The sequence below is a fragment of the Oncorhynchus tshawytscha genome, linkage group LG23 (genome assembly GCF_018296145.1).
Source record: "Oncorhynchus tshawytscha isolate Ot180627B linkage group LG23, Otsh_v2.0, whole genome shotgun sequence".
NCBI lineage: Eukaryota > Metazoa > Chordata > Actinopteri > Salmoniformes > Salmonidae > Oncorhynchus > Oncorhynchus tshawytscha.
Genome location: NC_056451.1, coordinates 17,847,710 through 17,991,002, shown reverse-complemented (window position 1 = coordinate 17,991,002; position 143,293 = coordinate 17,847,710). Strand labels below are relative to the sequence as shown.

General features: G+C 42.6%; 9 protein-coding genes and 1 long non-coding RNA gene across 14 annotated transcripts in view; 4 read left to right on the top strand and 6 right to left on the bottom strand.

Annotated features, from left to right (window-relative positions):
• LOC112247751 (CUB domain-containing protein 1) overlaps positions 1-380 on the top strand; it is a 19,138-nt gene extending 18,758 nt beyond the window's left edge. For both annotated transcript variants that reach the window (XM_024416569.2, XM_024416570.2), the window contains exon 10: positions 1-380. This exon is cut by the window's left edge and continues 276 nt beyond it. In XM_024416569.2, coding sequence (XP_024272337.1) covers positions 1-193 — 193 coding nt within the window. In that variant the 3' untranslated portion in view covers positions 194-380.
• Positions 381-2,344: 1,964 nt separating this feature from the next.
• Positions 2,345-3,260, bottom strand: LOC121840594. The gene is made up of 2 exons (XR_006079726.1): positions 2,837-3,260; positions 2,345-2,761 (listed from the first exon to the last, which is right to left on the bottom strand). It is a non-coding gene; the product is annotated as an uncharacterized LOC121840594 (long non-coding RNA).
• A 2,254-nt stretch (positions 3,261-5,514) lies between these two features.
• LOC112247754 (RWD domain-containing protein 1) lies at positions 5,515-14,048 on the top strand. Its single transcript, XM_024416573.2, has 6 exons — positions 5,515-5,694; positions 6,121-6,186; positions 6,369-6,499; positions 10,259-10,541; positions 13,141-13,203; positions 13,351-14,048. The coding sequence occupies exons 1-6, from the start codon at positions 5,622-5,624 to the stop codon at positions 13,461-13,463; spliced, it is 729 nt and encodes a 242-aa protein (XP_024272341.1). The 5' UTR covers positions 5,515-5,621; the 3' UTR covers positions 13,464-14,048.
• Positions 14,049-15,872: 1,824 nt separating this feature from the next.
• On the bottom strand, positions 15,873-22,252 carry LOC112247761 (amine sulfotransferase). 2 transcript variants are annotated; one of them, XM_024416584.2, is made up of 8 exons: positions 21,984-22,252; positions 20,610-20,771; positions 18,531-18,739; positions 18,022-18,148; positions 17,658-17,752; positions 17,327-17,507; positions 16,990-17,062; positions 15,873-16,655 (listed from the first exon to the last, which is right to left on the bottom strand). In XM_024416584.2, the coding sequence occupies exons 1-7, from the start codon at positions 22,009-22,011 to the stop codon at positions 17,028-17,030; spliced, it is 837 nt and encodes a 278-aa protein (XP_024272352.1). In that variant the 5' UTR covers positions 22,012-22,252; the 3' UTR covers positions 15,873-16,655; positions 16,990-17,027. The 2 variants fall into 2 exon arrangements, with proteins under 2 accessions (XP_024272352.1, XP_024272351.1); XM_024416583.2 differs by lacking the exon at positions 16,990-17,062 and having other exon boundaries at positions 21,984-22,249.
• Positions 22,253-27,969: 5,717 nt separating this feature from the next.
• On the bottom strand, positions 27,970-48,139 carry LOC112247764 (zinc finger-containing ubiquitin peptidase 1). Of its 3 annotated transcripts, none has more exons than XM_024416587.2 (12): positions 48,120-48,139; positions 45,880-46,529; positions 37,855-37,956; positions 37,638-37,694; positions 37,266-37,373; positions 35,380-35,489; positions 34,985-35,153; positions 34,490-34,678; positions 34,112-34,277; positions 32,209-32,372; positions 28,617-28,843; positions 27,970-28,386 (listed from the first exon to the last, which is right to left on the bottom strand). In XM_024416587.2, exons 2-12 carry the CDS (start codon positions 46,490-46,492, stop codon positions 28,339-28,341), a joined length of 1,953 nt encoding a protein of 650 aa, XP_024272355.2. In that variant the 5' UTR covers positions 46,493-46,529; positions 48,120-48,139; the 3' UTR covers positions 27,970-28,338. The 3 variants fall into 3 exon arrangements, with proteins under 3 accessions (XP_024272355.2, XP_024272356.1, XP_024272358.1); XM_024416588.2 differs by lacking the exon at positions 48,120-48,139 and adding an exon at positions 46,835-46,995; XM_024416590.2 differs by lacking the exons at positions 45,880-46,529; positions 48,120-48,139 and adding an exon at positions 47,625-47,861 and having other exon boundaries at positions 27,973-28,386.
• Positions 47,032-56,701, top strand: LOC112247765 (importin subunit alpha-6). The gene is made up of 14 exons (XM_024416592.2): positions 47,032-47,164; positions 48,364-48,491; positions 48,910-49,011; positions 49,392-49,491; positions 49,864-49,958; positions 50,310-50,441; positions 50,980-51,068; positions 51,269-51,368; positions 51,575-51,738; positions 51,818-51,896; positions 52,010-52,135; positions 53,131-53,258; positions 53,466-53,644; positions 54,215-56,701. Exons 1-14 carry the CDS (start codon positions 47,161-47,163, stop codon positions 54,400-54,402), a joined length of 1,614 nt encoding a protein of 537 aa, XP_024272360.1. The 5' UTR covers positions 47,032-47,160; the 3' UTR covers positions 54,403-56,701.
• An 11,907-nt stretch (positions 56,702-68,608) lies between these two features.
• Positions 68,609-74,287, bottom strand: LOC112247767 (G-protein coupled receptor family C group 6 member A). The gene is made up of 8 exons (XM_024416594.2): positions 73,794-74,287; positions 73,380-73,545; positions 73,106-73,240; positions 72,138-72,920; positions 71,309-71,515; positions 70,589-70,712; positions 70,061-70,365; positions 68,609-69,824 (listed from the first exon to the last, which is right to left on the bottom strand). Exons 1-8 carry the CDS (start codon positions 73,988-73,990, stop codon positions 68,958-68,960), a joined length of 2,784 nt encoding a protein of 927 aa, XP_024272362.1. The 5' UTR covers positions 73,991-74,287; the 3' UTR covers positions 68,609-68,957.
• Positions 74,288-85,386: 11,099 nt separating this feature from the next.
• On the bottom strand, positions 85,387-91,239 carry LOC112247755 (beta-Ala-His dipeptidase). The gene is made up of 12 exons (XM_024416575.2): positions 91,101-91,239; positions 90,215-90,355; positions 89,700-89,843; positions 89,412-89,574; positions 88,971-89,059; positions 88,493-88,690; positions 88,313-88,397; positions 87,365-87,525; positions 86,749-86,913; positions 86,211-86,352; positions 85,988-86,135; positions 85,387-85,848 (listed from the first exon to the last, which is right to left on the bottom strand). The coding sequence occupies exons 1-12, from the start codon at positions 91,125-91,127 to the stop codon at positions 85,782-85,784; spliced, it is 1,530 nt and encodes a 509-aa protein (XP_024272343.1). The 5' UTR covers positions 91,128-91,239; the 3' UTR covers positions 85,387-85,781.
• Positions 91,240-91,253: 14 nt separating this feature from the next.
• On the bottom strand, positions 91,254-97,736 carry LOC112247756 (cytosolic non-specific dipeptidase-like). The gene is made up of 12 exons (XM_024416576.2): positions 97,596-97,736; positions 97,286-97,416; positions 97,022-97,165; positions 96,648-96,810; positions 95,812-95,900; positions 95,440-95,637; positions 95,263-95,347; positions 94,896-95,056; positions 92,831-92,995; positions 92,510-92,651; positions 91,841-91,988; positions 91,254-91,665 (listed from the first exon to the last, which is right to left on the bottom strand). The coding sequence occupies exons 2-12, from the start codon at positions 97,412-97,414 to the stop codon at positions 91,593-91,595; spliced, it is 1,497 nt and encodes a 498-aa protein (XP_024272344.1). The 5' UTR covers positions 97,415-97,416; positions 97,596-97,736; the 3' UTR covers positions 91,254-91,592.
• A 38,143-nt stretch (positions 97,737-135,879) lies between these two features.
• On the top strand, positions 135,880-139,320 carry LOC112247763 (nuclear receptor coactivator 7). The gene is made up of 6 exons (XM_024416585.2): positions 135,880-136,081; positions 136,565-136,711; positions 137,083-137,235; positions 137,373-137,468; positions 137,691-137,764; positions 137,945-139,320. Exons 1-6 carry the CDS (start codon positions 135,977-135,979, stop codon positions 138,078-138,080), a joined length of 711 nt encoding a protein of 236 aa, XP_024272353.1. The 5' UTR covers positions 135,880-135,976; the 3' UTR covers positions 138,081-139,320.
• Positions 139,321-143,293: the final 3,973 nt, after the last annotated feature.

Below are 143,293 nucleotides of genomic sequence, written 5' to 3'. Positions count from 1 at the left end.
GGTGGGCATCTACCAGCCTTTTGTGCCCCCATCCCATTTTGCCCCACCCGTCCCCAATAGACCCTTAAGTCAAGCCCAGCAGCCTATGGTGGACAATGAGCTGTATGGCTCCAGAAGCAATGGTGACACCCCTGCACAGTCTCAACCGAACAATATGAACACAGAGCAGGTGGAGCCAGCGGCTCATGACTGAAAGGGAGTGGACTGTAGGTTGGGGGTATATGCCAAGCACAGTACCATAGCCCTTCTATTCATAGCATGCACAGTACCAGTCAAAAGTTGAGAGACACCTACTCAATCAAAAGTTTTTCTTTATTTTTACTATGTTCTACATTGTATAATAATAGTGAAGACATTAACTATGAAATAACACATATATAATCATGTAGTAACCAAAAAAGTGTTAAACAAATCAAAATATATTTAATATTTGAGATTCTTCAAAGTAGCCACCCTTTGCCTTGATGAAAGCTTTGCACACTCTTGGCATTCTCTCAACCAGTTTCACCTGGAATGAATATAAATTAACAGGTGTGCCTTGTTAAAAGTTAATTTGTGGTATACATTTTCTTAATGCATTTGAGACAATCAGTTGTGTTGTGACAAGGTAGGGGTGGTATCCAGAAGATATCCCTATTTGGTAAAAGACCAAGTCCATATTATGGCAAGAAAAGCTCAAATAAGCGAAAAGAAATGACAGTCCATCATTACTTTAAAACATGAAGGTCAGTCAATCCAGGGAAATTTCAAGAACTTTGAAAGTTTTTTCAAGTGCAGTTGCAAAAACCATCAAGTGCTATGATGAAACTGGTTCTCATAAGGACTGCCAAAGGAAAGGAAGACCCAGAGTTAACTCTGCTGCAGAGGATAAGTTCATCAGCCTCAGAAATCGGTAATTAACTGCACCTCAGATTGCAGCCCAAATAAATAGAGTTCAAGTAACAGACACATCTCAATATCAACTGTTCAGAGGAGACTGCGTGAATCAGGCCTTCATGGTCTAATTGTTGCAAAGAAACCACTACTACAGGACACCAATAAAAAGAAGAGACTTGCTTGGGCCAATAAACAAGAGCAATGGACATTAGGCCGGTGGAAATCTGTCCATTGGTTTAATGAGTACAAATTTGAGATTTTTGGTTCCAACTGCCGTGTCTTTGTTAGACAAGTAGGTGAATGGATTATCTCTGCATGTGTTGTTCCCACCATGAAGCATGGATGAGGTGTGATGGGGTGCATTGCTGTTGACACTGTCAGTGATTTATTTAGAATTCAAGGCACACTTAACCAGTATGGCTACCACAGAATTCTGCAGCGATACGCCATCCTATCTGGTTTGCGCTTAGTGGGTCAATCATTTGTTTTTCAACAGGACAATGACCCAAAACACACCTCCAGGCTATGTAAGGGGTGAGTATGTGCTGCATCAGATGACCTGGCCTGCATAATCACCTGACCTCAACCCAGTTAAGATGGTTTGGGATGAGTTGGACCGCAGAGTGATGGAAAAGCAGCCAACAAGTGCTCAGCATATGTGGGAACTCCTTCAAGACTGTTGGAAAAGCATTCCTCATGAAGCTGGTTGAGAGAATTCCTAGTGTGTGCAAGGCTGTCATCAAGGCAAAGGATGGCTGCATTGAAGAATTTAAAATCTAAAATATATTTTGATTTGTTTAACACGTTTTTCGTTACTACATGATTCCATATGTATTATTTCATAGTTTTGATGTCTTCACTATTATTCTACAATGTAGAAAATAGTACAAATAAAGAAAAACGCTTGAATGAGTAGGTGTGTCCAAATGTATGTGATTCACTGTAATTTCTTAGAATGTATTGTGTGTCAAAGAAGCCCACATTGTTTGATAGTTGGTAATGTCATGTATTTTGGCTTTGGGCACCTTTTCACTGCATAGTGAAAGTGTAACTTTCTATGTGAGCATTACCCATGCTAAGTTTTTATGTCCCAAATGTTTGCTTTCAATTTATTTGAAGGGTATGTACAGAATGTTGATTTTCACTCAATGTTGTAATTTTTTAAAATGTACTTTGAACAATAAGGACCAGTTTCATTGATGTAGAAATCCTAGTCTTGGACTAAAAAGCAATTAGTTTCAATTGATTGCTCTATTGAGCATCCTTTTTTTAAGGAATATGTTTAATCTGGGTCCTGGAAACCAACCCTCAACTTTTAAATAATCTTACTTTTGAGTTAATGATAATAGAGATGAACATACTATGTGTATTTGTATATATCATTAAGTTTACAGTGAATGTGTAGGAAGATAAAATGTAAAGGTAAAAATGGATTATGTCAAAATCCCATTTTTTGCGCACATACACACACACTTAAATCATAGTTTATTCGTCATATGCACAGGATACAGCGTAAACAGTGAAATAAAATGCTTACATGCGAGCTTCCTCAACATTGCAGAAATAATAAAATGAGCGGTAAAACTAACGCAGTCCTGATAAAGGAATTTATATGTTTAAAGTAATGACTAAAGAATTCCACCCTGAAACCATATAATTGTATGAAATGTGTGTGTGACTAGGCCATTGTGTTATTATGTAGCAATGTGAGAGTTGAGACAACAAAGGACAACTGAAATACATATTACCTTGTTGTAACTCTGAAAACTGACAACAGGAAAGAGGGCCCTTCCAAACTGCCAAGGCTGGTAGAAAAGTAATAAAACTGTGTGTGTGTGTGGGGGGGAGTTATAAAATGACTGTTTTTGCATTTCTGACTTCAGAGCTCTCTGAATAAAGAATTAACCTTTTGCAGAATCTGAGACTGCCTAATTATTATTAAACCCAGGGTCTTACAAACCTCTGGGAATTGGTCAAAGTTATGAAATAGTTGAGTCATCATCATTGGAATTGAAAATTCTCGTAACAAGTCCAAAATACTATGTCAATAATAAAAAAAGAAGGTAATAAAAAAATACTGTGAATATACTACTGTATGTCAGTGTACTGTTATATACAAGTAAGTAGTAAGTGAATAGTGACTAGTTAGGAGCAAGGTAGAGTGGTAAATAATAAATAGGTATGTGTGTTGTGTATGTGTGTGAGAGGGAGAGGGAAGTGAGAATGCAGAGATTCTGTGCAAATAGACTTAAGGTGCAGGTGGGGCCTCCCGGGTGGCGCAGTGGTCTAGGGCACTGCATCGCAGACTCCGGGTTCGCGCCCAGGCTCTGTCACAGCCGGCCGCGACCGGGAGGTGCGTGGGGCGACGCACAATTGGCCTAGCGTCGTCCGGGTTAGGGAGGGTTTGGCCGGTAGGGATATCCTTGTCTCATCGCGCACCAGCGACTCCTGTGGCGGGCCGGGCTTAGTGCACGCTAACCAAGGTAGCCAGGTGCACGGTGTTTCCTCCGGTGCGGCTGGCTTCCGGGTTGGATGCGTGCTGTGTTAAGAAGCAGTGCGGCTTGGTTGGGTTGTGTTTCGGAGGACACATGGCTTTCGACCTTCGTCTCTCCCGAGCCCGTACGGGAGTTGTAGCGATGAGACAAGATTGTAATTACTAACAATTGGATACCATGAAATTGGGGAGAAAGGGGAATCAAATTTAAAATAAATAATAATAATAATTTTAAAAAAGGTGCAGGTGGACAGCCGCCAGGGTTTAGCTGTTCAACAGTCTAATGGCCATGAGGTAGAAACTGTTTCTGAGCTCTGATGCTCCTGTACCGCATGCCAGGCAGTAAGGGAGTAAACAGTCCATGTCTGGGGTGGCTGCATTCTCTGGCAATCTTCCGGACTTTCCTCAGACACCGCCTGGTGTAAATTTCCTGTAGGGCTAGGAGCTCGCCCCCAGTGATGGGCTGGGCAGTTTTCACCACCCTCTGTAGATCCACATCCGAGGGCGGTGCAGCTGCCGTAGCAGGCGATGATGCAGTCAGTCATAATGCTCTCGATGCAGCTCCAAGGTCCGCTAGAGGGTGCTATTATTATCCTGGCGTCAAGTAATAGCGCCCTCAGCGGACCTTGGGGCTACTCTCGATGGTGCATCACACACACACACACACACACACACACACACACACACACACACACACACACACACACACACACACACACACACACACACACACACACACACTTTCACAATGGCCTTTTCTCATTTGGGTAAAAGTCCATCCTCTTTCCTCCAGCCTCTCTCCTCTGTGACCTGGAAACCGATAAGTGGTTGAGGAAGTGCCAATTCTTTGGTAAGCAGATGTAGCCTATAGTCAAAATTTCACCATAGAAACATGGAGGCAATCATTTTATAAAGACTTCCTCATATGCGTTCCGCTGTTCTGTTGGTTTTCTTTCAACTTTCTTTCATTGTCTAGCGGCTAAAGGCATTATTCTAGTCATATTACAAACCAATCCCATTATAGATCCTGCATCTTTAGATCTCCCCTCTTTCTACATTTCTAGGATATTTTCATCTCTGTTCATATGCGCATTTAAGAAAGGTGTTTTCCTGTAAATTGCATTTAGGAACATTTGCGTGTATGCCTTACTGCTGTGTGCACATTGCTGCACCTAAAATATGAATAAATAATAGTTTATCAACATTATAAGTTAAACATTCTGATCTGTTCTATTAGCTTTATAAATTGATATGGCGTATTCTTCCATTACTTTGTATATCCAATGCCCACTGAAAAATAAGTTTGTATATGGTAATACAGCAATATACCCTCCACTACACCCCTGCAGAGGACGGAGGAGAGAGGATGCAGGATTTAAGCAAACCAATTGAGGAAATGCCAATGACTACAGTATAAAGGAAAAGGCCAATGTCATATACTCGATCTAAAATAATCTATTGAAGAAAAGTATAAAGCGTTTCATACATGATACCGGACTAATAATACTAATGAGTAGATAATAACCTAAGAGATTTGAATGGAAAATGTATCCGTATCTAACAAATATAATTGCATAAATAGCCATTCGATGAGTAAACTTTGTCAAACCAACCTTCTGCGACTCAGAGTGCGAACTAAAAAGGATTGCCGATGTAGTCGATCAACAGCGGGCCCACAGACAGATATTTCAGTGGATGTATAAATGTGAAGCATCCGGTTGGCGTTTCCACTAACTACCAAATATGGTAGTGAGAGGAAGCCCACTGGCGCGCAGTGGGAGAAGATGTAACGAGATGGATTTTGGCCGAAATTCTGCAAATCTTCTCATCAATTAAACATTTGATCTCAATATAGTTTTCTGTTCCCAAAACTAGAATATAATATGAACAGAACAGACTAAGTCTTGTAGACTCCGCCCTTTGCAAACGTTTTACAAAATCACGCTATTTAGGAGTGCAAAGTCGAATTGAGTTATTGCACACGACCACTTCACAGGGTAGGCGTTCCCTAACGGAAATATGCAAAATATATACTAGAACGCGCCAATAGAATAGCGCTAGCGCTTGCTTGGCTCTGCCCACCTCCTTGCTTGTTCTGCCCACTATGACTATTTTGTTCCCATTGGAAATGACAAGCTAAGGTTTATCTTGGTTATATAAAAGTCTTTGGCGGGCCCTTCTTTGAGCACGCACACGTCTGTGCCCGGTTGGTTAATTTTGCTAGCTCATTGATGGACCATAGTAGAAGAAAATGACAGATTACGCTGAGGAGCAGCGAAACGAGCTGGAAGCTATAGAGTCAATTTACCCGGACTCGTTTACAGGTTAGTTTTCTACGAGTCTGTCTCGGTTGGTTTCCAAGCTGGCAAACGCTAGCTAGCTAGCCAGCTGGCTAACGCAGGTTAGCAGTGTGGTGCCAATTTAGCAGGCTAGCTAGTTAGCAAGCCAACAACCCTCAATATCTAGGAGAAATTGTTTTAGCTAACGATCACATAATGAAACGCCCTCGATCACCACACACTCAAAGTTAGTCAGTGCCACTGTCCTCTTTAGCTAGCTAAACAAACTCAACTGCACTTACAGTGCCATACAGTTAGTCAGGCTCTCCAGCAGGTGAGTTGATCATAGTCAACATCTTCCACTTTTCAATAGCGAAATTATTTTAGAGCAACTTTTTGATTTGTATTAATTTGCATAACAATGATGTGACTGCTCTGCTGACTTTCATATTTGTTTTGGCCCTCCTGTAGTGCTATCAGAGGTGCCCACCAGCTTCACCATCACTGTGACATCGGACGCAGGGGAAAACGATGAAAGTAACCTATCACTCTCTTGCCTGAGTCTTGTGTAGATCTGTTCAGCTACACTAGCCTGGTCCCATATGACATGACTCGTCAGTCGAGTTGGCTAAAGCACTTAGGGATCTGGGACCAGGCTAGAGTTCTACTACATTTATTGCTTGTTTATTTGTTAACCTAATGCCTCTGTGTTATTGTAGCGATTGAAGTGACTCTACAGTTCACCTATGTGGAGAAGTATCCCGATGAGGTGCCGCTGTGGGAGATATACTCCCAGGAGAACCTGGAGGATTCAGACGCAGAGGGCATCTTCACCTTACTGCAGCAGCAGGTCTGTTACACGCATGTGCACACACACACACACTCACTCATAGGGCTGTTACGGTGACTGTATTACCGAGTCATGATGGCATTCAAATTCCATGTGACAGTTTAGTCACTGTAATTAGACTTCTCCCAGCTCTGATGCTGTTCATGGTCATTAGTAGCCTACCAAACTTGCTAACTGCCTGGTACTCTGCACTCTATTGTCCCTCAAATCACTGACATCAATGCAAATGTAATTGGAAATCAAATCAAACACTTCATGAGAGCTGATGAGCGCAAAATTTCTATAGGCTATGCAATTGCGTGAAAAAACAAGAGTAATGGCCTCTAGTAAATAGAGGATCCCATCAGCTTTCGATAGGCTAGACCTACTATATTTATTTCTCAATCTTCCTAATATTAAGCACATTGCTTCTCTTTGAAACAGGAGTATAGCCTACCTGGCTGGCATGAAAATGAACCACGGGAATAGCGTCCTTCCATTCGCTATTTAATTGCAAAGATGACATGTATTTTTTTCCCCGCTGCCCCTGTTTCGAGACCGGTGCATAATGGTCAATTTCAAAACAAATTTCATGCATATTATTTACTATATGTAAAGACTAAATTACATCAAGAATATTGTGATGGGTGACACTATTAGCCTATCACTTGTGAATGATGTGGTAAGATGGCGCCGAAGAGGATGGCTGTCGTTTTACATGCCGTAACCAATTGTGATATTTTGTTAGTTTTTTGTGTTTTGTAACTTTTTTTAAATTTTTCAACTTATTTTGTACATAATGTTGCTGCTACCGTCTCTTATGACCGAAAATAACTTCTGGACATGAGAACTGGGATTACTCACCACGAATTGGAAGAAGCTTTTTCCTTTAACAAGTTCAACGAGAAAGATACACTGCTCCCTCGGGAACAGGCCAAGATCCCCGTCATTTGAGTGAAGAAAAGGAGGAAAAGAGAACGCAGATCAGGCTGCCTTTTAAGAATCCGAAAGCGAGCGATTGATCTCCCACTGCCATCAATTCTACTTGCTAACATGCAATCATTGGAAAATAAAATTGATGACTTATGATTGTCCTACACACGGGACATTAAGAACTGTAATATCTTATGTTTCACTCGTGGCTGAACGACGACACGGGTAATATAGAACTGGAGGGAGTTTCAATACACCGGCAGAACAAAGAAGCTACGTCTGGTAAGACGAGGGGTGGGGGTGTGTCTTTTTGTCAATTATAGCTGGTGGGCGATGTCTAATACTAAAGAAGTATTGCACCTTATGATAAGTTGTAGACCACACTATCTACCAAGAGTGTTATTGTAAGAGTGCATCTATATTATTCGTAGCTGTCAATTTGCCACCACAGACCGATGCTGGCATTAAGACCGCACTCAACCAACTCTAAGGCCATAAGCAAACAAGAAAATGCTCACCCAGAAGTGGCACTCCTAGTGTTCGGGGACTTTAATGCAGGCAAATTTAAATCAGTTTTGCCAAATATTTACCAGCATGTCACATGTGCAACTAGAGGGGGAAAAAAACTCTAGACCACCTTTACTCCACACACAGAGATGCATACAAAGCTCTCCCCCACCCTCCATTTGGCAAATCTGACCATAATTATATCCTCTGGATTCCTGCTTACAAGCAATGCAGGAAGTAGCAGTGACGCGCACAATACGGAAGTGGTCAGATGACGCAGTTGCTACGCTACGGGACTGTTTTGCTAGCACAGACTGGAATATGTTCCGGGATTCATCAAATGGCATTGAGGAGTATACCACCTCAGTCAACAGCTTCATCAATAAGTGCATCGACGACGGCGTCCCCACAGTGACCATATGTACAGCTGATGTCGGAAGTTTACATACACCTTAGCCAAATAGATTTAAACTCAGTTTTTCACAATTCCTGACATTCAATCCTAGTAAAAATTCCCTGTCTTAGGTCAGCTAGGATCACCACTTTATTTCAAGAATGTGAAATGTCAGAATAATAGTAGTGATTTTATTTCAGTTTTTATTTCTTTCATCACATTCTCAGTGGGTCAGAAGTTTACATACACTCAATTAGTATTTGGTAGCATTGCCTTCTGAATTGTTTTACTTGGGTCAAACGTTTCGGGTGGCCTTCCACAAGCTTCCGACAATAAGTTGGGTGATTTTGGCCCATTCCTCCTGACAGTCAGGCCTCCTTGCTAGCACACACCTTTTCAGTTCTGCCCACACATTTTCTATAGGGTTGAGGTCAGGGCTTTGTGATGACCACTCCAATACCTTGACTTTGTTGTCCTTATGCCATTTTGCCACAACTTTGGAAGTATGCTTGGAGTCATTGTCCATTTGGAAGACTCATTTGTAACCAAGCTTTAACTTCCTGACTGATGTCTTGAGATGTTGCTTCAATATATCCACATTTTATTTCCTCGTGATGCCATTTATTTGCCAAGTGCACCAGTCCCTCCTGCAGCAAAGCAACCTCCCAACATGATGCTGCCACCCCTGTGCTTCGCGGTTGGATTGGTGTTCTTTGGCTTGCAAGCCTCCCCCCTTTTCCTCCAAACATAGCGATGGTCATTATGGACAAACAGTTCTATTTCTGTTTCATCAGATCAGAGAACATTTCTCCAAAAAGTTTGATCTTTGTCCCCATGTGCAGTTGCAAACCATAGTCAGGCTTTTTTATGGCAGGTTTGGAGCAGTGGCTTCTTCCTTGCTGAGCGGCCTTGCAAGTTATGTTGATATAGGACTCGTTTTACTGTGGATATAGATACTTTTGTACCTCTTTCCTCCAGCATCTTCACAAGGTCCTTTGCTGTTGTTCTGGGATTGATTTGCACCAAAGTACATTAATCTCTAGGAGACAGAATGCGTCTCCTTCCTGAGCTGTATGACGGCTGCGTGGTCCCATGGTGTTTATACTTGCGTACCATTGTACAGGTGAACGTGGTACCTTCAGGCGTTTGGACATTTCTCCCAGGGATGAACCAGACTTGTGGAGGCCGCAGAAGAGATGGACTATGTTTCGGGGCATCATTATGGCCACACCAAGGGGATGCAGCTGGGAAATTCAAGGCAAATTGTCAAATTGTGAAAGAGACTGATGAAGTGTTTACAGCCTGCACAAAAAGCAAAGCAGAGCTCAAGCATTTCATACAACGTTTTTCAAATCATCTTTAGTCGCATCATGCAGCCTTAGAATGTATTAAAAAATCTAAACATATATCACAACTAAAGTTACATAAATAACTCTAAATTAAACATATAGGAGTCCCTGTTTCTTTGTTAACCACTCCTCCCTCACAGAATAGCCACATGTGCACGCACACTTGCTCAAATCATTTGGAGAAAATACCCTTTCTATTTTATTCAGCTTTGTTTAATTGTATTCTTCAATACTTTAAAATAATGCCACGCAATTCTAAGCACATGCTAAATGAACTAGTGTAGCCCACAGCCATATGGCATAGCCATTTTTCAAATGTAGATGTTCCAAGGGTCTGCGTCAGTTGCTTGTAGGCTATGCGTGGAAGACGGGAGATGCTAAATGTTTGTTAATTAACGGTCAATTTCCGTGAGACCGGCAGTTATTTGCTTTACAATCACTGGCTAACAGCCCTACTCACTCACTCACGGTCTGATCCACCATTGTCGCCTTACTGCAGCTTTGTATGTTTGTTTGTCCGCCCGTCTCTCTCCGCCTGTCTATTCAGCCTTACTCGGCAATGACAACGCGTACATCTGTGTTTTTAAATTTTTCTAGGCTGAGGAAAACCTTGGAATGGTGATGATATTCACCCTAGTTACAGCAGTTCAGGACAAACTGAACGAATTAGTCGACGAGATAAAAAACAGAAGAGAGGAAGAAAAGAGGCGAAAAGAGGAGGCAGCGGAGGAGGCTGAGAAGGTGCTCTTCCAAGGAACAGTGGTCACCATCGAGAACTTCCTGTCATGGAAAGCCAAGTTTGAGCTGGAGATGGCTGAGTTGAGGAGGAAACGGCAGAAAGAGGAGGAACAACAGCAGGCTGGAAAGATTAAACTCACAGGTATGTGTCTACCCCCCAAACCCCTATTCATCCCCAGCCAAGAGCCATCTGGATTAGGGTTAAATGGCGGGAACCTGGTTACGGAGATTTACTGGGATTTACAGCCCAAAATCACTCCCTTTTCCCAGGATAATAACTGCGAGACACTGGTAAATATATTCAATTATTTATATGAACAGCTTGGCTTAAAATGGAACTGTTAAATTATATGCAATGTCTAAATGTGGCTTCTCTACGGCCTCTGCATGATAAATCATCCGTGCTCAGGGTGGGGACAGACTGCCCATTTTAGTATGGAGTACAGTTCACAATGCATGTAGACCTATCATTTCATCATGGTTACTTTTCTTCTAGTGACAGGTACATTTGCATAGTCTATGCTTCAGTAATATAAAGACCAAATACATGTCTAATTTACCCATCTCCATCTGGCTTCTTTTTTTCAGGCTGTTTTAAAACAGCCGCTATCTCAAATATCATTGCTTTAAATCAGTGCACTTTGTCAGCCTCTCTCTCCATCAACCTCATTCAAATTGCATCCAAAATAGATGTCCTAGGCTACCTCGTTCAGGTAATAAATTCAATTCAGTATTAGCCTTATATTTAGCTAATTAATGATGGGTTATGCATAATAATCTTCTAACTTATAGCCTCGGTCTCTTGCGCAATAAGCACTCATCAGTGTGCCGCTGGCCCCTCTCCTTTCCCATGCAGGAAAAGCTAGACTGGAATAGCTTGCTGGACATGATTTTTCGTAGCATTTCTTATACCAATAGACTATTCGGAGACGCAAGCTCTTGTTTACTGAAAGTTGAATGCAGCAGCCAATAAAACTCACGGGTAGTTTGAAATAATATTCAATGTGCGATGCCTGTAGGCAACTGCTATCAGTTATTTGTTCAGACCAATAACCATTCAGTCTTTGTGAAGTGAAAGCCTTCTACATCTAATTCTAGTCCTGTATTATTCAAGGATGTCTTTAGAATGGAGATAATGCCAACTTTAACTGTTGAAAGTGAGGAAGGATTGAATCAACAAGTAGGTTAATAACATTTGGGAAATATTATGAAAGGTGTATATATGCGTCAGCCTACTAATTATACAAACAGACCCTATTATATTTCGATCAAATTCGCTAGCCTATACTTGTAACTTTTACTGAGCAGCACATGCGGCCTACAATGTATTTCAATGTATGGCTCATCAGGCTCAGGTAGCATCAGGCTTGAATTTTCAATCAAATCCAGACAGGCCTATTTATATGCTTTTGAATGGCACTTCCAGTTTTGGCGGGAAATACCTGGTTACCGGTAGAGAAATGATTTATTCTCAGGATGGAACATTTGGAAAATACCTGGGAAATATTAAACCCTAATCTGGATGCTACATCTCCGCCATCATGTACAGTCAAAACATGAACCCAAGTGCTTCAAGTTTCTGCATTTCTTTTATTTAACCAGGAGAAGTCCATTGAGTCTCTTTTAACAGGGAGACCTGGTCAAGAAAGCGGCAGCAGTCAATACAACATTACAAAATGTAAAACATACAATCAGCACAACACGATCCGGCCTACAGGATACATTTACACTCCTCCTGAACATAGTTAATTACATGCCTCTAGTGCACAGTAGGAAAAGGTAGTCTTAACTTGGTAATGGCCCTGGGGACTTTAAGTAGCAACCATATTGAAGACCATGTCTGTAACTGCTAGTGGTGAAGGAGAGCAGGCTACAGAGGTAGAGGGAGTTTGCCCAGAAGGACTTTATATTAGAGTTCGACCGAATTTATTATTATTATTTAAAAAAAAAAAAATTAATGATTTTTCATACCGATTATTGGACGACCAAAAAAGCCGCTACCGATTTAATCGGACGATTTATTTATTTTTAATAATGACAATTACAACAATACTGAATTAACACTTAACTTAATATAATACATCAATAAAATCAATAATGAAAGATGTTCAATTTGGTTTAAATAATGCAAAAACAAAGTGTTGGAGAAGAAAGTAAAAGTCCAATATGTGCCTACCATCGCTCAGTCAGATACTTGTATGCTCAGTCAGATTATATGCAACGCAGGACACGCTAGATAATATCATCAACCATGTGTAGTTAACTAGTGATTATGATTGATGGTTTTTTATAAGATAAGTTTAATGCTAGCTAGCAACTTAACTTGGTTTACGGCAGTCTCCTTGTGGAGTGCAACGAGAGAGAGGCAGGTCGTTATTGCGTTGGACTAGTTAACTGTAAGGTTGCAAGATTGGGTCCCCGAGCTGACAAGGTGGAAATCTGTCGTTCTGCCCCTGAACAAGGCAGTTAACCCACCGTTCCTAGGCAGTCATTGAAAATAAGAATGTGTTAATTGACTTGCCTAGTTAAATAAAGGTATAAAAAAATACAGATTTCCGATTGATATGAAAACTTGAAATCGGCCCTAATTAATCGGTCGACCTCTACTTTATATGAACACATACCAATGTAGCTGTCAGTACATGTAAAGTGAGGTCCAGTTCACCATTTGAGACAAGGTTCTCAATGGTTGGTGAGCGTCTTGGCATTTGTACATGATTAACACTTTTTTTCTCTACCAGGAAAAAAGCTATTTGAGACCGATCACAATCTTGACACATCAGATATACAGTTCCTGGAAGATTGTAAGTATAGCGGAGTTATACAACTGTGGTGTGTGTGTGTGCGCGTGCACGTTTGCTTCAGTATGTCTGAGGTAAGAGAAGTATGGTGATTAGCGAGGGGAATCTGTAAAAGGTTGTACAATGACTTTGCGCTTCCCTCCCGTTCAGCTGGAAACAGTGTTGAAGTGGACGAGTCCCTCTTCCAGGACCTTGAGGAACTTGACCTGGATGAAGACGACCCTGACTTTGACCCTCTGGCACTGGGCAGTGATGAGGACTGAACTAGGAAGAAGAGAAAGATGCCATGGGCATGTTCCAGGCAGACATGTTTTCAAATACTATTTATAATCTTTAAAATACTTTGAGCATTTGCTCTAGCCTGCCTGTGGTGCCAGATGAGTGGGGATTGCAGTGTCTTGACTATTTTATTGGTTCCATTGCGCCTGGCAAGCTCAATCAAGCCCAGAAGAAAGCATTTGAAATTATTTGAAATAGTATTTGAAACCAGGTCCTCTTTATTGCAGTCACATTGTGCCGCACAGATTCAGATCCCCCAATGCCTGGGGAAGTGTTTTGCATCTCAGGAATGACATCAATGAGATATAGAATTCTTCTGAGATGCGTAGCACGACTAATATTTACGAATTTGAACGCAACCGATACTAACAGGAGGGGATCATCACAGGAAGGGGAGTGACTGTATCTGACCAAGCACAGAGAAGCCAACCAATAACACCCACATTTGTTCTAAACATGAACTATAACTTCAGTTGACTGTAAACAATCACCTCAAGGCATTTATACACCCTTGTCAATGAGTTGATTTATACCCGGATGCCATTAAAGATGCACTATGCAGAAATCTCTTCACCATTTCCTGGTCACAAATATTCTAGTTTGCTTAATTTCAGTTTGACAAAACAAGTATAGTGTAGAGAATCATTGTACCATCTAAACCTCTGTGAAATGTCTTTTCCATAAACAAAAATCTTGTCAGCTGTTTGAAGCTGGTGTACAAAACAAAAGATACTTAAACAGGTAGCATAGAAATAGCTCACATAGAACAGATCTACTGCTTCTTAGACTTGCTTTCTATGAGAATGAAAGATCCATAACTAGCATTTGTGAATTTTGTGTTAAGTACTTTTCTTGGATGTGGGGGACTAAGGACTTTACATTGCCATCTAGATAATCTGAATGTGGAAAAATAGAGAATAAGTGCTTGCCGGCTTGGGATTCACAAGGCAGTTGTAGAAACCCTGACTGACCCACAGAGGGCAGCAGCACATTTTGTTACAGAACATAACCTTCAAAAGACACTGGTTGAATTCACTGTTTCCTTATTCTATCACCATATAGCTAAAATGAGTCAAGACAATTGCTTTTAAAAATATATATATATTTAAATTCTTAACTTTATGAATACGTTTTTTTATACACATTAAAAACCGACTGAAACTGTGGGTACAGCGCATGAGAAGTTACTGTACACTTGCAAAACTATTTTTCCCTCTGTAAAATAGATAACTTAATATACATTTTGGATTGATGGCTACTACACTGAACCAAAATATAAATGCAACCATTTCAGAGATTTTACTGAGTTACAGTTCATATAAGGAAATCAGTCAGTTGAAAAATTCATTAGGCCCTAATCTATGGATTTGCATGACTGGGAATACAGAGAAGATTCTGTTGGTCACAGATACCTTCCAAAGGTAAGGGTGTGGATCAGACAACCAGTCAGTATCTGGTATGACCATTTGCCTCAGAGAGCAACATCTTCGCATAGTTGATCAGGCTGTTGATTGTGGCCTTCGGAATGTTGTCCCACTTCTTTTCAATAGCTGTGTGAAGTTGCTGGATATTAGCAGGAACTGGAACACGCTGTCCTATGTTGATCCAGAGCATCCCAGAGCTCAACGGGTGACATGTCTTGAGTATGCAGGCCATGGAAGAACTGGGACATTTTCAACTTCCAGGAATGATAATCCTTGCAATGTGGGGCTGTGTATTATGCTGAAACATGAGGTGATGGCGGTGGATGAATGGCACGACAATAGACCTCAGGATCTTGTAATGGTATCTCTGTGCATTCAAATTGCCATTGATAAAATGTAATTATGTTTGTTGTCTGTAGTTTATGCCTGCCCATACCATAACCCCCCCCCGCAAACCACTCAACGCTATATTTGCTGTCTGCCCAGTACAATTGAAAGAGGTTAATTTGTGAAGAGCACACTTCTCCAGCATGCCAGTGGCCATCGAAGATGAGCATTTGCCCACAGAAGTTGGTTATGATGCCAAACTGCAGTCAGGTCAAGAAACTGGTTGGGACACAGATGAGCTTCCCCGAGATGATTTCTGACAGTGTGCAGAATTTCTTTGGTTGGCTGGTCTCAGACGATCCCGCAGGTGAAGAAGCCGGATGTGGAGGTCCTGGGCTGGCGTGGTTATACGTGGTGTGAGGTCAGTTGGACGTACTGCCAAATTCTCTAAAACGGGTCTTATGGTAGAGAAATTAACATTCAACAGCTCTGGTGAATATTCCTGCAGTCAGCATGCCAATTGCACACTCCCTCAACTTGAGACAGGTGGCTGGATTATCTTGGCAAATGGAAAAATGCTCACCAACAGGGATGTAAACATTTGTGCAATGAATAAAAGGAAGAAGAAATAAGCTTTTTGTGTGTATGGAAAATTTCCGGGATCTTTTATTTCAACTCATGAAACATTTTTGTTCAGTATAGCTTATAACTAGCTTATTAAATTATCTAGGGTAACTTGTAACCAAGGCAGTGTTTTTTCTGGATCCATAATGGGCTTAGGTGGTGGATGTGGCAGGGGCATGAATTTTAGAGAACATTTTAGAGACCCTCATCTTCGCCGTTTTAAAGCAAATTCCCTGCGATTCTACATATTCTGCCATGGAGCCGAGAAACATTTTCCGTTTTAAAGCAAATTTTCTGCAATTCTATGCATTTTGCAATGGCTAATTCTGTGTTCTTTTGCTCAAACATGAAATATGTAGTGCTAAATTAATTGTTTGAGGGATTTTTCAATTGTCCCTGACTTTCTAGTATTTATTTAGGTGACTGTTAGCTTTCAAAGGTTATTTTATGTAAGGGATAAATGCCGACGTTCTGTACATCATAAACAAGTATTCAACAATGCTGTGGTATAAAAAAAAAGGCATTTAGTCATTTAAGTTTACAGTAAAAGCGTTTTTCCAGCCTGAAAAAAATGTTTTTTCTTTTTACACTATTTGGACTTAGGTGACCTGAAAAAATGCTTAGGGGGCCCGCCCAAGGATTAAAAACATCCCTGCAAGACGTGACTGGGATGTCATCACGTGACATCATTGATGTCCCAAGCAAAGGAGAGGGGCAGGTCCCTCATCTTCTCCTGGAAGACACTGTCAAATCTCTCGCTCTGTGCAACAGTGAAATGGTTCTTCCAGTCCCCAATGGTCCCTGTCAAGAGTGTGGATGGAAATCAGTCAATAATGTAAAAGAGTATTAAAAGGGCAATTCCACCACTTTTCAACATCATTTTCATTATCTCCAGCATAATACCAGTGTACATACAGTATGTGAAAATGGCACATTTCTACATTTCGTATATAAACATCTAAGGTTAAAGTTCTACCCGATAACATCAAACACGAGATTCGCGGTGACGTGCAGAGCAAGAAAATACCCTCCCTCTGGCTAGAAACTTGTTGTAAATCACAGTTTCTTCATTTTAATCCTAGACCTGTGATGTCACAGATTTTAAAAAGAATAGGACCTTAGCTTTTTAACTCACCATTTTCACATATGTAGACACAGGTATGATTCCAGAGATCATGAATATGAGGTTGAAAAGTGGCAGAATTGCCCTATAAGATAAAAAATGATCAATTTAATTGTTCTTTAGGTTTGCACAGATTATAATCCGGATGGTTGTATATCTATCGGAACATTGGTTCAGTGTAAATGTGTGGGGGCCTGGTGTTACAAGTACAGTACTGTAAGGCCTTTGTGGTTGCCCTTGGCTTGATTAAGGCTGAAATAATTTGCAGCTTGTGCAATCCTCATACCAAAGTGTATTGACCATTCTGTTATCACATTATATTATGATTTAGAAGGTGTGATGTGCATACCTTTCCTCATAAACGTGCCCTTGTTGTGGTCAAGCAGAGAGTCGGGCACCGTCTTGTAGTTAGCCTGCGGGTTCTGTTTCATGGTTCTAAAGGTGCTGTGTTCCACCACACTGGCCATCTGCTCCTCTGTCAAATCCTTCCCTAGAAACCTGCACATCCTCTCCACCATGGAGTGCAGGTCCTGCAACACACACACCGTTCATGCTTTGAGACTCATGTGAACTCACAAGCCAACTCAGAGTACAGGACAGGATGGACAAGTAGATGGACAAGTAGATGGACAAGTAGATGGACAAGTAGATGGACAAGTAGGTTTTGCCACTGTTGGTACCTTGATCATCTCTTCATATGTGATGTACAGGAAGTTCATGTTGTCTCTATTAGCGTACCACGTCTTGATGTGCTCAAACCAACAGTTCCCAAAAACTGCAACACACACAGCAAAGACTCAAATGGATGCTTCATACCCAGCCTACCACCATGAAAGCATAGATCATCTGGATACTACAGATGAAAGTGTTTAGAAGGCTTTCGACATCATTCATTTCAAAATAAATCACAATTAACTGACTTAACTGTAAGCGTAACGCATTGTTGGCTAGTGCCAACTCCCCATAGAAAAAAAGACTTTGCTTTGCACATCATGTACGATATCCATAGTCCTTAACAGGACCAAAGGCACACATTCTACTTACCTTTCCCTTCCATGAATTTCTTAAAGAAATCATTGAAGTCCTTCGGTGTCTCCAGCATGGCTGCATATTTGTGGAAGTGGTAATAGGACACAAGAACATCCTTAGGGTTTCTGGCCACATAGATCACCTTAGGGAAGCAAGATCATACTGCATATCAATAGATTGACTATAAAAAACAATCCATCAATATCAGTAGTAATAATTTAATGAAAGTAATCCTGAAGGTAATGACAAAGTGAAAATAGACTTTGGGTAACACTTAAAGCCTGCAGGTACCATGCATTCTAAGACTTATAATCAGCATGTATACCGACCATTTACAGTATTTTGATACACAGATATATATAAAATATTAAAAGCCTTATAAGGCATTAAAAAGGCTCATACATAACAAGTAATAAAGCATTATACCTGCAGGCTAACACCAATACCAAAGTGCTAATTATGAAGTGCTAATACCACAGAATAATACCCAAGTGTTACCAAAATGAGCCTTGCATTCCACTGACCTTTCCCCTCTTTTGTCTGATGGCGAGAGGCATGAACTTGTACTGCAGGTGGGTGACCCGTAGCCTGGGGGAAGGGGTGGCGTTAAACTCCTTCTCACTGCCAATCAGCTCGATCCATGGGACGCGCTGCGCGTTGAGATGCTCTGTGTTTGAAGTGACGTCACCTTTGGCTTCTATCAGAGTCAGAATCTGCTGCATCCAGATCGTCCCTGTCAATCACAGCAGAGTGGACACTACAGGTCACCCAGAGGTCATTTCAATTCAATTTAAACTTCAATGTCAGTCCTACCATACAATGTACATTACTGGATAGCTTGGCCCTTTCACCTCACTATCTTGATTTGATAACACCCACACAGTTTAACTGACAATTCAGGGGTTATTTGTATTGGGGAAAATGTAGTGAACTTTTGTTTCTCAGGGATTTTACACTAAAAAGTATGTGGACACCTGCTCGTTGAACATCTCAATCCAAAATGGGCATTCATTTGGAGTTGGTCCCCCCTTTGCTGCTATAACAGCCTCCACTCTTCTGGGAAGACGTTCCACTAGATGTTGGAACATTGCTGCGGGGACTTGCATTCATTCAGCCACAAGAGCCTTAGTGAGGTTGGGCACTGATGTTTGCCAATTAGGCCTGGCTCGCAGTCTGCGTTCCAATTCATCCCAAAGGTGTTCGTTGGTGTTGAGGTCAGGGTTCTGTGAAGGCCAGTCAAGTTCTTCCACACCGATCTCATCAAACCATTCTGTATGGACCTTGCTTTGTGCACAGGGCATTGTCATGCTGAAACAGGAGAGGGCCTTCCGCAAACTGTTGCCACAAAGTTGGAAGCATAGAATCGTCTACAAGGTTATTGTACGCTGTAGGGTTAAGATTTCCTTCCACTGGAACTAAGGAGCCTGGCCCGAACAATGAAAACCAGCCCAATACCATTATTCCTCCTCCACCAAACTTTACAGTCGGCACTATGCATTGGGTCAGGTAGCGTTCTCCTGGCATCCACCAAACCCAGATTCGTCCGTCGGACTGCCAGATGGTGAAGTGTGATTCATAACTCCAGAGAACGTGTTTCCACTAATCCAAAGTCCAATGGCGGTGAGCTTTACACCACTCCAGCCGACGCTTGGCATTGCACACAAGTCTAAGATCACCATGCGCAACTACTCGGCCATGAAAACCCATTTCATGTTGCTCCCGACGAACAGTTTTCGTGCTGATGTTGCTTCCAGAGGCAGTGTGGGACTCGGTAGTGAGTGTTGCAACCGAGGACAGATGATTTTTAATATGCTACGTGCTTCAGCACTCGGCAGTCCCGTTCTGTGAGCTTGTGTGGCCTACTACTTCGTGGCTGAGACGTTTCCACCTCACAATAACAGCACTTACAGTTGCCCGGAGAAACTCTCGCATGGCAGAAATTTGACGACCTGACTTGTTGGAAAGGTGGCATCCTATGATGGTGCCACGTTGAAAGTCACTGAGCTCCTAAGTAAAGCCATTCTACTGCCAATGTTTGTCTATGACGGTTGCATGGCTGTGTTTGATTTTATACACCTGTCAGCAACTGGTGTGGCTGAAATAGCCAAATCCACTAATTTGAAGGGTGTCCACATACTCTGTATATATAGTGTATTTGAATGTGGACATTGTCCTGCCTACCGTCACTGTGCTACTCCTGCTCTGATACGATGCTTATGGGACATCGGTCTGTTACACTTTAATCTAGCCTGGTTTAAACCATTGTTTTCAGCCAAGGGGAGAATAACAGGGCATGGCAGCATTCCACCTAATGTAAGGATGCGGGCAAGATTCTGCGCAAGGAGATTAGCGAAAATACCAGTTTTGTTGGCTTAAAACAACTAGGACATTTCACTTATCTGGGCTGCTGGACTGATACAGGTTGAGAACAGAGCCCATTAACAGATAAGCAAAGTAAACTCGCTGAACGAGATCTACTCAGTTGAGCTGAAACTGTGTAAGAGGACCTTATAGAGATAAAAAGAGGTATGCAGGAACGTTTTAAAAGCGGTAATCAACTGGGTATTCTAGGTAAGTACATCCATGCTGTCTCCAGTATTCACCTGACTTGGGATAAGTGACGGCGAATATGTCGGAGTCTCGGATATCCCAGTTCTGGATTTGGTCGACCTCGTCGGGAGAGTGGACCCCATTGATCAGGTTGAAGTTCCGGTGAGGAACCAGCATGTAGTCCAGAACCTGGGGATCAGTGGAATCCAAAGGATCTGAGAAGACAAGACATAGTCAAAGGCCCACTCATTCAAGCAATCTGGATCTATGCATGTAAGCATTAACACACAACAGGGAATAACCATACACCTCCAGCCGTGTGAGAAGGCACGAGGCCGAAGTTCTACTCATCTAGAGTTGAAACGCTGTGCTTGATTAGACAAAAATCTGAAATAAACACCCAAAAAGCCCAGTAAATAAGGCTGTTATTCCAAACAAATGTTTATATAGTTATCAGATCACAGGGAGCCAGGAGGAAGCCAAGTGGAAATGTTTAAAGGGGAAAATCTGGGATTTGAAAAACAACTGGTAAACAGCTGAGGGTTGGGGCTGGTGAAATGTAAACAAACAGAGCCATGGATGCAAGGACTGACCATTAATGATATCAAAATGATAGTTATGAAACCATATAGGGTTTGTTTAGAATAACATTGTTATTCTAAACAAATAACACTATTTTGGGTTCTGGTGGGGTAAAACAGTTGACCTAAACTCATGAGGCATTTACAAGTTATATTCTTCATGAAGCAGCAATGGCTACATGCCATTAACTCAAAAGTCCTAAAATGTATGTGACAATCCCAGATTGCCCCTTTAACAAAAGGAGACATTTAATAACATTCAAGTACCTATAAACAAAGCCTGGGTACAAAAAAAAAGTCTTCCTATGAAGGACTAGCAAATATTTCAGTAACGATAAATGGTGGGTTTGCTGTGCAACAATGCAGTTCTAGCTGTAAATCATAGAGGGGCAGAGAGCACGTTGTTCTGTTCACAGGCTGGTCTGAATCACAGGTTTAAAAAAAGTTGCCTAGTTTGTGTCCAAGCTCAAGCCTTGGTCACCATTCATGGTCCTATGTAATCCTTTCTATCTCTTACAGGGTGAGACAGATCTTGCATGCAACAGTGCATAATATATATATATATGCCTGTGGACAGTAATGTACACTTCAGACATGCAAACATCTCACTGAGAGGTTCCAAATATGACAACAATAGCACAATAACGCACCTATGTATCACACAGAGAAAACAAAGTAATTACTTGTTTCTAACTATGCCACTCAGATTCTGGTTAAACATTCAATTAACATGATAAAATGGCAATACAAGGGTAGGCACTGTATTCTGCAATAGGCAATATAGCAACCCATTTGAACTCCCAACTATAACTCCACGCACTGCACAGAGCGCGCAGTATTCCCTACCTGTTTTTGTACGGATGGAAGTTGTCATTGTATGCCAATGTGACAGAATCCACAATCGGTGTTGGCTACTATGAAATCCCTGGCCCCAGGTAGTTTTTTGCAGTCAATTCACAACTATTCTTAAAAATAAGGTTTTATGATGGATAGCGGGCAGAGCGAAGTAAAATTCACCCTGTGTCCAATGCGCACCCGAATATTACCTACTGTCCCAAATAGAAGACGCGGAAGACAAACACACGTTTCAGCTGGGTTTTTTATTCGTGTCGTGCTCGAGGAATACAATTTAAGCGCGTTCGCGCACGCAGCAGTAGGGTTTGTTTTTTGTGCGGTCGCACCTCAGATTAATTTGCGCTTTTTAAACACAGCGTTACAGACTCTATGCAATGTGCCATATTTTACATCCCCCATGACCGACGAAAAACGGGAAACGATTTTGATTAGAGGAAATCCGGTATTCTTAATTAGATTGTTTTACTGAGAAAATTAATTGAGAAACGTTTTTGAGGCCAAATACATTTTTGTTTTGTCAACATTTGGTGCACTCACTCTCACACACACACACACTTTCCACCCTGTGCATCAGAGGTGGCACCACACGTACTAGAGTGATGTGGTGAAAATGTATTATGGGGCTGTAGTCTTTCCTGTTCTGGTAACCTAACCAGGTAAAACTCAGGACCTTATACGGTATGCCGTGATTAATCTGTTGTATTAAGGTTTAACATGGGCTATGTTGGGACCAGAGTTGTTCTAATCAGGTCACATGGTTTAAACAAACTAATGTCCTTGGGGAAGATGAAAATACTGTCAAACTGCAGCAACCTTGTAGTTTACATATGAATTATATTAGGACTTGGGTTGTTTACACAGAAAGCAGAGAAAAGCAACATGATTGAACAAAGTATTCTGTATGCGGGTTTGTTGCGTCATATTGTCCCGCCCTATGCAACTCTAGGCCTAATTAAAAATCTCAGCTAACTCAGCCTGTTAGCTATTGTGTTTATTGATTAATTCTAGTTAATCATTTTGGATTGAAAAAGCCTAGGTAGTCAAGTCAGTCAAAGTTTGAATATAAACCAAATTTCATCCAATTCACATTTTCTCACAAACAAATTGGCTATAAATACACCAAGTTACTGCTTCCTTCACCCTGGCCAGAGACAGGGCACATAGTATTGATCAGACTGAACAATTAGATTGTTTCCATGCAATACAGCATGTCAGATCGCTAATGTTTAAGAGCATAGGCGGATACATTTACGGAGGAGTTATTTTTTGTGTCTGTCTGGTGTGATGTGTTATCAGGCTTGCTAAATAAATACCAGCGGAAAGTGGAGACTGCCTTAAACTTTGTGCATTGTGCCCAGCCCGCGTGACCTGCGATTCCTGTGACCCTGATTGGTTAATAAGGCATGTAAAGAGCCTGTAGCAGCGCTCCAGTGTGACTGGAAGAGATCTTGTCTTTGAGTTGACAAATCATGAGGCAAATCGGTCTAAAATACAGAACTTTCCCCCTCTTTTTAACGTTTTGCGTTGATATATTTTATTAAACTAAATAAAAAATGGTGATTGTCAATGGCAAATGTAATTTCTCCACGTTTTCTGGCCAGGCCCTGTCATGCATGGACCCTAATACTTATGATGGATTCATATTTTGTGAGAGGGCAACAAAGCATAACCTTTCACCAGTTCGTGAAATGTCTCTAATATGACAGTAATATGTCCAATACATATTTATTCTCTGTAGAACTGATAAGGACATACGTAGTCGCAATCCACACATCTGTCAGTTATCAGTGAGCTGTCACATTGCTGAGAGGGCATGGACAGGAATCAGGACAGAGGCTTGGAGGAAAGAATGTACCAGAGAAGTTCCTCCAACCAACCCACAGACTGCAGTCCAAACAGTTCAATAGTAATTAGAGCATTCCAGTTGGTGGCCTGGGAATAATACGTATTACAGAATGTCCTTTTCACCAGCAACTTTTTATTTATTTATCTGTCCTATTCTCACAGTAGTGATCGTGTTGCCAGGTGACTTGCCAGGAGGGTGTGAGTGAGGGTGTGTGTCATCTGTGTTTGTGAGAGAGTATATGTGTGTGTGAGTGAATGTCAGTGTATGTGTGTGTATCGGTTCCACCGAAGCCGCACGTACCTAGAGGGCCCCAGCCCCCAGATACTGTAAAAAGATAAAAGCTGAGGTTGCGGAATGTTCCTCCTCAAATGGAACAGGACAGAAGGATAAAGTGTGACTCAACACTAAATCATCAGTGGTCTCGACGTCTCCTCATGTAACCTGACTCATGTTTGAGAAAGGGAGAACTACTCCGCTTATGTTTGTGTGTGTGTGTGTGTGTGTGTGTATATATCTATATACAGTGCCTTGCGAAAGTATTCAGCCCCCTTGAACTTTGCGACCTTTTGCCACATTTCAGGCTTCAAACATAAAGATATAAAACTGTATTTTTTTGTGAAGAATCAACAACAAGTGGGACACAATCATGAAGTGGAACGACATTTATTGGATATTTCAAACTTTTTTAACAAATCAAAAACTGAAAAATTGGGAGTGCAAAATTATTCAGCCCCCTTAAGTTAATACTTTGTAGCGCCACCTTTTGCTGCGATTACAGCTGTAAGTCGCTTGGGGTATGTCTCTATCAGTTTTGCACATCGAGAGACTGAATTTTTTTCCCATTCCTCCTTGCAAAACAGCTCGAGCTCAGTGAGGTTGAATGGAGAGCATTTGTGAACAGCAGTTTTCAGTTCTTTCCACAGATTCTCGTTTGGATTCAGGTCTGGACTTTGACTTGGCCATTCTAACACCTGGATATGTTTATTTTTGAACCATTCCATTGTAGATTTTGCTTTATGTTTCGGATCATTGTCTTGTTGGAAGACAAATCTCCGTCCCAGTCTCAGGTCTTTTGCAGACTCCATCAGGTTTTCTTCCAGAATGGTCCTGTATTTGGCTCCATCCATCTTCCCATCAATTTGAACCATCTTCCCTGTCCCTGCTGAAGAAAAGCAGGCCCAAACCATGATGCTGCCACCACCATGTTTGACAGTGGGGATGGTAGGTTCAGGGTGATGAGCTGTGTTGCTTTTACGCCAAACATAACGTTTTGCATTGTTGCCAAAAGTTCAATTTTGGTTTCATCTGACCAGAGCACCTTCTTCCACATGTTTGGTGTGTCTCCCAGGTGGCTTGTGGCAAACTTTAAACAACACTTTTTATGGATATCTTTAAGAAATGGCTTTCTTCTTGCCACTCTTCCATAAAGGCCAGATTTGTGCAATATACGACTGATTGTTGTCCTATGGACAGAGTCTCCCACCTCAGCTGTAGATCTCTGCAGTTCATCCAGAGTTCCTTGTTCTTCATGATGCTCTCTGCGCTTTTAACGGACCTCTGAGACTATCACAGTGCAGGTGCATTTATACGGAGACTTGATTACACACAGGTGGATTGTATTTATCATCATTAGTCATTTAGGTCAACAATGGATCATTCAGAGATCCTCACTGAACTTCTGGAGAGAGTTTGCTGCACTGAAAGTAAAGGGGCTGAATAATTTTGCACGCCCAATTTTTCAGTTTTTGATTTGTTAAAAACGTTTGAAATACCCAATAAATGTCGTCCCACTTCATGATTGTGTCCCACTTGTTGTTGATTCTTCACAAAAAAATACAGTTTTATATCTTTATGTTTGAAGCCTGAAATGTGGCAAAAGGTCGCAAAGTTCAAGGGGGCCGAATACTTTCGCAAGGCACTGTATATAAACTCAGCAAAAAATAAATGTCCCCTCAATGTCAACTGTGTTAATTTTCATCTGTAAATATTTGTATGAACATAAGATTCAACAACAGACATGAACTGAACAAGTTCCACAGACATGACACAAACGTGACTAACATAAATGGAATAATGTGTCCCTGGGTCAAAATCAAAAGTAACCGTCTGGTGTGGCCACCAGCTGCATTAAGTACTGCAGTGGATCTACTCCTCATGGACTGCACCAGATTTGCCAGCTCTTGCTGTGAGATGTCACCCCACTCTTCCAACAAGGCACCTGCAAGTTCCTGGACGCTTCTGGCAGGAATGGCCCTAGCCCTCACTCTCCGATCCAACAGGTCCCAGATGTGCTAAACGGGATTGAGATCCGGGCTCATCGCTGGCCATGGCAGAACACTGACATTCCTTTCTTGCAGGAAATCACGCACAAAACGAGCAGTATGGCTGGTGGCATTGTCATGCTGGAAGGTCATGTCAGGATGAGCCTGCAGGAAGGATACCACATGAGGAGGATGTTTTCCCTGTAACGCTCAGCGTTGAGATTGCCTGCAATGATAAAAAGCTCAGTCCGATGATGTTGTGACACACCGACCCAGACCATGAAAGACCCTCCACCTCCAAATCGATCCCGCTCTAGAGTACAGGCCTCGGTGTAACGCTCAATCCTTTCAACAATAAACGTGAAACCGACCATCATCACTGGTGAAACAAAACCACAAATCGTCAGTGAAGAGCACTTTTTGCCAGTCCTGTCTTGTCCAGCCATGGTGGATTTGTGCCCATATGCGACATTGCCGGTGATGTCTGGTGAGAACCTGCCTGACAACAGGCCTACAAGCACTCAGTCCAGCCTCTCTCTGCCTATTGCGGACAGTCTGAGCACTGATGGAGGGATTGTGTGTTCCTGGTGTAACTCGGGCAGTTGCTGTTGCCATCCTGTACCTGTCCCGCAGGTGTGATGTTCGGATGTACCGATCTTGTGCAGGTGTTACACGTGATCTGCCACTGCGAGGATGATCAGCTGTTGACATGGCAATTTATTGCCCTGGCGACATCTGCAGTCCTCATGCCTCCTTGCAGCATGCCTAAGGCACATTCACACAGATGAGCAGGGACCCTGGGCATCTTTCTTTTTGTGTTTTTCAGAGTCAGTAGAAAGGCCTCTTTAGTGTCCTAAGTTTTCATAACTGTGACCTTAATTGCCTACTGTCTGTAAGCTGTTAGTGTCTTAACGACCACTCCACAGGTGCATGTTCATTAATTGTTTATGGTCCATTGAACAAGCATGGCTAACAATGTTTAAACCCTTTACAATGAAGATCTGTGAAGTTATTTGGATTTTTACGAATTTCCTTTGAAAGACAGGGTCCTGAAAAAGGGATGTTTCTTTTTTTGATGAGTATATTACATACATACATACATATATAGTGGGGCAAAAAAGTATTTAGTCAGCCACCAATTGTGCAAGTTCTCCCACTTAAAAAGATGAGAGAGGCCTGTCATTTTCATCATAGGTACACTTCAACTATGACAGACAAAATGAGAAGGAAAAAAAATCCAGAAAATCACATTGTAGGATTTTTAATGAATTTATTTGCAAATTATGGTGGAAAATAAGTATTTGGTCAATAACAAAAGTTTATCTCAATACTTTGTTATATACCCTTTGTTGGCAATGACAGAGGTCAAACATCTCCTGTAAGTCTTCACAAGGTTTTCACACACTGTTACTGGTATTTTGGCCCATTCCTCCATGCAGATCTCCTCTAGAGTAGTGATGTTTTGGGGCTGTTGCTGGGCAACACGGACTTTCAACTCCCTCCAAAGATTTTCTATGGGGTTGAGATCTGGAGACTGGCTAGGCCACTCCAGGACCTTGAAATGCTTCTTACGAAGCCACTCCTTCATTGCCCGGCAGTGTGTTTGGGATCATTGTCATGCTGAAAGACCCAGCCACGTTTCATCTTCAATGCCCTTGCTGATGGAAGGAGGTTTTCACTCAAAATCTCACGATTTCATTCATTCTTTCCTTTACACGGATCAGTCGTCCTGGTCCCTTTGCAGATATTTCATTAAAAATCATCCGTTTCCAGCTACAATAGTCATTTACAACATTAACAATGTCTACACTGTATTTCTGATCAATTTGATGTTATTTTAATGAACAAAAAATGTGCTTTTCTTTCAAAGACAAGGACATTTCTAAGTGACCCCAAACTTTTAATGGTAGTGTGTGTGTGTTTTTTTAAATTATTTTTTTTACAGTTAATTCTTGTCATTTACCAGTAATCTACAATGTTTGGTTACAGTCATTTCTGGTAGTTGAATAAATATATGAATAGATGTTCCATTCTCAGTGTGTCCTTACGCCTTCTACAAGGTCCCAATTCTACACACAGGAATATGTTGAGGATTTGAACAGAACAGAGAAAAAAGCGATATTAAAAATACATCATTTATTACCTTAATAAAATGTCAAAGAAAATTCAACATGAAATGTTTTTGGCAGTTACAAATTTACATTCACAGTAAAATGAATGCGACAACTGCATTCCAGCATCAAGGGATCCTCTCGGCTTGGAGTGTTCTTGAGTTGAGAACGCGGGTCTGACAAACAAAAAACAAATCAATATCGAAATCGAATAGTTGATTCCCAGTTCAGTGCACATCATAGAAAAACACTTCACAATTTAAAGTCAAAACCTGTGTTCTTATTGGAGAATTTCAGGTACAACCTCCCTGTTTCACTTCATTTCAAAATGGTTTTATCCTTACGGAACACCATCCAGATGACCAAATACTGTACCTGTATGCAGTTAAGAGCCACTCGGACTCACCTGTTTCTCCTCGGGGGAGAGCACGCCATCTACAACCACAACCTGGTACTGCCTATGTTTCAGGTTGCCAGAGAACTTCCTCATGCGGCGGACAGCTGTGCTAACAGTGGAGCCATCTTGGCTCAGCAGTTTCCTCACATCTCCTGGTGTACAGCCAGGGTCCAGGAGCAACAGGCACAGGCTGCCATTCTTCTTCTGTTCCACTCCTACTATAGAGCGGCTATGGCCTGAGGATGTCGATAGAAGACATGGAGGAAACACACTAAAGCCTTGTTCACACTGCAGGCCTTAATGCCCAAATCAGTTTTGTTTTTCAAATGCATTTTGGACTACTGACTTTCCACACAGCATGTTACAAGTGATCAAATCAGATGTGTGTGTGTTCAGATAGCATTCATTTGCTGACATGGCTATGCTAGTTTTCATAGTAACAACGGGTGTGTGCACAGTGCTGTAGGCTGATTGGTGGTGGTGCTCATGCTTCCCATCACTCAGAAGTTATGTATCAAGCTAAGGTAATAACAATGCCTGCCATGGATGTTTCTCCAGTTGCTTTATATGTTCAAAAATCATAGTGTAAGAACACTTAAAGCCTCAAAAGGATAAGATGATCCAACTTTTAAATGGAATCATCTGGATAGCCACAGCAGTCAACTAGCTAGCAGTTTAGCTTTCTAGCATATTCACTCATTTGTTTGTAAACAATTAACAAGCAAGTTACTACCACATGTTCTTGTCAAACTGTCAACGGAGTAGCTAGCAACCAACAAGATATGCCAAAAAAGTCTAAAAAAAACAAACACTTGAGGGCAAATAAATCTGGTTTGACCATTCACACAAGTCACACGTCCGGGAATCAGATTTGTATCTGACTTTAAAAACACCTATGAGGGAGGTTTGAAATGTGGCTTGAAATATCAGATTCCATGTGCTTTTTGGCAGTTCAGACTGCAGGAAACAGAACAGATTTGAATCAGATATGCAAATAAATAGGATTTGAGTCACTTGAAACTGCCAATGTGAACACGGCTTTAGAGATAACGTAGACACCAGATGTACAGTCGTGGCCAAAAGTTTTGAGAATGACACAAATATTAATTTCCACAAAGTTTGCTGCTTCAGTGTCTTTAGAAATTTTTGTCAGATGTTACTATGGAATACTGAAATATAATTACAAGTATTTCATATTTGTCAATGGCTTTTATTGACAATTACATGAAGTTGATGCAAAGAGTCAATACTTGCAGTGTTGACCCTTCTTTTTCAAGACCTTTGCAATCCACCCTGGCATGCTATCAATTAACTTCTGGGCCACATCCTGACTGATGGCAGCCTATTCCTGCATAGTCAATGCTTGGAGTTTGTCAGAATTTGTGGGTTTTTGTTTGTCCACCCACCTCTTGAGGATTGACCACACATTCTTAATGGGATTAAGGTCTGGGGAGGTTCCTGGCCATAGACCCAAAATATTGATGTTTTGTACCCCGAGCCACTTAGTTATCACTTTTGTCTTATGGCAAGGTGCTCCATCATGCTGGAAAATACATTGTTCGTCACCAAACTGTTCCTGAATGGTTGGGAGAAGTTGCTCTCGGGATGTGTTGGTACCATTCTTTATTCATGGCTATGTTCATAGACAAAATTGTGAGTGAGCCCACTCCCTTGGCTGAGAAGCAACACCCCACATGAATGGTCTCTGGATGCTTTACTGTTGGCATGACACAGGACTGATGGTAGCGCTCACCTTGTCTTCTCCGGACAAGTTTTTTTCCAGATGTCCCAAACAATCGGAAAGGGGATTCATCAGAGAAAATGACTTTACCCCAGTCCTCAGCAGTCCAATCCCTGTACCTTTTGCAGAATATCAGTCTGTCCCTGATGTTTTTCCTGGAGAGAAGTGGCTTCTTTGCTGCCCTTCTTGACACCAGGCCATCCTCCAAAAGTCTTCGCCTCACTGTGCGTACAGATGCACTCACACCTGCCTGCTGCCATTCCTGAGCAAGCTCTGCACAGGCGGTGCCCCGATCCTGCAGCTGAATCAACTTTAGGAGACAGTCTTGGCGCTTGCTGGACTTTCTTGGGTGCCCTGAAGCCTTCTTCACAACAATTGAACCGCTCTCCTTGAAGTTTTTGATGATCTGATAAATAGTTGATTTAGGTGCAATCGTACTGGCAGCAATGTCCTTGCCTGTGAAGCCCTTTTTGTGCAAAGCAATGATGATGGCACGTCTTTCCTTGCAGGTAACCATGGTTGACAGAGGAAGAACAATGATTCCAAGCACCACCCTCCTTTTGAAGCTTCCAGTCTGTTATTCGAACTCAATCAGCATGACAGAGTGATCTCCAGCCTTGTCCTTGTCAACACTCACACCTGTGTTAACGAGAGAATCACTGACATGATGTCAGCTGGTCCTTTTGTGGCAGGGCTGAAATGCAGTGGAAATGTTTTTTGGGGGGATTCAGTTCATTTGCATGGCAAATAATAATTTTGCAATTCATTTGATCACTCTTCATAACATTCTGGAGTATATGCAAATTGCCATCATACAAACTGAGGCAGCAGACTTTGTGAAAATTAATATTTGTGTCACTCAAAACTTTTGGCCACGACTGTACACACAGACAAAACAAAATCTCAAACACACTAGTACTGAGCGATTAACCAACATTTCAGTTATATTTCAGTTTTTAATCAACTAATTGACCGACATAGATTCAGTTATTTTAATTCCATTTCATTCGTTTCTGTTCTGTGAGCTCGATGTGCAGTTTCTCTAGCGATAAATCAGATCAAGCCCAAACTGTGTGATGTAGTGGGGAGTTTAAGCTTCCACCAGGTCATTTTTCAACATAGTTAAATGCAGAAAACGTGGTAATTAACTACAATGACTATAATCCACTGCACGCCCACCTACTTGTCCGGTCTGTGTGGAGCAGACATGGTAATTAACTACAATGACTATAATCCATTGCGCGCCCGCCTACTTGTCCGGTCTGTGTGGAGCACGCGTGATCGAGTGAGATAGAAAGCAGTTACTTCGAGAGGTATCTCTACATGAAAATACATGATCTAAGTGATTGATCGTTGCTATTCAGCAGTCATTAAAGTATGTCTTATGTACTTTGAAGAACCACTAAAATAGTGATTTTGGCAGACAGCATAGGCAGCAGCTCTATCGAGATGACTTAGAATTAAATAATAAAGTCATCAATTTAAACAAATGTAATATACACAATAACTGAAATATTTTATTAAATGTGAATAAGTGATAGTTAAGTGATAAGCAGTAATGGGCAGTCACTACCATCATGGGACTTTTATTGTATGTGTTGTTACAGCATTCAACCCACAAAATGTATAGTGCATTTAATATAAAAAAGTAATATAAAAAATATCGAAACCGAAATCCATGATTATTTTTGAATGATCGAACCAAAACACAACCAACCTCAAAAAGCACTAATCACTCAGCACTAAACGACACACAAGAAAACATAAAGTAGACACACGCCATAAACAAATTCTACATTGGATATCAGTAACCCATCATCACCTAATCCATCCAATCCACTAAACCCATGTTAAGACTACCTTGGTGCTGGAGGTAGAGGGGCGGCTGTGTGGTCTGCACCACCCGGGGCGGTAGTCTGGCGCCACTGGCGCCAGTCTGAGAGAAGTACTGCTTCACCCAGTCAAAGAGGCGGGGGTGGGTGTCCCCTGGGCCCGTGGGCTGGTGGAAGTCTAGAACACGGGCACTGTGGGGACACAGGTTAGAGGTAACTGACTGAGAACAGACTCCATTTTCCACCATGTAAATTCTATAGTGACTCTGTGTGTGTGTGTACACTGAGTATACAAAACACATTAGGAACACCTAATATTGAGCCCCCCCTTTCTCCCTCAGAACAGCTTCAATTCGCTAGGGCATGGACTCTAAAAATTGTAGACCTCCACAAGTCTGGTTCATCCTTGGGAGCAATTTCCAAACGCCTGAAGGTACCACGTTCATCTGTACAAACAATAGTACGCAAGTATAAACACCATGAGACCACGCAGCCGTCATACTGCTCAGGAAGGAAACGCGTTCTGTCTCCTAGAGATGAATGTACTTTGGCGCGAAAAGTGCAAATCAATCCCAGAACAGCAGCAAATGACCTTGTGAAGATGCTGGAGGAAACAGGTACAAAAGTATCTATATCCACAGTAAAACGAGTCCTATATCGACATAACCTGAAAGGCCACTCAGCAAGGAAGAAGCAACTGCTCCAAAACCGCCATAAAAAAGCCAGACTACGGTTTGCAACTGCACATGGGGACAAAGATCATACTTTTTGGAGAAATGTCCTCTGATGTGATGAAACAAAAATAGAACTGTTTGGCCATAATGACCATCGCTATGTTTGGAGGAAAAAGGGGGAGGCTTGCAAGCCGAAGAACACCATCATGTTGCGGGAGTGCTTTGCTACAGGAGGGACTGGTGCACTTCACAAAATAGATGTCATCATGAGGGAGGAAAATGATGTGGATATATTGAAGCAACATCTCAAGACATCAGTCAGGAAGTTAAAGCTTGGTCACAGATGGGTCATCCAAATGAACAATGACCCCAAGCATACTTCCAAAGTTGTGGCAAAATGGCTTAAGGACAACAAAGTCAAGGTATTGGAGTGGCCATCACAAAGCCCTAACCTCAATCCCATAGAAAATGTGTGGGCACAACTGAAAAAGTGTGTGCGAGCAAGGAGGCCTGTGTGAAGCTTGTGGAAGGCTACCTGAAACGTTTGACCCAAGTTAAACAATTTAAAGGCAATGCTACCAAATACTAATTGAGTGTATGTAAACTTCTGACCCACTGGAAATATGATGAATGAAATAAAAGCTGAAATAAATCATTCTCTCTACTATTATTCTGACATTTCACATTCTTAAAATAAAGTGGTGATTCTAACTGACCTAAAAACAGAGAATTTTTAGTAGGATTAAATGTCAGGAATTGTGAAAAACTGAGTTTAAATGTTTTTGGCTAAGGTGTATGTAAACCTCCGACTTCAACTGTACATACAGGAAACTGTTGAGTGTGAAAAACCCAGCAGCATTGCATTTCTTGACACACGCCGGTGTTCCTGGCACCTACTACAATACCCCATTCAAAGGCAATTCAATATTTTGTCTTGCCCATTACCCCTCTGAATGGCACACACACACAATCCATGTCTTAACTGCCTCGAGTCTTAACAATCCTTCTTTAACCTGTCTCCTCCCCTTCATCTACACTGATTGAAGTGGATTTAACAAGTGACATCAAAAAGGGATCATAGCTTTCACCTGGTCAGTCCATGTCATGGAAAGAGTAGGTATTCTTTTTATTTTGTATACTCAGGTCTGTGTGTCCATTCAGGTGTATCTAATTCAAATATAGCTGGCTACAAAAATGTGTTACGTTCTAATGCATGTAGTATGTTATCGTTCTGTGTGTGACTCTCTGGGCTCTAACCTGACTCTGAGGGAGGTGCAGAGAGCGTAGATCTCCGTAGCTCCTATCCAGGCCCGCGTGCCCTGTAGTCGCTGGTTAAAGTGGGTGGCACCCTGTGGGTCTAACCCCTCCCGCCACGCCCCCTCTATCAACACCTGCACCCGGGGGATGCTGGGTACTGACCCCTCTGGGTGAGGAGGGAGAGGGGGGCAAGGAAAAGATGCCATGATAGAAGATTAAAGAGAACGTTAGTTTAGGAGATTACATGGTAAAAAGGCTTTTTGAGAGGGCTGCATTCAACTGTTTCATTAAGTGATCCAGACAGCTACTGGATTTGAGAGAATGGTAAACAATTGTGGAATGTGAGGTTTTGGAATATGTGTCTCTGTCTCTGTGTACCTGAGAGACAGGTAGTGTAGGGCTCCATTCTTTGCAGAGAAGACAGGAGCATCTGGAAGTTTCTGTAGCCACATCCCCAGCCCTTATCCCCCTCTGATGAGCAGAAGTGGTCTGTGTCAGCACTCAGCCACACGTGGACACAGTCTCTGACCTCCCTCTGATAGTAAACATACAGAGCACCCAGCACACCTGACAGAATGAGAGGAATACAATCAACAAAGAGAATGACAAAGACAGAGAGAAAGAGAAAGGGGGGCTAAGGTGGAGATGCCGCCGCCCCCAAATTGAAAGAAGACAGTTATTAATGGCAGGCTAAATAAAGGTAGGCTAAATAAAAGGAAGGAAAAACATTTCTAAAACAGGGTTTAATTTCCTGAGAGATGGTAGATAGACAGCTGTATAAACAGATAACGTGACGTGATCTAAACAACTCAGTTTGAGAACATAGTAAATAATGTTAGTCATGATCCGGGTAAGAAATTTAATCACACACACCCTGCGTTCTGGTCCTGCCATCGTCGACCCCTGAGGCCAGAGCCTCCATCATCTCTGCTCTCTTGTTGTGGAAGTCAGCAGGCACCATGACACCTCGAGACACGGCTTTCTCCATGGTCCTCTCCATCTGTTTGCGGTAGCCCCCCCTCCCATCCACACCAAACTGCCTCTAAACAAACACACACACAACAAGGGGTCAGGGTGAGGTCACCACCACACTCAGCATACATAAGCAGACACACATATACTGTAAATCATGCTTGCTGACATGCAGAAACACAAATAAACCACATACTCCTACATAAGCCATGTGACAAAGCACAGACGCGTCATATGGTGCATCATGCAGCAAGGTCAAATCCACTAGTGTTATTATGGTTGTGCTTTATAAGAACCTGCAGCTTCTTGAACTCCTCTGCCTCCCTCTTGGCCTCCTGCTCCTTCCTCCTCTGCTTCTCCTCCTCCTGCAGCCGTCTGGCCAGCCTCAGGTCTGAGCCAGGGCTCACTGCAACACACACAGGGTCAGTCACAATTCCCTCTCTCTAACACACCATGGGAATCAATCTTGTAGTCACAAAATTGATGTGAAGATAGCTGCATGTGAGAGCTCAGCGGCATGTGCTGGCAGGTTGTATAAGTTCCGATCAGTTCAAACTTTATAGTCCCCAGAGGGAAATTCATAGTTCAAAACCGATCACACAAAGGACAAATTACACATCATTATATTGCAACTTCAGGAGCTGGCTGGCAATAAAGTGCATGTGCAAATCAAATACGGGGTACTACACCATCCTCTATCTCTACCGAGACCCGTTGTTATAACATGGCTACATCTAAGCAGGAGATAAAACATGTTGGAAGCACAACTTGCAGACTTGTTTACGTGTTGCTGTGAGTTTTGTTGCCAACCTTACTTTGCTACCTGACAACTTTACGTTTTTTTACTTTTTAATTACCGTTTATATTTTTAGTTTTTCCCTCACTCAACTTTTTTTCATTCAACTTTTTCACTCCAGACGCTTTATCTGGTGCGTGGTTAGTCAGGACGTCCACCAGCCGAAGCTAAGTAGTAACATTAACATGATGCCTTCTAATTGCAGTCGCTGTACTCATAATATACAGAAGAACGATCGCCTTACGGCGAGGATAGCTGTGCTGCAAGCCCAGCTTCAGACACAATCGTTAGGCAAGGGTAATTTCTGTGTAGGAAAGGATGAAACAGCGTCTGTGCCACCAGTAAGTACAGATAGTAGTATAAATCCCTTCGCACGGTCCCCGCAGCCGGACAACTTTCTCATGGTTTCTGGAGGGAAATGCTGTAGGAATGCTCAACCGGTGTCGCTCATTCAGCCGACAGAAACTTTCAACCGGTTTTCCCCATTAAGCAGCGAGTCGGAGTCTGAGGCCGAGCCTTCTCTGGTCTCTACTCCTCCTGTTACGGGGTCTGAGATGCCGAAGCCTCCCAGCATTAGCTCTGACAAATTGAAAACACTAGTCATTGGCGACTCCATTACACGCAGTATTAGAATTAAAACGAATCATCCAGCGATCCGGGTATTTGTTTACCTGAGAAGTATATCTCTACTGTTTACCAGGGGGCAGGGCTACCGATGTTAAGGCTAATCTGAAGATGGTGCTGGCTAAAGCTAAAACTGGCGAGTGTCGAGAGTATAGTGATATTGTTATAAATATTCTTGTTACATTGCACAACCTTCAATGTTGTCATAATTACGTAAAATTCAGGAAAATTAGTTCGCAATGAGCCAGGCGGCCCAAACTGTTGCATATACCCTGACTCTGCGTGCAATGAGTCAAAAGTGCATTGAAATTACTTAGGAAATTTGCACACTTTGGAGAGGTGTGTGGCCACTAGGAGACACCCCTTAGTCCTCTCACTCAAACTTTTGTATTTATTTTGTCTTATGTTGCACCTATGCCCACATTTTCCAGGAATATTCTTATCATGTTACTGAATGTATCCAGAGTATTTTCAGATTTCGTTATCTACAAATGCAGCGAAATGTAAAATGCACATGCAAACAACACTAATGTTTGGATTCAGTCTGTGAACTGTTGTGTCCTCACCTTTGGTCTAATAATTTCCCCATAATCGCCAAACTGTTCCCCTTCAACTGCTACCATGGTTATTCATCTGCTTTTCATATTTCTTCCTTAAGATACACTTCCAATTCAACCCTATAGGACAATTCCCACAAGTGTAAACACAAAATCCCAATTAAACCTGTGTTCCCATCACATGATTGTTTAAATCAAGCCATACCTGCATTAGTGACTGTGCCATAGTCAAGATGCAGCTCCACATGTTCCTGTAGGGAGTAGCAGTCTCCACACACCACAGAACACAGGGGACACTCATAACTCTTCCCACCTGAGGATGAGGTCAGGGACACACACAGCGGTTAAAAGGGATATCAACGGGGCATTTGTATTTAAATCATTATTCATCCAGGTTATTCTTGTTGAGATAAAACCTCTCTTGCAAGTTCATTTAGATTTTTTGGGGAATATTATACCTGAATCAGTAAGACATGGGCAGAGAGAGAGCCTAAACCTCTGTGGATCTGCCATAGGCAGGCTTCTTCCTCTGTTTGGTTGAACTGTTTGTTCCTATGAAGAAAAGCATGAGACAAACCTGAGCTGTTGCTGGATGATGCTGCCTCGGTTGATGATGTGGCCCCCAGGACAGCCTCTGAAAAGACAGATACAGATGTCAGAGTCAGAGACTTAACACAATGGATTGGGCCTCATGTTCTGTCTGTGCTGAACTGTGTAGACTCGGACTGTCATGAGTTTCTACAGTCACAGTGTGTTCTGTGCTGAACTGTGTGGTCTAACTGTAGATACTGTACCTTCAGCTGGGCTCTCTTCTAGCAAGTGCAATTCAACATGTTCCTGTAGGATGAAGGCATCTGTGCAGACCAGAGCACACATAGGACAGGAAAACCGCTTCTCTACAAAAGACACACAGTACATAACAATGAGACACAGGATGATGACAAGACTAATGCAATCCATAGCGAGGAGTTTTTTAACCCACTCCACACAGCTCTTGAATGCCGCACAGGAGCAGCTTCGGTAGCAGGTTCATCCTCCCCAGAAGCTCCACAGAGCAGTTCAGAAGGCCATTTTTACCCACAGCCATGAGGCTTTTTAACGAGTGTAAATGACTCATTTATGGTGCCTTCTTAATAGGAATGTTGTTATTGCTTGTTTCCCAGCAGTAGGATAGACAATAGTATTTATCTTAAACTTGTCTCCATCTTTTATGGCTATTACTATGCAGGTGATTTCTTAGGTGTCTTCTAATTCATTTTTATTATGTGTTTGTCATTGTCTTTGTAATTTATTAGTGATGCTGAGTGAAAACTATTTCCTAAGTTGGGATCAGTAAAGTGCTACTCTACTCAAATCAAAGATTATATACTGACAATATACGTCTCCCTGCCCTAACGATGGGAGTCGTTGTCCACAAAGCGGCAAGGCAGACTGTCTAGCTCCTGCCTATCTTTTCTTTGAATTGGTGGATTATTGTAATCCTTTTTTGAATATTCGACAAGGGTTGTTGACGTTAACCGCCTGTATTCAATGCGAGAGATGCTGCTAGCCTCATCCCATGAATATGCATAGCCATCTCCGAGATAGTGTTTGTTCTCAAGTGACAATGATGTCATGTGTCCTACTTATATCAGTACACTCATAACAACTTAAACATAACAAAATGGCTATTACAAATAAACTTCACGTAGAAAATAAGCCATTAATTTTATTGTCAGCTAAATTCGACAATCTCTTGCTTGGTGGGCGAAACAACAAAAACCACCACCTGATGAAGACAGACAGATTGTCCGCTGAGTTGGGCCTCTCTCTTTCGCTTCGGTACAACAAACCAACTAAACCTAATATCAGTCAGTACAAAAAAGAAACTGATGAGGTTTACAAAAACGTGTTGCAATTGAAGACGGATTAAAGTGCGGCAGAGCCCGCGAGCACCAGATAGCATGGACTGTTAATGGGATGCATTGATAGTTCATCAATGGTCTATCAAACCACCTAATATCAGTCAGTACGACAAACCACCTAATATCAGTCAGTACGACAAACCACCTCATATCAGTCAGTACGACCAACCCCATAATATTAGTCAGTAAGACAAACCACCTAATATTAGTCAGTACGACAAACCATTTCAGTCAGTACGACAAAGCAACTAATATCAGTCAGTACGACAAACCATTTCAGTCAGTACGACAAACCCCCTAATATTAGTCAGTACGACAAACCACCTAATATTAGTCAGTACGACAAACCATTTCAGTCAGTACGACAAACCAACTAATATCAGTCAGTACGACAAACCATTTCAGTCAGTACAACAAACCCCCTAATATCAGTCAGTACGACAAACCCCCTAATATCAGTCAGTACGACAAACCCCCTAATATCAGTCAGTACGACAAACCCCCTAATATCAGTCAGTACGACAAACCACCTCATATCAGTCAGTACGACAAACCACCTCATATCAGTCAGTACGGCAAACCACCTCATATCAGTCAGTACGACAAACCACCTAATATCAGTCAGTACGACAAACCACCTAATATTAGTCAGTACGACAAACCTCCTACTACCAGTCAGTACGACAAACCCCCTAATATCAGTCAGTACGACAAACCCCTAATATCAGTCAGTACGACAAACCCCTAATATCAGTCAGTACGACAAACCACCTCATATCAGTCAGTACGACAAACCACCTCATATCAGTCAGTACGGCAAACCACCTCATATCAGTCAGTACGACAAACCACCTAATATCAGTCAGTACGACAAACCACCTAATATTAGTCAGTACGACAAACCTCCTACTACCAGTCAGTACGACAAACCCCCTAATATCAGTCAGTACGACAAACCCCCTAATATCAGTCAGTACGACAAACCACCTCATATCAGTCAGTACGACAAACCACCTAATATTAGTCAGTACGACAAACCACCTAATATTAGTCAGTACGACAAACCTCCTACTACCAGTCAGTACGACAAACCCCCTAATATTAGTCAGTACGACAAACCACCTAATATTAGTCAGTACGACAAACCATTTCAGTCAGTACGACAAACCACCTAATATCAGTCAGTACGACAAACCACCTAATATCAGTCAGTACGACAAACCACCTAATATCAGTCAGTACGACAAACCACCTAATATCAGTCAGTACGACAAACCCCTAATATCAGTCAGTACGACAAACCCCTAATATCAGTCAGTACGACAAACCACCTAATATCAGTCAGTACGATAAACCACCTAATATCAGTCAGTACGACAAACCCCTAATATCAGTCAGTACGACAAACCACCTAATATCAGTCAGTACGACAAACCACCTAATATCAGTCAGTACGATAAACCACCTAATATCAGTCAGTACGACAAACCCCTAATATCAGTCAGTACGACAAACCCCTAATATCAGTCAGTACGACAAACCCCATAATATTAGTCAGTACGACAAACCACCTAATATTAGTCAGTACGACAAACCATTTCAGTCAGTACGACAAACCAACTAATATCAGTCAGTACGACAAACCCCTAATATCAGTCAGTACGACAAACCCCTAATATCAGTCAGTACGACAAACCCCATAATATTAGTCAGTACGACAAACCACCTAATATTAGTCAGTACGACAAACCATTTCAGTCAGTACGACAAACCAACTAATATCAGTCAGTACGACAAACCATTTCAGTCAGTACGACAAACCCCTAATATCAGTCAGTACGACAAACCCCTAATATCAGTCAGTACGACAAACCCCCTAATATCAGTCAGTACGACAAACCCCCTCATATCAGTCAGTACGACAAACCACCTCATATCAGTCAGTACGACAAACCACCTCATATCAGTCAGTACGACAAACCACCTAATATCAGTCAGTACGACAAACCTCCTACTACCAGTCAGTACGACAAACCCCCTAATATTAGTCAGTACGACAAACCTCCTACTACCAGTCAGTACGACAAACCCCCTAATATCAGTCAGTACGACAAACCCCCTAATATCAGTCAGTACGACAAACCCCCTCATATCAGTCAGTACGACAAACCACCTAATATTAGTCAGTACGACAAACCACCTAATATTAGTCAGTACGACAAACCTCCTACTACCAGTCAGTACGACAAACCCCTAATATTAGTCAGTACGACAAACCACCTAATATTAGTCAGTACGACAAACCATTTCAGTCAGTACGACAAACCACCTAATATCAGTCTGTACGACAAACCACCTAATATCAGTCAGTACGACAAACCACCTAATATCAGTCAGTACGACAAACCACCTAATATCAGTCAGTACGACAAACCCCCTAATATCAGTCAGTACGACAAACCCCCTAATATCAGTCAGTACGACAAACCACCTAATATCAGTCAGTACGATAAACCACCTAATATCAGCCAGTACGACAAACCCCCTAATATCAGTCAGTACGACAAACCACCTAATATCAGTCAGTACGACAAACCAGCTAATATCAGTCAGTACGATAAACCACCTAATATCAGTCAGTACGACAAACCCCTAATATCAGTCAGTACGACAAACCCCCTAATATCAGTCAGTACGACAAACCACCTAATATCAGTCAGTACGACAAACCACCTAATATCAGTCAATACGACAAACCCCTTAATATCAGTCAGTACGACAAACCACCTAATATCAGTCAGTACGACAAACCACCTAATATCAGTCAGTACGACAAACCCCCTAATATCAGTCAGTACGACAAACCACCTAATATCAGTCAGTAAGACAAACCATTTCAGTCAGTACGACAAAGCAAATAATATCAGTCAGTACGACAAACCATTTCAGTCAGTACGACAAACCCCCTAATATTAGTCAGTGCGACAAACCACCTAATATTAGTCAGTACGACAAACCATTTCAGTCAGTACGACAAACCAACTAATATCAGTCAGTACGACAAACCATTTCAGTCAGTACGACAAACCCCTAATATCAGTCAGTACGACAAACCCCTAATATCAGTCAGTACGACAAACCACCTAATATCAGTCAGTACGACAAACCACCTAATATCAGTCAGTACGACAAACCACCTAATATCAGTCAGTACGACAAACCCCTAATATCAGTCAGTACGACAAACCCCTAATATCAGTCAGTACGACAAACCACCTAATATCAGTCAATACGACAAACCCTTAATATCAGTCAGTACGACAAACCACCTAATATCAGTCAGTACGACAAACCACCTAATATCAGTCAGTACGACAAACCCCTAATATCAGTCAGTACGACAAACCACCTAATATCAGTCAGTAAGACAAACCATTTCAGTCAGTACGACAAACAAATAATATCAGTCAGTACGACAAACCATTTCAGTCAGTACGACAAACCCCTAATATTAGTCAGTGCGACAAACCACCTAATATTAGTCAGTCGACAAACCATTTCAGTCAGTACGACAAACCAACTAATATCAGTCAGTACGACAAACCATTTCAGTCAGTACGACAAACCCCTAATATCAGTCAGTACGACAAACCCCTAATATCAGTCAGTACGACAAACCCCTAATATCAGTCAGTACGACAAACCCCCTAATATCAGTCAGTACGACAAACCACCTCATATCAGTCAGTACGACAAACCACCTCATATCAGTCTGTACGACAAACCACCTAATATCAGTCAGTACGACAAACCTCCTACTACCAGTCAGTACGACAAACCCCTAATATCAGTCAGTACGACAAACCCCTAATATCAGTCAGTACGACAAACCCCTCATATCAGTCAGTACGACAAACCACCTAATATTAGTCAGTACGACAAACCACCTAATATTAGTCAGTACGACAAACCTCCTACTACCAGTCAGTACGACAAACCCCTAATATTAGTCAGTACGACAAACCACCTAATATTAGTCAGTATTTCAGTCAGTACGACAAACCATTTCAGTCAGTACGACAAACCACCTAATATCAGTCAGTACGACAAACCACCTAATATCAGTCAGTACGACAAACCACCTAATATCAGTCAGTACGACAAACCCCTAATATCAGTCAGTACGACAAACCCCTAATATATCAGTCAGTACGACAAACCACCTAATATCAGTCAGTACGATAAACCACCTAATATCAGCCAGTACGACAAACCCCTAATATCAGTCAGTACGACAAACCACCTAATATCAGTCAGTACGACAAACCAGCTAATATCAGTCAGTACGATAAACCACCTAATATCAGTCAGTACGACAAACCCCTAATATCAGTCAGTACGACAAACCCCTAATATCAGTCAGTACGACAAACCCCTAATATCAGTCAGTACGACAAACCACCTAATATCAGTCAGTACGACAAACCACCTAATATCAGTCAATACGACAAACCCCTTAATATCAGTCTGTACGACAAACCACCTAATATCAGTCAGTACGACAAACCACCTAATATCAGTCAGTACGACAAACCCCTAATATCAGTCAGTACGACAAACCACCTAATATCAGTCAGTAAGACAAACCATTTCAGTCAGTACGACAAAGCAAATAATATCAGTCAGTACGACAAACCATTTCAGTCAGTACGACAAACCCCTAATATTAGTCAGTGCGACAAACCACCTAATATTAGTCAGTACGACAAACCATTTCAGTCAGTACGACAAACCAACTAATATCAGTCAGTACGACAAACCATTTCAGTCAGTACGACAAACCCCCTAATATCAGTCAGTACGACAAACCCCTAATATCAGTCAGTACGACAAACCCCTAATATCAGTCAGTACGACAAACCCCTAATATCAGTCAGTACGACAAACCACCTCATATCAGTCAGTAACAAACCACCTCATATCAGTCAGTACGACAAACCACCTAATATCAGTCAGTACGACAAACCTCCCTAATACCAGTCAGTACGACAAACCCCTAATATTAGTCAGTACGACAAACCTCCTACTACCAGTCAGTACGACAAACCCCTAATATCAGTCAGTACGACAAACCCCTAATATCAGTCAGTACGACAAACCACCTCATATCAGTCAGTACGACAAACCACCTAATATTAGTCAGTAAGACAAACCACCTAATATTAGTCAGTACGACAAACCTCCTACTACCAGTCAGTACGACAAACCCCTAATATTAGTCAGTACGACAAACCACCTAATATTAGTCAGTACGACAAACCATTTCAGTCAGTACGACAAACCACCTAATATCAATCAGTTAATATCAGTCAGTACGACAAACCACCTAATATCAGTCAGTACGACAAACCCCTAATATCAGTCAGTACGACAAACCCCTAATATCAGTCAGTACGACAAACCCCTAATATCAGTCAGTACGACAAACCCCTAATATCAGTCAGTACGACAAACCACCTAATATCAGTCAGTACGACAAACCACCTAATATCAGTCAGTACGATAAACCACCTAATATCAGTCAGTACGACAAACCCCTAATATCAGTCAGTACGACAAACCACCTAATATCAGTCAGTACGACAAACCACCTAATATCAATCAATACGACAAACCCCTTAATATTAGTCAGTACGACAAACCACCTAATATCAGTCAGTACGACAAACCACCTAATATCAGTCAATACGACAAACCCCTTAATATTAGTCAGTACGACAAACCACCTAATATTAGTCAGTAAGACAAACCACCTAATATTAGTCAGTACGACAAACCTCCTACTACCAGTCAGTACGACAAACCCCCTAATATTAGTCAGTACGACAAACCACCTCATATCAGTCAGTACGACAAACCACCTAATATCAGTCAATATGACAAACCCCTTAATATTAGTCAGTACGACCTACCACCCATCATCAGTCAGTACGACAAACCATCTATTATCAGTCAGTACGACAAACCAACTAATATCAGTCAGCACAACAAACCATCTAATATCAGTCAGTACGACAAATCATATCAGTTAGTACAACAAACTAACTAATATCAGTCAGTACGACAAACCACCTAATATCAGTCAGTACGACAAACCACCTAATATCAGTCAGTACGACAAACCACCTAATATCAGTCAGTACGACAAACCACCTAATATCAGTCAGTACGACAAACCACCTAATATTAGTCAGTACGACAAACCTCCTACTACCAGTCAGTACGACAAACCCCCTAATATTAGTCAGTACGACAAACCACCTAATATCAGTCAGTACGACAAACCACCTAATATCAGTCAATACGACAAACCCCTTAATATTAGTCAGTACGACCTACCACCCATCATCAGTCAGTACGACAAACCATCTATTATCAGTCAGTACGACAAACCATCTAATATCAGTCAGTACCAACAAACCAACTAATATCAGTCAGCACAACAAACCATCTAATATCAGTCAGTACGACAAATCATATCAGTCAGTACGACAAACCACCTAATATCAGTCAGTACGACAAACCACCTAATATCAGTCAGTACGACAAACCACCTAATATCAGTCAGTACGACAAACCACCTAATATCAGTCAGTACGACAAACCACCTAATATCAGTCAGTACGACAAACCACCTAATATCAGTCAGTACGACAAACCACCTAATATCAGTCAGTACGACAAACCACCTAATATCAGTCAGTACGACAAACCACCAAATATCAGTCAGTACGACAAACCACCAAATATCAGTCAGTACAACAAACCACCTAATATCAGTCAGTACAACAAACCACCTAATATCAGTCAGTACAGCAAACCAAGACAGATGTAACAACACCCTCTAAAATAAACCTTTAAGTGGGGAGGAGAAACGCTTCTGTTTGACTGTGGTGTGCTCTGCGGATCCCACTCCCACAGAGTCCTCAGCATTACAGTGTCTGCTAGTAGGCCTACTGGAGTCCTGAGCTGATCTCAGAAAGCCCGTAGACACTGAAGAGGTGGGTTCAACAATGGCCACTGCTCGCCCTCCACCGGACTCCCCCCTACTAAAAGCTTGGGGGGATACAGTCATTCGCTCCTTAGACTCCAGTGTGCTATTGGATGTCCTGAGTGAGACCCCTCCTCCAATGGTGTCAAACCTGTTCCCATTGGCTACTCCTTTTTCAGAACCCTCAGACCTAGACAAACCAATGGCTTGTTTGCAGTGACTGTCCACTATGGTGGTAGAGGGAGTAGGACTTGAGCTGGGCCTGACAAGACTGTGACCACCTCTACCCTCTGCTCCGTCATGGTCCTGCTTCTCTTTGTGTGTGGTATTGATGTGGAAGCGGAGTTCGTTGTAGGCGACTCCGGACCAGGAACAGAGGGGGCAGCCCATGTCATTCTCCATGTGCCTCAGGAGGAGATGGGTCTTCATGTCCTTGTCCAACACCAATTCCTCGCCACAAATCTCACACGTCAGCATGGCTTGTTGTTTCTGGTGCTCAGCTGTCACACTAACACTGAAATGAAGATAAACGAAGATAACATTAATTGTCAGTAAATAAATAGGAATTAACAGGAAGGATATCAATCCAAATTACGCCAAATATACCCAATAACGAAACAACGCAATGCCCACCTTTGTCAGCCAAGATGCAACAACGCAATTCCCATCTTTGTCAGCTAAGATAGCTAGCCAAATTCTAACTCGGCTATTATAATTTATTCTGAATTTGTCTAGCTAGTCAACATGTCAGTCTATGGACTAAAACATTACTTCAAAACGCTGAAAGATTGCTAACTATCTAACCATCATATTACTCACCGATTTCAAGAATATGGACGATGTGCCGTACTAATGCTTGACTTATGTGACTACTTTCAAAATATATGTGTTTTTGTTTCACTTTTCATTCATATGCCATCTTAGCAATGCTAGCTAACAACTTGACTTTACTGGCCCAGTTGGCTTCTCCTCCTTCAGTTGGGGCTGATGGATTTGACGTCACTGGTTGTTGATCCAAGGAGGGTTACTGGGAAATTTTAAGCGATACAAGACGCCATATTGCTCTCAGCTGGACTCGGGAGTTTGCGTGAAGGAAATAATAATACCTAGCTATACCTAGGAGTTTCTGACATTATTCATCTTAAATGGGTAAGAGCAATACAATCGTCACAACCTTTTTATTGTTGTTTTCTTTTTTTTATCACGAATTATCTGGTAACTTGGCATGACGATGGTTGCTAAACGAGGGGACCGGAGAGGGGTGTGAAGGAGCTAGCTAGCTAACGCTTGCTGTGTTATTAGCAAGAACAATCTCTTAAAAAGCTGTGGTTTGGGTCTAAATGCAGTTTTGGATACCGTTGCCTATTATAATTGGTTTTACAGCTGTTTTAAGTGTTATTTTGCTAACGATACGAATACGTTAGGTTTTTGAACACCATGTAATTTAATTCAATTAATACTAATAATGTATTAGCTAGGTAGCCAGCATGCTACTACTAGTTGCTGTGTGCTAGGCCAGTGGCTTCCAACCCTTTTGGGTTATTGTACCACCAACTGAATTTTGCTCTGCCCGGAGTACCCCTGAAGTACCCCACCATGTGCATTTTACCAGTAAGCCTAAGGTCTCGTGAGCCTTCTCAAGTACCCCCTGTGGATAGGCCAGGTACCCCTCCCCAGGCCAGGGGTCCTACTAGGTAGTACCGCTGGTTTGGAACCACTGCACTAGGCCGTACTGTACTACTTGCTAGAGAGGAACCCGGTTTCTTGCGATTGGAGATATCCAGCCTGGAAGACGACCGATTCCCCCAGAAAATACAACAAACAATGTCAATGTGACGCTGCAGCAAGACAGTGGTTAATGTTAGCTAACATTCATTAGCTGGCTGATGCGCATGTCATCTTTATCTAGCTAACTAGATAGCCAGGAATAGCATTATTTGACTCGCTAGATAACACAAAGATTACTAATAGATGAGATCATCGAACGCTATTTTTGTTTTAACTTGACTAATCTAACGTTGATTATTATGATGACGGCGAGCGAGAAACATTTGATATTGTATTTCTTTGATCACCAGTCTTCTTCATCAGCTATCAAACTCACCCCAACTGCTGTTTTCGTGTGAAGATGTGCATGGCAGGGTTTGTCTTCAAATCCCCTTTTGGCCAACCAATCCAAATTCACATCGAGAGTTATTTAATTTATTTGAATTTCCATTAAGCGCCTATGTTAACAACAACCTTAGCTAGCTAGTCAGTCAAGTTTGCCTGTCTGTGGCTGCTGTGAATTCACAAGTTCGTATATTTGATTGTTTAGGATAACGTTATGTTTGTCCTTATTTCCCCAGATGAGATGGCAAGCCCAGGGAATGACCGAATGAAGAGTTACAAGAACAAAGCGCTGAACCCACAGGAGATGCGCCGGAGGAGAGAGGAGGAGGGGATCCAACTCCGCAAACAGAAGAGAGAAGAGCAGGTAGGGCGCTTCTAGTTCTTACGCCTGGACCACTGAATCAGCTACTCTCCATTTTTATTTATTTAACTAGGAAAGTCAGTTAAGAACAAAATCTTATTTACAATGAAGGCCTAGGAACACTGGGTTAACTGCCTTGTTCAGAGGCAGAACGACAGATTTTTTACGTTGTCAGCTCGGAGATTCGATCTAGCAACCTTTCGGTTACTGGCCCAACGCTCTAACCACTAGGCTGCCTGCCGCGCGATTCTGTGGAGACAAACCTAGTCTCATTCAATTTGACCATGTAAATGCCTTTTGAATGGTAAATCTGCTCCAGATTTAAGTCATTTTTTTATTGACCTGTTATAGTTGTCTTTGGTTTGTTTGTGTTGTAGTGAGTCAGTGTCCTACTAACACTTACCTCTCCCTCTTCCCCCAGCTGTTCAAGAGGAGGAATGTGTGTGTGCCCTCGGGTGATGAGTCCATGTTGGAATGCCCTGTCCAGGACCCTGACATCAGCTCCACTGCACCAGTCTCAGGTGTAAGTGACCATTACTCCAATTGCCCCATTTTCTTACTCTCGTGGTCTACACTCTGCACCGAGGGACTAGTTACCTGTTGAAAGACAATGCCATTACTCCATAAAATAAGTAAAAAGAATGTTGGGGAAACAGAAGATTCTTAAACACATGGTTACTTGTCTTTTCTCTTCAGTATCCAAACAAGACAAGAGTTTTTGGTTTTCAAATCAATCTGCGATTAAAACTAGATGAAGGTCTTTAGTCCTAAGTGCACTTTACGTGATCAACCTGTCAGGTGTAGCCCTACATCGCTTGCCCTTCAATATGTGTATGTAGTGTCAGAGTACATGGTTTTGTATGTCATTCACATCTTTATGTATGTTGACGTGTGTGTGTGTAGGAAGGTGTCATAACTCCAGACATGATCCAGATGATCTTCTCTGAGGATCCAGACCAGCAGCTGATTGCCACACAGAAATTCAGGAAGTTACTCTCCAAAGGTCTGTGTGAATCATTCAATTCATAACACCCCCAATGCAGGGCTCATGCCACCTGTATCATCTAGGTTAATTCCCCGATGGGACACAATTCCCTATTTAGTGCACTACTTTTGACCTGGACCCACTATATAGGGAATAGGGTTCCATTTGGGACAGACGCATAGTTTGGTCTTGTATAGTATGCTTTCTCAACAACAAAGATGGGTTGTTTGTTCCAAATGCCTGCAAGTAAATGCCTTTGTTGGACCTGATGCTATTCCTTCCACACCGTATTGGAATGTTTCAGCATCACACGTTTTCAGCCATGAACCATGAAGTATTTAAGCTAGTAGTGTGATGTCATTGTCATGCACTCTTCTCCCTCCTCATCAGAGCCCAACCCCCCCATCGATGAGGTCATCCTCACCCCAGGGGTCGTCAATAAGTTTGTGGAGTTCCTCAAGAGGAGTGAGAACTGCACTCTTCAGGTGGGTCAGGTGGCTGGGTCTCTGTCTGTCTGTTATTTGGATGTGCTGGGAATTCTTGGTTTGGTCTGTTAGAAATCGTAAAATGTATTCACTACACAAAATGACACTAACAGAAAGCTGTTGGAATATATGAAATGAAGTCAGATTCTTTAATGTTATATCGCATCCTGTTGGCAATAGTCAGTCTGCATGACATCTGCATTGTATTGCTCCCTGCCAATAGACATAGCTAGTGAACTTTCCTCTGCCTCTTTATGACACTTTCAATCACAACTCTTCAGCCTGTGTATCTGTCTGAGGGCTTGCACTATGCTCCCCATGTGACCATGGTGTGAACTGTGTGTGACACAGTTTGAGGCAGCCTGGGCCCTGACCAACATTGCCTCTGGGACCTTCCTGCACACCAAGGTGGTTATCGAGACGGGAGCCGTGCCCATCTTCATCGAGCTGCTCAACTCGGACTACGAGGACGTCCAGGAGCAGGTGACTGAACAGCCTGGGGGGCTGAAGCCCTTGGGGCAGGGTTGCAACAGGATTGGGGGGCTGAAGCCCTTGGGGCAGGGTTGCAACAGGATTGGGGGGGGGCTGAAGCCCTTGGGGCAGGGTTGCAGCAGGATGGGACACTAACACATGGGTCACAGTGATAGCTAGCAGGAATTGGAATAAGATGTCATGGGATTTGTCCCGCCAAGAAGATTCTATCTGAATAGTAAACCAGCTATGTTTGCGTTCCCTAAATATAAACGCTGTGGCTGCATTCTGATTTTCTACCGTTCTCCCTGAAGTGTTCTCTTATTCACTCCCCTTCCATGGGTTTTAACGTAGCCAAACACTAAGCAATCCCAGCCCAGTATGGTCCTAGCTGTGTGGTTATGTAGCAGTATATGGTATGGCCATCCAAGCCCAGCTGCAGCACTGTATACTATGGCTCCTAGCTGCATGCAAATATAGCTGCACTGTTACAGAATGGCAATATACATGGCTGCTGAGTTAGAGGTGACGAGTGATTGGTGTGTTTCAGGCCGTGTGGGCCCTGGGGAACATCGCCGGGGACAACGCAGAGTGCAGAGACTACGTTCTCAACTGTGGCATCCTGCCCTCCTTACAACAGTACGTGTGTGTGTGTGTGTGTGTGTGTGTCTGTGTGCGCACACTTGGTTTTATCAGTCTGTAGGCCCATGCCGTTTTAACAAGGAGAAGTAGAGTTTCATACCATTACCTAATACATTGTATAATCCGATTAGTCAGGTTTAACAGTTTAATTGTGGTCAGAGAAACAAGGTGTACTAAACTGTTCTCTGCTCCCGCAGGCTGCTGGCTAAATCCAACCGTCTCACCACAACTAGGAATGCTGTATGGGCTCTGTCTAACCTGTGTAGAGGGAAGAACCCCCCTCCAGACTTCACCAAGGTAATAGGGTCTATTCCCACACTGCCCAATCAGAGGACAGTCCAACAGATCTCACCTGTCAAATGCACAAACCTCTCTGGGATTTTGACTCATTTCTCTCAAAGCCATTCTCTTAGCAAAACTTAATGTTCTCCTTTCACCATTATCCCTCTTTCTGTCTGTCTTCCTCCCTTTGCTCTTTTCTTTTTATTTGCTCTCCTTCCTAGGTGTCTCCCTGTCTGAGTGTGCTGTCCAGGCTGCTGTTCAGTAGTGACCCAGACGTGTTGGCTGATGCCTGCTGGGCCCTCTCTTACCTGTCTGACGGACCCAATGACAAGATACAGACCGTCATCGACTCTGGGGTCTGCCGCAGACTGGTGGAGCTACTCATGTAAGTACTACTAGACACACACCCACACAAGAAATTGAGATGTTGGTGCACACTGACTGGTGTTTTTGGTCTTCCCCAGGCACAGTGATTATAAGGTGGTCTCTCCTGCGCTGCGTGCTGTGGGAAACATAGTGACAGGAGATGACATTCAGACTCAGGTAGAACTCGTTTTTATTTTCTTGCTACCTCCCCAATGGCTTTGTCTCTTCACCCTGATGTGTGAAGTTTTGATCCTTCACATGGTCCTAGCTGTGTGCATTGATTGTTCCAGGTGATTCTGAACTGCTCGGCGTTGCCATGCCTATTACACCTGCTCAGCAGTCCCAAGGAGTCCATCAAGAAGGAGGCCTGCTGGACTGTGTCTAACATTACAGCTGGGAACAGAGCACAGATCCAGGTGTGTGTGTGTGTGTGTGTGTGTGTGTGTGTGTGTGTGTGTGTACCTGTGCTTGATGGTAGCACAGTGTTTTTAAGTAGTTGTCTGAGGGCTTTTATCATTGAGTTATACACTGAGTGTACAGAACATTAAACACCTTCCTAATTTTGAGTTGCACCCACTTTTGCCCTCAAAACAACAGCAATACGTTGGGGCATGCACATTACAAGGTGTCGAAAGCGTTCCACAGGGATGCTGGCCCATGATGACTCTATTGCGTCGCACAGTTGTGTCAAGTTGACTGGATGTTCTTTGGGTGTTGGACCGTTCTTGATACACACGGGAAACTGTTCAGCGTGAAAAACCCAGCAGTGTTGCAGTTGTTGACACAAACTGGTGCGCCTGTCACCTGCTAGCATTCCCTGTTCAAAGGCACTTCAATCTTTTGTCTTGCCTATACTTTTGCTAATCGTTTGTCTTGCCCATACTTTTGCCCATTTGTCTTGTTCAATCCAGGGCTCAAGGCTTAAAAATCCTTCTTTAATGTGTATCCTCCCCTTTAACAGGTGACATCAATAAGGGATCATAGCTTTCACCTGGTCAGTCTGTCATGGAAAGAGCAGGTGTTCATAATGTTTTGTACACTCTGTAGGTCATTATTGCTAAAATGTCACAAGGTGCAGAGCGTTCAATTTGCCTTCTGGGGTCAAGGAGACCCCCAGCTCTGGAAAAACCATTGACAACTACATGCTGTTTTCAAGGGATTGTTAAAATAATGTTAACTATTTGGTTGTTATATCATCCCCTTAATGGTGGCTGATATTGTGAGTCTACCTTCACGTATCTGAAATTCCATGATCAATTTATGGTTACTGATCATGAAAAGGGTGCAGTTACATGCTTTATAACTCTGATGATAGAGCTGAATGTGGAATAATCTGAACTGTGTAGTTCTGGGGGGAGGGGGGGTCTATATAATATGTCATCTCACTGTTCTATCTCTCTGTCTTGGTCAGACGGTGATAGATGCCAACATCTTCCCAGTGCTGATAGAGATTCTTCAGAAGGCAGAGTTCCGTACCAGGAAGGAAGCAGCGTGGGCTATAACCAACGCTACCTCTGGGGGCACTCCTGAGCAGATCAGGTAATAACGCAAATTCTTGAAAATAGAACCGGGGCTATCATTTTGGAGACTTGTTGCTTACACCAAGAATTCATGAAATGAATGTGAGTAGTCTCATGCTCGACTAGTTTTGTCCCAGTGTAGCAGGCCTGTATAACCCTATATCTGCTAAACCAAATGTAACAAATGTGAGTAAATCTAAATCTGTCTGTCTTGCTGTCCCTGTAGGTACCTGGTTAGTCTGAACACTATCAAGCCCATGTGTGACCTGCTGACAGTGATGGACAGTAAGATAGTGCAGGTGTCACTGAACGGCCTGGAGAACATCCTGAGACTGGGAGAGCAGGAGGCCAAGCAGAACGGCACCGGCATTAATCCTTACTGTGCCCTCATAGAGGAAGCCTATGGTATGTTACACATTCACACACCATCAGAGAATGGGACAGGCATCAACCCATAGATGTACGCTCAATTCTGTTTCTCCACCTTTTCCCTGAAATTGCACATTTCTCGTGGATTTATAAGGAATGTACTGATGTAAGGAGGCAGAGGGAACAATTGCACTCTTTAGGGAGAAGGAGAAATGTCATTATGCTATGGATAATCACTTAGCCAGTGGAATGCACACACTGTTCCACTAGATGGCAGTAGAAATGTTGCTGGGAAGTGAAAAGTGTACTCTGTAGTTCTTATCTAATGAGATGCAAGGACACATGCTGCCAAATTTAAACAGCCATTCGTTAGTGATTTATGACTCAGTATCGTCATGTGAGTCACTAAGGCCTGATATTAATTTGTGTGCGTATGTGTATCCGCTGGCTTTTCTTACAAGCACTGATTTTAGCTTATGGCTGCTTTATTTGAGAAAGTTGTATTTGCAATGACTGTGTAGATGTCGTACCTACCTACGTTGAATGCACTGACTGTAAGTTGCTCTGGATAATAACATCTGCTAAATGTAAAAATGTCCACGGCAGGTCTGGACAAGATCGAGTTCTTGCAGAGCCATGAGAATCAGGAGATCTACCAGAAGGCTTTTGACCTGATCGAGCACTACTTTGGTGTGGAGGAGGAGGACGCTAGCATCGCCCCGCAGGTGGACCAGAACCAAGGCCAGTTTATCTTCCAGCAACAGGACGGGCCCATGGAGGGCTTCCAGCTCTAACCACACCTTGACCTTCACCCCTCTGAGTATCTACCACCCCCCCCAGGGGAGTCCAGTCTCTATAGGGCTGTTTAGACCTGAACTGATGACACTACCCCATCTCGCCTCTCACTGGACCCACCTACTCTACCTCTCTCTCCAAATCTTCCTCTCCTGCAAGGCTAGCCTTGCCCTGCCACAGCACCCTATCTGGAAAGGGCGAGAGAGGGAGCATGAGAGAGAGAGAACCTGACTGACTGAAAGACTGACTGAGGACAGCTCATTCTTAGTGTTTGAGACTTCCTGGAGCTGTATGCAGCGTTTGGGTTGTTTCTTTCTATTGTAGACTATACCGTCTGTGCAGTGGTAAGCCTCCTAACATGGTAGGCATAGGAAAGAAAGAGTTGGCTGATATTTTGTCTTACTCCCTAAAATGTTTTTTTATTTTATAATTTCCTGTGATATTATTATTACGACACTGGTGTCTCAATCACCCTCCATATCTCCTTTTTAAATGTGAAACTACCTCTTCAGTCTTCAAAAAGAAAACAAAAGATATGAAGCATTTTGACTGAGGATTCTCTGGATTTCACCAGATAGTCCAAGTAAAACTCCTATCCCAACTAGTGTCCTGAAGAGGTTTAGTGACTGTATCAGCTCATTTCCTAACTTCTTGTACCCTTTGACCAGAGCTGAGAGAACAGTTGGCTACAGACAGCCTACTGTTTTTGTTGGAGGATGTACATTGTGTCAAGATGATGTGTGTATTCCAGTGACATTATTATTTAAGTTGAAAAGCAGGTGGACATCTTTCTCTGGGGTCTCTCTTCAATGATAAAATTGACAATGGTTGACCTAGAGATTCCTAATCTTATTTATTCTGTTGAAATGTCTTTCAGTTCCTTGATCCTGGCTGCAATATTAACTTTAGAATAACAGAACACCAGTTGCATCGTACTGACCGCAGTAATGTAGATGCATTGTGTAGGGAAACACTGCATGTCACTTGCTGCATTAGTCAGCATAGCGTTCAGCCAGGCTTATGCTTATCTGTAACAACGTTACGGTAGGATTGACACAACGTTAGGGTAACGTTGAGGAGTGTTCTGCTTGTGTGAGTGCTCCTTATTGAAGCGCTGCCAGCCAGCCACAGTACAGTGCCAGACGGGTTAGGTTCAGTGACTAGTATCTGTTGTGTGATGCAGTGTCTGTCTGTAACAATCTCCAGGTGAATAAAAACACAGGCTCTCAGAGTTCTTTTGTAGTTGTGTTTTTTCCCGTCATCTCACCATGAGTTATTATGATGTCATGACTTACTTGTTTTGCTGAAGTCTTTTTTTGTTTTATCGGTGGTGGTTAACCTTACATTGGACTTAACGCTATTGGACGTTGATATAAAATGCTCAGTTGAACTTGAGTGCTTTGTATATTATATATACATGTAAGAAATTATATGGGGGAAAAAAGACCTAATTGGAAGGGGTGATTTATTAATTGCAGTATAATGTGTTTTCTGACTGAGATATGCAATGTTGTACTTATGTTGAGTCTTTGCACACTTACCTGTTGCTGCTTTATTCTGATCTTTTGTTGGGTATGTGTTTGTTTCCTGGTTCCCCTCACCTTTACAACTGCTTCTAGAACATGTTTTGTTAACTCCTCAAAAAACATTTTTTGTTAAATAAAAAATTATATGAACTCTTGATTGGCGAAGGAAACCCAACCTGGCTAAACTGAACTGTTGAGCCTTTATTAGTGTGTGACTACAAGTATTTCAGCATTCTACTTTTCTTTTAGTTTTAAACTCATCACTCCTGAATCCTGGCGCTTTACTTTTGACGTGTTACATTTTTGGAAATTGAAGATGCTGTATACATTTTGAGTACCATATTAATTGAGCTTAGGCCTTGAATATTATATATATTTACGTGAGATGGAAACAGTGCTACATTTTGTCATGCACATTAAAAATTGTGTATAGTTTTCTAATATTTCTTATGTTTGTACAATTGGATGATATATTATTTTTATGTTTTAGGTTGATTTATTTCTCCCCATTTGGGAATTGTTTTGGCTCTGATACAGAGGCTATAAGGACTGCTGTGGTATTCTGTCCAGAATTCTCTAGGTGGTTACCATATCATGCCGCCATTGTGGTTGTTTCCTTTAATCCAATGGACCACAGAGGGCTGTGTGTGAAGCTGGACTAAACAGCTCCTCTCTGTGTTACTCATGGAGCTGTTGTCTGGCTCTCCTTTGAGGGGTTAATGTGGAGTTGACTGTAAAATAATGAAGAATAAAGAAATACAATGATCTGGTACACAAGGCCTCTTGTCGACTGGAATATTGGGGATTTTGTCTTCAATTTGTTTTCATGGGAACTTGTCTGTTCAATTCTTATGAATGAAACACACGTGACCTTACAATAGACTTTGTCTAGCCTGTTACAGTTCTTAAGGGGGACTAGTAGGGAGTCTGACTGCAGCTGATTTTAGAAGTCTGGTCCTGGCCCTGTTATCAGAGCATCTTTGTCTGCGGTAACAGTGCATACACTACATGGAGGCATTAGTCCTATGTGTGACTGCTGGAAGTACAGTGCCTTCAGAAAGTATTTACACCCCTTGAAGTGTTGCACACTGAATTGAAAATGGATTAAATTGAGATTTTGTGTCACTGGCCCACACATAATACCCCATAATGTCAAAGTGGAATTATGTCTTTAGAAAAGTTTTACAAATGTATAAAAAATGATCTGCAATGTCTTGAGTCAACTATTGAACCCCTTTTGTTCTGGCAAGCCTAAATAAGTTCTGGAATACAATGTTGCTTAAGTCACAAGCATGGGCTCACTCTGTGTGAATTAATAGTGTTTAACAAGATTTGTTAATCACTACCTTCTCTTTGTACCCCACACTTACAATTGTCTGTAAGGTTCCAGTGAATTTCAAACATTCAACCTCAAAGACCAATTAGGTTTTCCAATGCCTTGCAAACAACAGCACCTATTGGTAGATGGGTAAAATTATTAAGTTATTAATTACACTTTGGATGGTGTATCAATACACCCAGTCACCACAAAGATACAGGCGTCTTTCCTAACTCATTTGCCAAAGATGAAGGAACCGCTCAGGACAATGGTGACTTTAAAATAGCTACAAAGTTTAATGGCTGTTCTAGGAGAAAACTGAGGATGGATCAACAGCATTGTAGCTACTCAATAATACTAACCTAAATGACAGAGTGAAAAAAAGGAAGCGTGTACAGGATAAAATTATTCCAAAACATGCATTCTGTTTGCGATAAGGCACTAAAGTAAAACTACAAAATGTGTGCAAAGAAATGAACTTTGTCCTCCATACAAAGCGTTATGTTTGGGGCAAATCCAACACAACACCACTAAGTACCACTCTTCATATTTTCAAGGTGGTTGTGGTTGCATCATGTTATGGGTATGTTTGTCATTGGCAATGACTAGGGAGTTATTTGTTGGTAAAAATAAACAGAATAGAGCTAAGCACAGGCAAATTACTAGATTAAAAAACTGGTTCAGTCTGCTTTCCAACAGACATTGGGAGACAAATTCACCTTTCAGCAGGACAATAACCTAAAACACAAGGCCAAATATACACTGGAGTTGCTTACCAAGATGACATTGGTCCTGAGTGACCCAGTTACAGTTTTGACTTAAATCTTGGGAATCTATGGTAGCACTTGATAATGGCTGACTAGCAATGATCGACAACCAACTTGACAGAGCTTGAATAATTAAAAAAATTAATGTGCAAATATTGTACAATCCAGGTGTTTAAAGCTGTCAGAGACTTGCCCAAAAACACCCACACAGCTATAATCGCTGCCAAAGGTGATTCTAACATGTATTGACTCAGAGGTGTGAATACTTATGTAAATTAGATACTTTTATCCATTTTTAATTCAGGCTATAACACAACAAAATGTAGAATAAGTCAAGGGGTATGAATACTTTCTGAAGGCATGTATAACTCCAGACACTTTCTGTATGTGGGCACTGTTTATGCAGCTGATCCAGTTCCACCCCCAGCTGATTCAAATAATCAATTAATAATCAAGCTTTGATCATTTGAATCAGCTGTTTAGTGTTACGGCAACAAAACAAAAAAAATGAGCACCCCTTGGGGTCCCGAGGACCGAGTTTGGGAAATGCTGACCTAACCCAACCTCAGTGTGATTACAAGAAGAAACTAGTAGGAGTCCACCTGAGTGCGTCATACAGTACGTCACAGGATTGGAGTCATCTACTGCAAAACAACAACAACTTCACATCACACCACTGTTTACCACAGCTAGACAGACTGCGTCTCAAAATTACTCCCATCAAAGGAAACGGTTGTTTATTGTATATTTTTCACATCATGATAGCAGGTCTACAGAGCTTGCATATGTTGCTCTGTAGTTCTGACTGTTGTGTTGCACACAACAACACCTAAACTCTCCCTATTTATGACTGTAAACAGTTTAATGCTACATTTTGTCATGCACATCAAAAATTGTGTATAGTTTTCTAATATTTCTCATGTTTGTACGATTGGATGATATATCATTTTTATGTTTTAGGTTGATTTATTTCTCCCCCATTTGGGAATTGTTTTGTGATTTCATTTTGGCCTTGATACAGAGGCTATAAGGACTTCTGCGGCATTCTGTCCAGAATCCCGTAGTTTAGGTGATTACCGTATCATGCCACCATTGTGGTTCTGTTTCCTTTATGCCATTGGACCACAAAGGTCTGTGTGCGAAGCTGGACTAAACAACTCCTCTCTGTGTTACTCATGGAACTGTTGTCTGGCTCTTCTATGAGGGGTTAATGTTGACTTGACTGTAAAATAATGACAAATAAATACATAAATTATCTGTTACACATAAGGCCTCTTGTCAGATGGAATTTAGTGGATTTTGCCTTCAGGACATCTGTCTATTCTTCTGCACAAAAGCAATGATGGTTTCGACAGAACTTCCTATCATTTCCTATGAAACACACACACATACCTAAAGACACTTTCTGTATGTGGCTGCTGTCTATGCAGCTGATCCGTTTCTACCCCCCAGCCCTTTCACCTAACCCAACCACGAGAAGAAACCGGTAGAAGTCTACCTGAGAGCGTCATACATCACAGGATTGGAGACAACCACTGTAAAACAACAACGACAACTTCACTTCACACCACTGTTTACCATGGCTAGACAAGCACAGACTGTGTCTCAAAATTGGTCCCATCAAATGAAATGGTGTTGTTTATTGTATTTTTATGTTTGACCGTGGAAGCACATTTTTTGTTCACATCATGATAGCAGGTCTACAGAGCTTGCATATTTTGCCTTGTTGTTCTAATTGTTGTGATCCACATAAAAAACACCCAAACTATCCCTATGTATAACACATTGTCACTTTTTCTCACAAACAAGTTGATTAGCCAGAATCCAGAATCAGGATTGCTGTCATAGAATAGCAAAGTATAAACACTTTCAGTTAAAGCTGACTCTTCCTGCTCAAGGACGATTATTTCCTCAGAGTGTTAGTGACTAGGCATTCTAAGAGAACTATTCCATCCACATCCTATTTCAGTGTAGTATTTGTCCAATGTCAGTTAACTAGAATTGAGTTTATGGTCTGTTGAGATGGGTTCAAAGTGTGAGAATGGTGTAAGCTGAGTTGCTGTGGAACTCTTTCTGACTAATATTTAGCTGTTATATACTTAGTGAGGGTATCATCTGAATGAATTAGGGCACCCATTCTTGATAACGATATTCTTGACAGAGATCATGGTTTCATTTTGATGCTGCCTGTAACCTCAAAGCTTCTACAAGACACTATCCCTAGGGACACCTGTTACCCTCTCTGTACTCTACCAACTCTCTTTCTTCCTCTCTTGCTCTCTTTCTCCACCCCTTCTCTCACTCCCTCTCACTGTCTCTCTCCTCATGGTGTTATTGTGTCATAACCAGACAGGCAGGTTCAGAATGGGGAATTCTCAGAGTAGAAGAAACTACATGACAGTAGATTTCCAGAATGACCTTTCCAGAAGCTATCATCTTACGCTAGCAGACAGACGACAATGAGCTGCTATTATCCATGCTAAACCAACCTCTCCTCCCATATTAGACAATGAGTATATTGTTTTTACCTTGTACCTCTGAATGTACGTACATATGGTACATACATATGGTTACTATTTCTTATTCAAATACATTGGCTTGTGATGTATCTTTGTATCTGTGTGAATCTTTGAATGTCTGTCGGTTTGCATGCAGGTTTGCATGCGGTTTGCACAGTGGTGGGCCGTCAGGGCCAGCAAGGCCTTCTCTGCTTGCCTAAACATCATCAGAATATATATATATTTTAAATATATTTTCCCACAAATATGTATTAAATGATTCCCCAGAGTAAGAGTTATACTCTTCATTTCATAGCTCTCCTCTTGGTTGCACTGCTTCCAGCCCCAGGTTGAGATTTGGAGGGCTGGTCTTTATGTTAGATCTTTTATCCAATCATATTCAGTCATCATGTGTTGCCAGGGGTCTAAAATCTGCCCTCAGGCCTTCAGAATCAACAGTGCGGGCGCTTGTAGCTTAAAGTGAATGGAAATGAAAATTTAGTGTCAACCAATCAGCTTTAGAGTTGGCTATTGTACGCCTGCTGGCTGGCTCCAGTATTACACAGGAGCCAGCTAGCAGGCGTAGTGCGTGCACGTCTTTTGATTGGATTACCAATATTGAGAGGCAGGTCCTATATGGGCAGGTCTATGCAAACCTCAGAACTAGGAAACTGAATTTGATAAACTAATTAATTTGCGTACTACTAAGCTGTTTTTTTAACCCACAATGGCGGAAGGAGGAGAAGATTTGGTCGAGGATATAATTATAACGCCATTCTCAAAACAAACTTTTCAAGAAAAGTTAGACATTGTCAGGAGAGGTCGCCCGACGCCGACGCTACAAAGCCTGTCACAGGCGGGAAAGGGGTTCGTTCGCCACTTTCAAAGTTCCAACTACGAGCGCTATCAATGGCTCACAGGCTCTGAGAAGCACTGCAAACTGTACTGCTGGGAATGCCTATTATTTGCAAGTGATGTTTGGTGTTTGGAGCCACACTGGCTTTGCAAACTTGAGTTGTCTAACCAAGGCAGCAATGAGACACGGCTGGGCACTTACAAGCAATGGTGCTTTTGAAAACTTTTGGGGACACCCGAGTGGATCTACAGCTCAACGAACAAGCGCGCAGGGCAACGGGAGCTGCACAATGAAAAGGTATGGTACTCTTCCCCTGCAATTCTATGAACAAAAATGTCAATTTCAAGGTGACGCCTGGTTTTATACTGTTTTTCTGTCTAAATGTATAGTTTCTAGAGCCATGGCATCATAATGATGGTAATAAGAGGTGGATTAATTCGGGTGGGACTGTGTAGGACCTCACTGAAGGCCCAGCCCCCAGGCCCACGGCACACCACTGGGTTTGCATTAACACACATAGATGTGTACAAAGCTCTCCCTCACCCTCCATTTATCAAGAATCAAAGTAAGACCCAAGTGCAGACTGTGTGAAGTAACAATGTTTTGTAACCACAGGGGCAGACAAACAACAGGTCAAGGCAGACAGGCGTTGATAATCCAGAGCAGAGGCCAAGGTACAGGACGGCAGGCAGACTCAAGGTCAGGTCAGGGAGAGGTCGGTAATCCAGAGGTGGAGCAAAGGTACAGGACGGCAGGCAAGCTCAGGGTCAGAGACAGGCAGTGGTCAGTTGGGCTGATACAGGGTCAGGACAGGCAAAGCTCAAAAAATCAGGAGGACGAGAAAAAGAGAGACTAAGGAAAAACAGAAGCTGAGACAAACCGCTGGTAGGTGTGAACAAACAAGACAAACGGGCAACAGGCAGACAGAAAACACAGGTATAAAGACACAGGGCTAATGGGGAAGATGGGTGATACCTGGAGGGGGGAGACAAGCACAAGGACAGGTGAAACAGATCAGGGCGTGACACCATTTGGAAAGTCTGACCATAACTCCAACCTCCTGATTCCTGCTTACAAGCAAAAACTAAAGCAGGAAGTACCAGTGACTTGCTCATTACAGAAGTGGTCAGATGACGCAGATGCTAAGCTACAGGACTGTTTTGTTAGCACAGACTGGAATATTCTTCCGATGGCATTGAGAAGAACACCACATCAGTCACTGGCTTCATCAATAAGTGCATCGATGACGTCGTACCCACAGTGACCGTATGTACATACCCCAACCAAAAGCCGTGGATTACAGGCCACATCCGCACTGAGCTAAAGGGTAGAGCTGCCACTTTCAAGGAGCGGGACTCTAACCAGGATGCTTATAAGAAATCCCGCTATGTCCTCCGACAAACCATAAAACAGATAAGGCCTCAATACAGGACTAAGATTGAATCGTACTACACCGGCTCCGACGCTCGTCGGAAGTGGCAGGGCTTGCAAACTATTACGGACTACAAAGGGAAGCACAGCCGCAAGCTTCCCAGTGATACGAGCCTACCAGACGAGCTAAATGACTTCTATGCTCGCGTCGAGGCAAGTAACACTAAAGCATGTATTAGAGCATCAGCTGTTCTGGAGGACTGTGTGATCACGCTCTCCGTAGCCGATTTGAGTAAGACCTACTTTAACTATGCCACTTTGTTGACATACTCATCTCATATGTATATACTGTACTCAATACCATCTACTGTATCTTGCCTATGCTGCTCTGTACCATCACTCATTCATATATCTTTATGTACATATTCTTTATCCCCTTACACTGTGTATAAGGACAGTAGTTTTGGAATTGTTAGTTAGATTACTTGTTGGTTATTACTGCATTGTCGGAACTAGAAGCACAAGCATTTCGCTACACTCGCATTAACATCTGCTAACCATGTGTATGTGACAAATAAAATTTGATTTGATTTGACCTTTAAACAGGTCAACATTCACATGGCCACAGGGCCAGACAGATTACCAGGATGTGTATTTCCGAGCATGCGTTGACCAACTTCACTGACATTTTCAACCTGTCCCTAACCGAGTCTGTAATACCAATATGTTTCAAGCAGACCATCATTGTCCCTGTGCCCAAGAACACCAAGGTAACCTGCCTAAATGACTACCAACCCGTAGCACTCACGTCTGTAGCCATGAAGTTCTTTGAAAGGCTGGTCATGACTCACATCAACACCATTATCCCAGAAACCCTAGAACCACTCCAATTTGCATACCGCCTCAACAAATCCACAGATGATGCAATCTCTATTGCACTCAACACTGCCCTTTCCACCTGGACAAAAGGAACACCTATGTGAGAATGCTATTCATTGACTACGGCTTAGTGTTCAACACCATAGTGCCGTCTAAGCTCATCACTAAGCTAAGGACCCTGGGACTAAACATCTCCCTCTGCAACTGGATCATTGACTTCCTGAAGGGCCGCCCCCAGATGGTAAGGGTAGGTAACAACACAACTGCCATGCTGATCCTCAACACAGGGGCCCCTCAGGGGTGTGTGCTCAGTCTCCTCCTGTACTCCCTGTTCACCCACGACTGCATGGCCAAGCACGACTCCAACACCGTCATTAAGTTTGCAGACGACACCACAATGGTACGCCTGATCACCAACAACGATGAGACAGCCTATAGGGAGGAGGTCAGAGACCTGGCAGTGTGGTGCCAGGATAACAATCACTCCCTGTTGAAGGAATTCTAAATTCCTCTGTTTTAATTCCCAATCAAAATTAAACACTCTGTCAATGCATTTGAAAGGTTTGTAAGACCCTATATTTTATAAGAATGGACAGAGCCCCAGTCTTAAAAGTCAGGGAACAGCGTTTTAATTCAAGAGTGTACTGCCTTCATACACATTTTACCACAGGTTATAAACTGAAAATGACGTCAGCGTTTTCTAAATGTTCTCTCTCTTCTTGACACTGGTAGAGAGGCCCTATAGTTCTCGAGCCTTCCCTCCTCGCCTGAAGCCAAGGTCAGTCGGTGTAGATAAGCATTCTAGACAGTCTGGAGATAGTCCGTCCCTGCCATCTGGAGATAGTTCATTCATTTGTACCAAGGCATTGTTCTAAACTCCTGACTATATTATATACAATTGGGAATGGGAGCAAGAGAGAAAATTCATACATGTACAGTACATGATAGCATTTGGACTAGTCAGTCCTGATTGAAATGTATACATAATTAGTCATCATTGATAAAAATTCCCTTAACACTCCCTCAACGTGAACAAGACAAAGGAGATGATTGTGGACTACAGGAAAAGGAGGACCGAGCACGCCCCCATTCTCATCGACAGGGCTGAAGTGGAGCAGGTTGAGAGCTTCAAATTCCTTGGTGTTCACATCACCAATGAACTATCATGGTCCAAACACACCAAGAAAGTCTTGAAGAGGGCACTCAACGCCTATTCCTCCTCAGGAGACTGAAAATATTTGGCATGGGTACTCAGATCCTCAAAAAGTTCTGCAGCCGCACCATCAAGAGCATCCTGACTGTTTGCATCACCACCTGGTATGGCAGCTGCTCAACCTCCGACCACAAGGCACGACAGAGTGTAGTGCGTATGGCCCAGTACATCACTGGGGCCAAGCTTCCTGACATATATACTAGGCGGTGTCAAACATGGTCAAAGACTCCAGTCACCCAAGTCATAGACTGTTCTCTCTGCTACCGCATGGCAAGCGGTACTGGAGCGCCAAGTCTAGGACCAAAATGATCCTTAACAGCTTCTTCCCCCAAGACATAAGACCGCTGAAAAATTAATCAAATGGCCACTGGACTATTTACATTGACCCCCCCCCTTTGTTTTTACACTGCTGCTACTCACTGTTTATTGTCTGTGCATAGTCACTTTACAAATTACCTCAACCAACCTGTACCCCCACACATTGACTTGGTACCAGTACCCCCTGTATATTTTATTTGACCTTTATTTAACTAGCCAAGTCGGTTAAGAACAAATTCTTATTAACAATGACAGTTTAGGAACAGTGGGTTAACTGCCTTGTTCAGGGGCAGAACGACAGATTTTTACCTTGTCAGCTCGGGGATTCAATCTTGCAACCTTTCGGTTACTAGTCCAACACTCTAACTACTAGGCTACCTGCCACGTTATTGTTATGTAACTATCTTGAGTTACTTTCTTTTTCATGAGTTTATTTAGTAAATATTTTCTTAACTCTATTTCTTGAACTGCATTGTTGGTTAAGGGCTTGTAAGTAAGGGCTTGTAAGTAAGCATTTCACAGTAAGGTCTACCCCTGTTGTATTCGGCGCATGTGACAAATACATTTTGATTTGATTTGATTTGGGCCTATCCGTTTGCACAGAAATGTGCTCTCCTGTCTGCAAACGGCTCCTTTACCACAAAAACATAGTGACGTAGACTAGAGATTGTGTTCAGCTAGTCTCAAATAGCTGTGACTAGGGTCTGGTTTCAATAACAGACTCTTTTGGCATAGGGGAACTTTGTCACTACCTAATTCACTACCCTATTCACTTGAATAAAATAGTAGCTAGCAAAATAGAGATCACAGAGTCATTTTAATAAGTGCATTTTGCAAGGAGCTAGTTTGGATCAACTACTTTCACTAAAACCACTGTAAATGTTTTGCCTGAAAACTTTGGTTCCCAATAACGCCGTTCTGGCATGTCTGCCTTGTGATTTGTTAGGAGAGCTGTCTGTCTGAAGACAACCCACACCAGATTTTCTTTTCCCTCATCAAAGTTACATTTAATTGATTGGGCATGATTTGGAAAGGCACACACCTGTCTATATAAGGTCCCACAGTTGACAGTGCATGTCAGAGCAAAAACCAAGCAATGAGGTTGAAGGAATTGTCTGTAGAGCTCCGAGACAGGATTTTGTCAAGGCACAGATCTGGGGAAGGGTAACAAAAAAATGTCTGCAGCATTGAAGGCGCCACAAACACAATGGCCTACATCGTTTTTAAATGGAAGAAGTTTGGAACCACCAAGACCCTTCCTAAAGTTGGCCGCCCGGCCAAACAACATTCTTATCCATTGCTTGCTAGCCAACTACGAATAACTTACAGTCACGTCAAAAGGTGCACCAAGAATATCAGCAAAGTAGCTGCATTTGCATTTGAAAGGCTGTTTTATCGTGACATTTATTTGGATACATCCACAACAATGGACTAATGAGGTGCGATTTTGCTTTGCAAAGCAAATGTGCTCATTTGTCAGGACACTGTGGTTCCACACCTCGTTTCGTTTGACTTTTTATCCGCAAGGTTAACAACTCTCCGCTGTTAAAAACTAAATGTTAGTCTAAAATAAATGTGAGATAATGTCTAGATGCTTTTTATAGTGGATATCAAGTTTATAAATTGCTTGGCTGGGCTGATGAGATAGTGGATTGCGTAGTCAGATGGAACAGACTAAATAGGCATTTTAATGTAATAGATTTAGTCGGTGGTAACTTGTGGTTTAGACACCAACTGGAATGCGGTTTTAATCAACCAACGTTCAGGATTAGACCCACCTGTTGTTTAATATCTCATATGTATCCTGCTGGATCAGCTCTTAGAAAAATGCTGTTTACTGTACACATCGCGTACAGAAACTGCCTATTCAGGGATCCAACACACGACATGACAGTATGCCCATAGCAAATTCCAGCATCCTCCATGATTTTTACAGTTAAAACATTTTACATAAACATGGGTTTAGACACCATATGCAGTTCACAAATAAATCAGCCCTGTATACCATAGAAAATGAACCAATAGAAATATTGATAGATAAACACAGGGGCTTTTAACTGGGGACAGGGGGGGGGACATGTCCCCTTCACATTCTGAAATTGCATTTCCCCCCCAGTTTTATCATTGGAATGTAATACAAAACCAAACAACAGTGTTCTTTAGGACCATGAGGATGCCTCCGAGTGGTCGGGTAGGCTGTTTGCAGTGTTTATCTGACTGGATAAAAAAATATACACTAGCGGTCAAAGGTTTTCGAATACCTACTCATTCAAGGGTTTTTCTTTATTTGTACTATTTTCTACATTGTAGCTATGAAATAACACATATGGAATATTTAGTAACCAAAAAAGTATCAAACAAATCAAAATATATTTTATATTTGAGATTATTCAAAGTAGCCACCCTTTGCCTTGATCACAGCTTTGCACACTCTTGGCATTCTCTCAACCAGGTTAACCTGGAATGCTTTTCCATAAGTCTTGAAGGAGTTCCCACATATGTCATCTGATGCAGCACACCATCACTCTCCTTCTTAGTAAAATAGCCTTTACACAGCCTGGAGGTGTGTTGGGTCATTGTGCTGTTGAAAAACAAATGATAGTCCCACTAATCCCAAACCAGGTGGGATGGCGTATCGCTGCAGAATGCTGTGGTAGCCATGCAGGTTAAGTGTGCCTTCAATTCTAAATAAATCACTGACAGTGTCATCAGCAAAGCATCCCCACACCATAATACCTCCTCCCCCATGCTTTACATTAGGAAATAAATATGCGGAGATCATCCGTTCACCCACACTATGTCTCACAAAGACATGGTGGTTGGAACCAAATATCTCCAATTTGGACTCCAGACCAAATGACAAATTTCCACCGGTCTAATGTCCATTGCTCATGTTTCTTGGCTCAAGCAAGTCTTCTTATTACTGGTGTCCTGTAGTAGTGGTTTCTTTGCAGCAATTCGATCAAGAAGGCATGATTCATACAGTCTCATTTGAACAGTTGATGTTGAGATATGTCTGTTACTTGAACTGTGTGAAACATTTATTTGGGATGCAATTTCTGAGGCTGGTAACTCTAATGAACTTATCCTCTGCAGCAGAGGTAACTCTGGATCTTCCATTCCTGTGGCGGTCCTCACCAGTTTCACCATAGCGCTTGATGGTTTTTGCGACTGCACTTGAAGACACTTTCAAAGTTCTTGAAATGTTCCATGTTGACTGACCTTCGTGTCTTAAAGTAATGGACTGTTGTTTCTCTTTGCTTATTTGAGCTGTTCTTGCCATAATATGGACTTGGTCTTTTACCAAATAGGGCTATCTTCTGTATACCCCTCCTACCTTGTCACAACACAACTGATTGGCTCAAACGCATTGAGAAGGAAACAAATTCCACAAATTAACTTTTAATAAGGCACACCTGTTCATTGAAATGCAATTATTAAATGTGTTATTTCATAATTTTGATGTTTTCACTGTTAGTCTACAATGTAGAAAACAGTAAAAATAAAGAAAAACCCTTGAATGATTAGTTGTTTGAAAACTTTTGACCGGGAGTGCATATATATTATGTCCTCCCCATTTATAAAACCAAAGTTGCGCCCCTGGATTTATGCCTGTTTATCATGTCCATATCAGTGTCAAATAAAGTGTTACCTAAATTGCCTTGAATGTAAAATCCACAACCCACTTGGGCAAAAAACATGCCAGTAGACTAAGCAAAATGGGAACAGTCAAACCAAAGAGAGGATCACAGAGACACACTGTGATGTACCGTAAGACATAAAAATTCCAGACAGTGGTCCACTCCACTCATAGGCTCATGCTTCTCCTCAGATGGTGTGGTCGAGTCAGCTGACCTGTGAAAAACACTCCATGGTCTACTACGGTGCAATGGGTTGCAGGGTCAATGCTCTGAATGTCCTGGCCAACGGACCAACAGTTCGGAGGTGCTGTGGGTTCTGTTGGTGTAGTAGACATGAAGAAGGAAGGTGAACTGATGGAATAAGAGTTACTGATGCACTTCCCTTCTGTCTGAGAGACTGAAGTCTCAGAGACAGAGCTAGAGTCAGTAATGCCCTTTCTGGAATACTCAAACACGTTCTTCATGAAGGCACTCTTGGTGTTGTGCTCTTTCTTGAAGAGGATGACGTAGCACTTGGGGAAGAAATGACAGCTGAGGATGCCATAGTTGGAGATGAGGATGACCACCATCTCCACTGCTGGCAGGTACTTCCCCGAGGTGGTCACATAGACGGGCACGAACATTACCCATGACATGAGGTAGAGGAGCATGCTGAAGGTGATGAACCTAGCCTCGTTGTACTTCTGTGGCAGCTTGCGGCCTTTAAACGCACATGCGAAACAGACAAGCGCCAGGACAGCGATGTAGCCCAGCATCACGCCAAACGCCACATGGGAGCCCTCGTCACACTCGGCCAGCACAGTGGTGGCGAAGACGGTGGCCTTCTCCCGGGGGCTCTGCAGGACCAGCCACAGGGTGCAGGTGAGGACCTGTAGGGCCACGCAGAGACAGATGATGGCATAGGGGTGGTAGAGGCGGCGGAGAACGTCCTTCAGGTCAGGGTTGAGCTGGAAGGCCAGCAGGATCTTCAGGGACTTGACCAGGATGCAGGAAACACACAGGGTGAAGCTGAGTCCAAACAGCACCTGACGCACCTTGACAATGAGATGAGATGAGAAGAGATGAGACAATGAGACAGCTGTATTCTCTCTTTGTATTTAAATTTGCTTTCCGTTTACAAACTAAATTCCTTACCACAAAGGTACAAAAGGTTCAGAACAATACACACACAATAAACCCTGAATTTACAAAAAAACACTGGTACATTCAGACAACGTCACAGAACAATGCATTACATCAGTGTTTCCCAAAGTGTGTGTACCATACATACCTTACATTGTAGGCTGCTGGGATGTCCTACAAAGAACACAGCACTAACAAAACTTCCCACTAGGGAGAGCAGGATGATCTGGGAGAGAGGCCCCCCGGCAGCCTTCACAACGGGGGTCTGGTGGTGGTGTAGGAAGAGCGCCCCCACCAGGAGAACCAGGACGATGCCCAGGGCCGACAGCGCCAGCAGCACCACCGCGAAACCATCCTGCCAGGAGAAGAACTCCAGGGTCTTATGGGTACACCCAGAGCTCCCTTCCAGGGACCACTCTCTCTTTGTATCACAAGAGAGACACTGGTCCATGTCTGGAGAGGAAAGGAGGATAGTGCTTGAACACCTGTTTAGCATTTAGAAATATGTCTGTTGTTGCCTAGTACTAACTGTTTTGGATAAGGACAGTGTTGGGAAATCTTAGGAAACATATTGAAGAAATGGAGGAAGATTGTGTGAATAACAGGGCAACTCTAGTTCACTGAGGAGAGATGGAGTACACTGGTGTGTATAGACAGACAGTACAAGAGAACTAACCAGTGTTGTTGGAGTAGTGGTTCTCAGTGCAGTTGATGCATTCATAGCAGCAGGTGTGCCGACCCTCCGCAGTCTTCTTGAACTTCCCAGGTTCACAGCTAGCTGAGCACACAGACACCACATCCTGCATTGGGATACAATGCACTAATTTAAATGGCTGACCCAAGAAAACTGTGACTGAAATCTATTAATAGTAGCATTCAAACACGGCTTTATATGTACGGCCAGTTTCCTGGACACAGTTTAACCTAGCTCTCGATTTAAAACCATGTTCAATAGACCAGCTGTATTCAAAGTATTCAACCAATAAGCTCTGGTAATTATGAGTTTTGTGTTTTTGTTTTGTTTTTAGATCATCACTGAGATCCAACAAAAATGTGTGGTAACAGACAGGTGCTCCCAGTGTGTGGAAGGTATGTGGTTTATTCAAACAATCCCCATTGTTTCATTGAGTTGAAGTTATTTCATTTCCATCTTTACTTGTTGTACAGTTTGGCTGAGAAGTCTCTCAAACAGGTATGTTTAGTTTTCTTTAGTCACTTTGAGGAAGAAAAAGTAGATTGTTTGTGTTTGTCTCTATGTCAAGTGGGATAGGTTAATATGGATGTGTACTTTGTGTGGCAGCCTAGAAAACAGACTAAAAGAGAGTGAGACCTAACCTTATCCCTAACCCTAACCTTGACCCTATCCCTAACCCTCAACCCTCAACCTAACCCTTACCCTCAGGTTAGTGATATTGTTTCCGCTGGTGTAGCTGAAGCTGTTGTTGATTGGATGGTACTCAGCTACAACGTCATGGATGTTGATGACCCCTCTCACAGACCTCCACAGGGTTACATCATAACCCATGTTGATGTCTCCTTTCTGGTCAAACGTGTAGCTTTTCCCCTCCAGCTCAAACCGACTGCCTCTCAGGGCTTCAAGCACCTGAAATACAAGTTCTCATGCCATAGACCCAAGCCATTTCCAAAATACACTGAGTATACAAAACATTGAGAACACCTGCTCTTTTCATGACATCGATTGACCAGATGGAATCCAGATTAAAGCTGTGATCGCTTATTCATGTCACTTGTTAAATCCACTTCAATCAGTGTAGATGAAGAGGAGTAGACAGGTTAAAGAAGGATTTTTAAGACTTGAGACAATTGAGACATGGATTGTGTATATGTGCTATTAAGTGCCTTTGAATGGGATATGATAGTATGTGCCAGGTGTCAAGAACTGCAATGTTTCTGGGTATTTCACACTCAACAGTTTCCTGTGTGTATCAAGAGTGGTCCACCACCCAATGAACATCCAACCAACTTGACACAACTGTGGGAAGCATTGGAGTCAACATGGGCCAGTATCACAGTAGACCACTTTCGACACCTTGTATAGTCCATGCCCTGAGAAATTGAGGCTTTTCTGAGAGCAAAAGTGGGGGTGCGGCTCAAATTTAGGAAGGTGTTCCTCATGTTTGTTATATTCAGTGTATATTAGACGAGATGCAGTATATAAGTAAAGTCTGATGTGCTGTAGACATGAGGAGTTGTGCAGTAGTTACCTGCCAGGGTTGGACCGTGCCTGGTGTCTTGCAGTCCTTTTTGCTGCAGATATCAGCCACTGCATGGGCGATGGCACTGACAGCCATCTCCACATTGAAGACTACGTTTGCATAGCTGTTGTTTAACAGGATCTCTGCTGCGGCTGTGGAGGAGGACACAACCTTGGGGTCTCCCGACCCATTTGGCAGGGAGTAGAACTCCTTTAGGAAGGAGTTGTTTCCTATGGCATCATTGCTGTCACTCAGATTCATCAGGTAGTGATGGAAATGAGCCAGGTTCCCTGTTTTGAAGGTGAAGCCCACCACATGACCAATATCTGGGAGGTCCATCTTTCCCAGGACCTCCTTGGACGAGGACCAGCTGTCACTGGCCACCCACACCCTCTCTCCCAGCCCCGACCCCAGACCCCTCAGCTCCTGGTATAGGTACATCATCTGAGTAGGCTTGGCGAATGACACCACCACCTTGACATTGGGGTTCCGGCGGAGGGTGGCGGCGACTTGTCTGACTGCTGATTCACCGTCAGGCCTGGTTAGCGAATTAGGGAGGATCTCCTTGAAGGCCACACAGATGCCTGAGGCGGTTGCCTGGGAGAAGAAGCTGTCCAGGGCAGAACGGCCGTAGTCTCCATCTGTTGTGACCACGCCCACCCAGGTCCATTTGCTGTCGCTAAGCAACTGGACCATGGCCCGTGTCTGGTACAGGTCGCTAGGTACGGTCCTCAGGAAAGTAGGGAAACGTTTCTTGTCACTCAGGATGATGGCGGTGGAGGCGTAACTGATCTGTGATGATTTGAAGAGAGAATTAATTTCTGTCTACATTCTGTTGGATTGATTTGGCCATTCATCTGTATCATCATTGCTGTCTATTTCATTTATTCAACACAACTCAGTTCTTTATTGTTATTTATTTTGTTACTGTCCATCAACCGTCACTCTGTGGAGGGGGCGGGGGGGTGGCTGCTTACTTGAGGGATGAGCTCTAGATTGAGTTGCCGGGCAACGGAGATGGAAATCTCAGAGGAAGAGGCCCCAATGACGGCCATGATCGGCGGGGAAGAGTTAGAGGTGTTGGCCCCTCCCCCACAGTCCGTGGTGGGCTCCTGTGAAGTAAAAAATGTACACCATTTAAATGAGATGCTGGCTAATGGAAGATAAACTATACAAATGAAAACAGGCCACACACTCATCTATACTTGCTGTGGATTGATTTGACAAACGTTTCGGCTAAAGAGCTTTTACCTGTGTGAAGTCAGCTGAGGCCCTCAGAGCGGTGGTGACATCAGAGCAGGAGTCGTGGATACGGTACCCCAGAGAGATCCCTAGTGTAGTCAGGACAGGGGATCTGTTGGCCGACTCTACAGCGTGGATCATAGCCAATGCCTGGGTGAACCCGTCCATGTTGAACCTGTGTGTGTTTGTGTGTGTTTGTGTGTGTGTGTGTGTGTGTGTGTGTGCGTTTGTGTGTGTGTGTTTGAAAGGTACATAAGGCGTAGTTGGATCATCACACTGTCTGTGGTCAACCTGTCAGAGTAAATCAACTCTCTCTCACGAACACTTAATCATACATGCGCTCAGAATCACACACACCCCACAGAGAGGGAGAGAGAATCTTCGGGATTCTCTTTACAACACAAATCTTATCTTGGCACTCACCTGGCACACTGTGATGCATGGGGTGCTGAGAGGTTGGCGGATTCCTCTACTCCCTCATGGATGGCAAACAGCCCTCCAATGATGATATCTCCTGGTGCTGTAGCTCCTGCTGCTTTGAAGTCTCCCACTTTGGCATTGCCTGTCTCCAACAAGGACAGGATGACTAACAGGTGGAGAACATCACCAATGGGTTCCATCACGTCTCTCTGGTGGTACTGTCCAATTCTCAATTTCGGTGTCTCTCCTTTGCAGTTTCTCTCACACACTCCCGGTCTCTCCCCGACTGTGTCTGTCCGTCTCTCTCTCTCCTTCTCCCTCTCTCTCTCTTTCTCTCTTCCTCTCTCTGTCTCTCTCGCTCTCCCTTCCCCTCACTTTCTGTCTCCCTGTCTCTCTTTCTCTCTGTCTCTCACTCTGTAAGCTCCTCTAGCAGACTGACACAGTGACCTGTCAGTATCTCCAGTAAAAACACACCTGTTGCTTCCTCCTAATCTCATCTAATGTATGTTTAACCCTGCCCCCTCCCAGCCCAGGCCAATATCTCTGACAGACATCCACACTGACTGACTCACCTTCTTTCAGCTAAAGATGACAGACAGACAAGTCACACAAATGTAAGTCACAGCTGATCTCTATCTGAAGTACAATATAAACATTTCTTGTTGAAGGTGAAAGACCTTGTTGACTCACCTCTTTTCCCCGGAAATGTTCTCACAATACCCAAGTGTTTTTTAACACTTGGATCTTTTAACACCTGGATAACACTTACAGTGCATTCAGAAAGTATGCAGAACCCCTTGACTTTTTCCACATTTTGTTACGTTACAGCCTTATTCTAAAATTAATAATACTTTAAAAAAAATCCATCATCAATCTACACACTACCCCATAATGACAAAGCGAAAACAGGTTTTTAGACATTTTTGAAAATGTATTAAAAATAAACTGAAATATCACATTTACATCAGTATCCAGACCCTTTAATTAAAACCTCTTAAAGATCAGACCCTTTTTTTTGCATTTTCGTCTAAAATGACATAACCAAATCTAACTGCCTGTAGCTCAGGACCTGAAGCAATGATATGTATATTCTTGATACCATTTGAAAGCAAACACTTTGACGTTTGTGGAAATGTGAAATTAATGTAGGAAACTATAACACATTAGATATGGTAAAAGTTAATACAAACAAAAAAACGTGTGTTGCTTTGTTTTCTTTTGTTCAATCATCTTTGAAATGCAAGAGAAAGGCCTGAATGTATTATTGCAGTTTAGGCGCAATTTAGATTTTGGCCACTAGATGGCAGCAATGTATGTGCAATGTTTCAGATTGATCCAGTGAAGCATTTCAATACTGGACAATATTTTGTATCAAGTCTGCCCAAATGTGCCGAAATGGTCAATTGATACATTTTGAAGTACATAACTATAGAGAACATACAAAAATGATATGGTAATATAAAATGTAAATTAACACACTCCCAGGAATGTCATGATGGATTATTAGCTTATACACTAACTTTCACACATCTAGATGGCCGGGTGGGGTGGGTGTGGAGCCAGACACAGCAGGGGTTCAAACTGTAGAACCCAGTTCCTACAGTTGAATATCAAAATGTATTTTATCAAACAAAACTTTGCTACATTTTTATCTCCGGGACCCTCAGGAGGACAAATCAGAGCAAGATTATTGAACGTTAAGTACATTATTTACCTTCAGAGGTGAATGTATCAAACCAGTTACCATGATTAGGTCTCGCTTTGCTACCCTCAAGGATATGGATGCGCCTAGTGCCTTTTGTTTTTAACTAGGGCAGTAGACATTGTAACGCAAACAGATGGTCTGCCTTTGTCTCCCTGATGGGAAGGTGACCATGGAGGATGGTGAGATGCGCCAACATGCCGTGGATTTCTACTCTGCCCTCTATAAGGCGGAGAATTGTGATCCTCTGTGTGCTGAACAGTTGTTACATGGACTTCCTCAATTGGGCCCCGAACAGAGAGCTGCTTTTGACTCTGACATAACTCTGCAGGAGCTGTCCACTGCAGTTATGCAGCTCTCATCAGGCCAAGCCCCTGGCATCGATGGTTTACCACTGATTTCTATAAGCACTTTTGGGGGTCTATTAGGGGGGATTTTTATGAAGTGGTGTGTGAGTCTTTTCATGAAGGGTCTTTTCTTGTATCCTGTCAACATGCTGTGCTTTCATTGTTGCCAAAAAATGGGGATTTGTCTCTTTTTAAAAACTGACGACCTATTGCATTGCTGTGTGCAGAATATAAAACTATATCTAAGTGTCTCTCAAACAGGTTGAAAGAATAACTAGGGCTGTTGGTCCACAAGGACCAGTCTTACAGTGTACCTGAATGCTCTATTGTTGATGACTTGTTTCTAATAAGAGATGTTTTAGACATTTGTAAACTGTCTGATGTGAATGTGGGTTTGCTTTCTTTGGATCAGGAGATGGATTTTGACCGTGTGGACCACCAGTTCTTGTTCAAAACAATGAAAGCCTTTGGGTTTGTGGATGTTTTTTTTTTTGTCTTGAATGAGTTTACTCTACACTGGGGCCTCATGTATGGTGAAGGTGGGGGGTGGTTTGAGCTGTCCCATCCCTGTCCATATGGGTATTAGGTAGGGCTGCCCAATTTCAGGACAGTTATATTGTCCGGCAATTGAACCAATGCTTTGTTTTTTAAGTGCGAGGCTTACTGGTTTCTTTGTGCCAGGGGTTATGAAGGGTCCTACGATAATACTGTTTGCTTATGCTGATGACGTGATCATTCTTATTACAGGGGGTGAGGATGTTGAGGTTCTCTCAAACGCTATGAAGGAGTATGAGGGAGCCTCCTCAGCTAGAGTTAATTGGGAAAAGAGTGACTCGCTGTGGGCAGGTCAGCTTCAGATAGGGTCCGCTCCACGGTTACCAGGGGGGCTTCAGATAGGGTCCGCTCCACGGTTACCAGGGGGCTTCAGATAGGGTCCGCTCCACGGTTACCAGGGGGCTTCAGATAGGGTCCGCTCCACGGTTACCAGGGGGCTTCAGATAGGGTCCGCTCCACGGTTACCAGGGGGCTCCAGATAGGGTCCGCTCCACGGTTACCAGGGGGCTTCAGATAGGGTCCGCTCCACGGTTACCAGGGGGGGCTTCAGATAGGGTCCGCTCCACGGTTACCAGGGGGCTTCAGATAGGGTCCGCTCCACGGTTACCAGGGGGCTTCAGATAGGGTCCGCTCCACGGTTACCAGGGGGATAGGGTCCGCTCCACGGTTACTTCAGATGGGGTCCGCTCCACGGTTACCAGGGGGCTTCAGATAGGGTCCGCTCCACGGTTACCAGGGGGCTTCAGATAGGGTCCGCTCCACGGTTACCAGGGGGCTTCAGATAGGGTCCGCTCCACGGTTACCAGGGGGCTTCAGATAGGGTCCGCTCCACGGTTACCAGGGGGCTTCAGATAGGGTCCGCTCCACGGTTACCAGGGGGCTTCAGATAGGGTCCGCTCCACGGTTACCAGGGGGCTTCAGGGGGCTCCACGGTTACCAGGGGGCTTCAGATAGGGTCCGCTCCACGGTTACCAGGGGGCTTCAGATAGGGTCCGCTCCACGGTTACCAGGGGGCTTCAGATAGGGTCCGCTCCACGGTTACCAGGGGGCTTCAGATAGGGTCCGCTCCACGGTTACCAGGGGGCTCCAGATAGGGTCCGCTCCACGGTTACCAGGGGGCCGATAGGGTCCGCTCCACGGTTACGGGGGCTTCAGATAGGGTCCGCTCCACGGTTACCGGGGGCTTCAGATAGGGTCCGCTCCACGGTTACCAGGGGGCTTCAGATAGGGTCCGCTCCACGGTTACCAGGGGGCTTCAGATAGGGTCCGCTCCACGGTTACCAGGGGGCTTCAGATAGGGTCCGCTCCACGGTTACCAGTGGGGCTTCAGATAGGGTCCGCTCCACGGTTACCAGGGGGGCTTTCAGAAAAGAACTGAGAGGGTGTATTGAAGAAGGTGTGTACCTGATTGTCTAGGTGGACATGGGTGCTACCCCAGCTGTCTTATAGGGAAAGGGTGCTAATAGCCAATAACCTAGCTGCTTCTACCCTGTGGCACAGGCTAATGATGTTACAGCCCCCGGGGGGGGCTGATACAAGAGCTTCAGAGGACCCTTGTCAATTTCTTCTGGTCTGGACAACATTGGATTAAAGTTGCAGCCCTGTACCTGCCAATGCACGAGGGTGGGTAAGGCCTGGTGGACATTTCTTCTAGGATCATGGCTTTCCGGCTTCAAGCAACTCAGAGACTGTTGTACAGTGACGGTTCTAGCTGGGTCGATACAACCTACACATTGATGAGGAGAACAGGCTGTTTGGGCTTAGACAAGCACCATTTCCTCTTAAATCTAGAGGGGGGTTATTTGTCTGGTCTGACTCCATTCTATGAGTTTGTTATGTAGGCTTGGAGAGTTTCGCTAAGTCCCGTAAGGCCGGCACGCCACCAGGGACCTGGCTTTTTGAAGAGCCTCTTTTTTTATTACACATCCAGTCCCATACTATGGGTTCAGCCAGCCTACGTTCATGCCTGTTAGGTGTGGGATGTACCAAGCTAGGTCATCTGATGCGGATGTGCATTAGAGGAGGATGTGGGGATGCTGTTTTCTTTCGATACCCCGGAACTGGGGGAGTTCAAGGCGGTGGGAAGGAAGGCCATGTACATAATATGTGTAAAAGTGTCCCATGCTTCTTCCCTGGAAAGGGGTAAAATCAACGAGGTGGGCGGGTGTGTTTGGTTGGGTGCCTCCCCAAAAGACTGTTGGTGGTCTTTATATAAACTGCCTATTGATAAGAGGACAGCTGACCTCCAATGGAGGATAATACATAGAGCTACAGTATAGCCACCAGCATGCATCTGGCACACCTGGATCCTACTGTTTTTTTTAACAAGGCAAGTCAGTTAAGAACCAATTCTAATTTTCAATGACGGCCTAAGAACAGTGAGTTAACTGCCTGTTCAGGGGTAGAACGACAGTTTTGTACCTTGTCAGCTCGGGGTTCTGAACTTGCAACCTTCTGGTTACTTGTCCAACACTCTAACCACTAGGCTACCCTGGGGAGGGGTATCTGTTCTGAAACTCTGGCACATCTGTTTTTACAGTGTTCCAGGTTGGTCAGGATGATTGACCTGATCACTAGCTGGTTCTCAGCTCTGGGAAAGGTTTTCTCTTCCCAAATGTTTATATTTGGGCCAAAGCGCAGGTTTAGTTGAAGGGGTGTAGTTCTCTTACTTAACTTTGTGTCAGGGTGTCAGGCGCAGCTAAATTAGCAATTTGGAAGACACGAAAGGCAGTATTCGGGGACAGGGGTCTGTGGACATGGTGGGCATGCTGGCAGCGAGACTGAGGGTTGAGTTTGCCTATTACAAACTGGTTAATAACATTGGGCTGTTTATGAGCATATGGGTTATTCAGAGGTTGTTGTGTTTAGTTACTGTGGAGGTGTCACGTTCTGACCTTAGTTCCTTTGTTTTGTCTTTTGTTTTAGTATGGTCAAGGCGTGGGTTGGGTGGGTTGTCTATGTTAGTTTATCTATGTTTTTCTGTTTATGGTGTGTGAATATTTTGTGGATTCCATTTTTCCGAACAGTTTCGTCCTGTTTGTTGGACTGGGTCTTTATGCGCCCTTCTGTGTGTGGCGTGACCGTCTCTGTTTTTTTTGGAAATAAAATATCCACATCTTTGAACTACTCTGCTCTCTGCGCCTGACTCCTCCACCCACTACCTCTAGAAGCCGTTACAGGAGGAAGATTTGGTGTTGTGTTTTTAATAGATGTTTAACCATGTTTTTGTTTGTTTGAGTGTTAATTGTGTTGTGGATAATAAACAAAAGTGAAATAAACAATATAAATTAAACAGTAAACATTACACTTCCAAATGTTCCAAAGGAATAAAGATATTTCAAATGTCATGTTATGTGCAAATAGTTAAAGTACAAAAGGGAAACTAAATAAACATAAACATGGGTTGTAATTACAAAGATGTGGTGGCAGATAGCCTAGTGGTTAGAGTGCTGGGCCAGTAACTGAAAGGTTGCTAGATCAAATCCACGAGCTGACAAGGTAAAAAAAACTGTTTTTCAACCCCTGAGCAAGGCAGTTAACCCACTGTTCCCTGGGCACCAAAGATGTGGATGTTAGTTAAGGCAGTCCTCCTCACTGGTTGCCTGTTTCTTGTGGCAACAGGTCACAAATCTTTCTGCTGTGATGACACACTATGGTATTTCACCCAGTAGATATGAGAGTTTATTGAAATTGGGTTTGTTTTCGAATTCTTCGTGGGTCTGTTTAATCTGAGGGAAATATGTGTCCCTAATACGGTCATACATTTGGCAGGAGGTTAGGAAGAGCAGCTCAGTTTCCACCTCATTTTGTGGGCAGTGTGCACATAGCCTGTCTTCTCTTGAGAGCCAGGTCTGTCTACGGCGGCCATTTTCAATAGCAAGGCTATTCTCACTGATTCTGTACATAGTCAAAGGTTTCCTTAAATTTGGGTCAGTCCCAGTGGTCAGGTATTATGCCAGTGTACTCTCTGTTTAGGGCCAAATAACATTCTAGTTTTCTCTGTTTTTTTGTTAATTCTTACCAATGTTGTCAAGTAATTATCTTTTTGTTTTCTCATGATTTGGTTGGATCTAATTGTGTTGCTGACCTGGCTCTGTCGGGTCTGTTTGTTTGTGAACAGAGCCCCAGTGTCACGACTTCCTCCGAAGTCAGTCCCTCTCCTTGTTCGGACGGCTTTCTGCGGTCTACGTCACCGGTCTACTAGCCATTGCCGATCCACCTTTCATTTTCCATTTGTTTAGTCTTGTCTTCCTGCGCAGCTGGTTTCAATTCCATCATTACATGTTGTTTATTTAACCCTCTGTTTCCCCCCATGTCCTTGTCCGGAATTGTTTATTGTAGTGCTTGTGCACGATTATGCTGGTGGGTAACAGGTTTTGTTTACCCATTTATTTATTGTTCTGTTCACGCTGGTTTTGTTTATTAAACTGCGCCGTTGAAAATCAGTTTTTGCTCTCCTGTGCCTGACTTCTCTGCCGCCAATACACACCCCCTACAGAATTCCGGACCAAACTTATGGAGTCAGCAGGAGCAGGTACCCCGGTATAGGGGTGGAGGAGTGCGTCCGGGAGCACGCAGCAATGCTCCACCATCTTGGCACCACCATGGACCGCGTTGTCCAGACAATGCACCGCTGGGAGAGACAGGGAGTTCTTCCAGCACCTACACCAACACAACCAGGGTCTCCACTACACGCCCCTCCTTCTACTGGACCCAGTGGGATTTGTCTCTCTTCCTGTCTTCCCCAGGAATACGATGGGACGGCGAACTGCCAGGGTTTCCTGTTGCAGCTGGACTTATACCTGGCAACCGTCCACCCTGCTCCTTCGGGCCGTAAGAGGGTGTCCGCTCTCGTCTCGTGCCTCACCGGGAAAGCCCTGGAGTGGGCCAACGCCTTGTGGAGAGAGGGAGATGCGGTGTTGGACCAGTTTGAGGAGTTCATCTCAGATGGAAGAGGCGTTCACCCGCCGCTCTACCCTCGGGCGAGTGGTCGAAGACTGCCCAGAAGCGGCAGGTGAACGCCTCTTGCATCTGAGGCAGGGGACGAGGAGTGCCCAGGAGTTCGCCCTGGTGTTTCAGACCCTGGCTGCCGGCGCGGGATGGAACGACAGGGCCCTGATCGAGCATTATCGCTGCAGTCTGCGCTGCAGTCGGGAGTTGGCCTGCAGAGACACCACCCTCACGTTCGACCAGTGGACCTGGAGGACCTGTCCATCCGGCTGGACAACCTGCTGGCTACTCGCAGACATTCAGATCGGGGTCTTTTGGTTCCATCCCCCCGCACCCCCTCTCTGATATCCATGGAGCTGGGAGGCGTGGTGCGCAGGGAGACCAAAGGGGGTTCCAGCTCGTGCACCATCTGTGGCCGTAGAAGTCACACTGCCGGTCGGTGCCGGGTTGGTTCATCTGGGTATCGTTTAGGGATTGCATTGGCTGTTCCTTTCCCCGTTCACGCCTTAGATAGTCGACCATTAGGGTCAGGGTTGATTAGGGAGGTCACCACGCCTCTGGGCATGGTGACGCAGGGGGGTCACAAGGACAGAATTAGTCTCTTCCTTATTGACTCTCCTGCATTTCCTGTGGTGCTGGGCCTACCCTGGTTAGCGTGTCATGACCCCACTGATTTTTGTCCACAGAGGGCTCTCACGGGGTGGTCGCAAGAGTGCTCTGGGAGGTGTTTAGGGGTTTCCATTGGTACTACTATGGTGGAAGGTCCAGACCAGGTCTCCACCGTGCGCATTCTCCCTGAATATGCCGATTTGGCTTTCGCCTTCTCCAAAAGGAAGGCGACTCAATTACCACCCCATTGACGAAGCGATTGTGTGATAAATCTCCTGGTAGACGCTGCACTTCCCAAGAGTCACGTGTATCCTCTCTCTCAGGCGGAGACGGAGGCTATGGAAACATATGTCTCCGAATCCCTGCATCAGGGGTACATTCGGTCCTCCACTTCACCCGCCTCCTCGAGTTTCTTTAACGTGAAGAAGAAGGAGGGAGGTCTGCGCGCCCGTGTGTTGACTATCGGGGTCTGAACCAGATCACGGTGAGGTATAGTTACCCGCTACCGCTCATAGCCACAGTGATTGAGTCAATGCACGGGGCGCGCTTCTTCACCAAACTAGATCTCAGGAGCGCTTACAACCTGGTGCGTATCCGGGAGGGAGACAAGTGGAAGACTGCTTTCAGTACCACCTCAGGGCACTATGAGTACCTCGTCATGCTGTACGGATTGATGAATACTCCATCAGTCTTCCAAGCCTTTGTAGACAAAATTTTCAGGGACCTGCATGGGCAGGGTGTAGTGGTGTATATTGATGACATTCTTTTATACTCCGCTACACGCGCCGAGCATATGTCCCTGGTGCGCAGGGTGCTTGGTCGCCTGTTGGAGCATGACCGGTACGTCAAGGCTGAGAAATGCCTGTTCTTCCAGCAGTCCGTCTCCTTCCTAGGGTATCGCATTTCCACCTCAGGGGTGGAGATGGAGAGTGACCACATTTCAGCCGTGCGTAATTGGCCGACTCCCACCACGGTAAAGGTGCAGCGGTTCTTAGGGTTTGCCAACTACTACTGGAGGATTATCCAGGGTTTTGGTCAGGTAGCGGCTCCCATTACCTCACTGCTGAAGGTGGGCCCGGTACATTTGCAGCGGTCAGCTGAGGCGGACAGGGTTTTTAGTCAACTGAGGGATCTGTTTACCTCGGCTCCTGTGCTGGCTCTTCCGGATCCCTCTTTGGCGTTCGTAGTGGAGATGGACACGTCCGAGGCTGGGATAGGGCTGAGCTTCTTCGAGAAGAAGCTCAGCCCAGCGGAGCTAAACTATGATGTGGGGGACCGGGAGCTGTTGGCTGTTGTCAAGGCCTTGAAGGCGTGGAGACATTGGCTTGAGGGGGCTAAACACCCTAAACACCCTTTTCTCATCTGGACTGACCACCACAATCTGGAGTACATCCGGACAGCGAGGCGACTGAACCCTCGCCAGGCAAGATGGGCCATGTTTTTTACCCGTTTTGTTTTCACCCTATACTACAGACCAGGTTCCCAGAACGTGAAGGCAGACGCACTGTCCCGGATGTATGACACAGCGGAGCGGCCCATGGATCACACCCCCATACTCCCGGCCTCTTGCCTGGTGGCACCGGTAGTGTTGGAACTGGACGCGGACATCGAGCAGGCGTTACATACAGATCCCACTCCCCTCCAATGTCCATCTGCTGTCCGTGACCGTTTGATCTATTGTGCCCACATGTCACCCTCCTCTGGTCATCCGGGCATCGGTCGGACAGTGCTCTGTATTAGTGGGAAGTGCTGGTGGTCCACATTGGCTAAGGACGTGAGGGTTTATGTTTCCTCCTGCTCGGTGTGCGCCCAGTGCAAGGCCCCTAGGCACTTGCCCAGAGGGAAGTTACAACCCTTACCCGTTCCACAACGGCCATGGTCCCACCTGTCGGTGGATTTCGTAATTACCTAACGGATCTTCCTCCCTCACAGGGTAACACCACGGTCCTGGTCATTGTGGATCAGTTTTCTAAGTCCTGTCGTCTCCTCCCTTTGCCCGGTCTCCCTACGGACCTACAGACTGCGGAGGCCCTGTTTATACAAGTGTTCCGGCACTACGGGGTGCCTGAGGACATAGTATCTGATCAAGGTCCCCAGTTCACGTCAGGGGTCTGGAGGGCGTTCATGGAACTTCTGGGGGTCTCGGTAAGCCTTACCTTGGGTTTTCACCCCGAGAGTAACGGGCAGGTGGAGAGAGTGAACCAGGATGTGGGTAGGTTTCTGTGGTCTAATTGCCACGACAGGCCGGGGGAGTGGGCGGCATTCATGCCCTGGGCAGAGATTGCCCAGAACTCGCTCCTCCACTCCTCCACTAACCTCTCCCCCTTCCAGTGCGTACTGGGGTACCAGCCGGTTCTGTCGCCTTGGCATCAGAGCCAGATTGAGGCTCCTGCGGTGGACGACTGGTTTAGGCGCGCTGAGGAGACATGGGACGCCGCTCATGTGCAACTTCAGCGGGCCATGAGGCGGCTATAAACCAGTGCAGATCGCCACCGCGGTGAGGTCCCGGTGTTCGCCCCGGGGTACCGGGTCTGGATCTCGACCTGAAACCTGCCCCTCCGCCTGCCCTGCCGGAAGCTGTGCCCGCGGTTTGTGGGGCCATTCAAAGTCCTGAGGAGACTGAACAAGGTTTGTTACAGGTTACAGCTTCCCCCCGATTATCAACCCCTTGTCCCATGTGTCGCTCCTCAGGCCGGTGGTGGCTGGTCCACTCCAGGAGTCTGAGGTGCGGGAGGTTCCTCCGCCCCCTTTGGACATCGAGGGGGCCCCGGCGTATGCAGTTCGATCCATACTGGATTCGAGGCGTCGGGCGAGGGGTCTTCAGTACATCGTGGAGTGGGAGGGGTACAGTCCGGAGGAGAGATGCTGGGTGCCGGTGGAGGACGTGTTAGACCCATTGATGCTACGAGAGTTCCACCATCTCCATCCGGATCGCCCTGCGCCTCGCCCTCCAGGTCATCCCCCGGGTCGTCCCCGAGGTCGGTGTCGGCACGCTGCTGGAGCTGTTGGTCAAGGGGGGGGGGGTACTGTCACCGCCGAAATCAGTCCCTCTCCTTGTTCAGGCGGCGTTCGGCGGTCGATGTCACCAGTCTTCTAGCCATCGCTGATCCACTTTTCATTTTCCATTTCTTTGTTTTCTACCCACTTTGTTTCATTCTCCAATTACCTTTTCGTGTATTTAACCCTCTGTTTCCCCCATGTTTTTGTGCGTGATTGTTTCTATGTTCTTTCGGTACGTTACGGCTGGATTTCAACGGGTGGTGTTTTCATCCGTGCGTATTTGATTACCGTTTATTGTTGGTCAAGTGTATTGTTACCTTGTGCATTTACTTTGAGTAAAGTACGTTGCTCACTCATTCTGCTCTCCTGCGCCTGACTTCATGCACCAGCTACACCCACCTTCTGACAAATACAAAGATTTCACAAGACATGCCACCATTTGTCTTTGCCCCCTTTATTAGTTCATCCACAGTAGAATACATGCAAAAAATACAAATAGTAGAAATAGTTATTCTAGAGGGGGCTAAAAGGTTGTACTTATGCAATAACCCTCATTCAGGCTATGTAATAATACCTGTTCAAAGGTCGAATATGGGTGGTTATATTTTTCCTGTTACACACATGTACAAGTGTGTAACCTATCCATTGTGTAGTGAAATGGACATGTGTTGTTTGCATATCCCACTCCCCCTGAGACACCCTGGGAGAGTGGAGTCACAGCATGGAATCAGACATTATTGACGGAAACCCGGGCACTCAAGTAGCACAATGCTGTCACCTACAGCATATTTATCATGGTCACAGCTTGGATGGAAATATATCCTGCACCTACTTTACTAGTGAAAGCTCATACATATAAGCAGCAAACAGCTTCGTCCCCTCAATGTAGTTGTACCTGAGAGAGAAAAACAATATTCAGTATTTTACTGAAGATGATGTTTGCCATGATTCATCTGCTATGTAAAAAAAATTCAAACGAATTTAGGGGGGAAACGTATGGAATTCTATCTCTTCTTTTTCTCATCTCCTCTTACCTGCTGATCTTCTCATTCTGAGAGTGCTCTCCATCATCATGGCCTCCTATAGGCAGCATCATCACACTCTTGCCTGTCTCCTCTTGGAAGTTCTGAGCGATGGGGATGGTGGAGCCCTCACGGATCAGCTCCGGTTCCACTCCAAACACTAACACAAGGATAAACCGAACTTAGAACATGGTTTCAAATGAGAGAGGTTATGTAAATGGCCTCTACAACTGACCCTCTCTGACTGCCCTTTGTCCGGCAACGTACTGCGGGTCCTTCAGGTTAGCCACCCATGGTTTAGCCCCAACAGTTGCGGTCACCCTCAGCCTGTTAGGGCTTTTTAGAGTGGAGAAGACCTGCAGAAGGTGCTCCTTCACCTGTGAAACATGGCATTGTGACAGGGGAGAGTTTGACATGGAGGCTTAAAGAGGGTGGTTGTGTTAACATTGGTCTCTGGGTTTTACATATACACATTGACTCTTGGAGTGCCCAAGATAGAGCGGGCCAACATTTCTATACTGTACACTTACTCAGAGACCAATACATTTACATTTTGGTAATTTAGCAGACGCTCTTATCCAGAGCAACTTATAATCACTTACTACTCACTCACTGGTTACAGAGGTTATGGGGGTTGCAGGGTTTACAGGGGTTGTGGGGGTTATGGGGGTTGCATGCATGTATTTTCATCCTTAAAGGGTTTGTTATGGGTGTTCTCCTGTCCCAAGCGTGCTACCCCTGTCATTAAAACCATGACAAGTAGATACTCTTACCTTCCTCTCCACATCTGGAGGGTCCATGTTGGGGACCTGTCGGATGGAGAACTTCCCTGTGACCTGTTTGGGGATGACAGTTTTGGTGCCTGGTTCTGAGAAGGCCCCCTGGATCCCGTGGATGGACAAGGATGGGTTACGCCATCGAGCCATGAGGACTTCCTCCTGTATATATATTAACACACTTTTTGTATCACTGTAACACTGTTTGTATCATGTTATACAGCTCAGATAGTGTGTATCCCCAAAAAAGTAATCACCCTCTGTCAAACATCGACTTCTACACAACCCACTGACAAAACATGTCTTCCTCCTCACGCCCAGATTAGTTTAGTATGGGGCGGCAGGTAGCCTAGTGGTTAGAGTGTTGGACTAGTAACCAGAAGGTTGCAAGATTGAATCCCTGAGCTGACAAGGTAAAAATCTGTCTTTCTGCCCCTGAACAAGGCAGTTAACCCACTGTTCCTAGGCCATCATTGAAAATAAGAATTAGTTCTTAACTGACTTGCCTAGTTAAATAAAGGTACAATATAAAAATAGTATAGCCAACTCCAATGGTTGTTATGCCATTATCATTTTTTGGCATGACAATGACCATAATTGGTAAGACAAGTACCTTAGTGTCCTGTAGGAAGTGTTTGACCCCAGCCACACTCTTCATCTCCTCCAGGTCAAAGCTGATGTTGTCATAGAGCTTCCTCTCATCCTCAGTGAGGGGAGCGACATCATCAGTGACCCCAGGAACCAGGATCTTACCTGTGTGGTCCAACAGACTTCCTGTTTGGGAGGAATAAGAAATAATGAAGACATTTTGAGATGAAACACGTTTTAACTAGAACCGAGTTTGGGTAAGCACCTTAGCTCACATACACCTTTATCTTATTTTTTTGCTTGGTGCAGGGACTTCTGGCCTTAACTATAACGGAATGAAATTATAATTTTTTACTATCAGACAAGAGAGTTGTGCCTATCTTTTCTTGATGATTGGATAGAGTTGTCAGTCAAACGCCTCTGCATCTCACTGTTAAGGGAATTTTTTATCAATAATGATAATTATGTATACATTTCAATCAGGACTGACTAATCAGAATACTATTATATTACTGTATATGTATGAATTTTCTTTATAATCCTAGTACTGAATATAATGTGTGTAAATATAATCAAGAATTAGATCAATGACTGTCTGTTCCTTGGTAGAAATGAATTAACTTATAGCCAGACTGGCTAGAAGGCTTATCTACACAGGCAGACCTTAGCTCTGATTGTAAATTATCTTAGTAAGGATAGACGATGTGGGAAGGCTTGAGAACTAAACAGCCTTTGTACCAGTGTCAAGAAGAGATGGAACAGTTAGAAAATGCTGATGTCATTTTCAGTTTATAACCTGTGGTAAAATGTATCTTGGGCAGGACTCTCGAGAATAAGCAGCTGGTTGATTTTAAATACTGGTCTCTGTCCATTTTATACAAATAAGAGTTTTACAAATTCTTCTGAATTGACAGAGTGTTTAATTTTAATTGGGTATTAAAACATAGAGGAATTTAATTCCTATAACACTCACCCAGTAAGGCTATCAGATCTGACATGGGCTCCTGGATAGAACCCCCATACACTCCAGAATGGAAGTCCAGTTTAGGGCCATCAACCTGAAACACATAACAGAGGAAGATACTGAACAAATGGTGCCCTGGTAGAGAGTGTCATATTTTTATTTGACCAATCAAATAAGCTATATCATCACCTCCACAAAGAAATAGCTGCTCCCTCTGGTTCCATATGTCAGGGCTGGGTTTCTGGTTGCCCACACGTTGTCAGAGATCACTATGAAGTCCACATCTGCAAAGAAGCTGTCGTTTATCTTCCTGGTCAACTCCAACAGACCGTATGAGCCCACCTCCTCCAGACCCTCAATGATGAGTTTTATATTCACTGGTATCTCCTGAAATCAATAAATCCAGGCAATCCTACCAGTCAGTGACCCTTCTCTTATTCACATACTGTTTGACTCCACTACAATCCCACAAATGGTTTTATATTCAGACTCACAGATTACCCCAAACATTGAGGTTATGATACATGCATTACAGAATCCCTTTAATAACCATTGCTATGTAAAGCAACACTGCATTGGTTAGATAATGTCTGAAAACTAACTAGAGACCACAAGCAGAACATTAAGATTCAGATTTCAGCTGTGCTGTTTCAGGGCAAATCCTAACCTTCTCTGTGGCCTGGTAGGACTCAACAGCATGAAGCCAGGCCAGGACCGGCCCTTTGTTGTCCGTGGCCCCTCGCCCATACAGGTTACCTAGGGAACCAAAATCTTGAGCCACCATCATTCTCATATTGTCACATTTGTAATACCAGGGTACATTAGCTAGCTCAAGCTGGCCTATGAATAGCAGGCAGGCAACCTGGTTGTGATTATATCATCTAAGGTTTATTAAAATATCCCGTACGGGAGCAGCAAAACAGTGAGTGGACATTCCTCTTTTCTCTAAGTAATCAAACTGATTTGTTTAAAATATCCCATTTTGGCCCAGTAAAACAGTGAGTGGACATTACGTTCCCTCAAAATTGACTTTCTTTTTGTCCAGCTCATATTATTTTTTGATGTACATCAAACCCCTCCATTCATGGCATGTAACATGCAGCAATACCTTTGATTTCTGTTAGATTGAAGGGGTCAGTGGTCCAGCCATCCGCCATCTTGGCTGGCTGGACATCCACATGGCCGTAGATACAGAGAGTAGCTTTCTTTGGGTCCCTCTCAAACTCAGCCAGTATCACCGGTGGAAGTGGCACAGTCTCCCCACTGGGCAGCTTATGTGATAGACCGGAAAGGTACATTCTTTTTAAAAGGTATTTTAAGACAGATTATTACACCCAATTGTGTGACATTATCTGGAGAATAATACACTTGACTGGTGGTGTGTATTGTAGCCTACCTGATGAGTGCCTACATCTGCAAAGTCCACTGTGCCTCCCATCTCTTGGATCCTCACTGCTGTCATGTTCAGGATCCTTTCAACTTCTCCCCATTTTGTGTGATCTCCTGAGTTACTCTGAACAGTAACCCACTCCCTCAGCCTCTGAGTCAGGCACCAACCAGGAGAGGGTCAGAATATTTCATAGATTGTATAATAATAACTGGACACAGCCATAGACTGTCTAGGGCAGGGATACGTGCAGAGAACACTGCAACAGCACCACTGACCCACATTCAGAATAATTTTGATGGTTTAATCAGAGATCACAGTATTTATCATGAAAGTGTTAACCCCCCTCTCTCTCTTTCTCTCTCTCTCTCTCACTCTCTCTCATTATTTTGTTTCGGTTTCTCTCTATTCACCTCGCTACAGCACAAAAACATCTCTATTTGTATCATTCTACAGTTCAGTAACAGAGAGTAGGTATGAGTCCCAACTCCAAGTAGAATGTCATAATAGTGCTCGTTCCTCACCTGAACAAACTGATTTTGGTGGTCATCTATGTATTGAAACAGTTGTTTCAACATGCCTGCTGCTCCAGGAGAAGAGGAAGAGGAGGACGGAGAGGAAGCCGATGTGTGGAGTAACAAGAACGCAACAACAATGAACTTTGTCTGTGAGGGAGAGTAAGATGCCACAGGAAGCCAGTGATGATAATAACCAAGTAATAATTTACTCCATAATGTAGCAATATTTGCCACAATCCCTTTCTACTTGCTTCTACTTGTCTCTAGCTACTGACTCCTACTTGTATACAGGTCTGGGTGGTTTGGGGAGTTTAGATTTCCATGTTCCTCCAGAGAGTGTAGGGGCATAGAAATAGAATTACAAAACAACACACAGCAGTGACTTGAATGGAATTGTCTGTTCTAGTAATTAAATTTCTATGGTTGTAGGTAGTCTCTGGTATCTGATTGACTTGATTGGACTCGAGGATCAAAGATCAGGGTGCAGTATGACACAACACACGACTTAGCACTGTCTCAACTGGGATTACTGTTTAACTTTCTAACATAACTAATACAGAGACCGGGAAGGATGATCCCAGAAGTTGGTACAGTTGGTGATGCCATAATACTGTTTTAACAATATCTAGGCTACAGTACACTACACCAGCAAGGTTAGCTGCTCATGCAAAGCCTGTTTCTCACGACCCCACTCAGATCATCATAAAATCATATTGATGTTCAATATCAGACAAATGTTTCTGTTAAGTAATTTCACCCTTCTTCCTCCTCATACCATCTATGAACATGCAGCCACTTCTGTTTTTCCATGACAAAGACATTGTAGTGCACTTAATTAAGGAAGTCCTTGAAAAAAATGTATACATGTTTTGCTAAAATAGTAAAGACTCACCATAATGCCGACGAAAAGAGTGTCCATGTGCCAGACATAAAGAGAGAACTGCAATTTTGCTGCTCTTGGTTTTTGTGGCTACTTTTATGCCTTGGTTGTGTGGTGGTATTCTTTCTAAAGAATCCCGGATGAAAAAGATGAAGGAAACATATAGTGCGTCATACCAGTTTTATTTGCTGTTTCAAGTAGATATTTGTGTGTGAACGAGAGAGAGAATGAGAGAGAGAGACATTGAGAGAGAATGGAGGAAAGTGAGGGAGGAAGAAAGATACAGAAAGAGAGCGAGAGAGAGAGGCAGAGTGTTGAGGCTATATCAGATGCCAAGAACTCACAGGGTTTCTGGAATGTTTTGATCAGAGGGAAAGAATCCAGAAAAGTTACAAGTTAACGTCAGGAAAAAAGCTAAACAAAGCCAGACTCCACTGATGGGATCACATACAAGCTAAACATTATAGAACTGTCTTTTAACAGTGGTGATGAAAAGAGGTGCTCTCAGTCCTTCTTGAGATGGGCCACTTCATGGAGGTACGCGATGAACAACTTGGTCCCCTCTATGTAGTTGTACCTGGGAAAGGAATGGGTGAGAGAAAACAATATGTCCTCAACCAATCCTTTAAACAGAAATAAGACTGTTGATACATCTGTGTGTGTGTTCGTGTGTGCATGGGTAAAAATCTATAAATGTTCAGGGTTAAAAAATGTATACATACAGTACAGTATTAGCAGATTGAAAGGCTAACCTGCTCATCTTCTCATTCTGGGAGTGGAGGCCGTCGTCAAAGCCTCCGATAGGCATCATGATGATGCTCTTCCCGGTCACATCCTCAAAGGTCTTGGCGATGGGGATGGTTCCCCCTTCACGGATCAGGTCTGGCTCCACGTCAAACACTAGAGGAAAACAATGACAAGTCTGACTGCGTCATAATGCATTATACCTGCAGTAAAGGAAAACCAACTGCAACCAGTGGGATTAGAAGCCAGGTCTCCTGCTCACCAAGTCAATATCTTAACCATTAGACCAAGAGTACCTCTGCAAGATCCAAGGGTGTCATTTGGGAATACAAGCCTCAGACAGGGCTACCTCTTCGCGAGATTGTCATTCCAAGTCCTTTCTGCTACACAAACATTACAATACCGCTGCACTGTCATGCCTTAACCACTGATAGGTCTACAGTAGAACCAGAGCACACTGGCTTCTTTTAGCGATAAGGATATGTATCTATGTCTGGTATCTTAACTCTAACAACTACAGATAGGCCTATGACTGTGAAGCTACTGTTGTGCAATAAATGTCCACAGTCAGCTACAATATAGTAATCATTACCCCTGTGACCACTGTTCATACAGACACACACACAGCATAAGAAACGTCCTCTGAACATCTCCAGAGCAGAGTTGTCTAACTGTACCTCTCTTCACGGCCGCTTTCCCTGCCTCGTACAGGGGGTGCTTGGTGTCTGCTAACCAGGGCTTAGCCCCGATGATCATGGTCACCTTCAGCTTGTTGGGGCTCTTTCTCTTGGCAAACACAGAGTACAGGTAGTCTGTGACCTACAACAGAACAAATATGTAACAGGCATACATGCAGTCTTCACGTCTATTTCATTAACTGAAACCAAACTGAAATAGTGAGAACAATTCCAGAAATGTGTGTGAACTGTGTGTAACTGCATGTAACAGTGTTTGTTGCAACTGTACAATGCACTGGGTGAGAGGCGTGTACCACCCACCTGTTTCTTGACCACTGCTGGGTCCATGTTGGGGACCTGTCGGATGGAGAACTTGGCAATGACCTTAGCAGGGATGACCGTCTTAGAGCCAGGGCCAGAGAAGGCTCCCTCGATTCCATGGATGGTAACGGTAGGGTAACGCCAACGATGGGCCAGCAGATCTACCTGAGAAATCAAATCAGATCAACTCTTATTTGTCACATGCACCGAGTACAACAAGTGCAGACTTTACCATGAAATGCTTACTTACGAGCCCTTTCCTAACAAGGCAGTTAGAAAGTATGAAAATGTACAAATAGATAAAAGACAATAAAATAACACAATTAAAAAAACATAACAAAAATGAACAATAACGAGGCTATATACAGTGCCTTGCGAAAGTATTCGGCCCCCTTGAACTTTGCGACCTTTTGCCACATTTCAGGCTTCAAACATAAAGATATAAAACTGTATTTTTTTGTGAAGAATCAACAACAAGTGGGACACAATCATGAAGTGGAACAACATTTATTGGATATTTAAAACTTTTTTAACAAATCAAAAACTGAAAAATTGGGCGTGCAAAATTATTCAGCCCCTTTACTTTCAGTGCAGCAAACTCTCTCCAGAAGTTCAGTGAGGATCTCTGAATGATCCAATGTTGACCTAAATGACTAATGATGATAAATACAATCCACCTGTGTGTAATCAAGTCTCTGTATAAATGCACCTGCACTGTGATAGAGAGCATCATGAAGAACAAGGAACACACCAGGCAGGTCCGAGATACTGTTGTGAAGAAGTTTAAAGCCGGATTTGGATACAAAAAGATTTCCCAAGCTTTAAACATCCCAAGGAGCACTGTGCAAGCAATAATATTGAAATGGAAGGAGTATCAGACCACTGCAAATCTACCAAGACCTGGCCGTCCCTCTAAACTTTCAGCTCATACAAGGAGAAGACTGATCAGAGATGCAGCCAAGAGGCCCATGATCACTCTAGATGAACTGCAGAGATCTACAGCTGATGTGGGAGACTCTGTCCATAGGACAACAATCAGTTGTATATTGCACACATCTGGCCTTTATGGAAGAGTGGCAAGAAGAAAGCCATTTCTTAAAGATATTCATAAAAAGTGTTGTTTAAAGTTTGCCACAAGCCACCTGGGAGACACACCAAACATGTGGAAGAAGGTGCTCTGGTCAGATGAAACCAAAATTGAACTTTTTGGCAACAATGCAAAACGTTATGTTTGGCGTAAAAGCAACACAGCTCATCACCCTGAACACACCATCCCCACTGTCAAAGATGGTGGTGGCAGCATCATGGTTTGGGCCTGCTTTTCTTCAGCAGGGACAGGGAAGATGGTTAAAATTGATGGGAAGATGGATGGAGCCAAATACAGGACCATTCTGGAAGAAAACCTGATGGAGTCTGCAAAAGACCTGAGACTGGGACGGAGATTTGTCTTCCAACAAGACAATGATCCAAAACATAAAGCAAAATCTACAATGGAATGGTTCAAAAATAAACATATCCAGGTGTTAGAATGGCCAAGTCAAAGTCCAGACCTGAATCCAATCGAGAATCTGTGGAAAGAACTGAAAACTGCTGTTCACAAATGCTCTCCATCCAACCTCACTGAGCTCGAGCTGTTTTGCAAGGAGGAATGGGAAAAAATTTCAGTCTCTCGATGTGCAAAACTGATAGAGACATACCCCAAGCGACTTACAGCTGTAATCGCAGCAAAAGGTGGCGCTACAAAGTATTAACTTAAGGGGGCTGAATAATTTTGCACGCTCAATTCTTCAGTTTTTGATTTGTTAAAAAAGTTTGAAATATCCAATAAATGTCGTTCCACTTCATGATTGTGTCCCACTTGTTGTTGATTCTTCACAAAAAGATACAGTTTTATATCTTTATGTTTGAAGCCTGAAATGTGGCAAAAGGTCGCAAAGTTCAAGAGGGCCGAATACTTTCGCAAGGCACTGTACATGCTGGCTATATACAAACAGAGAAACAGAGATAGGAGGAGCAAAAACCTTAAAAGAACAACAACAAAAAAATCCACTCCCCTGTGCATCACCTTGTTGCTGTACATGAGTTGGCTGACGCCAATCTTGGACTTAAAGCTCTCAATGTCAAACTCAATGTCCTGGTACATCTTCCACTCTTCGTCTGAGAGTGGGGCGACGGCCTCTCTGATGCCTGGAATGAGGATCTTTCCACTGGGGCTGATCAGTGTGTCTGGGGGGAGACATAGGCCAACACACACACGCAGTCCTTATAGACACACATTTGTAGGATATCTAATACTTTATTATTTGTGCCAATAGAGAGCTCACACAGACACACGAACGATAGCTTTGTGTGCAAACATGAGCCAGAGATAGCTATACAGTAGGTGTTAAGATAGTATTACATTCTGTCACTCAAAGAGGTTAAAAACTCACCCAATATGCCGATCAGATCTGTCATAGGCTCTATAACAGTGCCTCCATACACCCCTGAGTGTAGGTCCTGTTTTGGGCCCTCTACCTGCCAAACATACAAAGTCACCATTGCTATTCATTAATGATCTTGAAAAAGTTACGTTCCACAGAATTGGAAATGCCCCCAGCCCGTCCTACCTCAGCAAAGAAGTAGCAGTTTCCCCTGGTCCCGTAGGTGAGGGCGGGGCGTCGGCTCAGCCAACCACAGTCTGAGATGATGATGTAATCGACATCGGAGAAGAACGTGTCTTTCTGCGCCACGATCATGGCGTCCAGGCCATTGGACCCGGTCTCCTCCATTCCCTCGATGATGAACTTCACATTGACTGGCAGGTCCTGCATGGGGAGAGGGCAGGGGGTGGAGAGGAGGAGGGGGAAAAAAATTGTTATAACAAAGGAAGGCTCACTAATAATGGGCAGATAGACTGCAACTTAACTTGTTTCACCACGTCTTATGTCTCTACATCTCCTATGAGTTCACTCTGATATCTCTTCTTACTGGACACTCACAATGCTGAGGGCCTGATAGGCCTCCACTGTATGTATCCAGGCTAAGACAGGGGCCTTGTTGTCAGACGCCCCTCTGCCGTAGAGGTGTCCTTAGGGGTAGAATCAAAGTAATTATTTTCAAATAAATGTCCATTCTATTCACCTTACATTGACATTTAACATGCATGTATCAGTTACATCAGTTACATTACATTGGTTGAAAATATGTATGGTAAAAATCATCCCACACCCAAGTACTTGCTTCATTCCTTCACGTTAGCTACAATATCTCTTGGCTGTTAGTTGTAGATAGATGTTTCTGTGTGTTGAGTCTAGAATGGATTAATGTAAAGCACTGTAAAAAATCCTTATAATACATTTCACGAGTCACTTTAATAACTCTACCTACATGTACATTTTACCTCAACTAACCAATGTGTCCCCGCACATTGACTCTGTACCAGTACCCCCCTGCATATAGACTCGCTATTGTTATTTTACTTTTGCTCTTTAATTACTTGTTACCTTTATTTCTTATTCTTATCCGTATTTTTTAAAACTGCATTGTTGGTTAGGGGCACATAAGTAAGCGTTTCACTGTAAGCTCTACCTACACCTGTTGAATTCGGCACATGTGACTAATACAATTTGATTTGATTTGATTGCTGTGATTGTGAATGCCTGGAATCCATAGTTTACAGTTGGAACCCATAACCTACCCTTGGAACATAGCCTACTGTTGCAACCCATAGTCTACTGTTGGAACCCATAGCCTACCATTGAAAGCCATACCCAACCGATGGAATCCACAGCCTACTGTTGGATACCATAGACTACTGTTGGAAGCCATAGCCTACCGTTGATGTCTGTCAGGTTGTAGGGTTCAGTGGCCCAGCCGTCCTCTAGCTTAGCGGGCTGGACATCCACATGTCCGTACACACAGACTGTCTGCTTATTGGGGTCACTGCCAAACTGGGCTGTCACCACCTTGGGTAAGGCCACTGTCTTGCCATCAGGCAGCTAAGCATGGTGATAAAGACACGATAGATGCAGAAAATGACCTGAATACAGTTTGCAAGGCAGGGAGCATTTCTGTTAACACCCAACTTTCAGTATTGCTTTCTGCAAACCAGTCTGATCTGCCACTAAAGGACTCTAAAGACTAAGCTAAAAGCAAACAATAAGATCCTATAACATAATCATTAAGTTGACCACATTTCAGAAAACTGACCTCTTGTACGCCGATGTCGACTAGTTCCACCTTCCCTCCCATGGCTTGTAGTTTCTCAGCCGTCATATCCATCATGCGATGGCAGTCTGGCCTCCTCAAGACATCACTGGAGTCGCTCTCTACAGCAACCCAGTCCCTCAGAGTCTAACACACACACAAACGCAAGCACAGACACACACACACACACAGAGTATTTATTTATAATGAATATTGTATTATCAGATAATAAAACAGACAACATCATTATTCTGTTTAGAAACTTGCCTGTACATATTCCTCCTGATGGCTGTCAACATACTGGCTCAGCTCATCATACTCAAATAAGTGATGAGGATGAGGAGAGACACTTGATATAACAACAAGGAGCATGGAAGGCAGTTGCCAGATCGTCATCTCTAGAAAGAATAGAAGGATTTATTCACTGAAAATTAAGCAATGATGAAAGCAATTTAATAAGAGACATTAATTAGCAAATGATTACATCTTAAAAAGCTAATTGTTATATCTCATTATGTCTCACCACTCTTCTGTTCTTCAACTTTTAAACTATAACGGCAAAGAAAATACATCTTACCGTAGCCTGGTAAGTTTGGTACTTCTTTAATGTTGCCCTTGTCTTCAGAACCCACTGGACTGGAGTCTCCGGGGACACACCGGGTTTTTATACCTCCGGTAACTGGCTCACCTCCTGATGGGAAGGGTCGCGAGGTCAAGCCTTTCCTGGAGAGAAGCCAAGAAACCTGACAAATGAGATTTTCTCGCTGACAGGCACAATTGATCCAACTCCAAGAAAGAATGCATGCTGTGTCCCCTCGACATGAACAACATTAAGTAATGAACAAAATACAGTGAAGGATTAATAGTCCGGTAATTTGTGGGGCCTTGCCTTAGTAGGCCTTAAAAAACAGATGGCCTAACAGGGGAGTTGTAGAAGAACTACACTTGTTCACCTGCAACACTGAAAGCATAACTTCTGGCAGGGTTTAATAAACGGCTGGCCACATTATACAAAATAGAAACGTTATAGAGTAAAACATGTAGGTCTACATTCTGCATAGCTCCTGACCTAGGCCTTATTATAGAGTAATGGATTCTATTTCCCACACATCTAAAAGACTTTTCTTTCTAAAGCCTGAGCCTTGGCCGGTGCTTACTCCTCGTGGCGGAGGAGTAAGGATCAGAATGGAGTCTACAAATAAAAATAACAAAACAGCAAACAAAAAGTGAAACTCAAATTATAATACAGTAGAGGCCTCATTATCAACCATGCTTACATTTCTTACTGAAATTCTGGCGTACGTAGAGATTCTAGGATGTACTAGAGGCTACGCATGTTTCCACTGATAAACAGAGCACAGTGGAGGTGTAGTGGAAATTTCCTGTATTTACCAAATCATGAGACCAAACCACCACACAAGTCAGAGTTATCATAAAGTCCATCTTTAATTACAGTTTTTTCCAACTGCTTACACACGTTTTCAAAACTGTCTCCTTTTTTTCAAAACTCTACACACAATTCCCAAAACTGCACACACAAAATGCAAAATGCCTCACATCTTCAAAATGTAACACTGCATTCAAAATGCCATAAACACATGTCAGAATGAAGCATGTGCATCAAATGGCAAAATTTTGGACCAGAACAGCCCGGTGAAAACTAACATTGTCCCATAAAACCACAAATCTATCAGGCTCCTGATCTGGATCAGGGACAAGCATTGTGTAAATTGCATCCAGAAAAGTGAGCATATGGCCGGTGTTGTACGGACCCAGTGTGGCATTGTGATGGAGGACCCCGTTTTGAGTGATGGCAGCACACATAGTTATATTACCCCCACGCTGTCCAGGGACATTGGTAATTGCCCTCTTTCCTATTACATTTCTTACGCGGCGCCTGGTTTTGGTGAGGTTGAAGCCAACCTCATCCACATAAATAAATTACTGGCGAATTACATGGGCATCCAGCTCCAATACTCTTTGTAACAGACAAAAGGATATACAGATGTGTAAATATGGTATGTCTGAAGTACTGAAGTACATGTCACATATTCTTGACTGTCAGAGTTTTTCTCAAATGGCACCTTGTAAAGTTGTTTCATCGTCACTCGGTGCCGTTGGAGGATGCATTGTATGGTCGACAGGCTTACAGCATTGATTTTGTTAAATATGGTGTCATTATTCAAGATATGCTCGCTTATCTCTCGAATCCTAATTGCATTGTTGGCCAAAACCATATTTATAATTGCAGTCTCTTGTACATCTGTAAACAAGCGTCCTCGTCCTCCATGATGTCTTTGCCTTTCCACTCTGTACAGAATTCAAACACACTATGTGTTCAGCATAGGAACTGTAAACAATGTACAAAAAAAATGTAGTACAGCATGATAACCAACCTCATTCATTCAATGCAGTGCAGTAAATGTATGGCTTAGAGTTACAAATGTTTATGCAATACTATGCAGTCGTACGTATTTTACAGTACATTGCTGTAATGCTAAAATAGTCATTAGATAGTTGCATACCTGTTCTCATTTCTGAAGGTTTGAATTATGGACACCACTGTAAATCGAATCAAGGTCAAACTGTGGTTGATCACATGATCAACAAATGTTGCCCTAATCTCATCAGAGATTGCTCTCCTTCCTTCTCTTCTTTGCCCTTGTCCTCTTCTTCCTCCTACTCCTCTGGCTCTCTGTCCATTGTTGGCATTCATTGTTCAAAACAGGCCATCTGACCTTTGACCTATTTATAGGCGTATACTACAGTAAAGCAGTGATTGGTTAGTGATCAGTTAAGCTATTAGTGTTTGCACATGTGAGGAGTGTGTGTGTGACCTGGTGAATAAGTGTAGCATTTTGATTGGTTGTGTTTGTTAAAGGAAAGCAAGTCACTTCCTGTTAGATATTTGTGTTTTAGGTAGAGAATTGTGTGTAGTGTTTTGAAAAAAGTGTTTTATGCAATTGACAACTGAGTCAAAGGCTGAGAAATAGCTTATGGTTTTGGATGTTTGGTGTGTAGTTTTGCACTTTAAGTGAGAGGTTTCAAAAATCGTGTGACATGAAAAGATTTTGTGTGTAAGCAGTTGGAAAAAAACTGTATTATGAGCTCCATCACAACCCTTTGACTCTCAGATCAATTCAGTGTCTATAAATGAATTCTCTGAGAGTGCTTACAAAACAGTTCTTAGTATCATTTATAGCCAAGACACACCCATCTCAACTCACATGATGAATAACACATCTTAGGAACATTACAAAGGAAGACTTTACTTGAGAGAGGAGTATCCCATAGCCAGACAGCATTAGCTATAAATTATCGTTCAGTTTGCTCTCCTAAAACGAGATTCTACTTCTCGTTCTTGGTACAACATAGTACCAAGACATTAGGATATATATCAATTGTCATTTTAGACACTCCCATTCTGGACAAGCTCACGGAGACACAGTGACTGGCACACAGACATTGTGGAGCCAAGAGATAATTGGTTCCCCCTCAATCAACCCTTTACATGGTTTAAAAGATATGTTTACATATGAAGACAAGCTTGACCTCTCCCCTCTCTGCGGCCCAAGTAACTGAACCCTGACAGAGAACAGATAACTACAACCGGCCAACAGTATTATCCAAAAATATACATTCTAATGACATATCTCACATAAGCATGCAATAAAAATAACAAAACATATTATTTATAAATGTTACCTAAATAATTCTGATTCTGCCACGACAGAGGCTCCTCAGAGGAGGAAGGGGAGGACCATCCTCCTCAGTGAATTTCATAAAAATAGTGTAACATTAACAAACATATCCTTTTTAGATGAAACTATAAAAACTATAAAACTATAAACAGTGCATTCAGAAAGTATTCAGACCCCTTCCCCTTTTCCCCTTTTCCACATTTTGTTACGTTACAGCCTTATTCTAATTTGGATAAAAACATTTAAAAAATGGCCCTCATCAATCTATACAGAATACCCCATAATGACAAAGCGAAACAGGTTTTTAGATATTTCAGCTAATTTACAGTTTTTAACAATCATTTTGGCACTAATTTCAGAACCTTGTGGTCATTTTTCAAAACTCTAGACACAAAACTCAAAACGGTCATCACTTGTAACACAGGCTGTCCAATGTTCAAAACATTGCATTGTGCATTTATATCTTTATAGAAACCTTGCACTTGCAGAATCATTGGTTCAAATAACTTATTTATCATGAAATACCATAGGAACATTCATTTAGATCACCCACACACAAGATACCGATAGTTTCGCTGTGTAGTTTTTCATACAATCATTGAATATTGTAGTACAAAATATGTGATATATTTTTCATGATGCTACTACACGTAAATACATCACTGTAAAATAACTAGTAGAGAGAATACTTCAGACACAGTGGAATCCTTGAACAAAATATGACATTTACAGTTTTTTACAATCACTTTGGCACTAATTTTGGAACCTTGATGTCCTTTTTCAAAACTCTAGACACAAAACTCACAACCAATGATCAAAATGCATTTAAAAAAAACTCAACACTTTTTCCAATTACACATAAATACACATAAAGCTAAGATCATTTGTTCATTGAACTAAAATCACCTGTTAAAAATGACACAACTTAACATCAAAGTATTACCATTTCAAAATGCAATTCACACATTACATCATAGATGACTGTCTATTCATTTCATTACAATGATCTAACTATCAACTGATACAACTGCTCAAAATGATAAGTAACTGTTGCGTTACTCTTGATGCATAGTTTTCCATGTTTCAATCATGAAAGTTTCAGGATAACGAGATCCATTGACACCAATTACCGTGGAACATGAACCAATTGGACTACATTATCTATGGATGTAATATTTCACCATCATTTTTTATGATGTTTCTGTTTCTATGGTCCCATGTACTACTTTTCCAGACCATGTCTTCAGATTTGACATTACTGTACACTCACCGGCCACTTGATTAGGAACACCTACCTAGTACTGGGTAGGAACCCCCTTTTGCCTCCACAACAGCCTGAATTATTCACAGTGTTGTACGTTAAGAGATGCCCTTCTGCACACCACTGTTTTAAACAGCTGTTATTTGAGCGTTTGTGGCCTTTCTGTTAGCTTGAATGAGTCTGGACATTCTCCTCTGACCTCTCTCATTAACATTGTGTTTTGGCCACCAAACTGCCGCTCACTGAATGTGTTTTGTTTATCGTACCATTCTCTGTAAACTCTAGAGACTGTAGTGCGTAAAAATCCCAGGAAGGCAGCTGTTTCTGAGATGCTGGAATCACCATGTGTGGCATCAACAATCATACCACGGTCAAAGTTGCTTAGATTACTCATCTTGCCCGTTCTAATGTTTGGTCAAACAACATCTAAAGCTCCTACTCTATATGCTCTATATATTGAGTTGCAGGCAGCCACATGATTCGCTGTTCGAATGTAACCATTCTTGATGAGCTAAATCAGGTCTGTCGAGCTGATGGCGTGACTTATGTCATTGTGTGGGATAATGTCAGGTTCCACCATGCTCAAATGGTGCAAGCATGGTTTCAGGCCCATCCACAATTTACCAAGAGTGTGCAAAGCTTTTATCAAGGCAAAAGGTGGCTACTTTGAAGAATCTAAAAACATGAAATATATTTTGATTTGTTTAACACTTTTTTGTTACTACATGATTATTTGTGTTATTTCATAGTAGATATCAATAATAAGTGATAACCATATGCTGTAGACTACACCACTACTGTCATCCTTACCTCCAAGCGTTTATTCAAGTTGGATAATCCTTGGATGCCGACAGCAGTCGCACCATTGAAAGACATAGCTTGGACTGTAGCCTACAAAAACCTACTCCAGCTCTTTTCCCGAGACCCATCAAACACATTTGGTGTGTCATCATATTGGTCTTTGACTCGCTCAGGTGGAACCAACTTAAACTTGCTCCTTTTTTTAATACTGATTTGAATGTCATTAAGAAAACAGAGAAGTGTCAAATATTTTGTTTCGCAAACATCCTTTCTGAATTTAAAAGTAATCCTTGAAGTAATCATCTAGTTTTTCAAAAGTATTGGTAATCTGATTACAATATTTTTGCTGTTCATGTAACGGATTACAGTTACTGTTTTTTTGTAATGTAATCCGTTACTCCCCAACCCTGAACATAACAAAATGTGAAAAAGTCAAGGGGTCTGAATACTTTCTGAATGCACTGTAAATGTCAACAAATAATTGATTAAATCACCCTGTTTTGCAGTGAAAGTCTACAGTAGCCTCAACAGCGGGTAGCACCATTGTGTAGACCAGTGTTACTCACTATTTTTTGTAAGGGGACCACTTTGGGTTGAGACAATCATTTAGAGGGCTGCACGTATGACATTTACAGTTTTTTTTACAATCACTTTGGCACTAGTGATTGAAGCAAATGGAAAGAAACGGGGCTAAACATACCTGAATTTGCCCAATAGAAATTCTCATTTGTAACTAATGCCTATGTATATATTGTATTTTATACCATCTATTGCATCTTGCCTATGCTGCTTGGTCATTGCTCATCCATATATTTATATGTACATATTCTTATTCCATCCTTTTACTTAGCTGTGTGTGTATTAGGTAGTTGTTGTGGAATTTTAGATTGCTTGTTAGATATCGCTGCACTGTCAGAACTAGAAGCACAAGCATTTCGTAACACTCGCAAAAACATCTGCTAACCATGTGTATGTGACTGAAACAAAACGAAACAGTTCTGAAAGGTGACATACACATAACAGAAAAGAATCACCCACGAATCACAGGTGGGAAAAGACTCCCTAAGTATGATTCTCAATCAGAGACAACTAACGACACCTGTCTCTGATTGAGAACCTTACCAGGCCAAACGCAAAAACCAACATAGAAAAAGGAACATAGGTAATCCACCCAACTCACGCCCTGATCATACTAAAACAAAGACATAACAAAAGAACTAAGGTCAGAACGTGACAGCTTGTGAGTTCGAATCTCATTGGGTGGGCTTATAACACATTTTGAATCTCTCATCACAGACAACTTTAGCATTTTTGCTAATTAGTACATACTACTTTTTAGCTACTTTGCAACTGCTTAGCATATTAGCTAACCTTCCCCTAACCCTGACCTTAACCTTTTAGCTAACCCCTCCCCTAACCCTAACCTTAACCCTTTCACCTAACTCCTAAACTTAACCCTAACATTAACCCTAACCTCTAACCCCTAGCCTAGCTAACATTGGCCACTTAGCCACCTAGCTAGAATTTGTAACATTTAATACGTTTTGCTAATTAAAGCGCACCTTTGCTAAATGAGGCCCCTGGACTAAATAATGCCTGAACCTACATCAACCTCACAATGTCTCCTCAGTCCTCAGGACAGAAATGAAGGCGCTTAAATGTCCTTCTATCGTGGCCTTCACCTGGACCATACCAGTATTGATCTATTAGAAACGTTGTCCCCACCCAACAGCCATGATAATTGGTGCTTCTGAGATGCAGCTTTTTCTGAAATTCAAACCCCCCACCTCCTACCCAAGCACAGCAGAGGAGTAAACAGTTCACCTCTTCAATTCAGACAATATACACAACAGGTAAGTTTGCAAACATTTCTTGTTATTGTAGTGCTGGAATCTTTTTCATACAGTATTTAGCTAATAAGCCTAATATTTGATATCATTGTAAAATGTATGGATTCCATTATATATATATATATATATATATATACTATTATTTAACATTGATTTAACTAGGCAGTTCAAATTATACAAGGCAAAACCATAGTTACAAGGCATCACCTGCATTAAGGCATTCATAATCTAGGCATGATCAAAGAGGGAGAGAGAGACAAAAAAATCATGGCTCATACAGTAGCTCAAGGAGGGGTGGGCCTTTTCTCTTTTGTTCTCTAGTTCTTCTCTGTTGCTCCTCAAGCAAGGGGGAGGCCGATGACATCATGGATTCCCATCTGACCATATTCTTGAACTTTGCAGTTGTGTCTAAAAAAAACTATTTTGCTCAAAAATATGTTTTCATCCTTTGCTGTGTGTACTTTACTGTATTTATACTTGGAATACTCTTTTTGGTAACGTTTTATTTTGAGGGTCCCTAATAAACTATTTATAAGGCATTTATAAAGTGTTTTTACCATTTATTAATCTTTACTCCCACATTTATAAACCATTTACTAATCATTAGTATTTTGCAGTCCCTAATCTAAAGTGACAGCTATTTACGCTTTATACATGTTTTGAGTGACCAATGTAATTTCTCACTAAAGAGGGACATGCCATTGGTAGACGTTCCACCAGTACCTGGTAAAATATAAGCACAGAACACAGGATATTTTAGGAAATATACATTTGTGAACAACTAGCTTACTAACATTGACAAATGTGGGAGTAATGATTCATAAATGGTGAGCAAACTGTTTTTAAAGGCCTTGCACTTTGTTTATAAATGCCTTATAAATGGTTTATTACAGACCCTTAAAATAAAGTATTTCCCTGCTTTTCAACAGTAAAAGTTCAAAAATCCCAAGAGGTCGTCTTTAAGTTAACTTCCAATCAGATCATCAGACCTACAGAATGTGATCACAACAGCACCTCTGCTTCCCAGATGTGCCAAGATGGAGGCTCGGTGATAGCAACACTTAAAAGGAAGAATTCCTGAGAAGACAAAGGAATCCTTGCATACAACATTGTTGAGAGTCATTTCGGGGGCTGGCCTACAAAATGTAAATAGCAGTCTAATTACCAAAACATCTGCTCTTCGTACATTCGTATTGGTAACATTTATTTGACATTCGTATTGGTAACATTTATTTGACAAAACGCAAGATAACAAGTGCTAATATTAACAGAGCAATAAACTGTCCGCGTACGACTAGTCTGCAATCTCCTCTAACAGGGCCGAATACTCATTTAAGATTTCTGAGCATGAATCACATTTTAGCACAAATCTCTCATTGAAGTCAATAATGTAACTTTTGCATAACTGTATTGCCTGTTGATGCAGAATAATCACCACCAATAATGGCCGACACAATTGAGGGAATGCCTCGTGGTCACGCTGTGCGCACAGTATGGACACCAATTAAGAAACCAACTAATAGGAAAACCAAGTATAATCCCATTATCCTACATGACCGTTGGACAATTGGTGCATATAAAAATAGGAACATTGCTTCCTGCTCTTTGGTGTCCTCAGTCCTCCCAACTTTATAGATGTTTCACTGTCTACACTCAGTTTTATATGGCTGTGTTTACAGAGGCAGCCCAATTCTGATATTTTTCCCTCTAATTGTTCTTTTGACCAATCACATCAGATCTTTTCACATCAAATATTTTTCTGATCTGATTGGTCAAAAGACCAATTAGTGAAAAAATATCAGAATTGGGCTGCCTGTGTAAACACAGCATATGTGACCCATATCATATTTGCATATGCACACTGATGTAGCCTCTGAAGTAGCACACAGATGCAATGCTTTTTTTTCATTGTTCCTTTGAATGTGGGATTAGTTGTCATAGTAATGCCAGGTCATGTGCAGAAAAAAACAACACTTCAGAGCAAAAAATCTGAGCATCTAGAGTGGATAAAATATGAACTCAAAAGATCAGATTCCATGTGCTTTTTGTTGTTGTTGCTGTTTACACATGACTGAAAAGATCAGATAGATATCAGGTATGCCAAATATTTCAATAGGGTCTGGCTCCTTTATATACCTTCTCAGGACACAGATGCTGTGAGACATGTGAGCTGAGAAAGGATGTTGAATGTTGCCAGAGAGCTAGCTTCTAGATAGCTAGTGTAGCCAATTTGTCAAGGTGACAGCTAAAGCTTTGTTTAGACTCATTGTAGTGATTTTCACCAAAAAAGTACAAGTATGGTATTGACACTGTATGACAAAACTAAAATAATCCTGAACAATCAGCTCACTCTCCCAATTTTGACCTCTATGATACGAACGCTGACACCTAACTAACATTAGGCACAGATTTGTAACATATCATACAAATTGCAGGGACAGCTACAAGAGCAGACATATCATAGAAATGTCACATATATGAAATGGAAGGATACAAGAAAACGTCTACTATGTTACGGCTGGAGTTCAGCTAGCGCACGAACACACCTTCGGAGATGCAAAAACACCATCTGAGACACACGCGCATGCACTTTGATATTCACAGACTAGGTAGCTTCAGCCAACACCATCTGAGACGCACGCGCATGCACTTTGATATTCACAGACTAGATAGCTTCAGCCAACATCATCTGCAGCTGGATGCTTCTCAAAAAATGTGCTAAAGATTTCAATTGGGCTGCCTGTGTAAACACAGCCAAACGGCTGAAAATAAGTTATAGATGCAATCCATCTATTTTTGACCTTCTCCCGTTGAAAAACAATACCCCAAGTATAAATACTGTCATGTACACAAGGGTAAAAGAACATGTTTTGAGTTTGAGTTTTTTTATACACAACTGGAAACTTAAAGAGTTGGCCATTTAAGGACTTGGTCTGATGCACTTACTCTGATGTCATTGGCATCTCCCCTTGCTTGTGAGAACAATAGAAGAGCAATAGAGGACAAAAGTGGAAAGGTCAACTCCCCCACTTGTACCATGTCATGTTGTACAGTACCTGGACCCCCTGTTGAGTTGTGCCTTGTGTTAAGTAAATCAGGTGATAAATGAGGTGAAAAGGAGCCTGGAGTGATTCTTTAAATGAAAATGCATAACAATATTACACTTGTGACAACACCAACACACAGTGTACTCTAGTCTCTTTTAGCAGTCTTGTGTGTGTGTGTGTGAGTGTGTGCTTGTGATGTAGTGTTTCTATAGAAACAGATTAAGCGCATTCCTTTGAGATTAAACGCTAGGAAATAAAGCATGCACCTCATCACTACTTTATTTACAGAGTTGAAAATCAGATTAATTAAAATAGCAAGGACCCGTTAAAACTGGCATACAATACACTTATTTATCCTAAAAGGTTGGAAAATAAGGGTTTACCTTCCCTCAAAAGTTTGGATTTTTAACCAGAAATACAACATTTCACCTTACCGTGAAATGCTTACTTACAAGCCTTTAACCAACAATGCAGTAACCCCCCCCTCCCCAAAATAAGATGAAGATATAAAAGTAACAAATAATTAAAGAGCAGCAGTAAAATAACAATAGCGAGGCTATATACTGGTGCAGAGTCAATATGTGGGAGCAAGGTAATTGAGGTAATATGTACATGTAGGTAGAGTTATTAAAGTGACTGCTCCACTACAGCCCCATCAATGAGAATGGGGGCATGCTCGGTCCTCCTTTTTCTGTGGTCCACAATCATCTCCTTAGTCTTGTTCACATTGAGGGAGAGGTTGTTGTCCTGGCACCACACGGCCAGGTCTCTGACCCCCTCCCTATAGGCTGTCTCATCATTGTCATTGATCAGGCCTACCACTGTTGTGTCATTAGCAAACTTGATGATGGTGTTGCTGTCGTGCCTGGCCGTGCAGTCATGGGTGAACAGGGAGTACAGGAGGGGACTGAGCACGCACCCCTGAGGGGCCCCCGTGTTGAGGATCAGCGTGGCGGATGTGTTGCTACCTACCATTACCACCTGGGGGCGGCCCGCCAGGAAGTCCAGGATGCAGTTGCAGAGGGAGGTGTTTAGTCCCAGGGTCCTTAGTTTAGTGATGAGCTTTGAGGGCACTTTGGTGTTGAACACTGAGCTGTAGTCAATGAATAGCATCCTCACATAGGTGTTCCTTTTGTCCAGGTGGGGAAGGGCAGTGTGGAGTGGAATAGAGATTGCGTCATTTGTGGATCTGTTGGGGCAGTATGCAAATTGGAGTGGGTCTAGGGATGGGATGGTGTTGATGTAAGCCATGACCAGCCTTTCAAATCACTTTATGGCTACAGACGTGTTCTTGGGCACAGGGACTATGGTGGTCTGCTTGAAACATCTTGGTATTACAGACTCAGACAGGGAGAGGTTGAAAATATCAGTTAAGACACTTCTCGGTTGGTCAGCGCATGCTCAGAGTACACGTCCTAGTGGGGCCTGGTAGCATCTGTGGGGGAAAACTATTCGATTTTGTAGCAGGGAACTTTTCTCACTGGCTGTAGGCCTACTTTGTATAGCAAACATTTTTCTATACTTTTCATCACCTGTGGGTAGGCTTTCACCACAAGATGGCATGCTCTAGTTACTCATAGTGGGTCTCCTGAAGAGAGCAAGGATGTAATGGATGTTTCAATAATGACAGAACAGACCTACCTAAGGATGGTTTTGGCCATTTTTGGCCATTTTGGACCTATGAACAGTTACTTTGTTCATATGGATTAAATGGTGTATTTGAGGAGTTGATTATCATTTAATTGTTGTACATAGAGTGCATTCGGCAAGTATTCAGACCACTTGACCTTTTCCACATTTTGTTATGTTACAGCCTTATTCTAAAATGGATGAAATATCATTTTTTTCCTTCATCAATCTACACACAAAACAACATAATGACAAAGAAAAAACAGGGTCTTAGTCATTTTTGAAAACGTATTTTAAAACCTGTTAAGCTTCCCCCTACTTTTTCTGAAATTCTGTTAAAAATCGCGCAACATTTTGGCGTCCTGCTACTCAGGCCAGGAATATAGTATATGCATATGATTAGTATGTGTGGATAGAAAACACTCAGACGTTTCCAAAACTGTTTAAATCACGGCTGTGACTATAACAGAACGTCTGTTTCATCGAAAAGCGCAGGAAAATCTGATCACTGGAGATGGAAAAAAGTATCCATGCGCCACTCCCATGAATTGTTAAAGGTGAACCGTAATATATTTGGCCAAGCTTGCAGTACCTACAGCTACCACAGGATCTATAGAGTCTCCTCATTTGAATCTGAATTGATTCTTGGTAGATCCGCCCAAAGGGAACCGATTCTCTCCGACCACCGACCCGAGGCATTGTCTGCCTTTTTCTCCGGACATTTTTTCCACACGGCAGGCTATCGAATTTACATCGCCTCCTGATGATTTTTATAGCTTATTAACGTGTAGTTATACCTAAAGTTGCATTAGAAAGGTATTTCAAGTGTTTTGTAAAAGTTTATCGTCGAATTTTTAACTTTTAAAAAATGACGTTACGTTATGAAACGCTCTTTTTTCCGTTTTCCACACAGTCTTCATAGATCGATATCTAGGCTATATATGGACCGATTTAATCCAAAAAAGACCCAGTATTGATTATGGGACATCAAGGTGTGCAAAGAAAGAAGATGGTCAAAGGTAATTAATGTTTTATATTTTATTGTGCGGTTTGTGTAGCGCCGACTATGCTAATTCTTTTGTTTACATGCCCTACGGGTCTTTTGGGGTGTTGCATGCTATCAGATAATAGCTTCTCATGCTTTCGCCGAAAAGCATTTTAAAAATCTGAAACGGTGGCTAGATTCACAATGACTGTAGCTTTATTTTAATACCAAACATGTGTATTTTAATGAACGTTTGCGTTTTAACTAATACCATTAGCATATAGCGTCGCGCATGTGCATTTCTAGAGCTCTAGGTGAGACGTCTGCGTCTCAAGTAAGCTCAAGAGGTTAAAAAAAATGAAATGTCACATTTACATAAGTATTCAGAGCCTTTACTCAGTACTTTGTTGAAACACCTTTGGCAGCGATTACAGCCTCAAGTCTTCTTGGGTATGATGCTACAAGCTTGGCACACCTGTATTTGGGGAGTTTCTCCCATTCTTCTCTGCAGATTCTCTCAAGCTCTGTCAGGTTGGATGGGGAGCGTCGCTGCACAGCTATTTTCAGGTCTCTCCAGAGATGTTTCAAGTCCGGGCTCTGGCTGGGCCACTCCAGGACATTCAGAGTTTTGTCCCGAAACCACTCCTGCATTGTCTTGGCTGTATGCTTAGGGCCATTGTCCTGTTGGAAGGTGAACATTCGCCCCAGTCTGTGGTCCTGAGCACTCTGGAGCAGGTTTGCATCAAGGATCTCTCTGTACTTTGCTTCATTAATTTTTCCCTCAACCCTGACTAGTCTCCCAGTCCATGCCACTGAAAAACTTCTCCACAGCATGATGCTGCCACAACAATGATTCACTGTAGAGATGGTGCCAGGTTTCTTCCAGACGTGATGCTTGGCATTCAGGCCAAGATGTTCAATCTTGGTTTCATCAGACCAGTGAATCTAGTTTCCCATGGTCTGAGAGTCCTTTAAGTGCCTTTAGGCAAACTCCAAGCGGGCTGTCATGTGCCTTTTACTGAGGAGTCACTTCCGTCTTGCCACTCTACCATAAAGGCCTGATGGAGGAGTGCTGCAGAGACGGTTGTCCTTCAGGTTCTCTCATCTCCACAGAAGAACCTCTACAGACAATTCCTTCGACCTCATGGCTTGGTTTTTGCACTGTCAACTGTGGGACCTTATATAGACAGGTGAGTGCCTTTCCAAATCATGTCCAATCAATTGAATTTACCACTGGTGGACTCCAATCAAGTTGTAGAAACATCTTTAGGATGATCAATGGACACAGGATGCACCTGAGCTCAATTTCGAGTCTCATAGCAAAGGGTCTGAATACTTATGTAAATAAGGTATTTCTGTTTTTTAAGTTGAATAGATTTGCTAACATTTTTAAAAACATGTTTTTGTTTTGTCATTATGGGGTATTGTGTATAGATTGATAAGGATTTGTATTAATTTAATCTATTTTAGAATAAGGCTGTAATGTAACAAAATGTGGATAAAGGGAAGGGGTCTGAATACTTTCTGAATGCACTTTTGGTCTTGAAGCACAAGGTTTGGATTAAAAATGACAAAAAACCTGGCACATTTAATAAAATAGACACAAATTCATCAACACATAAATTAATCAGTACACAAATATAAAAAAACAATAAAAATCAATCACAAATAGAAAAGTAGATAGTGTGTGTGTTCAGTTTGTAGCAGTTTTCTTATCAGTATCCAATGACTGATCCAATGACGAGGCACATCCTCAATGAGAAGAATTGAAGAAGCAGTACAAGCAGTACAGCATGCACTTGCTAGTCAGTCAAATGGGTTTGGATCGCTCGCCATTCTTTGAGATCGTTGAATCGGCGTTCTGGTCTCAGAATCAAGCAATAGATTTAAAAAAAAAATCTGCCTAGAGCTGCACAGGATCTCACATAGAATGTTAAATTTACCGGTAAAAGTTCTCAATTCTCAATGTAAACAAGACACTGACTCCATTAAAACTGCTAGCAACAGTACTGTAGCTAACATATATTCATCAAATAAAAGCTAGAATATGGATGTTAGAATAACATATTTACATGAAATAGCGTCTCAATATGATAAAACTCTTCACGAAGAAACAAGTTCATAACAGGAATAATAGTATCTCTAACATAAATAATAACATTTCCATTAAAATACCTTAGGTATCGGCATTTGACTGCATAAAAAACGTATAGTTCCACGAGCGGGAAGAATATGCCAATACACATTCTAAAACAGGGATGGGCAACTGGCGGAATATATACAGCGGGGAGAACAAGTATTTGATACACTGAAACAAAGGTTCCTGTACCAAATTTTAAGTTCTGCTTTTCTGATGTATCAAATACTTATATCATGCAATAAAATGCAAATTAATTACTTAAAAATCATACAATGGGATTTTCTTGATTTTTGTTTTAGATTCCGTCTCTCACAGTTTAAGTGTACCTATAATAAAAAATTACAGACCTCTACATGCTTTGTAAGTAGGAAAACCTGCAAAATCGTCAGTGTATCAAATACTTGTTCTCCCCACTGTATATATATATACACAGTACCAGTCAAAGGTTAGGACACACCTACTCATTCAAGGGTTTTTCTTTCTTTAGAATAATAATGAAGCCATCAAAACTTGAAAATAACACATATGGTATCATGTAGTAACCAGAAAAGTGTTAAACATATCAACATTTATTATATATTTTAGAATCTTCAAAGTAGCCACCCTTTGCCTTGATGACAGCTTTGCACACTCTTGGCATTCTCTCAACCAGCTTCACCTGGAATCCTTTTCCAACAGTTTTGAAGGTGTTCCCACATATGCTGAGCACTTGTTGGCTGCTTTTCCTTCACTCTTCGGTCCAACTCATCCCAAACCATCTCGATTGGGTTGAGGTTGGGTAATTTCATGCCGTCCCTAGGAGGGGTGCGTCACTTGAGTGGGTTGAGTCACTGACGTGATCTTCCTGTCTGGGTTGAGATCTTTGTGGGCTATACTCAGCCTTGTCTCAGGATGGTAAGTTGGTGGTTGAAGATATCCCTCTAGTGGTGTGGGGGCTGTGCTTTGGCAAAGTGGGTGGGGTTATATCCTTCCTGTTTGGCCCTGTCCGGGGTATCATTGGATGGGGCCACAGTGTCTCCTGACCCTTCCTGTCTCAGCCTCCAGTATTTATGCTGCAGTAGTTTATGTGTCGGGGGGCTCGGGTCAGTTTGTTATATCTGGAGTACTTCTCCTGTCTTATCCGGTGTCATGTGTGAATTTAAGTATGCTCTCTCTAATTCTCTCTTTCTTTCTCTCTCTCGGAGGACCTGAGCCCTAGGGCCATGCCTCAGGACTACCTGGCATGATGACTCATTGCTGTCCCCAGTCCACCTGGCCGTGCTGCTGCTCCAGTTTCAACTGTTCTGCCTGAGGCTATGGAACCCTGACCTGTTCACCGGACGTGCTACCTGTCCCAGACCTGCTGTTTTCAACTCTCTAGAGACAGCTGGAGTGGTAGAGATACTCTTAATGATCGGCTATGAAAAGCCAACTGACATTTACTCCTGAGGTGCTGACTTGCTGCACTCTCGACAACTACTGTGATTATTATTATTTGACCATGCTGGTCATTTATGAACATTTGAACATCTTGGCCATGTTCTGTTATAATCTCCACCCGGCACAGCCAGAAGAGGACTGGCCACCCCTCATAGCCTGGTTCCTCTCTAGGTTTCTTCCTAGGTTTTGGCCTTTCTAGGGAGTTTTTCCTAGCCACCGTGCTTCTACACCTGCATTGCTTGCTGTTTGGGGTTTTAGGCTGGGTTTCTGTACAGCACTTTGAGATATCAGCTGATGTAAGAAAGGCTATATAAATACATTTGATTTGATTGTGGAGGCCAAGTCATCTGATGAAGCACTCCATCAATCTGCTTATTGGTCAAATAGCCCTTACACAGCCTGGAGATGTGTTGGGTCATTGTCCTGTTGAAAAACAAATGATAGTCTAGAATGACAACTCAGAGCTGGCCCCATCAGCAATACATGTAACTAGCTAGACATCATCAACACTTCACAAGAGCTAAAAACTAAAGAATACTTTATCTCATTTGCAAATCTGACTCATAAAGAAAGAAAACGTGAAACACTGTGCTGTTGATAAACACTTTCTCTGTCATGAAACAAAATCGTCTTCAAACAAAAAAACTTAAAACTCTTGAAAAGAATATCGCTCAAAACACTGTATATTTCTATATTTCGATCTGGTGATTTCACTTTATGGGGATTTCTACTAACTAGCTTGTGATGGTAGGTAGCTTATCTAGGAGACTTTTTTGAGACTAGGTCAGTGTTGCCTGAACCACAAATCTTTTCAGCCTCCTGACGGGGAAGTGGTGTTGTCATTCACGCGGCACGACTGTATTGGTGTGTTTGGACCATGATAGGTCCTTAGTAATGTGGACACTGAGGAACTTGAAGCTCTCAATTTTTCAGTGAGAAATGCTTTTGGCTCCTTGATCTGTCGCTAGAAACACAAGATTACATTGAGCCATTACCGCAACAACACCACAGCACCAATTTGCCTTTCTGCAGCACAGCTGTTGCTGTTGCAGACAGCTTCTCACAATCCCGTTTGCGGCAGAATTGAGTGAGAAAAATCCCTAAATGCTATTAAAACCATAGGAAATCTCTGTGGCAAAACTCCCCAAAGGCAGCCTGAAAAGTAGCTAGTTTCTTTTACCAATAAAAGTCGCTAGAGGGCTCTAAAAACAAAGTTGCTAAATTGGCAACAATGGACTAGGTACTGTAGTGGAAAAAGTACTCAATTGTCATACTTGATACCTTAGTAGAAAATTACTCAAGTTAAAGTGAGTCACTCAGTAAAACACTACTTGAGTAAAAGTCTAAAAGTATTTGGTTTTAAATATACTTAAGTATCAAAAGTAAATGGAATTGCTAAAATATACTTAAGTATCAAAAGTAAAAGTACAAATTATTTCACACCAGATGGCACAATTTATTTTATTTTTTAATTGACGCATAGCAAGGGGCACACTCAGACATCAAAGCATTTGTGTTTAATGAGTCTGCCAGATCAGAGGCAGTAGGGATGACCAGGGATGTTCACTTGATAAGTTTGTGAATTGGATAAATTTCCTGTCAAAATATAACGAGTACTTTGGGTGTCAGGGAAAATGTATAGAGTAAAAAGTACATTATTTTCTTTAGTAATGTAGTGAAGTAAAAGTAAAAGTAAATAGTAAAGTTCAGATACCCCAAAAAACAACTTTAGTGCTTTAAATTATTTTTACTTAAGTACTTTACACCACTGACTAGGTATCTGGGGCTTTCTCGTCTTACTCACAAACTGCTAGCTAGAACATTTTATGCACATGTTTAATGCTATAGTGCCCTCTAGGGGAACTACAATGTTTTGAGAAAGGGATAACAAATTATACACTGTTGCTGCTTGTGGCAGGCAGATTGACATAAATTGTCAAATTTGTTCTAAGGGCAAAAATAATCTGATTGGTTTAGGGGGCAGAACAAATTTGATTGCTTCTAAAATGTCAATGGACGGAGTTGAACAGATGCACAGCTTTTGAAAACATGGCGAAGGTTTGAACTGAGAATCTTGTAAATAAAACATTTAGTTACAAGTTGTAACATTTTGACCTGCTAAATTAATGGGGATTCCATGGTGCATGAGTCTCACAGATTCTGTTTTGTATCACGACTCAGGATATGACCCAGATGCAGACACCGGAGGCGGATAGTACAATTCTCAGATGATTTATTATAAATACGGGGCAGGCGAGGGGCAGGTCAAAGACAGGCAGAGGTTCGTAACCAGGTCAGAGTCAGGCAGGTACAGGACGGCAGGCAGGCTCAGGGTCAGGGTGGGAAGAAGTTCATAATCAGGTCAGAGTCAGGCAGGCTCGGGGTTAGTGCAGGCAGAATGGTGAGAACCGGGAAAAACTAGGAAACAGAACTTGAGGAACGGGAAGACAAGCTGGTAAGACCTGTCAAGAAACTACCACACCCGATTCAACTAATCAGCTTATTAGTATAAACATGTAGAACTGGGCTTGAACAAAGGCTTGCACAAGGGCTTGCACACCATGTGGCTCCTTAAGAGCAGGTTGGATCATCCCTGATTAGTTCATATGTCTAATGATTGTAAGTTTGGCTGTAAATAGTGTATTTTGTGATAACTCACTTTTATACAGGTATTTTAAAGTTCTGTACATTTTCACGTAAATATTCTGAACAAAAATATAAACGCAACATGCAGCAATTACAACAATTTTACTGAGTTACAGTTCATATAAGGAAATTAGTCAATTGAAATACATTCAGAAGGCCCTAATCTATGGATTTCACATGACTGGGCAGGGGCGCAGGCAGGCCAAGCCAATCAGACTGAGTTTTTCCCCACAAAAGGGCTTTATTACAGACAGAAATACTCCTCAGCTTCATCAGCAGTCCGGGTGGCTGGCCTCAGATCATCCCATGTGGAGGTCCTGGCCTGACGTGGTTACACGTGGTCTGCGGTTGTGAGGCCGGTTGGATGTAATTGACAAATTCTCTAAAACGACATTGGAGGCGGCTTATGGTAGAGAAATTAACATTAAATTCTCTGGCGGTGTGCCTCAGTGCTCCTATTATTTGGCCTCCACAGCTGGTTGGCACTTTCCTCTAATTACCTCCACTTAGAGCTGTCCGTGTCGGGGTGCCCAGCTCCCGTATTCCCAGCAGAGGGAGCCAACGTCTCCTCATGTACCTCCCCTCACAGCACGGTCGCTGCCGGTTTTGACAGAGCCTGGGCACGAACCCAGAGTCTCTGGTGGCACAGCTGGCACTGCAGTACAGCGTCCTTAACCATTGCACCACCCGGGAGGCCCAGGCAGCCCAATTCTGATATTCTTTTCCATTAATTGGTCTTTTGACCAATCACATTAGAACTTTCACATCAGATGTTTTCAGACCTGAAAAAAGCATCAGAATTGGGCTGCCTGTCTAAGCGCAGCCTTAGAGGGCCACAATAATAGCAATGACATCCTTGGGGGTGTAAACTCCTGAGGGATATTGACCTTTTACTGTGACACAATGTACAGGAAATTGTGTTCAGTGAAATATGAATGACAGAACATTGTGTGCAGTGCATTATACAACAGGTGGGTCTAATCCTGAACGCATTCCAGCCAATGTCTATTCCACAAGTTATCATCGGCTAAATCTATGACATTATGAGTAAATGAGTAAATGCCCATTTACTCTGTTCCATCTGACTGCTTAATCCACTGTCTCATCAGCCCAGCCAGCAATGTATAAACTTGATCTCCTCTATAAAAATCATCTAGACATTATCTCACATTTCTTTAAGACTAACATTTAGTTTTCAACAGTGGAGATTTGTATAAACCTTGCTGTCTGCCTCTCTGATATTTACAACATTGTTTCAATGTTCAAATTCAATCTCCAGCTGTACTATAGTAATGAAGGTGTCGGGATGAGACAGGCATGCAGCTTTTCATAGTCGAAATCATGAATCAGCATAATTTCTTTTGAAATATACAAAGAAATATCAATAGAAAACAGGTCAAACTAAACAAAGTGCTGCTGGTTTTCTGTCTGTCCAGCTTCAGTTTGAAGTGATTGTGTTAGTTGTGTTGTAGGCTAGCTCCTCTGAACAACAGTGTCCTGACGAAAGAGCACATTTTCTGTGCCAGGCGAAATCATGCATCATTAGCTTATTGTTATGGATGTATCCAAATAAATGTCACTGGAAAACAGCTTAAACAAACGCAAATGCAGCTACTTTGCTGTTTTAAAATATATATATTTTTACATGACAGTAAATTAGCTGTAGTTGACTAGCTAGCGAGCAAGGGATAAGACCGTTGGCAGCCAGTACGGCAAAGGAACATTTAGAATGAAAGACTGGGTCGCGTCCATAGCTACAGAACAAAAATACTGAATGACTAGGTCGCTCTCTGGCAACCAAACAGATAGAACGAACGACCAGCCGGCTTGGGTAGCAACTCTAGATTTGGTCAGGACTATATATTGTGGAAGGATGAAATCGTATGAATAAATTATTATTTGAATATGTTGGTAACCCGTTGTATAAAAGTTTTAATGCCCGGGAATAATGCCGGTGTTGGGAGGACATATTGGCACGGTTTTCTGGCACTTGACGAGCAACACCCGCTTCTCGGGCATTACCACTTAAATAATAATGGACCAAATAACAATAGGATAAAAGATTGAACAAAATGTTGATTATTATAATGATAATATTATTATTTGTTATTTGCTCAAGCATTTCGCTACACTCGCATTAACATCTGCTAACCATGTGTATGTGACAAATAAAATTTGATTTACTACTATTTTTAGTAGAAGCATTATAAAGAATGTTCTGTTATATGTTTAACTGTTTTTACCATAATAATTTTCTAGTAATCATTACTCTTAATGCTGTTAACAATATTGTCAATGCTATAATATTAGTTGTGCTATTAAGGCTATTCACAATTGTATTTTAAGTCTGCTTCCTAATAACATTTTACGAATTCTTGCCAGGTCTGGCTTATTCTTGCTGGTGTCTCAGTAGTGGCGGTGTGTGCGTGTCGTCCGTGGCATTTCAATTGTTTCATTATGTTTATTGGTTGTTGTGTCACCTCGCCTTATCAGGGGAACACGACCTCTGTCACGTAGCATAGCGGTGCAGTTCTGCAGCATCCCAAATGATGGTGAGGTTCACGTACACCGTTTACAGAAGGTAAGATTGACAAATTAGGGGTGATAAACACATGTTTTCTACTGCCTATTATCACTCAGACTCGCACCACTATCGACATGAAAACACACAATAAGAGTTGGAATGATACCCTCTGCGTGAACCAGTGTTAGACAGTTTTTTTTTTAAATCAATGGGTTTCATTGATTCAAATTGGGGTTGCGTTGTACACAGTTTCTTAATTCCCACAGCCCAAATTGACAGCATAGACTAGCTAACTAGATGATCATCTAGCCTACATTAGTGATGATAAATTGATATAGCCTCCTACCCACCCCAGGAGTGGTTCTAACAAAGAAGTATCCCCATCAAAGGTCTGTGCACGGCCCTCAGCTGAACATTTTATTTCAGTTATCTTCTCCTCTTCAACTCAATGTTTGGTATCGTCAAGTGAGCTCTCAGCTCCTTTCCTAATGAAATGTGTCCCCTAAAAGTTATTTTGTAATCTAGGTTATGAATAGATTTATAAACCCCTTAACCCTCCAACAAAGTAAAGCTCTTTTTACTAGTTGTTCTTTACAGTCATGTTAGGTGTTTCGTATTGAGTCAGACAACAACATTGACGAATACGCTGATTCGGTGTGAGAGTTCATTAGAACGTGCGTTGAAGATGTCGTTCCCATAGCAACGATTAAAACATTCCCAAACCAGAAACCGTGGATTGATGGCAGCATTCGCGTGAAACTGAAACCCGGAAACATGACCGAATACAAACAGTGTAGCTATTCCCTCCGCAAGGCAATCAAACAAGCTAAGCCTCAGTATAGAGACAAAGTAGAATCTCAATTCAGCGGCTCAGACACAAAAGGTATGTGGCAGGGTCTACAGTCAATCACGGATTACAAAAAGAAAACCAGCCCCCTCACAGACCAGGATGTCTTGCTCCCAGGCAGACTAAATAACTTTTTTGCCTGCTTTGAGGACAATACAGTGCCACTGACACGGCCTGCAAACAAAACATGCGGCCTCTCCTTCACTGCAGCAGAGGTGAGTAAAACATTTAAACGTGTTAACTGTTGATGAATTTGTATATGAGAAACGAGACCAAGTCGAGACGCTGGACAAGGCGGATACGGTATAGTAAAGGCCGTTTATTCAAGAGTAATGATATCTGGCAATTACGTGCACGGCTCCGTTTCGTCAAGTTCTCAAGCGAACCATTGGAAAAAAGAGAGACAGGTCACAATCGTACAGTTCATTTTATACATTGAAATGACGTAGGTAGATTCTGGTAGTCCTGGCTCCTGGTAGGTTGTTCGTAGATGATAGACAGTCTCCTCCAGCCTGGTGTCAGTATCCCATTGGTTCTCGACAGAGTTCTTTGTCTTTGGAGCCCATCCAGAAGGGGAGGGGCTGCGTGTGTGTAGGTGTGTGCGTTCCTGTCTGGCCCTACCATGTTTTACTGTGAAAATACATTGCTATATGTTGTCTCAATTATAGCAATGCAATAGCAGTAAGCTGGTCATTTGCATAGGAAATAGCACTACATTACATAACCCTCACAAGGCTGCAGGCCCTGACGGCATCCCCAGCCGTGCCCTCAGAGCATGCGCAGACCAGCTGGCTGGTGTGTTTACGGATATATTCAATCAATCCCTTTCCCAGTCTGCTGTTCCCACATGCTTCAAGAGGGCCACCATTGTTCCTGTTCCCAAGAAAGCTAAGGTAACTGAGCTAAACGACTACCGCCCCGTAGCACTCACTTCCGTCATCATGAAGTGCTTTGAGAGACTAGTCAAGGACCATATCACCTCCACCCTACCTGACACCTTAGACCCACTCCAATTTGCTTACCGCCCAAATAGGTCCACAGACGATGCAATCTCAACCACACTGCCCTAACCCATCTGGACAAGAGGAATACCTATGTGAGAATGCTGTTCATCGACTACAGCTCGGCATTTAACACCATAGTACCCTCCAAGCTCGTCATCAAGCTCAAGACCCTGGGTGTTGACCCCGCCCTGTGCAACTGGGTACTGGACTTCCTGACGGGCCGCCCCCAGGTGGTGAGGGTAGGCAACAACATCTCCACCCCGCTGATCCTCAACACGGGGGCCCCACAAGGGTGCGTTCTGAGCCCTCTCCTGTACTCCCTGTTCACCCACGACTGCGTGGCCACGCACGCCTCCAACTCAATCATCAAGTTTGCGGACGACACAACAGTGGTAGGCTTGATTACCAACAACGACGAGACGGCCTACAGGGAGGAGGTGAGGGCCCTCGGAGTGTGGTGTCAGGAAAATAACCTCACACTCAACGTCAACAAAACTAAAGAGATGATTGTGGACTTCAGGAAACAGCAGAGGGAACACCCCCCTATCCACATCGATGGAACAGTAGTGGAGAGGGTAGCAAGTTTTAAGTTCCTCGGCATACACATCACAGACAAACTGAATTGGTCCACTCACACAGACAGCATCGTGAAGAAGGCGCAGCAGCGCCTCTTCAACCTCAGGAGGCTGAAGAAATTCGGCTTGTCACCAAAAGCACTCACAAATACACAATCGAGAGCATCCTGGTGGGCTGTATCACCGCCTGGTACGGCAACTGCTCCGCCCACAACCGTAAGGCTCTCCAGAGGGTAGTGAGGTCTGCACAACGCATCACCGGGGGGCAAACTACCTGCCCTCCAGGACACCTACACCACCCGATGTTACAGGAAGGCCATAAAGATCATTAAGGACAACAACCACCCGAGCCACTGCCTGTTCACTCCGCTATCATCCAGAAGGCGAGGTCAGTACAGGTGCATCAAAGCTGGGACCGAGAGACTGAAAAACAGCTTCTATCTCAAGGCCATCAGACTGTTAAACAGCCACCACTAACATTGAGTGGCTGCTGCCAACACACTGACTCAACTCCAGCCACTTTAATAATGGGAATTGATGGGAAATGATGTAAAATATATCACTAGCCACTTTAAACAATGCTACCTAATATAATGTTTACATACCCTACATTATTCATCTCATATGTATACGTATATACTGTACTCTATATCATCTACTGCATCTTTATGTAATACATGTATCACTAGCCACTTTAACTATGCCACTTTGTTTACATACTCATCTCATATGTATATACTGTACTCGATACGATCTACTGTATCTTGCCTATGCCGCTCTGTACCATCACTCATTCATATATCTTTATGTACATATTCTTTATCCCCCTACACTTGTGTGTATAAGACAGTAGTTTTGGAATTGTTAGTTAGATTACTTGTTGGTTATTACTGCATTGTCGGAACTAGAAGCACAAGCATTTCGCTACACTCGCATTAACATCTGCTAACCATGTGTATGTGACAAATAAAATTGGATTTGATTTGATTTAGGTAATAACAAAAGTAATTTATATGTTTCAACAATTCATATACAGTGGGGTCTGGAATTATTGGATCCCTTGTCACGTTCTGACCTTAGTTCCTTTGTTTTTGTCTTTGTTTTAGTATGGTCAGGGCGTGAGTTGGGGTGGGCAGTCTATGTTTGTGTTTCTATGTTGTTTTTTGAGTTCGGCCTAGTATGGTTCTCAATCAGAGGCAGCTGTCAATTGTTGTCCCTGATTGAGTATCACACTTAGGTAGCCTGGGTTTCACTTTTGGTTTGTGAGTGTTTGTTTCAGTGTGAGTGTTTGAGCCACACGGTACTGTTTCGTTTTGTTCACATCGTTTATTGTTTTGTTCCAGTGTTCAGTTTGTTTATTAAAAAGACATGGACCCTTACCATGCTGCACCTTGGTCCTCCTCTCTATCTCCAGACGACATCCGTTACATCCCTTGATAAAGATGAGCAAAAAATACTGTATAAAACAAACAGTACAAATACTGAGCTATATTGTCTGCTTTTATACTAATAACTTTTCTCAGAGAAAGATGTAATAAAATCAGTAATAATAAAATAAAAAATAAAAAGAGGGGTCAAAATGATTGGATCCCCTGTTTTCAATACCCCAGCACCCTCCCCTTGTGAGGATGATGACACTTAGCCTTTTTCTAAAATATTTTATGAGATTGGAGAACACATTGGGAGGGACCATTCCTCCATACATAATCTTTCCAGATCCTTGATATCCTTCGTCTGCGCTTATGGACTGCCCTTTACAATTAAAACTACAGGTTTTCAATGGGGTTCAAGTCCGAAGACTGAGATGGTCATTGCACTATGTTGATTTTATGGACAATTAACCATTCCTTTGTGGATTTTGATTAGTGCTTGGGGTTATTGTCTTGCTGGAAGATTAATGTAGGTGATGAATTACCACATGAAAGTCCCCTGACTCAGATTGCTACTCATTCCACTGCGACAGAAACCCCGCCCACTGAGCAGCCACAGAGGTCGGGTTAGAACCAGCCTGGTTCCAGGACCACACTCTTATAGCTGTCCCCACACCTTTCTTGGAGTGACGGGTGAAAGTGAAGCAAATAGAAAAACGTCAAGATTCTGTTTGGAAAGTGATGACGATGTTGCTGGTTAGTTTCCATGAAAGCCTGTTGATGCATTCTGAGTGAACCTGCCTTCCCATTTCTTTGCGATGTATTGAGTTGGGGGGTCTGAGTCTCGCAACTCTCTCTCCCTAAAGTTAAATAGGTGGACAGAGCTGTCTACCCTACCTGATAATTATTTTATACAATGGCGGAAACAGCGTCCATAGTAATCTCATGCAATTTGGCAATATAAATACATATTTTAAATGTATTTTAATTTGGTTGTATTGCATGTTTTAGTTTTAATGCTAGAATCCTTACTTGCTACCTACATTTTGGGATTTAGAAATCAATTATATACAGTATATTAATTGATTCCTTTGTTGGAGGGTTAAGGGGTATAAATCTATTCCTAACCTAGATTACAAAATAACTTTTAGGTGACACATTTCAGTAAGAAAGGAGCTGAGAGCGCAGTTGACGATTCCAAACATTGAGTTGAAGATAACTGAAATTCAGCTAAGGGCAGTGCACAGACCTTTGATGAGGATACTTATTTTGCTAGAACCACTCCTGGGGTGGGTAGGAGGCTATATCAGCTAATCATCGCTAATGTAGGCTAGATGAATCAGCTAGTTAGCTAGGCTACGCTGTCAAAACAAGCGAATTCGTCTTTACTCGACTTGAATTTGTTCTAATACTGAAAGAGGCGAACTGTAGTTGTCTCCTTCCCTGTCCCTGACAGTGAGACGAGACAACACATTAATTTCAAACTCACTGCCAGGCGCAGGTGCGAAGCTCCTGCATGCGAAGAGGAAGCTTGCGGTTGCAGAAGGGCTTTTTTCAAGACGTAAGGGCTTTTTTCAGAGGGGAATTTTTTCAAGAATAATTAGTGCATGAGAACTGATCTAGTTTGTTGGGCAATTCATCTTATTTAAGTTACAAGATAGAAAAGAGACAACAAAAATATTTGTTTAAAGCAATGACACCAATCTAAATGTCATGCTTTCATAGAAGGGGAAAGGGGGCAGGTGCTCCAGAACCTCAAAGGGCTCTATCTGTGCATGGCCTTATGTAAAGCTTTTTTTTATACACTGAACAAAAATATATGGGTTGGTCCACTTGGTTTCATGAGCTGAAGCAAATGATCCCAGAAATGTTCCATACGCACAAAAGCTTATTTCATTCAAATATTGTGCACAAATTTGTTTAAATCCCTGTTAGTGAGCATTTCCTTATTGCCAAGATTATCCATCCACCTGGCAGGTGTGGCATATCACGAAGCTGAACAGGGTGATCCATGGTGACGGTGGCGTTATGGTATGGCATAAACTATGGACAACGAACACAATTGCATTTTATCGATGGTAATCTGAGTGAACAAAAATACAGTGACACATTTTTGAGACCCATTTTTAAGGTATCTGTGAGCAACAGATGCATATCTGTAATCCCAGCCATGTGAAATCCATAGATTAGGGCTTAATGAATGTATATCAATTGACTGATTTCCTCAAATGTACTGTAACTCAGTAAAATCTTTGAAATAGTTTGGTTGAAAATTTTGTTCAGTATTTGATTTTTTTAATTTTGTATTATTATTATAAAAAGTTTTTGTTGTGTAATTTCGATCTTGTCTCATCACTGCAACTCCCCAACCCAGGTCTGAGCCTTTAGAAAACACTGGAACTAGTAGTGAGTTTGAAATTAATGTGTTGTCTCGTCTCACTGTCAGGGACAGGGAAGGAGGCAACTACAGTTCGCCTCTTTCAGTATCAGAACAAATTCAAGTCGAGTAAAGACGAATTCGCTTGTTTTGACAGCGTAGCCTAGCTAACTAGCTGATTCATCTAGCCTACATTAGTGATGATTAGCTGATATAGCCTCCTACCCACCCCAGGAGTGGTTCTAGCAAAATAAGTATCCTCATCAAAGGTCTGTGCACTGCCCTTAGCTGAACCTATTATTTCAGTTATCTTCTCCTCTTCAACTCAATGTTTGGTATCGTCAGCTCCTTTCTTACTGAAATGTGCCTAAAAGTTATTTTGTAATCTAGGTTAGGAATAGATTTATACCCCTTAACCCTCCAACAAAGTATGATTCTTTATTATTACTTATTATTTATCATTAATTTGGTCAGCTATGATTACAGTCATGTTAGGTAATAACAACAGTATAATGTATATGTTTCCACAATTCATATAGATATACAATTAAATTAAATTACAATCAAACATTGGTAAACATGTTGTTGGGGGAAAGTAAACTGCGGTTGCTTTCACATTTCAAAAAACTGTATGGCTAGTTCTAAATGGGAAAAGGATGCGTATGTCAGCCTACTCAAATGCGTACGTCAGCCTACTCAATTTCTTAGGAAGCCCCTTACCACTCTGAGCCTGAGAAGTGTAGAGTAGCTTTTTACCACAGAGTGACTCTCTGCTGCATGCAACCTTACAATATGTAGGTCAGAGGAAAAAGCTTCTCTGACATCTCAACATCATTCATTAACTCACTTGACTCTGAAGGTTTTAAGTAATGTCATTACCATCAAGCATAAAACCCTCTTTTATTCCTCATTACACCAGACAATGCACCATTGAGTCATAGAAAGATACTGAATGTAACGCCCGGGGTGTAGTGGGGAAGAAGTCAGGCGCAGGAAGCAGAGAGTTCAGGGTAGCGCTTACTTTTAATGCACTACAACGGTGAACAGACGCCAACCAAAACAAATGCCCCCAAAAAACGCCCAGCAAAAAAACCAAACACACGGACAACCGTGACATATAGCCGTGTACACATGTACATCGAAATAATCCCGCACAACCAGCAGGAGGGCGACGACCGCCGAGCGCCACCCGAACAGGAAGGGGAGCCACCTTCGGTAGGAGTCGTGACACTGAAGTTAGATCTTGCAGTGACATAACATTATTGCTAGATATAGACAGAACTTTAACAGAGGGAACAGGGAGAGATGTTTTTTTTAACTAGGCAAGTCAGTTAAGAACAAATTCTTATTTACAGGAAAAGATTTGACCTTGTAAGCTTAGGGATTCGATCTAGCAACCTTTCAATTACAGGCCCAACACTCTAACCACTAAGCTACCTGCCACCCCTAGAAATAAAATGAGAGAGAGATGTGGTATTGATGAATTGCAATCTATTTGAACAGTCTGTAGTGAAGTTGGATTCCTTTCTTGTTCTCACTGCCCCTCTCATCTATTCAATTCTATTTCAGATAATTACCATATAATAAACACTAATAGCATGAAGAGAATATGTTGTACAAAATTTACTCGCCAACAGTATAATAATAATAATAATACATGGGATTTAATGTGCCTTTTGAAAAACCCACAGACACCGTACAGCAAAGAGTATAGAACAAAAACAAGAATAAGACAATAACATGAATACAAGCTACTTAGACATCCTTTTTCCAGACCAAACCGGTACAGCAAGTTTAGAGATTTGGCTTAGTCATAAACACATTTATTAATCTGGTGTGTTCCATAATGCACTGTTGCTATGCACACACACTGGACTCACACTACCCACACACTCACACATACATGTATATAATCTTTGTCTTTAACTCTACATTTTTGGAAAAGGACTCGTAAGTAATAATTTCACTGTTACACCTGTTGTTTATGAATCATGTGACAAACACAATTTGATTTGATTTGATGCTGACTGTAGCAGACTTGCTTTTCCAATTGAGCAGTTTTCTGTGGTTTAGTGTATAAAGGGAAGAAATGCAGGTGTTAGGTCTTAATTTTCTAACTGGAAATTAGTCTTGGATAGGCTACAGTAGGCTATAGTTTAGGTGTAGCCTACGGCTGCATTTCACATACACTTGTACTGTATGGCGTAGTGGAGAACAATATCTATCTTGTATTATTGAGCTATATAAAACAACGGATGTTGATGTGTATGGCTGCATTTCAGATACATTTCTGTACATTTGAATGTTGCAGCAGTAGGACCTACAGTAGTCGGACATTTATTCTGTCTGGTGCTTTAGCGTTTGAGTAAACGAGAGAGAAAGTAAACTGCAGGTTTTCAATAAATGTATGTAAATCAAGAGGCACATTTGAATTTCCTCAGGTGCAGAGTGATCAAATTAAGATAGTACATCTGTACTTACCTGGTTAAACCAGACTGAACACTGTCCTCACCATTATTCTACTTATTTCCAGATCAAGTTTGGTTCCTATATCTATCCTACCCTGCCTTCCTAAAGTCTTCGAAAGCCAAGTTTCCTCTATGCAACCTGTTTTCCGAGCTGGTCATGGGTGCACCTCAGCCATGCTCAAGGTGCTAAACGATATCATAACCCCCATCGATAAAAGACAATACTGTGCCGCCATCTTCATCAACCTGGCCAAAGCTTTCGACTTTGTCAATCACCGCATTCTTATCGGCAGACTCAACAGCCTTGGTTTCTCAAATGACTGCCACGCCTGGTTCACCAACTACTTCTCAGATAGAGTTCAGTGTGTCAAATCGGAGGGCCTGTTGTCCGGACCTCTGGCAGTCTCTATGGGGGTGCCACAGGGTTCAATTCTCGGGCCAACTCTTTTCTCTGTATACATCAATGATGTTGTTCTTGCTGCTGGTGATTCTCTGATCCACCTCTACGCAGATGACACCATTCTGTATACTTCTGGCCCTTCTTTGGACACTGTGTTAACAAACCTCCAGACAAGCTTTGATGCCATACAACACTTCTTCCGTGGCCTCCAACTAATCTTAAATGCAAGTAAAACTAAATGCATCTTCAACTGATCGCTGCCCGTACCCGCCCGCCCGTCTAGCATCACTACTCTGGACGATTCTGACTCAGAATATGTGGACAACTACAAATACCTAGGTGTCTGGTTAGACTGTAAACTCTCCTTCCAGACTCACATTAAGCATCTTCAATCCAAAATAAAATCTAAAATCGGCTTCCTATTTCGCAACAAAGCATCCTTCACTCATGCTGCCAAACATACCCTTGTAAAACTGACTAACCTACTGATCCTTGACTCCGGCGATGTCATTTACAAAATATCCTCCAACACTCTGCTTAGCAAATTGGATGTAGTCTATCACAGTGCCATCTGTTTTGTCACCAAAGCCCCATATACTACCCACCACTGTGACCTGTCTGCTCTCGTTGGCTGGCCCTCGCGTCATATTCGTCGCCAAATCCCACTGGCTCCAGGTCATCTATAAGTATTTGCTAGGTATCTCAGCTCACTGGTCACCATAGCAGCACCCACAAGTAGCACACGCTCCAGCAGGTATATTTCACTGGTCATCCCCAAAGCCAACTCCTACTTTGGCCGCCTTTCCTTCCAGTTCTCTACTGCCAATGACTGGAACAAACTGCAAAAATCCCTGAAGCTGGAGTCTTATACAGTGGGGAGAACAAGTATTTGATACACTGCCGATTTTGCAGGTTTTCCTACTTACAAAGCATGTAGAGGTCTGTAATTTTATCATAGGTACACTTCAACTGTGAGAGACGGAATCTAAAACAAACATCCAGAAAATCACATTGTATGATTTTTAAGTAATTAATTAGCATTTTATTGCATGACATAAGTATTTGATCACCTACCAACCAGTAAGAATTCCATCTCTCACAGACCTGTTAGTTTTTCTTTAAGAAGCCCTCCTGTTCTCCACTCATTACCTGTATTAACTGCACCTGTTTGAACTCGTTATCTGTATAAAAGACACCTGTCCACACACTCAATCAAACAGACTCCAACCTCTCCACAATGGCCAAGACCAGAGAGCTGTGTAAGGACATCAGGGTTAAAATTGTAGACCTGCACAAGGCTGGGATGGGCAACAGGACAATAGGCAAGCAGCTTGGTAACAATTATTAGAAAATGGAAGAAGTTCAAGATGACGGTCAATCACCCTCGGTCTGGGGCTCCATGCAAGATCTCACCTCGTGGGGCATCAATGATCATGAGGAAGGTGAGGAATCAACCCTAGAACTACACGGCAGGCCTTGGTCAATGACCTGAATAGAGCTGGGACCACAGTCTCAAAGAAAACCATTAGTAAGACACTACGCCGTCATGGATTAAAATCCTGCAGTGCACGCAAGGTCCCCCTGCTAAAGCCAGCGCATGTCCAGGCCCGTCTGAAGTTTGCCAATGACCATCTGAATGATCCAGAGGAGGAATGGGAGAAGGTCATGTGGTCTGATGAGACAAAATTAGAGATTTTTGGTCTAAAATCCACTCGCTGTGTTTGGAGAAAGAAGAAGGATGAGTACAACTCCAAGAACACCATCCCAACCGTGAAGCATGGAGGTGGAAACATCATTCTTTGGGGATGCTTTTCTGCAAAGGGGACAGGACGACTGCACTGTATTGAGGGGAGGATGGATGGGGCCATGTATCGCGAGATCTTGGCCAACAACCTCCTTCCCTTAGTAAGAGCATTGAAGATGGGTCATGGCTGGGTCTTCCAGCATGACAACGACCCGAAACACACAGGTAGGGCAACTAAGGAGTGGCTCCGTAAGAAGCATCTCAAGGTCCTGGAGTGGCCTAGCCAGTCTCTAGACCTGAACCCAATAGAACATCTTTGGAGGGAGCTGAAAGTCCGTATTGTCCAGCGACAGCCCCGAAACCTGAAGGATCTGGAGAAGGTCTGTATGGAGGAGTGGGCCAAAATCCCTGCTGCAGTGTGTGCAAACCTGGTCAAGAACTACAGGAAACGTATGATCTCTGTAATTGCAAACAAAGGTTTCTGTACCAAATATTAATATTAATATTATTATCTGCTTTTCTGATGTACCAAATACTTATGTCATGCAATAAAATTAATTACTTAAAAATCATACAATGTGATTTTCTGGATTTTTGTTTTAGATTCTGTCTCTCATAGTTGAAGTGTACCTAAAATTACAGACCTCTACATGCTTTGTAAGTAGGAAAACCTGCAAAATCGGCAGTGTATCAAGTACTTGTTCTCCCCACTGTATCTTCCTCACTAACTTTAAGCATCAGCTGTCAGAGCAGCTTACCGATCATTGCACCTGTACACAGCCCATCTGTAAATAGCCCACCCAACAACCTCATCCCCATATTGTTCTTTTTTTGTTTCTCCTTTGCATCCCAGTATCTCTACTTGCACATTCATCTTCTGCACATCTTTCACTCCAGTGTTTAACTGCTAAGTTGTAACTACTTCGCCACTATGGCCTATTTATTGCGTTACCTCCCTAATCTTACTACATTTTCACACTGAATATAGATTTTTGCATTGTGTTATTGACTGTACGTTTGATTATCCCATGTGTAACTCTGTGTTGTTGTTTGTGTAGCACTACTTTGCTTTATCTTGGCCAGGTCGCAGTTGTAAATGAGAACTTGTTCTCAACTGGCCTACCTGGTTAAATGAAGGTGAAATAAAAAAATACATTTAAAAAACCAGCCAGGCAAAGGAATACAGTATTACCAAGTTTATTTGCACAGCCATCTGAATCTACTTTACGTCATGGTCCTTTTGTGCCAACTCTCTTATTCAAGAACGGCTGAAAGTGGTTGGATCTCTCATTGAGATATGTAGTGTATTGTCATTTGGGTGAGTTTAAGATAACATGGTCAGGAGAATGTGGCTGCTATTGCTGTGATTTTACTGCTGCTCTGTGGGGCCTCGGACACTAGCCGTGTAGTTCTACGCCACCCAAAATTAACTGGTTCAACTCAAGTTCTTCTCTTGTGCCTTATAGCAGGACAGGTGAGGGTGACTCTTCTCTATAATGGGCCCAGAGTTGTCTTGGTAATGAAAAATGTTCCACTGCTGCAGCAAACCAAGAAAGAGACACGTGAAACTACAGCTAAGCTATATTATGGCCTACTGAAGAAAAAGTACAAACTTTATCACTTGGCCCAAATGTTCAACTTTTTGCATACGCTCTAAATGGGTACTGATCCCAAAGCAAAAGGTTACACATGAAAATCAGAGAGAGAGTTATGCATGTTTAGCTGCTAATAAAATGCATTTGTTACTGCATGTAGTTTGTTTGACTTGACTGGAACCTCTGGCTGGTGAAGGAGCCTAGCGGTTAAAGTGTTGGGACAGTAACCGGAAGGTTGCTTGTTTGAATCCCAGAGCCGGCAAGGTGGAAAAATCTGCCGTTCTGCCCTTTAGCAAGGAAGTTAACCCCAACAACAACTGCTCCCCGGACACCGATGACATTAATTAAGGCGGGGTTGGGTTGAATGCAGAAGACAAATTTCAGTTGAATGCATTCAGTTGTCCAACTGACCAGATATCCCCTTTCCCTAATGTGTGGCTTGTGACAGAATGAAATAGTTAAACTGAGATAAATAAGGGAAATATCAGTTTCATGTTCTCATATAACTGAATGGTGCGGCAGGTAGTCTAGTGGTTAGAGTGTTGTGCCAGTAACCGAAAGGTTGCTGGATTGAATCCTTGAGCTGACAAGGTAAAAATCTGTCGTTCTGCCCCTGAACAGGCAGTTAACCCACTGTTCCCTGGTAGGCCGTCATTGTAAATAAGAATTTGTTCTTAACTGACTTGCCTAGTTAAAAAAAGGCTACAATGTAGTCATTGTCTATATTTGACAGTTGAATGGCTATGTGCTTCTAGGTGGATAGTACTTCTCTATTTAATTTCATCCTCATAAAATGGGTATTTGTGTGCATATATAGGAGGAAGAGACAACTCCCTATCAGAGGATGATAAATACAGTAGTAAAGTTTTGTTTTACAGTAAGGCAGTTCCTCTTCCTCAACATCTGTGAGCGAACAGGTGGACGTCAGGAGTCCATCTTTAAAGAGGGCTGACACCTGCACTTTTGCCTTTTACCAGTGAATGCTGTTGACTTTTTCAAAACCTTTTGAACGGTCAATATTCTCCTCACAGTTTTGTTTTCACGTGGTAGCCTAGTAATCCTATTAGTTCTCTGACACCTCTTTAGAGTCTGTGACCTATGTGTGAACCCTACTCTATCTCTCCCAACCCAAATCAACTGTTATTTGTCACGTACACAGTTTACAGCAGGTAAGACTAACTGACGCAGGTTAGGGGTGATAGACAAATGTTTTCTACTGCCTATAATCACTCAGACATGCACCACTATTGACATGAAAACACACAATAAGAGTTGGAATGATAACCTCTGTGTGAAACAGTACGTTTTTTTAATCAATGGGTTTCATAGATTGGGGTTGCGCTATACAACATTTCAGTGGTTCTTACATGTAATATCCCTAGGTCCAGTCAAAGTCTCTGTGAGAATGGTCTGATGAAGTGTCAAACTCTGTTTGTATTCTGGATGATAATTCCTCATCCTTCTACTCTATTGTTTTTGATAGAGGGCCTGCCACAGGGTCTACAGCAGTCTACCACAGCAAACCAAACTAAAGACATGCCATGGCCTTCTTCCCCATCCCCCATCTAAATATATACATTTTCGTTTAAATACTAATTGCCTGATTTGCATTTTGTACAAGATCCCAAAGTGGCCATTCAATTAGTTGCAATTAATATTTAAATGCACTAAGGATGCCTTTAGCATGTCCAGGTCCATGTGAGATTTTCCCATGACTCATCTGGAACATTCTGAGGCAGAGAGCGGATTTGCATGAATTGGAGGAGAGTTGAAGCAACTAATAGATGCTTAACTGCCAAGTGAAAGTTGTCTAACAGGTACAGTACAAACTGTAATTATTAAGCAATTATCCTGGAAATCACACCCACTATACCAGATTGTTTTCTCAATCTGCATTCATTTTTTTATATGCAGTAGGTACCAGTAGATCTTTAACTCACTGCTGTCTATTGCGCATGATTAATGTTTTTCACTCATGGAAAGTTGTCCATTTATATTTAACGTAATACAATTAATTTCACATATTCATGTAACTGTCAACACCATCGACCCTCCATGTGTGTCTGTATAATCAGCCCCCACACAGTCTAATATGGATTTCTTCCATCTTACGGTTGGCTACTGTTGTGTAACCTCGGCCTCCTCTGTGACCCCTGGCTTTCTTTTAGATAGAGTTTCCAATTCGCTCCTTACCCCTTCCTCTTGACACTAACTCTTGGAGATTTGAAGACTGTACAGGGTATGGATAGGTATACGCAATGTAGTGGAGGAGCTTCCACCTTACAGATCTGCACACCTTGAAGGGTAAGGACCAAAGTGAAGTGGTAGGGAGTCAATTGGGACTGGCTGTGTTCCACACAATAGAGTGCAGATTACAATAAAACAAAAGTATCAAGAAAAGAGACAGATAGAGATAGACAGTGTCCGTCAGCCAGACCTTTATCTGTTCGGAAATTAGCGTCTCGGAGACAGTGAATTAACACAGTCATTTTCTGAACCAGGTCCAGCCCAGAGAGGCATACTGTAGCAAGTCAAGATGTGTCACAGAGGCTATCTAACGCCATTATGAAATCCTCCATGCCAGGCAGCCTTGAAGGACCTCAAAAAAGGGTTTTATGGTGAAAGGGGCTTATCTAAGGCAACGCTGGAGTATAAGATGCCTGATGGCTGAGATGGGGTGGACATGCTGTTAAAGCTCTGAGCCTCCAGACAATCCGCTCTCATCTTCACCACATCATCCTCTCTTCTTCACCTCCTTTTCCATCCCCTGAACCACCTTTTTACCCTGGCTACTATTCAGCATGGGAGCCAATTACAGCGTTGAAGAGTAAGTCACAATACTTACTTTGGATACCAAACCTGGATGCTTGATTTGGAGAAATACGGGTTTTGTAAAGACGAATCTTGCACTTTCTTTGCTAGAGCAATGGGAGGGATTTTGATATTGCAGCTTTTGGGGGTTTTCTTGTTCGGGGGAATAGCTAGGCCTATGTCAGCTCCAGCCTCTTCTGCATGAGACTTCAGGTCTTGTGTGTGCAAGAATGCATGTGGGTGGTGAGCCACAAGTGAAGGCTATACATGATCCGATAGTGGCATTCCAATGGTGTGTAGTCATGTATTTGGACCCTTAATGAACTTTTTCCTGTAAGTGTTATTTCTGAAAAGTAGCTGAAAGACTTGTTTTTCCATGCAGAAATTGGTTAACTTTAGACTTGTTTAAAGATTTCTGGCTTGTGGTTGTTAGATAAGATTGTGTTTCAATAATATTGCAGAAGAGTGTGTGGGCTTTTGGTGAAACATGTATTACATAATATAAAGTACATAAACAATAAATTGATGTAGGAAAAATAGGAAAAACCCTTGAATGAGTAGGTGTACCAATACCAAGCTTTTGACTGGTATTGTGATTGCCTCCTCAGGGTTGACCACTTCTACACCAAGGACAACAACACGAGACACCACAAGAATCCCCACTATCTGGTAGTGGAGAAAGACAAGCTGGCTGTGATTGACAAGTTATTCCTCGACCCAGCTGCCCCTGCCTCCAAAAACTGGGAGGTGAGTTCTGACTCAAGGATCTCTATCTCTCAAGGATCTCTCTCTCTAATACAATGAGAGCAGTTTATCATTCTAAAGAATGGATTAGAAAAATGATACAAGTATGAAATAATAGATTTAAGCAAGTTTGAAACTTTTTTTAATTTGACATTTATTTTTCCAGACTAGGTTTGTTGTGATGAAATATCTATGAACTATTGTCCCTGCAACGCACAGATGTGTTAGCCTGGGTACCAGTCTTCTTCTCCTAACATTCCACTCCTTGCCACTTCTCATAATGCTAAACATGTTTGGCATATGGCATGGAGTACAAGGAGTGGAAGGTTAGCAGACACAGACTAGAACCCAGGAGTACAAGGAGTGGAAGGTTAGCAGACAGACTAGAACCCAGGAGTACAAGGAGTGGAAGGTTAGCAGACACAGACTAGAACCCAGGAGTACAAGGAGTGGAAGGCTGGCAGACAGACTAGAACCCAGGAGTACAAGGAGTGGAAGGTTAGCAGACAGACTAGAACCCAGGAGTACAAGGAGTGGAAGGTTAGCAGACAGACTAGAACCCAGGAGTACAAGGAGTGGAAGGTTAGCAGACAGACTAGAACCCAGGAGTACAAGGAGTGGAAGGTTAGCAGACAGACTAGAACCCAGGAGTACAAGGAGTGGAAGGTTAGCAGACAGACTAGAACCCAGGCTACTTGTTTGCCCACTGCTGTTAGTGCAATCATTACATACTTTGCACCTGGTGGACATCCCTTATTTGGGCATACTTCCCATAATTCAGTTAACTGAAAATGACATCCTGTTTTTCGAGAAATTAATCTGAACCACAAAACGGAGGTGGCCGTTGACGTTACCATAAGCAGGGTTGCTATCAGCCAATGATATTTAGGGGGATGAAACTTGAATTATTTAAGAGAGAGCATTTGATGGTTGGGTACAGGTTATCAGTTCACACTCTTGCCTGTGCCTGTGGTACATACAGTATCATATACTAAGGCTAATGTTACATTATTAGTATAAATGAGTTGTGTTAGACTAAGAGGAATATTAGTAGACATGAGACCAATGCAGGAGAACATCAAGGTGCTTTACTTTGCAAACAAATGTCTGGAGCCATATGTAGAGGTGGGTTGCTAACTATACTCAGATATTCATGAATTGTAATGTTTAGCATGAGATAATATACTAGTTTGTATGCCTTTTTTGTTGATTGAAGAGTCGTTTTTGGGTGGTCTGCAAAAATGGTAATTTCTTGGAAAGAAATTATTGTATTTAGTATTTTATCACCCACCTTCCATCACTAGTACTGATTGTGGGTGGTTTCATGTTTTATGTGTGTTTGCGTTTGAGTCAGTTAATCACTCATGTTTTACAATATCAGTGTGGTTAAGAAACTAACAGCAGAGAGAAAAGGAGAGTGTGTTTGAACAGAGTTGTGGTTTCATATCCAAATCATCTTCAAGTATCTGAAATTGATTGTGTATCTTAATAAAGTTACTTTAAGATCATTTGAACATGAATGCGGAAAATTATAATATCAGGGACATAATCAATGTGTCATTTTGTAATTTGCATGAACTTTCCCCTTAAAGAGTTATTTCCCTGCAGATCATCACAGGGAAGGATGCAGTGAAGCGGCGACGGAGCGTGTGCAGCTCAGAGGAGGGTAACCGCTCTGAGGACGAGGAGCCCGAGGACTTACTTCCTGTTCTCCGAAACCACAGCCAGCTCCTTAATGACCACCGCATCGAGAGTGTGAGTTACTGTTAACCTACACCAAAACGAAATACTGTAGCTAATACAGTCAATCCTGGCACGTTTACAGAAATGTTGATGAAGGTGCTTTGTACTTATCAAATAAACCTAATGAAGTAAAGGAAAAGTAAAGCAATCATCTCCCAGCACTATATAAGCTACACAGCCAGCTCATGGGAGGAACTTAGTGCTTTGGTTTATTTGATATGTACAAAGCTAAATATGGGACTTTTTTGGGGGTTCTTCAATTTATACTGAGTTCCGGGCAAATAAAGTGCACATACTTATCTCAACACTACACAGCTTTGACATGTGAATTTAATGGGACATTTTCTCATCATCAATCTCATCCTCTGTTTCTGAAACCCCAGCTAGCCAATCACATGCCAGCAAGGACACAGGGGTATCCATGGAACCTGGTCTACAGCACAGCCATTCATGGCACCAGCCTGAAGACTCTGTACAGGCAAATGGCCCACATCGACAGTCCTGTGCTTCTGGTCATCAAAGACATGGAAAAAAAGGTGGACATCTCAACAACGTACTGTTCTTTATGATTGACATTTAACGTAATATTACATCCATGTACATTGTTATTACATTATGAATGGGTCATACGATCCCAGTAAAATGCTAATAGGTTTGTTTTACTCTCTCTCAGGTGTTTGGTGCCTTCTCCTCCCATCCCTTCAGAGTGAGTGACTGTTGCTACGGAACAGGAGAGACTTTTGTCTACAGTTTCGACCCTGCATTCAAGGTAACACTGCATGCTGTTGTGTGCACGGCTTTGTCCAAAATGGCATCCTATTCACTATATAGTCCACTTCTACGTTTGACCAGAGCTTACCTTTGTACTATAGGGAATAGGGTATAATTTTAGATACAGCCCCTGTCGTTGTAGTTAATAGGCTGTGGTCAACATCACAGTATCTTTCCCCTGACTGTCGTGAGTTAGTCTGACACCTCTCTCTTCACACAGGCCTACAGGTGGAGTGGTGAGAACTCGTACTTCATCAGGGGCCATATGGACTCTCTACAGATTGGTGGAGGAGGGTAAGTGTTCAGAATGTTCTTTATCAGAAATACCTAAGCCTAAAATACCTAATACCTAAATACCTAATCTAAAAGTAAATCTAGTTAGCTTCCACAAACCCATTGATGTCTACAGATCAGATAGGCTAAACCGCATCCCTTGGCTCTGGTCTGATATATGTTTCTCTTGTTGACCTCTAGGGGGCTTTTTGGCCTGTGGCTGGATGCTGATCTGTACCACGGTGCCAGCTACTCCTGTCACACCTTCAACAACCAGCCCCTGTCCACCCAGCAAGACTTCACAGTGCAGGAGCTGGAGGTCTGGACTGTGCAGTAAACAGAGCGAGACACTGAGAGACTCAGAAGCGGAAAAGAGAGAGAGAAAAAAGCCAGGGCCATGTCTATCTATGGTTTACAACATGGCTTTGTGTTCAGTGAGGTTTAGCCTGTGCTCAAGCTGTTAGAGTACAGTGAGCTTAATTCATATATGAACGGACAAAGCCATTGATCATGTGACACCAGTCATTCCTATGTGAAAACTCAATAGTGCATTTGAAGCCAAGGAAATCCGTTAAGATGGTGTCTCATGTGGGAGATTTACGTAGGCATAACATGCTTAGTTTGAGCTACTCCAGGATGTGAAGCTGCAGGCTAGCTCAGTGCTGCCCCCTCTCATTGAGTTTTTCACATTGAAGGCAGATTGGGGTAAGGCACGCTGCCATTAGCTACAAAAGTATGATAATGACTTCTTCTGTGTGCGATTTTAAAATAATCGGTTCAAGCACATACATATGGTATAATAGAAGCAATTATCAGTAGCATTATTTTTTTGTTTGTTATTATTTTATTTACACAAAGATTGCCATCTTCCCATTCACTATAACGGGGATCCTGTGTTCTGCAAATAATGCCTGCAGTACTGTGGTTGGCCTTGAATGAGAGGGGGCAGTCATTCTCCCCTGGGTTTGTCCTGTGTAAAACCTGGTCTCGTGACTTTTAGGCTGGTTTTAGCTGTGTTTTACCAGCGCGTAACCTATTATACCAGCATTAACTCAGGTTGTATCTGTGTTTTGCCTGGTTAACTGAGGACTGTAAAAACCTTTAGAAATACCTGGAAGTCCATTCACTTGTGGCCTCTAATGGTTTGTACTAAAGGTATGGGTTTAAATCCCATGTTAAATCTTTTCTTAAATTTGTAAAAGAGAATAATGAAAAAAAATGTCAAGAACAAAACAGGATATAAGATGTACCAATTGTTTTAATTTGGCATCTTCTTCACATTACTTTGATGTTCTTATTTTCAATGACGGCCTAGGAACAGTGGGTTAACTGCCTTGTTCAGGGGCAGAACGACAGATTTGTACCTTGTCAGCTCGGGGATTCCAACGTTCTAACCACTATTTAAAGAAATGTTATCTAGGGAAGTATTTTGTTTTGTTTGCTTTGTTCTGTTCTATTTGTATGTGTTGAGTTTGTAAGTATGTATGTTTTTCTGTATGTGTGCTGTACAGTGCTGGCACTGTTAATGGCTCCTTATTAAAATTCTGCATTTCCTGGTGACAAAAATGTGCTTTAAACCTGTGTGATTATGTGACTGATTGTTATAAGATCAATAAGCATCATTGCCTGAAATAGTAATACTAATATTCATATCATCAACAACAATCTTAAAAGCAAGATTTATAGTAACAAAAGGATATATGACGTGTTAGATTAACCCAGTAGTTTGAAATATCATATTTCTGTGCTGGCGAACCGGGGACACCATGCGTAAGGCTGGTGCCATGTATGCCGGCCCAAGGAGACGCACTGGAGACCAGATGCGTAGAGCCGGTTTCATGGCATCTGGCTCAATGCCCACTCTAGCCCGGCCGATATGAGGAGCTGGTATGTATCGCACCGGGCTATGCTCCACAGCATAAAACAGTGCCTGCCCGGTCCCTCTCGCTCTCCGGTAAGCACAGGAAGTTGGCGCAGGTCTCCTACCTGGCTTCGCCACACTTCCTGTGTGCCTCCCCCCAATACATTTTTTGGGCTGACTCTCGGGCTTCCATCCCTGCTTCCGTGCTGCCTCTTCAAACCGGCGCTTCTCCGCTTTGGCTGCCTCCAGCTCTGCCTTGGGGCGGCGATATTCCCCCGGCTGCGTCCAGGGTCCATCTCCATCCAGTATCTCCTCCCAAGTCCAATAGTCCTGATTGCGCTGCTCCTCCTGCCACTGCCTGTCACCACGCTGCTTGATCCTGTTTTGGTGGGTGATTCTGTCACAGCTGATTTCCTCCTCTTCGTCTGAAGAGGTGTAGCAGGGATCGGACCAAAATGCAGCGTGGTAAGTGTCCATAGTAGATTTGAATGAAAAACCGAAACAGTACAAAACAATAAACGAAACGTGAAAAACCGAAACAGTACCTTGTGGTGAAACAGACACGGAAACAATCACCCACCAAGTACCCACAGAATATGGCTGCCTAAATATGGTTCCCAATCAGAGACAATGATAGACAGCTGCCTCTAATTGAGAACCAATCTAGGCAACCAGACATACAATATACCTAGAAGGGAAACAGCCCCATAAACATACAAAAACCCCTAGAGAAGACAAAAACACATACATCACCCATGTCACACCCTGACCTAACCAAAATAACAAGGAAAACAAAGAATACTAAGGTCAGAGTGTGTGTGTTTTAACTGATTATCCTGCTGTGTCTGTGATCAGTAGAGAAGATGGTGGAGATAGGGATGGAGATCCTTCAGAAGAACAATGTCTTAGACCTCAGCGATGTTAGGTATGACCACAACATTCTCTCCAGTCAATGTCACATGATTCAAATGAAGGAGCGTTTTTCAATCTTCAGATGTTATTAGGGTTGTGACAATACCAGTATTGAGATATGTTTTCCATGGCAAAATAAATTCAATACAAGCAGACAACTCTTTGGTTCTTTAAAAACCTGCTGTATGCAAAGTATTGTGTGATTTAGCCTGAAAAATGAACAAATGTGACTAGATGACAACATAATGATATCTTTCCAACATTAGGGCTGTTTTTCAAAATAAGCTAAATCCATGTTGTGTTTTTGTTTCTTTGCCACGATACTGACGAGTGTTGCAATACTGGTATCATCCCGGCCCTTTTATTAACAAGTGGCTCCAATTGTATAGGCCAAATGTTTGCTATGCATGCATATTTGATTGGTTTGGCTTAATGCAATGACATACAACAGCAAATCACATTCAGTAGTCTGTAGAATTTAGCATTTTGAACATGCTGCTGTTGTCACAGCAGATCATGCAGAGACAAAAAGAAAATAAACATTGCCTGTTTCTGTCTACAGGTTTGGCTTCCACTGGCCCCCATTCTGTTCTGTCTCTCACCTGCATCACCATGTGTTGGCACCTGCCAGTCAAATGGGCTTCATGTCCCGCCTCTTCTACAGACCCAACTCCTATTGGTTTGTCATGGTAAGTCTCTTTCAATTGGCCATTGTAGTACAGTAGCTGTCAGAATTTGTGTGATAAATGTTTCACTATTCACCCCACATTGTCTGTTCTGTGGTAATATTATCCACCTATTGAGTTCAGTGTTTGTACTATACCACAGTCGGGATAGAACAACAATTTCCCTTGCCTTGCTGCCTTGACAGCACCTGGACACCAACACATCAACTCCACTCATTTAGACTTGTCGGAGTAGCTTGTTAGCATTGTGTTTGGGAAAGAGGGCTTTTTTTAAACATACAGTGCCTTGCGAAAGTATTCGACCCCCTTGAACTTTGCGACCTTTTGCCACATTTCAGGCTTCAAACATAAAGATATAAAACTGTATTTTTTTGTGAAGAATCAACAACAAGTGGGACACAATTATGAAGTGGAACGACATTTATTGGATATTTCAAACTTTTTTAACAAATCAAAGACTGAAAAATTGGGCGTGCAAAATTATTCAGCCCCTTTACTTTCAGTGCAGCAAACTCTCTCCAGAAGTTCAGTGAGGATCTCTGAATGATCCAATGTTGACCTAAATGACTAATGATGATAAATACAATCCACATGTGTGTAATCAAGTCTCCGTATAAATGCACCTGCACTGTGATAGTCTCAGAGGTCCGTTAAAAGCGCAGAGAGCATCATGAAGAACAAGGAACACACCAGGCAGGTCCGAGATACTGTTGTGAAGAAGTATAAAAAGCCGGATTTGGATACAAAAGATTTCCCAAGCTTTAAACATCCCAAGGAGCACTGTGCAAGCGATAATATTGAAATGGAAGGAGTATCAGACCACTGCAAATCTACCAAGACCTGGCCATCCCTCTAAACTTTCAGCTCATACAAGGAGAAGACTGATCAGAGATGCAGCCAAGAGGCCCATGATCACTCTGGATGAACTGCAGAGATCTACAGCTGAGGTGGGAGACTCTGTCCATAGGACAACAATCAGTCGTATATTGCACAAATCTGGCCTTTATGGAAGAGTGGCAAGAAGAAAGCCATTTCTTAAAGATATCCATAAAAGGTGTTGTTTAAAGTTTGCCACAAGCCACCTGGGAGACACACCAAACATGTGGAAGAAGGTGCTCTGGTCAGATGAAACCAAAATTGAACTTTTTGGCAACAATGCAAAACGCTATGTTTGGCGTAAAAGCAACACAGCTCATCACCCTGAACACACCATCCCCACTGTCAAACATGGTGGTGGCAGCATCATGGTTTGGGCCTGCTTTTCTTCAGCAGGGACAGGGAAGATGGTTAAAATTGATGGGAAGATGGATGGAGCCAAATACAGGACCATTCTGGAAGAAAACCTGATGGAGTCTGCAAAAGACCTGAGACTGGGACGGAGATTTGTCTTCCAACAAGACAATGATCCAAAACATAAAGCAAAATCTACAATGGAATGGTTCAAAAATAAACATATCCAGGTGTTAGAATGGCCAAGTCAAAGTCCAGACCTGAATCCAATCGAGAATCTGTGGAAAGAACTGAAAACTGCTGTTCACAAATGCTCTCCATCCAACCTCACTGAGCTCGAGCTGTTTTGCAAGGAGGAATGGGAAAAATTTCAGTCTCTCGATGTGCAAAACTGATAGAGACATACCCCAAGCGACTTACAGCTGTAATCGCAGCAAAAGGTGGCGCTACAAAGTATTAACTTAAGGGGGCTGAATAATTTTGCACTCCCAATTTTTCAGTTTTTGATTTGTTAAAAAAGTTTGAAATATCCAATAAATGTCGTTCCACTTCATGATTGTGTCCCACTTGTTGTTGATTCTTCACAAAAAAATACAGTTTTATATCTTTATGTTTGAAGCCTGAAATGTGGCAAAAGGTCGCAAAGTTCAAGGGGGCCGAATACTTTCGCAAGGCACTGTATACATGTAGTTAGACAGTCTAGATTGGCAGATGATGAACAGCTCCATTGTTCCTGTTCTAGCAGCTCTTTTATTTCACTCTGGCTGTTGTGTTGTTGTCATCTGTTAAGAGCCAGTCAGCCAACACTAATCTCTCACTGCATTATCACTGCCAGCTTTCATGGTCGATTAACTCCATGTG

What these genes read in the sequence shown, in the direction of transcription:
- LOC112247755 (XM_024416575.2), bottom strand. Translation starts at nt 91,127, where the DNA reads ATGGACACTCTTTTCGTCGGCATTATG. An exon ending in ACCAAAATCAGTTTGTTCAG is followed by an intron (nt 89,844 to 90,214) that starts GTGAGGAACGAG and finishes TGCCTGACTCAG; the next exon opens with AGGCTGAGGGAGTGGGTTAC. An exon ending in AGATCTGATAGCCTTACTGG is followed by an intron (nt 87,526 to 88,312) that starts GTGAGTGTTATA and finishes CCTCCCAAACAG; the next exon opens with GAAGTCTGTTGGACCACACA.
- LOC112247767 (XM_024416594.2), bottom strand. Translation starts at nt 73,990, where the DNA reads ATGGAACCCATTGGTGATGTTCTCCACCTGTTAGTCATCCTGTCCTTG. An exon ending in GCACGGTCCAACCCTGGCAG is followed by an intron (nt 71,516 to 72,137) that starts GTAACTACTGCA and finishes CTTGTATTTCAG; the next exon opens with GTGCTTGAAGCCCTGAGAGG. An exon ending in ACAATATCACTAACCTGAGG is followed by an intron (nt 70,713 to 71,308) that starts GTAAGGGTTAGG and finishes ATCCCAATGCAG; the next exon opens with GATGTGGTGTCTGTGTGCTC.
- LOC112247754 (XM_024416573.2), top strand. Translation starts at nt 5,622, where the DNA reads ATGACAGATTACGCTGAGGAGCAGCGAAACGAGCTGGAAGCTATAGAG. An exon ending in TTACCCGGACTCGTTTACAG is followed by an intron (nt 5,695 to 6,120) that starts GTTAGTTTTCTA and finishes GCCCTCCTGTAG; the next exon opens with TGCTATCAGAGGTGCCCACC. An exon ending in TGGAAAGATTAAACTCACAG is followed by an intron (nt 10,542 to 13,140) that starts GTATGTGTCTAC and finishes TTTCTCTACCAG; the next exon opens with GAAAAAAGCTATTTGAGACC.
- LOC112247756 (XM_024416576.2), bottom strand. Translation starts at nt 97,414, where the DNA reads ATGACGATCTGGCAACTGCCTTCCATGCTCCTTGTTGTTATATCAAGT. An exon ending in TCGACATCGGCGTACAAGAG is followed by an intron (nt 96,811 to 97,021) that starts GTCAGTTTTCTG and finishes CACCATGCTTAG; the next exon opens with CTGCCTGATGGCAAGACAGT. An exon ending in CAACCTGACAGACATCAACG is followed by an intron (nt 95,901 to 96,647) that starts GTAGGCTATGGC and finishes TCTACCCCTAAG; the next exon opens with GACACCTCTACGGCAGAGGG.
- LOC112247763 (XM_024416585.2), top strand. Translation starts at nt 135,977, where the DNA reads ATGAGTTGTGTTAGACTAAGAGGAATATTAGTAGACATGAGACCAATG. An exon ending in ATGACCACCGCATCGAGAGT is followed by an intron (nt 136,712 to 137,082) that starts GTGAGTTACTGT and finishes CTGAAACCCCAG; the next exon opens with CTAGCCAATCACATGCCAGC. An exon ending in TCAAAGACATGGAAAAAAAG is followed by an intron (nt 137,236 to 137,372) that starts GTGGACATCTCA and finishes ACTCTCTCTCAG; the next exon opens with GTGTTTGGTGCCTTCTCCTC.
- LOC112247761 (XM_024416583.2), bottom strand. Translation starts at nt 22,011, where the DNA reads ATGACAACTTCCATCCGTACAAAAACAG. An exon ending in CGTCACTTATCCCAAGTCAG is followed by an intron (nt 18,740 to 20,609) that starts GTGAATACTGGA and finishes TGTGATTGACAG; the next exon opens with GGACGATCTGGATGCAGCAG. An exon ending in CATATGAAGAGATGATCAAG is followed by an intron (nt 17,508 to 17,657) that starts GTACCAACAGTG and finishes TGTGTGTTGCAG; the next exon opens with GACCTGCACTCCATGGTGGA.
- LOC112247764 (XM_024416587.2), bottom strand. Translation starts at nt 46,492, where the DNA reads ATGCTGACGTGTGAGATTTGTGGCGAGGAATTGGTGTTGGACAAGGAC. An exon ending in AGAAGAGAGCCCAGCTGAAG is followed by an intron (nt 37,695 to 37,854) that starts GTACAGTATCTA and finishes CTGTCTTTTCAG; the next exon opens with AGGCTGTCCTGGGGGCCACA. An exon ending in CTACACTACCTGTCTCTCAG is followed by an intron (nt 34,278 to 34,489) that starts GTACACAGAGAC and finishes CTCCTCACCCAG; the next exon opens with AGGGGTCAGTACCCAGCATC.
- LOC112247765 (XM_024416592.2), top strand. An exon ending in ATCCTGCCCTCCTTACAACA is followed by an intron (nt 51,069 to 51,268) that starts GTACGTGTGTGT and finishes CTGCTCCCGCAG; the next exon opens with GCTGCTGGCTAAATCCAACC. An exon ending in AGACTGGTGGAGCTACTCAT is followed by an intron (nt 51,739 to 51,817) that starts GTAAGTACTACT and finishes GGTCTTCCCCAG; the next exon opens with GCACAGTGATTATAAGGTGG.